The sequence below is a fragment of the Mytilus galloprovincialis genome, chromosome 8 (genome assembly GCF_965363235.1).
Source record: "Mytilus galloprovincialis chromosome 8, xbMytGall1.hap1.1, whole genome shotgun sequence".
Lineage (NCBI taxonomy): Eukaryota > Metazoa > Mollusca > Bivalvia > Mytilida > Mytilidae > Mytilus > Mytilus galloprovincialis.
In genome coordinates, this window is record NC_134845.1 from 36,245,523 (window position 1) to 36,389,701 (window position 144,179).

At 32.4% G+C, this 144,179-nt stretch overlaps 6 protein-coding genes across 6 annotated transcripts; 5 read left to right on the forward strand and 1 right to left on the reverse strand.

The window, feature by feature from the left end:
* Positions 1 to 17,987: 17,987 nt before the first annotated feature.
* On the forward strand, positions 17,988 to 22,445 carry LOC143085685 (protein mono-ADP-ribosyltransferase PARP15-like). The gene is made up of 4 exons (XM_076262183.1): positions 17,988 to 18,074; positions 19,867 to 19,940; positions 20,510 to 20,740; positions 22,236 to 22,445. The coding sequence occupies exons 1-4, from the start codon at positions 18,068 to 18,070 to the stop codon at positions 22,440 to 22,442; spliced, it is 519 nt and encodes a 172-aa protein (XP_076118298.1). The 5' UTR covers positions 17,988 to 18,067; the 3' UTR covers positions 22,443 to 22,445.
* A 10,230-nt stretch (positions 22,446 to 32,675) lies between these two features.
* Positions 32,676 to 60,588, reverse strand: LOC143085684 (aminopeptidase N-like). Its single transcript, XM_076262182.1, has 21 exons — positions 60,268 to 60,588; positions 59,308 to 59,788; positions 58,481 to 58,648; positions 57,667 to 57,784; positions 55,593 to 55,713; positions 54,318 to 54,472; positions 45,104 to 45,217; positions 44,160 to 44,294; positions 43,717 to 43,782; positions 43,222 to 43,287; positions 42,615 to 42,775; positions 41,260 to 41,351; positions 38,571 to 38,704; positions 37,866 to 37,921; positions 36,511 to 36,658; positions 35,895 to 35,974; positions 35,320 to 35,430; positions 34,790 to 34,954; positions 34,198 to 34,344; positions 33,783 to 33,864; positions 32,676 to 33,351 (listed from the first exon to the last, which is right to left on the reverse strand). Exons 1-21 carry the CDS (start codon positions 60,536 to 60,538, stop codon positions 33,193 to 33,195), a joined length of 3,030 nt encoding a protein of 1,009 aa, XP_076118297.1. The 5' UTR covers positions 60,539 to 60,588; the 3' UTR covers positions 32,676 to 33,192.
* LOC143042912 (uncharacterized) lies at positions 45,899 to 52,491 on the forward strand. Its single transcript, XM_076215420.1, has 5 exons — positions 45,899 to 46,232; positions 47,188 to 47,311; positions 49,559 to 49,676; positions 50,320 to 50,456; positions 52,197 to 52,491. Exons 1-5 carry the CDS (start codon positions 46,031 to 46,033, stop codon positions 52,489 to 52,491), a joined length of 876 nt encoding a protein of 291 aa, XP_076071535.1. The 5' UTR covers positions 45,899 to 46,030.
* A 7,129-nt stretch (positions 60,589 to 67,717) lies between the features above and the next one.
* Positions 67,718 to 93,879, forward strand: LOC143085686 (protein mono-ADP-ribosyltransferase PARP15-like). The gene is made up of 12 exons (XM_076262184.1): positions 67,718 to 67,815; positions 72,775 to 72,827; positions 74,032 to 74,204; positions 77,449 to 77,676; positions 82,650 to 82,871; positions 83,600 to 83,639; positions 84,714 to 84,811; positions 85,606 to 85,851; positions 86,981 to 87,211; positions 90,856 to 90,892; positions 91,452 to 92,033; positions 93,501 to 93,879. The coding sequence occupies exons 2-12, from the start codon at positions 72,794 to 72,796 to the stop codon at positions 93,734 to 93,736; spliced, it is 2,127 nt and encodes a 708-aa protein (XP_076118299.1). The 5' UTR covers positions 67,718 to 67,815; positions 72,775 to 72,793; the 3' UTR covers positions 93,737 to 93,879.
* An 11,189-nt stretch (positions 93,880 to 105,068) lies between these two features.
* On the forward strand, positions 105,069 to 116,626 carry LOC143043014 (protein mono-ADP-ribosyltransferase PARP14-like). The gene is made up of 7 exons (XM_076215511.1): positions 105,069 to 105,098; positions 108,437 to 108,664; positions 109,543 to 109,710; positions 113,130 to 113,240; positions 113,818 to 113,959; positions 114,414 to 114,450; positions 116,258 to 116,626. The coding sequence occupies exons 1-7, from the start codon at positions 105,069 to 105,071 to the stop codon at positions 116,400 to 116,402; spliced, it is 861 nt and encodes a 286-aa protein (XP_076071626.1). The 3' UTR covers positions 116,403 to 116,626.
* Positions 116,627 to 134,161: 17,535 nt separating this feature from the next.
* On the forward strand, positions 134,162 to 136,306 carry LOC143043015 (protein toll-like). The gene has a single exon (XM_076215512.1). The coding sequence runs from the start codon at positions 134,189 to 134,191 to the stop codon at positions 136,304 to 136,306; it is 2,118 nt and encodes a 705-aa protein (XP_076071627.1). The 5' UTR covers positions 134,162 to 134,188.
* The last annotated feature ends 7,873 nt before the right edge of the window (positions 136,307 to 144,179 follow it).

The window sequence follows — 144,179 nt, forward strand, 5'->3', positions numbered from 1 at the left end:
ATACCGATAGACGGGATATTTTAAAAGCCATCAATGATCAGACCAACATGTATGTATTGACAATGCAACGTCAATAGAATTTGATTACGCAACGGCATTTGCGAGGCAGGTCTACGGCCGCAACGTCAACAGCTTATCAAATTACTGAATGCCATTTTGCACAGATTCATGCCATAAATGTTTCCCATTAACTGAACTGCCAAAGAATCGAATGTTGAAAAACATTTAAAGCCTAAAAGTTTCAACCGCATAATTGCCGAAACCCATTGTAATGGGTTGAGCAACGGAAAAACCAGAAGGTGCAAAACAGAACCCAAAACGTGCCGAACAGAATTGGTTGACCTTTCTGACAATCATTTGTCGTTTGTTACAGGCAGTCGTTGCTTTTGACGATGACACGTTCATTGGTAAGGGGAAAACGAGGGTTTCAGTGTACACCACAATATTTGAACATTGAAAATGTCGTAATCAATTCAACTTTAGAACTGGCATTTTTTTTAAACATTGAAGTAATGAATGAACTTTCTGTTCATTAGTTTGTTTTCCAAAAATTGCACATTTGACAATGGGAATTAAAAAGAATAATCTAGTGTTGCGTTTCTTAAGTCGGTCAGTATATAATATTCTTCAAGCAAGTTTAATGCAGACATTTTGGATCCTGTCGTATATTGCCACATCAGAAAATCAAATAGTTTTAAAATGATATATATTTCCATGAACAGACAAATTTGACCAACCATTATGTTAAATGCATAAAACCAAATCATTTAATATGATGAACAAATGGCAAAAGAACAAACGCACGTCCACAATGTGAGCATATCAATATTGTTGGTTGAAAACTAAAATACACAAATATTTGTTTTACCTTTACCTTAAATTTTTCAAAGAAATACTCCAGTCTAAAACATTCATATGATTTAAATTTCAATAAGAATAATTCTAAATTCACATATATTTATTTTAATTTCACATAAATTTATTTAAAGTGTCACATAAATACATTTAAATTTCACATAAATTCATTTAAAATGTCACATAAATTCATTTAAATTTCACATAAATTCCTTTACATTTCACATAAATACATTTACATTTCACATAAATTCATTACATTTCACATAAATTCATTACATTTCACATCAATTCATTTTAATTTCACATGAATTAAAATAATTTACAATTCAAAAGCTAATGAGAAAAGGAAACGCACACATGGTTACCCCGCAAAATTATTGATCAATCTATTAAAGACAAAATCCACTAACGCACTGATCTAAATCTAAATTTTCTACATGTGAAATTGTTGAACCATAGATGTAATACCCGTATAAAGTTGAACTAAGATAGCACATATTACTTCAACAATTAAACGAATAACTAAGTTAGACCATTGAAATCTGACACAATTACCACTACAGCGACATCTTTAAACATTTAATTTCTCCCTCTTCATATAAGTCAAAGCTATAAAACTACAACATCAATGTTCCCTGCTGTCTTATTTCTTTCGGATGTCCAATTAGCAAATAAAATTGGATATTTTTTGTGTTATCAGGTATACTAATGAAGCTACTTCCTACTCGTGTTATAAACGTGTTAATGTATCTGAAATATTTGTTCTTTTCATTGTCCTTCTTGTCATGCATGTCTTTGTATCAACTATATATTTATGCAGCTTGAAAGCGTAATTAATACGAATGATAAGCAGGATGTACATAAAAACCTTGAAATATAATTATTTTTTCATTGAGCATTATGGCAGAGGATGGATTGAACAGATTTGAATTGAGGTGTATTGATTAAAGGTATGTTTTGGTAACTTATCTATTTTGTGCATGTTTTTAACAGTGAAAAAATAAATAAATCATATTGTTTTTATCTTTAAATAATTCAGTTTTAATAAATTTTGTAAAGAGAATTTAATGATATATTCCTCTTTTTTATAAATATATTTTGATCTCTACAGAACACACTAAAGAAAGTTTTTAATCGTGCATCCAAATAAACAGAGTTAAAAGTTTATTTAAATTGAACTATACACATGATTTTCTTTTAAGTAAAATAAATCCAAAAATCTTCAAAATATCACCGTTATATCAACTTATTCTTGTTACTTGTAATTGTTCTAAAATACTCTCAATGCTTTTAAATAATACATTTAGATTTTGTTTATTTAATGTTTTCGCTATGACAATTGTAAAAGATGTAATTTCGTTATGGATTTAAAAAAATTTCTTTTTTTATACAAACTCATCAAAGGTACATGGTTGTAATCTAATTTGGTATGCCAGATCTCAGCTGTCAGTTGTCCAATAATTTAGAAAGTTTTCAATCTTTGTCATTTTGCTGATAAAAACAGATACTCATATTCCTAAATTTGTTTTTTTAGGAAATTTGCAAACAACGTTTTAAAAAAGTGAGAAGGAAAAGGGTACACTTCCTTTATATAAGATGGTGGAAAGGAATAGCTAGCTAGGTAACATTTTTCAGCTTGAAAATATTAAATCGGTGTGGAAAGCAATCATACCTAAAACAAGTCAATACTTTTTATCTTTTGCATTATTTTTATTTTAATTCTTTTTCGTCTATCATCTTTCATGATGTTATCGGCTGTGTATTTATCCTCAAAGTTTCTTCTTTTGACACTTATTTGCTACTTCACTTTTTTAAAACAACAAACCCAACCAAAATATATGAAACGACAGTTTTTAACTGCAATTTGCCATCGATTGATAGAGGGCGAAGATTAAACATCACTAAATAAGTGATTTGTCCCTTTACAGCTCTTCACGTCTTTAGGTCGGATCCATCTTTGGCTTAAGGATGTACTTAAGTGAGGTTTTAGAATGTGTGTCAAATATTCGGACTCCTTGGTGTTTTTCCATACAATACCAGGTAAAATATTTTGCCCCATAACACCCATTTATTTTTTCATATCAGACTTTATAGCTCATGAAATGTCATTTACAAAAATTTTAGAAGATTCTTGATTTTCTTTGTTTTGTTATGAGACCCAAATAATACCAATGCAAATATAGGGTAAAAGTCCGAGTCAGCCTTTTCTCGCCATATTTTAAATCTCAAATATCTCGAAAAGGAGGTCCATGACCTATCAATAATTTTAGCTTATTTTTATCCTTAACAGATGCTCTACCAGCTTAAAGTTTTCACCTAAGTACATCCTTAAGATACTTCGTCAACATTTCTGATGAAGCTAAATCAGAAAAGCGATTTGTATTCACGATTTTAATACAGGGTACCTTTTATTTACATTGCTAATAAATCCATTTGTTTAAAGTCAAAAATTATAAAAGAAAAGGGTCACCTAGCATCAACATATATGGCAAATACATATGTGTTTATTATTGCATATTATATTTGTTTTTCATATATTTGTATTTCGTTTATTTTTTGTTGACTCAAAACAGTTTTCTCGTTTGAATTGATTTATACCTCCCGTATCGTGGCCATTTATAGCTTACTATGCTTTGTTTTTTCTAAATTTTCACCGTTTGGTTTCTATTGAGTAGTGTTCATATTGTTATTCCTGTCACAGCTTCTTTTGTTCATGAGAGGTTATTCATATAGACAGTCATGATTCAGCTGCAATCCCTGCCAGCAATTATCACCTTAATTATACTACCTTATGATCATTGTCCGATGTGGTTAATAATAACTATTTTCATTTACTCTTTGTATTCACCATATCATTTTGTAATACAGTAATAACATGGCATCTATCAGGAATTTTAACACCCGTTCGCATTTTCTTTTATATATTGTCTAGACTATTATACGGCAAACATACCAAACCACTGTATTAAAATGGAATCAATAATTAAAAGTAATTTTTGATATCATTACACGAAAGAGCTAATCAAAAGCAACAATATAAAAATCAGGAGATGTGATATACAAAGGCAACAATAGTATACCGCCGTTCGAAAGCAACAATATAATTGTCCATGATACCACTACAAACCATAATTCGAATGAGAAGTTATAAACAATTATAGGTTACCGTACGGATTTCAACAATGATTAAAACCAATATTCTTTATTCTACTATAGAAGGGTCCGACATGAAAATGGTTAAACAATTCGCCTTTTCATAATCTAAGGAACTATTTTTAACCTCATTGTTCGTACACCAAAATTAAAATAACGTTACGTCATTAACCGAATTTCCACTGTTTAGAACATTTTAAAACAATCATACCGTTTTAGTGTACGTTTTTGAAAATATACCAAGAATGCATTAGATTCCGAAACGGCGAATTGAAACGATAAAAGTTACGGCCTAATTCATAACAAAACAATAGTCGAAAAACATATATGACATACATGAACCAACGACAACCACAGTGACTGACAAACAGACTAGTCGTGTTTCAAAAATGAAAATGAATTATAAACATGTTCACGAACCAGTATTAGACACCTATAGTACGCTAATCCGATAAGAAAAATCGACGAAAACCCCGAATTTTCGTTTCAAAATGTGCCAGATTGAAGCACTAGTGAAATATGTAAAATGTTTTTGAGATCAATACAAGACAAAAATATCATCGAAACTCCCCCCAGACATATCACATCTGTGAAGCCGTATCTTACAGCTCAGGTGAACAAATAAAGCAGGTCGTGTCCGTTTACCGGAAAACAATATAGGTATATCATATATATAGACAAATAGTCTGGAGTTGTTATACGGAAGTCGTTCAAATTTGTCACGTTATTATAAAGGTGACAAAACCCCGCACGATGCAGTTTGTTCTTTTTGTATACGTAGACAGGGATCCAATTTATGTTTAAAAAATAATCATTTCAAAAAAATTAAATCTAAAAGTGGAAGACAAAAAAATTGATAATTTGACAAAAATCATTGCTAACACACCATTAGTGATCCGTACAGTTTTTGAATATTGTTGTTTCTCCCGATGTTGTATTATGGTAAAAAATCTCCAATATAACTCTGAAATGTTAGTTGTCGAGAAGACACCAAACTGAACATTGAAGAACAGTTGGTAACAAGGATTTTCTTATAAAGAATCCGATTTATTTAATGTAAATTCATTACTATTCGTTGGATACCATCTTTCATGGTATAAAAATGAATCAGAGTAAATGAAAATAAAAAATTATTTTCTTCAGAGTTGAGATAACAACATAATTTCAAGAAGTAGATATATTCTGATTTGGGATATGGTCTTAATAAATATTATTTGCAAACAAAAGATTATTTCAATCTAAATTAACATTTGAGCTATATTTAATTTTTATTCATGAAGCGTGACATATAACCTCTAAATTTTGACTTAGTGCACATACATGAGAAACAGAAGCTTGAAAAAACAACAATTAAGATGTGAATGAGCAAAAAATGGCTATTTCGGAAAAAATAATATCGAACATGATGTACACTTTTTACCTTAAAGTTCAAAATAGGAATTGTAAAGTTATAAGATATATATAAAAAAGCAAAATACTCCCAAAAAACTGAACTTCAAGGGATATTCAAAACTAAAATTCCCTTATAAGATGACAAAATCTAAAGCTCAAACACATTTAACAAATGGAAAACAACTGTCATATTCCTGATGTTGTACGGGCATTTCCTTATGTAGAAAACGGTGGATTAAACCTGGTTTTACAGCTAGCTATACATCTATAGGTTTCACTATAAACTGCTATAAAAGCAGGTTTAATCCACAATTTTCATCATAAGGAAATACCTGTACCAAGTTAGTAATATATCAGTTGCTTCTGTTCGTTTCATGTGTTTAAGCATCTGATTTTGCCATTTGATAAGGGCAATTTCGTTTTGAATTTTCCATAGAGTAAAACTGTGAGGGCCAGCAGTGTTTCAGAAAACTAAGTATGTGCTGCATTCATGCGATACCTTTCACATTATTTCGTAGTGAAAGCCGACAAAAAAGCTAAATTCAGTATGGTTAAAACTGATTAAAGTGATGTTAATATTTTCATACTGAACAGAACTTATCACTTAGGCAAAATCTGCGAAACATTAGGTCAAAATTTGCGACAATAAAACTATTGACGGCATATATTAATTTGTTGATAACCATCGACCTTTTTACAATTGCAGTTGTACATATTTTTTTTATCATATTGATTGAGATATAGAATGACCCAAATGAGCAAATTATTTGTCAATGATAGCTAGTTTTTATGTTGTTAATTCCTATAGGTTTTAGCGTAAAGTGCTCATGCTTGCCTTGACGTGGCCATATACCTGGCTTGCTACAGCAGATTGTTGTCCGTGTACTTTGTAAAGTGAATCTTCATGAGTGGATGAGTTGAACTTTTTGATGAGGTTGATTTCAAGTCTGTTGTTGTCTAGATTAAATAATTGCAGATATTTGTAGACAGTAAAGTTTGCGAATGGCCCAACCTCGAGTTGAGGACCTGACCAAAGTTTTAGCATTCGTATCTGGTGTTTTATTTCACATTTTAGAACTGTGTTCCTGTTAATATGTTTACAATATAATTATAAATTTTCTTTTATGCGTTTATTTACTTTTTATTTAAGATGGCAAATTCCAACAATTCTACATTGGGAATAGTCTCTGAGCCGCCAGGACATGGCTTTATAATCGCCACGTTTGCAATCTTCACAATAGCAGTCAATGTCATATTTTTTATCATCGGCTTAAAGAAGTTGGAAAAGAAAGCTCACAATATGTTAGTCGTCTGTTTGTGTGGTAGTAATTGTTTATACGGTTTTTCTTTATTCATAATAATATTTACTGGTAAAGAAGGTACTAGTATAAAATTTGATGTTCTATGCCTATCACAGATTACGTTTTACTTTGTTTCCACCAGTGCAACGTTGACGATTGCCTTGATGATTTGCATCGAACGGTTTGTCACAGTAAAACTGAATAATTTTGGAAGTCTTAATCGGAATGATAGTTGGAAAAAGAAGTTGACAGTCCTGATGCTAATCTTCACTACGATGTATGTCATTTTATGCATTATCGCCGTGCCAAGAATTCAGAATCGAACAAATATCTGCTATTTAGAAGTATTCTACAACAAAGTTTATTATCAGATTATCATGGGTCTACTTTCAAGTCTGTTCATAATTATAATTTTAATCATAACAGTTCTATATGTTATGATTCTCTGTATAATATTTCGGATTTTAAAGAGAGATGTATCTGTAGCACCTAATGATAACATGCTATTTATTCCTAACAATCAGCACAGAAGACAAAATGGACAAAAACAGAGAGAAAAGGAAGCGCCTAATGCTATGAACATTCTTTTAGGAGGTTTGTTTGATGTCGAAGAAGTAGGCACGAAAGAGCATACAGAAATATCAACAAAAAATGCATCTAGCCAGGCCTTAGATAATAAGCAACCAGAAGACTTACAATTAGGTTATAGTATTAAGAATGCCAATGCAACTGAGCTGTTAAGTAATAGCTCTAAGATGAATCTGAAATTTAAATTACATAATGAGGGCTCAACTTTGATGATGAACGAATGCACATTTGACGAGCAACCGATTGCTGGCATCATTCGTTGTGACGATATTGTTGTAGGCGTAAGTCTTGATTCTGCAAGGAGTTCAAAATCGGAAGAAAAAACAAAGATTGATAATTTAAAAACTGCAACAAGACAGTGGGAATTTCGGGCTATCGCTACCTCTGGGTACGTGATAGGAACTACATTAGTACTGCGTGGTCCCCTCGTTTTATTAATGGCTATTGATGCTTTCGGTATGGAGGTTCCTAACGGAATTGGTGACTTGGCTGCAATTCTTGTCGCAGTTCAATGTCTGATTGATCCCTTTGTTTATGCCTTCCGTTTTCATACTGTTCGCCGAACATTGAAAGGCATTATTTGTTGTGAAAAGACAGAGAACCAAACTCTTTAAAACTATTCATTTAAACTTTTAATTTATGCGAGTTGTTTTTCGTACATTTATGATTTATATGAAACATAGAATGATGCACAACTCTTGCCAGATGCATAACTTTTCATTTTGCAAGACTCGTGCATTGAGTGGTATATAAGTGACGATATTATAAAGTGTCAAAATATACTGAAGGAACATTCAAACTATTCGAAAATAAAATTACAACGCCATGTCTAAAAAAAAGAATGACCAACAGATAAACAATAGTACACAAAACATAACATTGAAAACCTTTAGCGACAGAGAAACACGAACCCCTACTAAAACAGGGTGGATCTCAAGTTCATCAATAGGCTTAGTCGATCTTGCTCTCCATGTGGCACCAGTGGTGTGGCTCATGTTAGTATAAATCATCTAAGAAACGAATAATCAATACTTCAGCAACTCCATGAAAGGGTAATTTTAACTTCACCACTGGACTCTTGGTTTAATAGCTTCCTGGTCAGGGGAAAGCCATGATAGAAAATAAAAGGCACGGCATATCGTTATTTTTGATTATAATTCTCGTAAATACATTTTGTATACACAGTGAGTGTAAGATAAAGATGGAATAGCTTCAACTTGTATTCGAAGCCAGACCAGTTGCATTGCTAGGGTTTGTTTCTCATGCCATGAATGCATGATCCGTTATGTGATTCACAATTAAAAATGTCACAGTACGAAAATGGACGTGATCAAAAGTTTACAAATCAGTAGACTAATTTTGTATCCAAAGTTCTAGTCCTTGAGAAAACGTCGTTTCTGAGTTGAGAACAAAACGTGATGGTAACTGTAAAACTAATATTGCGTTACATACAGTCGTCGTTGTTTCTAATACCCCTGAAGGAACAGTTTGTGCGTGGGTGAAAATGTAAGGAAGAAACGTATCAATCCATCTGCGTCAATATCAAGAAAAAGATAACCAAATTAAGAGACTCTCTTGTTATAACTGTATTTCAAGTTTATAAGATTATATGAGCAAGTCTTGCTTATAGATATATAGAGTTTTTGGAACATCGACGAAACCTCTCGGCTACCAATGAATTGTTATTTCAATATCTATTTCATATATGTATCAAAGTAAACACATTCATTTTGAAATATGACACAAAGATTGCACTTTCATTTATGACATAACTATACGAGGAAAAAAACGTAACCACAGCTTTAAAAGGCGCTGAAAGGATAAATATAAAACAATTCAAACGAGATAACGAACGGTCTGGTATATGTCCAAAACAATGAGCGCAATAAAAATATGATAAAAAGCAACAAATAACAAGCACTGAATTACAAGCTCCTCACAAAAAGATACAGTGTAAAGATCTGAGGGTATTGCAGTTATTGACAGCTTGTTAAAAACAATTAAGAAAATCGTATATTAAAGACCGTACTATCAATCAGTACACATCCAACACTCAAAGACGTCATTTATAGTGAGGGAAAACATGACATTTTGTAATACCAAAATGAAGGTATCAATTAACGAATAAATATTATTATGATAACAGAGAGACGAAAGATACCAAAGGGACAGTCAAACTCATAAATCTAAAACAAACTGACAACGCCATGGCTAAAAATGAAAAAGACAAACAGAAAAACAATAGTACACATGACACAACATAGAAAACTAAAGAATAAACGACACGAACCCCACCAAAAGCTAGGGGTGATCTCAGGTGCTCCGGAAGGGTAAGCAGATCCTGCTCCACATGTGGCACCCGTCGTGTTGCTTATGTGATTACAAATCCGGTAAATAGTCTAATTCGGTAGGTCACATTCATGAAAGGGAAGGGGATTGTAGTTACGACGTAAGGAACATATCCGATATCATTTGTGAAACGGTTATTCCATAACGGTCAACCAACTCGTGATGGCGTCCGTAAAATTTACGAAGGGATGATTTCAACTTCACCATTTGGAACTCTTGGTTTAATAGCTTCCTTGTGAGCAGTAACCCTCTATCAAGAAAATCATGATAGGAAATGCAAGCACGGGAATATCGCATCAATTGGGAGATATATAAGTGTTGTTGAATTCATCTACACTTTTCATATATATATTTTTACAACAGATATAAGAAGATGTGGTATGAGTGTCAATTACACAACTCTCTATCCAAGTCATAATTTGTTAAATTGGGTTTTCCACACGCACATCATGTATGATAAGTTCTTTGGTTTGAGTTAAGGAACTAGTTAAAAGCAATGACTAATTACTTGTATAATGGGAAACATCTTTTTCAAGTGAGTCATATACATGAACATGTATCACATTCAGTCGGCTTCATATATTGTAAATACTAAAATAATACAATGTATTTCTATTGTATCGTGCATTTATTGGTGTCATTCAACATACTCTTTAGTTAAATAGAGAATATTATATGGACTTTTTAAGATCACATACGTATCAACTCGAGACACCAAGAGCTCTGTTTGATGGATTATATTGATTGAGGGTAGATACGGTGTTTTATTGCAAAACCCATATCATATACACTTTATCATACACTTCATGTTTTTTATGAGACATGACGTCATTCCAATTAGGATATTGATAAATTTATTTGCTACAGTGACTGGCATCGATGATATGACGTCATAAAAAATAGAAGTGTGATAAAGCCCTTTCAACCGTGACGGATATCGATTTCGTCATGGTTAGCTAATACAGCACGATTGCCGTTGATCATATTACACATACATTTGATATGTTACTTCTATGTTTTTCAAAAAAAGAAGAACACGTAACATGACAAAAACTAGGGGAAAAATACAAAAAAAAATGCCAAAGCAAAGACATATTGAGAATAAATTAAAGACAAGATATATTGGATTTCTGTATTGACACAAAATGTTGCTTAAACACCTAATTTTAGTTTATTTAGTACCACTGGGTCGATGCCACTGCTGGTGGAGATGTATTTCTCCGAGGGTATCACAAGCTCAGTAGTCAGCACTTTTTGTGCTGACATGAAATGTCATTGAAATGGTTATATTTATAAATTTACTGTTTACAAATTTTTGAATGTTTTGAAATACTAAGGCTTTTCTACATCAGGCATAGATTACCTTAGCTGTATTTGGCAAAACTTTTAGGAATTTTGGTTCTCAATGCTCTTCAACTTCGTACTTTATTTGGCCTTTTAAACTTTTTTTGGATTCGAGCGTCACTGATGAGTCTTTTGTAGACGAAACGCGGGTCTGGCGTATATACAAAATTTGGTCCTGGTATCTATGATGAGTTTATTTGAGAGTATTAATTTTCAATGTAACTTATATGATAGCAATTGTGATCAATAAAATAGGGAAAGGAATGGGGACAGAGTAGTATTGTTTATGGACTTCATACTTTGATTTTGATAGAAAATTAAAATAGTGTTATTTTGCGGTGCCCCAAACATGACAATTTATCAGAGTCTTTTTGTGTCGTTAAATTATCTAGTCTAAGAGAGAGGACGAGACAGCAAGAAGTACTACACAGAATCCTGAGGATTAATCAACATGAACCAGTTAAGGAACTTACATGAAAAGGAAGGATAAACAGTTTTTATCTTATTCTGTCAACCGTTGTGTTAATTAGTTGTTCGTGACATTCGTTAATTAAATGGTAATAAAGGGCACACTATTTTGATTGCGGCCAATCATTATTTGCATTTAATTATAAATAGCACATGTTTAGTGAATTATCACTAAACACCCATTTTAAAGTCCTGACTAGTTTGACCAAGACTCCTATTCTGGACACAAGCACACTATCGCGAGATTTTTCATGCAGCTATAATTATACTTCAAGTAGAATAATTCTATATCCGGGGTCATCCTTGGTAAACACATTCTATCAAGATTAACAAAGTCGTAAAGGCGTCCTTAAATAAAGACAGCAGTAGTATATCGCTGTTCGAAAGTCATGAAATCGATTGAAAGAAAACAAATCCGGGTTACAAACTAAAACCGAGGGAAACACACCAATTATAAGAGGAAAACAACTAAACAACAGAAACACTGAAGTGCAACAAAAAAACAAACAAACGACAATTCAATACACAGAGACGAACTATGAGATAACAACTGCCATTTTCTGACCTTCTACAGCATATCTTAAGAAAAAAATTATACTAAAATGACAATATTACATGACAGGACTACAGTACAACTAAATGACAGAACAATAGTACATTTGGACATGCTCATAGTTATCAAGTTAATAGGTACCAGGCTTATAATTTAATACACCAGGTCCGAGTACACAGTTATCGTCCTTTGATTTTCGTTGTCCACGAATATAGTCCTTAGTGTGGACAGTGTGTTACTTGCCAATTTTTGTTATACCCCTTCCAAATTTATTTCTCCATGTTTTATGCCTCATATAGCAAGTTGGGGGGTGAAATGACACTGTAAAAAAAGTTGGGTCATAAATATTAATGTAAAGTAGTGATTAGGTCCAGCTGAAAAAGGTCAAAAATTAGCACTTCGGAAGCTGTCAAAAGATTTCAAGACCCCCTTAACATAAGATTGTCCATATTTTGAGTTAGAGCTGATGAAGTTTTCTATAATTTTGATATAATTTGTCCCAAAAGTAGTACAACACACTGTAAAAATATTATTGGGAAAGCGCAGGTGGGACTTTTTAAATTTTCATTTATTGTCTAAAAGAAATGCACTACGAAATAACTGTGTACTCGGACCACCAGACTCGCGTTTGGTCTACACAAGGTTCATCAGTGACGCTAATATCAAAATAGTTAGAAAGCCAAAGAAGTACAAAGTTGAAGAGCATTGATGATTCAAAATTACAAAAAAAAGTGCCAAATACGGCTAAGGTTATCTATGGCTGGGATAAGAAAGTCCTTAATATCTGAAATAACTCATACTTTTGCAAACAGTCAATTTATAAAAATGACTATATAATAGATATTCATGTCAACAGTGCTGACTAATCACAGAAAAAACCGAACACGTATAACAACATAGGACAGCACATAAAAACATCCCAACAGATCCACGTGTTGTCTGTCACAAGACTGAAACGACGCCGCAAAAGGGACATCACACGTAAATTTCTTAAAAGTTTCTATAGTTCAAGATGAGGTTTGTAATTTTGGTGTTTGATGTATTTTTTTAACAATTACAAGACTATATATATAGAATTGTGTTAGTAATAAGTTAATTTATTGTATTATTCAGCTTTGTCGGGTTTTTTTCTAAATCAAATTGTAAAACAAAGAAATCGTGTGCGTTTAGTTGCTTTAAACAAGGATTTGTATACTATACGAATCCTTGCTTTAAAGTAAAATCTTATAAATGAACTGGGTGATTGATTATCTTTACTTTTACAGACGAATAAAAAAAATAGAATTACAACTACAAACGATAAGACATTTAACATTATCCGATCAGAATTACAAATACAACATCATAACTATACACATGAACGTCCATAAAATTTACGGAGTGTCAAAACATATGATGGTATGACGTCCATATTACCAATAAGAATGCTTGGTTAAATAGCTCTCATTTGTTTCCGGCATAATGTGTAACTGAAAATTCCACATTTGAAATAGATCTTTTGTCGAAAAGTTAAGTTCGTAATCCACTTATTCGTAAATATCTAGATATTAATTCAGAATTCAAAAAGACACACATCATAAATGTTGTATACTATAATTTCAATTCAGTTCGTTAGATGCGATTGATAAAGCCTTCAAACTTTTAACTTTTAGTTATTCAATATAATGAGATCATATACATATAGTGTCATCTTCGGATAAAAGATATTGATAACATCTTAGGATATTTAAGATAATAATAGCATATTTTCATTCGTCCTGAGAAAATCTTTATCGACAATTTGAGATAAGAACAAGGAATAAGTTTTAGAAAAATTAAGCACAGTTAAATATATGAAAAAGACTGTCTTTCGAAAAACTAGTCCCTCAAACGTTACAAACACCTTTGGTATCCAAAAAATTAAAAATATTGCATCTGTTCATATTGTATATTTTTGTCAGAAATAACTTTCATTCGTGTCTGTCCTTTTAATCAGAATCCTGTTATTTAGTGGTTGTATTTTTTTTTTTACTGTATACCATATTTATTTTTCGTTTATTGTTTTAACATAAATCTTTCCTTTCCTCTTTTGAAAATTTTCAAATTTGTCCAGTCTTTTATAGTTTACTTTTGGTATTGCTAATTTTCTATGTGCCCTTTAGTTGTTACATTCAATTCACATTATCTCTAATAGATAGTTATCCCATTGGAAATCATCCCACTTCTCCATTTTTGCTGTAGTGTTCAGTCTTTGTAAATGTTTAATCCTGCTGAACCAAGATAGTGCTACTTTGGATTCAATGCAGAATAGTATGAGTCATCACTCAATGATTCAACTTAGAAAAAGACATACACAAAATAATCATGATAAAACAAAATAACCCCGTCACATTCTATTTGTATTTGCCTGTCCCAAGTCAAGAGCCTGTAATTCAGTGTTTGTCGTTTGTTTATGTGTTAAATATTTGTTTTTTGTTCATTTTTTTTATATAACTTAGGCCGTTAGTTTTCTCGTATGGATTGTTTTACATGTATATTCGGGGCCTTGTATTGATGACTATGTGGTAGGGGTTTTGCATATTGTTGAAGGCCGAATGGTGACCTATAGTTGTTAATTTCTGTGACGTTTAGTCTCTTGTGTATGGAGAGTTGCATGATTGGCAATCATACCACATCTTCTTGTAGATAATCCGTAAAATACAAGAAAAAATATTCGAAAGAAAAAAATGAAAAAGACAGTTGTTGAAAAAACCTTGATTAATATTTTTTTTTACTTTCTTCTCAGTTGCCAACAACCACGGGCTGTTCAGGAAGTAAAGTTGTTCATTATAATCAATTGTTCTTAACAGAAACATGTAAAAAAATTAAAACAGATGAGTACTACAACACTGGCTCCTTTTGGTCTACAAATCGGTACGATGAAGAATGACTCAAAACATAACACAGTTATTTAATTGAGCTGTGTGATTGACTTGCACTTTACATCGCCTTTAAATCATGTTGGTCGCATTTAAAAACATTAATTGAAATAATCTTGTATACCAAGAAGATACCAAAAGGATTTGACAGAAGAGAAATCACATACTGGCATACACCAGTCGATAAAACACTACACTGAAAATTGAAGCGTTAGAAAAACTAACACAGCTACAATATAAGGATGGGGACTATGTTGTCCTAGAAGGGTTAACATGGTACTCTTGTTAAGATGTGTCGAAGCGTTTCATGCAGTGATTTTGCTACATAACAAGGTAGATTGGTAAATGCCTTATGTCTAACCTTATATAAAACATAATTCCTTAATCATCGGCACATGTTTAAAATCTAAACTTTGAAAGTTTTAAATAAAAATATGGGATTTTAGGTTAAAGGATAGACAAGACCACAGACAATGAAAATAAATGAGCACAAAACATAACACTGCAGCCTCAAAATTGATTTATATTAACCAAAACTGAAATTTCTCAGTTACACAACATATGCCAGTTATACATGAAAAATAGTTAACAATCTAATATTGTTTTAAAGTACGTTTTTTTTCTAATTGACCTCATATAGCTATATAACCGTACAATCAATAATAAATCTGATTCAACGGAAAGGCAGATCTTTTTCAAAAAGTGACATACGTGATGGTTGATTTTCTAGTTTGTGTTAAAAATCATATTTCAAAAAAGAAACTTTCCAAAGGTTGCAAGATAATTTCATTGACACACAATTTCGACCAGTGTTCAAATATAGGACAAAACACTATAAGCTGATGCAAATTCCAGAAATGTGGAGAGAAAAGTTAAATACAAACATGATTTTTGGGGAAAATATTAGCACAAATACCAACATCAAAATCTGTTCCCATACTAAACGGACATTTAAAAGCTAATCGTATTGTTTTAACTAAGTAAAATACGTAGAAATCATTTTTTTCCCGATTTTATTCTATTTTCAAACAATACAAAATCCACAAATATTTATAATTCATACTTGTCTTTTTTTCCTACCAACAAGTAAAAAGTTTTGACAATACTCTTATCAATAAAAGGATTGATGAAGCATCATAGCATAATGAAATGAGCGGCAAGACACTAGTTCAATTATATTTTTATATATAACATTTCTAAGATGTTATGTTTAGACCTTTTTTTAAAATGCTATATTAACTAAACAAATTGAAATAACGAAAATAATACATTTATCTAAATTCTTATTTGGCAGGATGTCAAAACTTAATGCGCAGGAACAGTAGTGATACACTCTCAAATTATCTCTTTTTATATGAATATCACATTTATAAAGTTCCAACTTATAATTATTTTATTTGAATTTCGTTACAACAAAATGTCAAATGATTTAAACAATGAAACCAACGAACCGTCGATTTATGAATTTTACTGAAACAACAACTTTCGTTTTGTTAAACAAAATAAACGATCATGCATTAACACTTTAGTAACTTTAACCGAATGTTTATATATGTAGGACTCAGATCTATGGCGGGTTCCAAATCTATGGCAGATTCCTAATCTATGGCAAATGTGACGCTACAAACGCCAAACAACTCAAATCTATGGCAGATTTTTGTTTTCTCCAACTCTATGGTAGATCTTTAAATTTCGTCACAATGGAAAAACGCAATATTACATGGTAGCTGCCACAAACGATTACAAAGCTCATAGATTTGAACACGATCCCAGATGAAGGTATTATCCTGGACAACAATTTGCGAATGGATTAAAGGTAGATGTACCTATTATTCAAAAGAGGAGCAAAATGTGCTGTAACCGCCGAAACCTGCGATGAACAAGCTAGGCCACCTCTTGTTTCAGTACCGGATTATTAAAAAAGGAGTTAAAGTAAATATTTTACTATCTACAGCTGGCAAAGTTTATTAAGTAAAAAATAAAATTAACGAATATCTATTTGATTTAAATTGTCAACAAATAAAAAGATGTATTAACGATGAAATAAATATCATTTGAAAATTCAAACTCTTTATTTTTTATTTTTTTTAACCTGTGTTTTTTGTTAGGGACTTACTAGTTGGTCTTAGGAATGGGTTAAATATAGGTACCATATTAATATAATATTTTAAATATAAGTACCATAGTAATATAATATTTTTATTGTTACGGTGCACAACATTTCAAGCCTGAAGTCTGTGTTGAGGAATTCATCATTTACCAAAATAATTTGACTACCATCACGATTTTGTTGACCATTATTTCACAAATGTTTAAAGACATAAAGACATGTCGTACATTTTCACTGGTTTCAGACAGGTCATTGATCATATATGTACTGCATTGTTTTCCATTTGCTCAAAATTTGCCATAGATTTGGAAACAACAAAAATCCGCCATAGATCTGGAAATTACAAAACTTCCCATAGATTTGGGATGGCATGACGTCACATTTGCCATAGATTAGGAATCTGCCATAGATTTGGAACCTACCATAGATTTGAGTCCTACATATATAATCTGTTTTTCCTATATAATGTAAGTTTTCCTTTGCATATCAGTTCTTAACAAATATCTGAATCATCTAGATCAATATTAAACAGGTAGACTCGTCACTAAAGCTTTGGAAACCAAATTTAAAGCACCACTTTGAACAAAGGTATACATAAAGTGTTTAAATTGACAGAAACAAGGCCTACTTGAAGAAGATTGAACCTTCAGGTTCAATGCAGAATATTATGCATGCTATGAGTCATCATTCAATGGTTCTCGTTAGAAAAAGATACCCTAGTATAAAAAATAATTATGATGAAACAAAATAATCCGTAAAATATTTAAACAATATTCGAAAAAAAATAAAGAAAAAAAAAAAAGTGCTAGGAAAAAGACATAAAATAATTCAGTTGTTGAAGGACAACTAATCTAATTAAAAATCTAATCGTATTGTTTTAACTAAGTGAAATACATGGAAATCATTTTTTTTTCGATTTAATTCTATTTTTAGACCATACAAATTCCAACAATATTTATAATACATCCTTGTCTTTTGTTCCTACCAACAAGTAAAAAGTTTTGACAATAATCTTATCAATAAAAGGATTGATGAAGCATTATAACATAATGAAATGAGCGGTAAGACAATAGTTCAATCATATTTTTATATACACATGTTACATTTCTAATATTTTCTTTTTAGCACTTTTTTAAAATGATATTTTAATTAAACAAATTGAAATAACGAAAATAATACACTTATCTAAATTCTAATTTGGCAGGATGTCAAAACTAAGTGCGCACTAAAAGAAGTGATACACTCTCATATTATCTCTTTTATATGAATATCACATTTATTATATAAATTTCCAACTTATAATTGTTTTATTTAAATTTCGTTACAACAAGGAAATATATGTCAAATGATTTATATAATGAAACCAACGAACCGACGATTTATGAACTTAACTGAAACAACTTTCGTTTTGTTAAACAAAATAAACGATCATGCATTAACACTTTAGTAACTTTAACCGAATGTTTATATCTAATCTGTTTTTTCCTATATAATGTAAGTTTTCTTTTGCATATCAGTTCTTAACAAATATCTGAATCATCTAGATCAATATTAAGCAGGTAGACTCGACACTAAAGCTTTGGAAACAAAATTTATAGCACCGCTTTGAACAAAAGTATAAATCAAGTGTCTAAATTGACTGAAATAAGGAGATTGAACCTTACCTTACTTTTAAGACCAATTCGTAAATAATTATTATTAGACAATTTGAGGAATTTAGTATCTATTAAAGAAATGTCATCAACTTTTTTCAGTTCTCATCGAAATGAAACATTATTTTATGAGTACCTCAACCTGTATTTTGTCAGTATTTTTGGCTATTGAAAGCAGTATTTCTATCCGTATTGGCATGGTTAAATATTTAAAAAAAATATAAAATAAATAAATAAATAAAAAAAAACATAAAAAAAACCCAAAACAAACAACAAAAAGAACAAAAAAAAAAAACAACCCCCCACAAACAAACTGAGGCAAGACCCTCTTCATTCAGCCATCTCGTTACATTATTATATTTCGCAAACTTGACGAAAAAAAACCCAAACCAAAATAGTCAAGAAGTCAAAATTCGTATTCAATAATTCAAAATATACAAGTGTTTTTACAACATGTTATTTTGGTAACAAATGATAGACAGGACGCGTCTTAATACTTATATTAACAATTCATAAATTTTCTTATTATGTTCCTGCATTTGGAGTTAATCTGATCCGTAAATATATCTATGAGATCAGGGATGGTTTCTTCCTAAAATATGCATGTTCAAACGATCTTATATATGTATGCGTCTTCAATAACGAGTTGGTGTACAGTTATGGAATGTCTATTTCACAAATGTCGACGCATATGTTCCAGCTGTTGTAACCACAATTCAATCCTCTTTTGTTCGAATGTGACCTACAAAGTAAGATTTACCACCAGGTTTTATACTAACATGAGCAACATACATAGTGCCAAACTCGTTGGATCTGTTTACTATTCATGAGCTTTTAAACCTCCTCCGGTTATTGATAGTGTTTGTGCTAAGCCTTCTGTTTATTGTGGTTTTTCTTTTCTTTATTTCTTTTCGTTTTCCCACACCATTGTCAGTTTGCCTTTGACTTATGCGTTTCAATATCCATTTGGTATATTTTGCCTTTCCTTTCATAGTCGCTCACTTAAACCGCGATACACAAACTAATGGGGGAGCTTTCAAAGATGCAGAAATCAAAGGTGTTTTAAAGAAGTAAAAACATGCACTGACGCTTATAAGTACTAAATATTCTACCGTCAATTGAATATAATAACGCCTACATGATGTGGTTATTCCTATATGCATATTTTAGATATAACACAAAAAATAATTAAAACATTTAGGAAGAAGAAATGGATACTTGCAGATTGGCCGAACGGCTGTTAGTATTGTGAAAGGGAACATCGCAACTCAAGAGGTAATAATTTGTTTTTATTTGCTTTAAAAATATTTGCATCAAAACTTAAGCATTTGTTGTACTTATTATCTATCTTAAAAGTTGAAATAACAGGGAAACACACTATGTACAAAACCTGATACTGATACACTATTTTGTTACGTGCCAGTTGCTTGTCAAAATAGGTATTTTGTTGGTTCACTTTTTTGTCGTATAGATTGCGTTAAGTCTAATTTAAATACCGGAAATATTAAAACATTGCATCCAGTCTAATTTGAATACCGGAACTAATAATTATATTTAAAAACTAATCTTGTTTAAACACTTTAATTTTTCTATGTGTCAAAAACTTTCTAATTTTAAATTCAAAGAGACTCAAAGTACATGCATGAAATAGGAACATTACAAACCCATTATACAAAAAGATATGTAAACGATGTACCTAGATGACAAATAATTACGAGTACAACCTAACAGTGATTGCAACTTTGCTAAATATACCATGGCCGTTTCTATTTTTATAACAATTAAGTTGTATGTATCACGAACATGTAATAGTATATATACATATTATTTTGAAATTTAAATAGATTGATGTGATAGTCAATACCACGAATGCTGAGTTAAAACTTGACAAAGCAGGACCATCATCCCAGGCAATCCTGTCAGCTGCTGGCAACAGTATTCAAAGTGAATGTAACGTTAAATATCCGTTTAAAATAAACCCTGGTGATGTTGCAATTACTGGACCTGGCTATTTAGAAGCTTTAAATATATTTCATATATATCTGCCACATTACAACGATTCTGAAGATGAAAAGGTTTGAATAATATTAATATGCACAAACCAAATGTTATTAATTCATATTTTCATAAATCAACAATAGCACTACATGTAATTTGCTAGCTACTTTAATTTTATACGCGTTTTAAAGTAGTGTAGTTCTACAACGCAAACTTTAGAGTTATGTCATTCATCGGTAAAAAAGGGACAAAAGATACCAGAGGGACAGTCAAACTCATAAATCGAAAAAAAAACTGACAACGCCATGGCTAAAAAATAAGGACAAACAGACAAACAATAGTACACATGATACAACATAGAAAACTGAAGAATAAACAGCATGAACCCCAAAAAAAACTAGGGGTGATCTCAGGTGCTTCGGAAGGGTAAGCAGATCCTGCTCCACATGTGGCACCTGTCGTGTTGCTTATGAGATTACAAATCCGGTAAATAGTCTAATTCGGTAGGTCACATTCATGAAAGGAAAGGGGGTTATAGTTACGACGTAAGAAACAAATCCGATATGCAGATTCAAAGTACATGCATGAACATATATAAAGTTCGTCAATTATTCGCGCTTTTATGGCGTCATAGACTAGTTAGAGTGGATTTCTTGTATCCGTGCGCTATTAAATTCCACCAAGCGTCTTTGTCATTGTGCAGGATAAACTAGAAAAAACGTTGTTCCCTGTTTGGCAGTACAATTGTTAATAAAAACAGAGGAATGCCCGCCACATGATTGTATGGTTGTAAGAAGTTTGAACCTCGACATAAAACAGGTGAAAAATACTAAATGAATTCAAACTCGTAAGTCGAAAATAAGCTAATGTGACGCCATGGCTAAAAAAGAAATAATTGGTAAACACCAAAAAGACAACGGTATACTAATATGATAGAAAACTTACAGCAGAGCAGCATTGTCGTTTGATATGTCTCAATACATTTTTATTCTATAAGTTTGATGTTTATAATAGTATATTGATAGCCTTTTTTGAAACTTAAACACTTTTTTCAAATAGCTGGTATTTAATATATTGAAATGTATGGTGTTGCAAACCTTTGTTGATATGTTGATGTTTTTTTGGAGTTTGTGTGTTACTACTTTGTTGTCCAATCCCTGCTCTGAAAAATATGAATCAGATCTTAATTGATTACAGAGAACCAACTTAACCGAATTCGAAATGCATAAATATTAACATCTAGACTAAATATGATATACACTGTTTTTTATTGTGCAAACATCGAAACGGCCGTTTTATTTTAAATGTTTTTTCTTGTGAAATCCATTGGTTTCAGGCAAGCGTACTTTCTGTATATTATTCATTTTTCAGCAACCTATAGATTTCATAAATTCCGTGCGTCCGTAGCAACTTTTGGCATTAATCTTTTACAAGAAAGCTCAAACCTAAATATTTGAAAGCCAGTAGTGCAATAACATTTTTAAAACAATAGAACACTTATAACTTGAAATTTTGTGCAAGCTAAAATACTTTTGTCTTCTTATAATTACATATATATCTTTTATTTAAAAGTATATTCATACAGCACTGAATGTGTGTCTAACAAAAGCTGATAGTTTGGGAAATCAGTCAATTGCGTTTCCTGCCCTTGGAACTGGCAAGTTGAACTACAATCCAAATGTCGTAGCTAATTCATTATTCGAAGCAGTTGAAAGGTACAACGAACAAAATCACAATCCAAAGTTGGAACTAGTTATATGTGTTGTTTACCAAGAATAAATGTATCAGGTATGTTTATGGTTGTAGCGTAGGATTTATTTTTATGAAGTCGAAGGAAACATGATAACGAAATAGAGGCAAACTTATTATTACATGAACGAAAAGAATAAAGAAAGAAAGACACACATAGTAATATCAAATTATCTGAATCTAGAGCAACAAACTACAATCAAGTCGTGAATTCAGGTGCTTCCTGTTCAACCAGTAGCATCACTAGCGCTGATCAAACCAAGACCAACAGAAAATATCCAAAGTTATATTTAACACAGATTTTCTATAGCGGTCGACCAAATGATGGCGTCTAATAATCTTTCGTATAGCTGGTTCTCTTTCACGATTTATACCACTCGTTTGGTGTGTTTTATCCTTTAATTTTGCTATTTGATTAGGGACGTTCCGTTTTGAATTTTCCTCGGAGTTCAGTATTTTTGTGATTTTACTTCTTCAATATATTCCTTGCAAATAGTATCCTTTAATCTAGAATAATCGTTAAAGTAATCACAAGTCCTAAACTACAGGAATATATAAATGTGAATTTAAAGCCTCGAATTGATATCCACTTTATAAGGAATGTAATAAAAAAAAAACAATCAGAATAGCAAAATCGTAAAAGGTTACGTTTACCTAAGAAATTTGGCATGTTAGTTTATGAATGATTTCTAAGTTTATCAACCGCAAAGTTAAGTCATGTTTGAAAAATAAGTCCACAAAACATAATATTAATCGAAAATCTTGAAGATGTCAGTTTGAAATATATATTTTTCGAAGCATAGTGTAATTTTGCAAAAGTATTATTTGTCCCTTTCAAACCAGATATGTTTTAACAGTGTGAAAAAGACAGTTATATTGATGATTTATTTTTTATTTCAGAAATTTGTTGCAGCGGCAAGAAGAAGAGCCAGACTGAAAGGTTTATAATTCAATCTGATAAGAATGAATAATTTCTGTAATTCAGGATAATATGCACCGATGATGTTATTTCTACCTCTGGGTCGACTGCTTAAGTGAGAGGTTTAGCACTATAAAACCAGGTTCAATCCACCATTTATTTTCCTCAGAGTTCAGTATTTTTGTTATTTTACTTTTTTCAATACCATTGCTGATGTACTGTTATCAAGTATCCAGTTTTTCGCTACTGGTACGACAGTACAGAATTTGTTAAGATTTGCTATTACAAAATTATTTCAAATTAAAGAATATATCCCCATCACGCAAAGCTCTGATTCCTTGAACCACTATAGTTATTCTTCTTATGACTTTTTTTGGCTTGATTTAAAAAAAGACTCAAATCGTAAATATTTTGGTCGAAATAAGCATATGGTGTAGACATATTGTTTCCATCAATGTTATTACTATAAAAAAGGTAATTGTAGATACATATGTGGAAATTCAATACAAAAATAAGGTGAAAATAATTCCTTGAATTTTGAAGAAAACTAAGTATTAGTAGCCTAGAATTATGTCTAACATATTACAGGGAATGAGGCCAGGGGATTGATGGAAAGGACGTCTGGAAGTACGACACTAGGGAACACAACTATTAAAGTCATGGTAGGAGATCTGACACAGAAACAGGTATTTGTTCGATTTAACATTGGTTAAGATAAAAAATATAACTGATGTGTTTTTATCAATAAATACATGTAATTTGGAGATAAATTAAAATTTCAAGTGATTTGTATTGAAATGAGACTATATATATATATCTTTATTTCTCAACAAACCAAATTACATTGGTATAGAGATACACACAATAAATATTACATTATGTATATGTACATACATACAAAAGTAATACGAAAGCAAGAGAGAGTCAAATATCATAAATTACAGTATACATATTAAATAAACTCATCATAGATACTAGGACTAAATTTTATATATACGCAGACGCGCGTTTCGTCTACAAAAGATTCATCAGTGACGCTCGAATCCAAAAAAAGTTGAAAAAAGCCAAATAAAGTATAAAGTTAAACTTAGTTATATCAAGAAAATGAGCTACTCAAGAGAGCCTACATGCATATTGAATAATCTTATAAATTTGCACAAGCTGTAAAGATCAGAAGATTTTTACTATTCATCAGTTCATTAAAGGAGTAGGTCCAGTAAGACCCCTTTTCGACCCCAAAATATAGCAGTTTTACAAAATTGTTAAAATGTAAACTTTTAGTCATTTATTGGACAGTAAAATGCTTCTGCTACATAAATATGGGCTGTTTTTGACAAAACAATGCACTTATATCGGGTACTAGCACCATTAAGTCATGCTAAATCACCGAAATCTTCACAATCCTAGTATTTTAGTTAAATTTTAGACGGTTTTCGTGTAAAACGAAAGTGGCCGCATTCGTGTTCATCCATAATATTAAAATGTAAGTTGTATTTAATGATAATACATAACATATATAAAGGTTGAGGATGAACACGGATGCGGGGGGGCATATTTGGTAGATTTGTCATATTTGAGCTTGAATCGGATCGTTTTTTATGACAAAATCAGTTAAAATCTTTCACATAAACTAATAGAATCAAATAAAATAGACACTTAATTGTTTAAAAAAGTGGTCAAAATCTTTCGTCAGATGGACCTGAAATTTAAGGCCAAAATCGGTCCTTACCGGACCTACTCCTTTCAACGAATTGGGTTGATTTGTATATTTTTTCTTGAAAATATAAGTTTTTTTTTATAACAACAGTATAAGTTGTTTAGTGCTTTCTATCTAACAGGCAGACGTATTTGTGCACACGTGCTCACATAATCTACAGCTGAAACAAACAGCAGGACTTTCAACCGCTGTTTTAAAAGCTGCAAGACAATCTATACAAAATGAAATAAATGACAGTTTCGACGGTACTTTAAAAAATGGTGAATTTTTTGTTACCAATGGTTATGATCTGAATTATAAAAAAGTATACCACGGAAGAGTGTTATGCTTCTCTGCCAATGGTGAGAATGCGAAACCAGATGAGGTGACTACAAATGATAAAATTCAATATTTCCATAAGCTCCGAAGTTATCAAAGCTATTTAAAAGTAGGTCTTACAAATAAAAAAAGTATCATCTATAACCTTTCTGTTCAATCTGTTTAGTGTAAAAAGTATGGGGTAAATCAATTTGACTAGGTAAATGTCAATAATAATGTTACATTGGTGATTACTTTTAATTTTGTGTTATATATATGAGTCACTTTCAAATCAAGCACATTCAGAAATTTACAATACTAAATGCAAAATACGAAATTACTTGCCATTGATTATCTAAGCTTACGACAGATGATTATCGCCCATGTTTTCAAATGTAATGTTTTTCAATGAATAAAAGAGTTGATTGAATTTTGCATTTTGTGTTCTATTTTAAAAAAATAATTCAAAGGTTTTTTATTTTCCCATTCTATGTTCTTTCAAAATTTGTGAAAAACTGTCTAACAACAGCAAGTAGATATAGTACTCGCAGTATAGCTTTTCCGGCGATTGGTACAGGGGATCTGACATTTCAGCATCCATATTTATAGATGCAATACGTAATTTCCTTCATCACCATCCACAAACAACTATTTCGAATATCAAAATTGTTATATATGGCGGTACCATCACTTGGTCAAGCATCGAAAAGGTAAAATAGTCTTTAAACAATTTGTAATATCAATAAAGCTATACTCATTAAGTTGTATTTACCTAATAACGCACATGTTTGACTTCAATAATGCAACGACTAACTATGAAATATCAACTTTTGAGATTGATTTCCACAAAATTCTACAAATTACAAAATATCATATCTTTCACTGATTTTATGAAGTCATTAGACAATTCAGGTGTACCATATCAGTAAAATGACTAATTTAGAATTTAAATCTGCAATACCAATTACTTATTCTAAGAGTATTAAAAAGACAAAATGTCGATATAGAGACAGTACATACAACGTGCTTTTTCTCTTCGGTCGGGTTGTTGTCTCTTCGATATTATCCCCATTTCACGTTTTTTATCAATATTACACATATTCTGATATGATGTATCAAATTCTACCCCTTAAGATGGTGTCTGTATCAACATTACATATATTCTGATATGATGTATCAAATTGTGTCCCTTAGGATGGTGTCTGTATCAGCAATTTAATGAAGGAATTCGTTTTTCTTGGGTGATCTTTTGTACATGTTTGTTTTTGTGCTTCGCTGATCGATGAATGCAAAATTTTAAAAGATGTCGGAATCCTTATCAATATATTTCAATTCCCTGTTTATTTTCTTCTTATTAAGCAGATTTAAAGTAGATTATAAAACTAATCTTTTTAGAGTTGGTAAATTCAAAGCGTAATATATGAACTGATGTCCAAAGTAAAGACTACATGTTAGACTCTGTTTTTACCCGTAACTTTACTACCTTTTGAGATTTATGTCTCAACCACGTAAACGTTTGTTCGTATAATAACAGTTTCAGTGTGAAGAACACTTCAGCGTCCTTTTCGGTAACCAGATATACAACTTTGGGAGAAATCATATGTTTGTTTATAATATTTAAGGTAAAATTTCGAAAAAGAAACAAAAACCGTAAGTGATTTATGGATCTCCGTGTTATTACCACCATGTTGCTGAAGGTCTTTTAGAATGTTAGCAGTGCGACCTCAATCGACTTGTCTATCATGATCAGGCATAAATACATACTGAAATGTTATTTATAGATGATTTGATATGACTTTTATTCATAAAAAAATTAACTTCATCCGGATCTATTCATATCTACCTATCTTATTTACAGGCATACAGAAACGAGCTTTCCCGATCACAAGGTATGAATAATGTTGATTAAAAACTATATTTATCGATAGTACCGGTCTGAAGATTAATTATCAGGATTTACATAGACGACACTTAATTGAGATTTACCAAGCAACAAAGTAAAAGGGATCATATTCAAGATGAAAGCGTACCCCTAAGACTCTTCTGTGTAATATCTCTTGTCATGGTCACGGTTGTATACTCTAATCTGATAAATCGTACAAAAGGAAAATGATCAAAAATCTAATTCAACCAAACCTTATTTTATCAAACAATTTAGCTGAGGGATCATATCGCCTCCTTAGTCAAGAGGGTGCATTAACAGGATAATTGTATCCTTCTTTGCATGCATCAACCTCCTTGGGAGTCCTCATACAGTCAAAATGTCACAATCGGTTATAGAACTTAATCGGCTAAATTATATATTAGTGATAAAACGACTATTCTGGTATCTTAAGAAACATTTCGCTGTCATAAAACTGGAAATATTGTTATAACAACAGCTTCTTGCAGCATACATAGTTAAAGCTTTGTTTAAAGAAAAAGTGAACCTTTGGATATATATTATAAGACAACAAATCACGAACTATGAAGCACAAATAGTCTAAAAGGAAACATACAAACGGTTTTCATCAATATAGACAATGGCAGCAGTTTATTTACGTCTAAACAACATCCAATCTGCAATAATTTTGAACGTACTTAACAAAACCTTTGGAAGATCTCTTTCAAAACAAATATTTTGCAATGTCAAAAAAAACCCATTAAGTTATGACCAAGAAATGATACATCTATAACATAAATTTACAAACATATCGTATCAAAAATGATCAAAATCAAGAGCTCAAAACATATCAGACAAATAGAAAGCAACTGTCATATAACACCATTGTTTTTGAGCAATTACAAAATTAAGAAGAAAAATAAATCATAAACTTAAAAAACTGTAAGTCTAGCTTCAATGTTTTTTCAGCAAAATAATGATTAAAACACGTGGGTATATTGAAAAAAGAAAAACATTATGACATGAACAGTGAAACTTTAGTTTACAGAGAGTGTTTTCTAGTCTTATTTTCTTTATCAATTACCGAAATTCGTTTAGTCAATGTAATAGAACCATAAAACAATAGGTGAAATATTTGATTGAACAGTCCATTGGCAAATAATACAATTAGATTAATAACAAAAAATACCCACAGTAATAAAACAACGTGAAAGAAAACGAACAAAGTGATTTCTAATTATTTTATTTACTTTGTTGATGCCGCTTCAGACGAGCAAATGTCATTTTGTTCTTTCAGTCATACCAAGTCAGAACATTCAAGCCATACCACAAAGAGGATCCAAAGCATATTTTCGTTATAAATACAAAGAAGAATCAAGACCTCCATCTAATTGGAGCCATTTTGAATGTAACAAAACAATCAAGGAACTGCTTGTAAAACACTCACAACAACCCTTCAAACTCGTTAAACCAGATAACACAACTTTTCAACCAATTAAAAATGTATTCCTGAATACGATTGGAATACATGGTGCCCTTGTGGTATCTAGTAAGAGAAATGAAAATCTGAAAGTGTTTGAGAAATACATCCAAGACTGTCAAAGACTGTTTTGTAGAGCAATAAGTAACGGTCCATGTAAATCAATAGCACACACACCTAGATCACGCGGTCTAGTCACCACTTTACAATATGTAAACAGAACTTTAGCAAACCAATTAGATCAAGATTTAAATGAGGTTTATCTTTTCCATGGAACCAAGAAAGAGAGAGTAGATGTCCTTCTTCAAAATGGACTAGATCCTAGATTAGCAGCTATGAACTTTCCTACACTGTGGTTGGGAGCTGGAGTTTACGCTGCCGAAGAAGCCAGTCTTTCCCATAAATATACACCACCAGGTACGATACTATATACTCATTTCAAATAAAAACAAACAAATAAATCATCCAATATTTGTTTTCAAATCATAAAACTTCAATTATTGGGACACAATGGCAGGTATAACATTAATTTGTAGATATTTAAATCCCAATAAAACAGATTTCAAAACGGTAACATTGCAACTAAAACCAACCAAGTTCTCCTTAAGCTCCCGCCAATAACGAAACCGAACAAAAACACATAATAAACCATTGAACAGAATGAACAAAACTTAAACCACAAAACAGAACAATCGAAACATATTAAGCCAACACACACAACAAAAGGAAATACACATTTTTTTGTAAAGATATCCCATAAACAAATAGATAAAGGAAAGAGTGGTGTGAGTGCCAATGAGACAACTCTTCATCCAAATAACAACAATTATAGGTCAATGTACAGCCTTTAACACGGAGCCTTGGCTCACACCGAACAACAAGCTATAAAGTGCCCCAAAATTACTAGTGTAAAAAAGCATGTTTAGATAATAATAAATAAAACTGTGCGAACCAATTACATGATTTGCTGTAAAACATTATAAAAAAAAAATTGAAATGAGGTTGTAGCAAAATTCTTAATTTATAAATTTACACCTTGATATTAATATGAACACTCAAATCTGTTATCTGGATTATGAATAAGCAATACATGCATTTCTTTACAGATGGCCAAGGACTGTGTACAATGTTTGTGATGAGGGTTTGTCTAGGAGATGTTTTTACGACACAAAATAAAATGCAAAATTTAAAAAGACCACCCTGTAAAGAGCTTTGCCAAACAACATGTATACTACATAATGAGTTCTTTGATTCCGTTGTTGGAGAATTTCAACAAAGGGAGTTTGTCGTATACGATGGTGCAAAATGTTACCCTGAATATGTGATTGAGTATTAAGTTGTACAGTGAGAACCTACTATGCAGGAATTTATCTAAAACTTGATTTGTTATGCATTTTGCATTTTTTATTCAATGACAAATGTGGATACCAAAAAAAATCGTTAAATACACCTTGCACATATTATGTACTTGTTTGGCCTCATACATTTTTTGATCTGAGCGTCACTGATGAGTCTTTAGAAGACGAAACGCGCGTTTGGAGTATCAAATTATAAGCCTCATGACTTTGATAAATATGCACTTATTCGTGTGCTTTGCTGTAATATGTTTTGAATGATTTATATAATTTTATCTGTGATATATAATTTAATAAATGTTAATTGTGCTTTTACCTTCAGTGATTGCTTTCATGCATACTCACCATAATACATCAGAATTTGTCTGTTTACTCTGGAAATATTGATACGCGCAGAATTCACAGGGGGAAAACTCCACGTAACGATTGTGAAATAAAAACAAGTGTACGAATGGAATACAGATTTTGCGTTTCTAAATATCAGCATGTTTTGTACTTGGCCGAAAAGAGAACATTTTTCTATTTTGATCCGTTTACAAATGCAGTTGACATCTATAACGTTTAAAATATTTTAAAACAAAAAATATCTAAACTAACTAACGAATAGTTTTACTACGTCTTAGATTGTGGTTTATCATTTTACGTCATCTGTTCTTCAAAGTACCGAAAATGATTGTTTTTCGCATTGCTCTTAGACGTGTCTCGGTATTTACACATTCAACATTCATGTATTTTGTTAAGATGTTTCATTTGTTATTCTGGATTGATATTTTTGTTTATGTATTATCATTTTAATTCTATTTTTCTTTTGTGTATGAATGTAAAAGTAAAAAGAATCAACCATCTAAATCGTTTATCCTGGTATCTATGATGAGTTTATTTATACAATTTTAAGTTTAAAGCAAATATATGTATAGGATATGATTGTGTTTACAAATTTCCTTCGATTGTAGAAGAAAAACCGATATGATTAAAAATACAAATATAAACAACTACTAGCACGAATCTTTATAAAAATCAAAAGACATGTAATTGTAAGAAAAAAAGTCAACTAACACTTAATCCAAACTTATATTCTATTTGTCGGAATTTACCATGGTGTCACTTTTTGTGGCAATTTTTCTGCTTTGAGCAAACTAAAAGAAAACTTTGTCAAATACAGATGGCTCTTCAGTATTTTTTTTTTATCATTATCGAATGGTCGTCTGCACTTCAACACAGCACGAATGTTCAATCACAAATATGTTGACACAGTACGAAAAAATAATGATTGAGAGATGTTTAGCCGACATTTATAACTGTGCTTATCACCTTTAGACCAAGTGATGAAACTGCTGAATAACATTTGGGTTCATAACTCACAATTTAGATTAAAAGTCCTTTATGATGTTATGTTATAATAGTTTTTTCGGTTTTCGAATATTGTGGTATATAAAATCATATTATGCCGCATTAGTAAGAATACAATATCTGATATATTATTTGTGATATATTATAAAAATAAAAAATTTCCCCGATATATATATATTATGTAAATTAGATACAAAATCCAACGCACATCTTTCATAATAGTTCATTAACAATTTATGCGTATATTATAATTATACCCCCGCTTTAAAAAAAGGGGGGTCTACTGTTTTACCTCTGTATGTCCTTCCGTCCTTCCGTCAGTCCATCAGTCCATCAGTCCGTCAGTCCGTCAGTCTGTCAGTCAGTCCGTCCGTCCCATGAATATTTTTCGTCACATTTTTCTCAGGAACTACACTACCAGGAGTTCTGAAATTTGGTTTCAAGCTTGATATAAGTCACCAATACTGTGTTGTGCGTTTTCAGATTCATCACTCGACAAATTCCTGTTTACCGAACACTTGTATCATTTTTACACCTGATAGCCAAGTTGAAAATTTTTCGTCACATTTTTCTCAGGAACTGCACTACCAGGTTTTCTGATATTTGGTTTCAGACTTGATATAAGTCAGCTATACCGTGTGATGCGTTTTCAGATTCATCACTGGACAACTTCCTATTTACCGAACACTTGTATTATTTTACACATGATAACCAAGTTGAAAATTTTTGTCACATTTTTCTCAGGAACTACAATACAAGGATTTCTGAAATTTGCTTTCAGGGTTGATATAAGTCTGCAATACTGTGTGATGCGTTTTCAGATTCATCACTCGACAACTTCCTATTTACCGAACACTTGTATGATTTTACATATGATAGCAAAGTTGAAAATTTTCGTCACATTTTTCTCAGGAATTACTATACAAGGATTTCTGAAATTTGGTTTCAGGATTTATACAAGTCAGCTATGCCGTATAATGCGTTTTCAGATTCATCACTCAACAACTTCCTGTTTACCGAACACTTGCATATTTTTACACTATTAAAATTATCCACTTGCGGTGGGGGTATCATCAGTGAGCAGTAGCTCGCAGTTTCACCTGTTAGAAAATGTACCAACTTACAAATAGGATCTTTTCACTTCGATGGAAGATACCTTTAATCGTAATGTTCTTGATAGATATTAGACCAAACGTATCAATGAATCGTATTGCCAAGTATGATTCAGATAGTCATGTTTTACATAGAAGAAGTCATATATGCTTAACATGTTACTTATAAGCTTTATTTTGGCAACAGTATTATCGATATAGTTAACAATGCATAAATACAATATAAAAACTTTGTTACCGCAGATCAATCGTCGAGTTGGAGATGTTTTGAAAGTGTTTTTTAGATAATATACAATGAAAATTCAGCAGAAACAGACTATGAAGAGGCAAAGTAATAGCAAATAATGAAACTATTATTATGGTGCGAAGGAGTTAAAAATTTGAAAAATAAAAAGGAATGTTATAATATTTCTTTTATATTACAGCCATTATAACATTCTTATAATTATTGTCGATTTTATGCACAACATATTAAGTTATTTAAACATGTAATCATAGTAAGATATTTTTGACAGATAAAATGCATTGACATAACAAATTAAAATCATCGAGAAAAACAGGTCTACAATAAAAATTCTAAAAAAATAAATTAGGAACAAATCCCAGAGTGATTGCTTTCTTTTCTTAAAACAAAATGCACAATTTGATTTCATTTTCTAATAACACTGTCACAAGTTCTTGTTAGGATAATTTGTCTGTAGCCAACCTGCCATAGCATTATAATTGTGATCGACCCAAGCTTTATTATTTCTTATGGTTTCGATTCCTTGTTCAAATCCATTTAAAGAATTCGCTAACTCCAAGTGTTCTGTATTCCACTTTTCAACCTATAAAAAGAGTAATGATTGTTGAAAAAAATTATACAAATAACAAGTGTCGCATAGTTTCAGTTAAAGTATTTCATGAATTGTAAAATCAATTATACAGATGTTAAATTTCAGAAAAGTGAAAAAGAACAAAAAGGCTCACTTTCACATATATCACTGATACTTGCAATTGTTTACTTAGAATGACAAAATTTGCCTACTTAAAAATGGTCTTCACACTGCCAAAAAAATACTTTAACATTAATTATAAACAAAGATTATTATGTGACTCTTTCCGTACCACAACAGAAAATATTATTAGAGATAGTTCAAATTAAATGATAAATCACATTAAAATGAAAACAATCCGGATATAACTCTTGACAGCTCTCAAACACAAAAGCAAACACGATTAGATTCTGTATTTTTAAATGCTTTATAACACAACATACCTCTGCTATATCATAGTCTGTATACAATAACCTTGCCATTCCAAAAACAATCTGATTTAGCGCATAACTGTCCAATCCAAAACTACAATCAATACAGATATCATTTACATACACTAGTATGAAAGAAGTGTGTTTTCCTTAATCACAATAACTAATAACTCATGCAGAATACTTATAATGTATTGTGAAAAGAACATCCTTTTGATTCCTTAATTTCAATTAATGCGACGATCTCCAACTTAAGACGTCTAAAAATATAAATCTAATAGCATTGTTTTTTTCCACAATAGTCAGATACTGAATGCAATTTAAAATTCATCTTAAACAGATGTACAATAATTTTGATACGTAAACTAACATGCTATTTTGTAAATGCAAATAAGAAATATTAGAAAAATACTCGCTCTATACTTACTCTTCGACAATATACTTCCAATTCGAACGAACAAACCTCCAAGTCATTTGAAGACCTAGAGGGTTTGAAGCTACAGCCAAGATGGCAAAACGAGCATCCTGTGATCGAATTGTTGTGTCGCCTATATGTATGCTATAATCAAGGTACCTTTAAAATGGAAAATAATTTGGTTATTACACGGAAAGCGGATCGTAAAAATCAACTTTATAAGTAAGATGTAAAAATAGAAATTAAAAAGGAAATGAGGAATGTTTCAAAGAGATAACAGCCCGACCGACGAGCAGAAACAGTAGAATGCCACCAAAACCGCGAGAAAATGGCCTTTTCTCATACAGTGTTAAAGTCAAATTGTTTTTTTTTGTCAACGAACTTATTATAATTCAGCTATGATGGAAATGACAATGAATGACGTGTTTTGTCCTCATATTTTTGTTTATATAAGAAAATTGTCGTCTTTATAATATTGATATGATCTATGTATAATTTGCATAAGAAGAAAATATCTTTGACCAGGGCTTTAATTTGAGTACCAGCTTTATATTAACGATTACAGTGACTTTAAAATGGAAAAGAAGAAAAAGGTACAATTTACCTATGTAAAACCCAGTTGTCTCTAGAACAGCTCAATGCATCTAAGTAAGTTCTTTGATCATTGGAGGAACTGTTAGCATATCTACTGAAGAGGAAATCCCAGTCCTCTGAACTGCCATGTCTCAGAGCTGTACATAATACAGTTCGTCTTATATCTGGGGCTATGCTAAAACGTATGAACAACAATTCAATAATTTTTTTTGCCGCAACCTGAAAATTTAGGACACTACAACAAAGTAAATTTGCACAATGACATTATATGGTAAAGAGTCCGAGAAAGAGGTTTAATAGAGGTACATAACTAAAAGAAGTGTTATGTGGCTATGACAAAGTCCTTGTTGTGTCATGGTAAACCACAAAATTCATTCGAATGAAGAAATGATATAAATGCAGCACAATAACATGTTTTATTAGGGCATATCTTTTTGTATAAATTTCATATATCGTGAGTATGTGTGCGTATAACTCAATAATAAAAGAATAAAAACATTGTTATTCATCATTAAACATGCAACATTATCATAAACTTACATGTATTCTTCTATTTGGTCTCTCCATTCATTAAATATCGTCGAAGCCTCATCTGCGCATGATTTAATACCATATTTACATGCACGACTGGCTACAGAACTCTGAAGCAATCTGTAAACAAACGAGAAAAATAGTCATCAATCAATTCCTTTTAAGTCTCGACTAAAAATGAGAAAATGAGAAAATTTGAAAACCATTCAATATATTTTTTATTTTCCAAATAGTTGTCTTAAGGTTCATGTGGACCCTTCGTCTAAAAGGGCCGCATTTTGACCTAAATATTTACTCAGAGTACAGACAAACCTGTGCACTTGGAAAAGTTTTAAGGCAGAGCATGCCGTAAGTAAATAAGTTTTAAATATATCTTATGTTTTAGAAAACTTAAAACCTGACCAGGTTTTGCAGTGCACTTATATATTTTTTTTAAAAATTTGATGTGAAAATGCAACCATTTAAGCCAAAGGGCCATATAAACATTAAGAATATAATATTGTGTCACAGAAACGAACAAATTTACTCTATTTGTAACATTTAATGTTGCATTGATATCCGAATAAAAAAAAATGTTTACTTACATTTTCTGAACTGACTGGTTTATAGATATATTAAGCTGGTGTTCCATAAAAGTCTTGTTAACTTTGTCAATCATGAAGCGCTTGAAAAAATAGAAGAACATAAGTATTAATAAAGCTGTCTACCCCTTGGAATAGAAGGCACGATATATGCATATGGTTTTGTGTACCACTTTGCATATCTGTTTCTATAACATTTATGCAACTTAGTACATGCAATGGTTGCCTTTTCTGTACGTATGGGCGTTGAGAATCCACATATCTTATTATCAACTATACCTTTTCAATAAAGAAAAATGCGGATTGTTCGACAAAGGAGACATATAGCATTTTCAGTCAAAATTAAATAAACTAACCATTCAAAGACTATTGGACAACCTTGAACACTAATAACATTATATGCAGTTAACTCATGTACACAACATATGCATTAACAATTACCCTCTCCCTAAGAATCTAAATATAAAACTAGGAGTTCAATAGAACTACTTGAAGGAATATACAAGACATTAACAACTATTAAAATGACTCCTTATTTCGTTTGTTAAGATAATATCAATATAATTGACAAATTCTGTCACTATTGTTTTCATGTTATTGCATTATCAAGTATACATACTTCAAAATTTCCATATACTGGTGTTGAAACCAACATTCTATCTAGGTATGCTAATTCTTTAACTGCTGCCCCCCAAGGAATATATTCTGTTTCGTTATTTAGATAATCCAACGTGTGCAAAGCAGTCTCTATATCTAAAATGCCTGCTCTAAAAAAGTAAAAATAAGTTTCTTTAGAGAACCGCTCTTTGGTATTCATTAAGGTAGTTAAGGCTTTGTAGATTACACTCATGCAACAAGCGTTATTAAAAGACACAATCAAAATGAGCACAGATGACGAAATAAGACTTTGTTTCGAATTTGTCCGTATCATAAGAACCATGCATATATGGCGGTTTCCACAATATCAGCCTTCCTATCCGGAGTACCTGAGTTGACAGCCAGTTTTAGTTAGTTTCGTGTTACTCAATCGTTATTTTAAGTTCTATGCGTACAAAAATGTATGTGTTATGTTGACCTAGTTTTCTTTTCGTTGTCTTTCGTTATTTTGTCATTGCAACATGAGTTTCTCTTAGGCTCGATTTATGAGCTTTTATGTCCTTGGTATCTCCAGCCAATATTGTAAAACATTATGTTCTCTAATACAATATAACTTTAACAGGAAATGTGTACGTATGTTTTTACTCTTGGTGTACATATAGTTGGTTGTGATGTTAATTGGTGTCAGGGTAATGCATTCTTCTTTTATTCATTCTTCATGTGGATATAAATATATGACCAGAATATGATCAAATACTTATTATAGTATTGGAACTGAACCTAGTAAAATACAGCTTCACATAAAGTCAGTATCTGTATAATCATGGAATGTTCTCAATTAACTTTAGAGTTAACATAGGACATACTGATTTCATTAAAACTTTTACGAATTTTATGTGACTGTCATACAAGTCAGATGTTAAGCTAGCAATGAAACCAGGTTAAATCCACCATGTTCCCCTAAAATGTCCTGTTCCAAGTCAGGAATATGGCAGTTATTGTCACATAGTCCGTTTCTATGAATGTTGGTGTTGGTTTATATAGCAGTTCAGTGTTTCGGTTGTTCCATTTTGTGTCCTCTCATAGTTGATTTGTTTCCCTCAGTTTTAGTTTGTGACCCGGATTTGTATTATTTAAATCGAATTATGGCTATTAAACAGCGGTATACTCAAATTGATTTTATTTACCAAAGCAATGCACTACACTTTGGACGTTTCTCATCTCAATAAATGTTTATACAATACACCATCTTTTTAAAAAAGCAAGACCAAGTCATGTGTAAAACATATATGTTTCTGAAGTCGACTTTGAATTTCGTCATACAATCTGACGGTAGTAAAATCAGACGTTTTGCGTGGGATTATTTATAATACTTACTTATTAAAAGCCCATGCATCACTTATGAGAGCAGCTCTGTTTACCACGTGGATAATCTGCATTTGAAAATGTATATGGTTATGGTGTTCCCATTTCATATAGGTGTTAGGCAAATCTATTAACCTCGAGCTCGATACGAGCTTTTAAAATATTACATCAGGTAGACAATTTGATTATAGCAACTCTAACTTTATCTATAGTGCCAATAAATCAGATTAAATTAAAAAATATATTTAAAAATCTAGGGTATAGATTGAAGCAGAACAGCTAAAACAAAAAGTAACATATTCTAATGCAATTTGTATGTAACAATAATTTTCATTGGCTAAAAGTTGCCGTCAAATCCACAGTTGATCAGGCGTAACTAAGGAGGAACAACCATTTTGAAATGATTGAATCAACAAATGTTCGATTACTACTATATAATCGAAAATAAAACAACACCTACCTCGAATTCGCCTATTTTATGTTATTTTATCCGAATTTGAAGCGTACAGGTAACGTAATAACCTCCAGTTTGTAACTTTTTATTTGTATGACGTCACGTTTACCCATGACGTCTTCGCGCCACAATCATTCATTAAGTTTCGCGGATTTTTTTTTATTTGTCAAATTTAGACATTTTTCCAATTTTTCTCGTATTATTTCTTTTTGAAATGCATTAGAATCGGAATAACAGTACTGTTATTTCTTAAATCTACTTACATTATGATTTTGATTAAGTTGTTCATTTATTCTATTCCAAATTGCTTTATCATAGTTTACTCGGAAATAACCATATTCCTGGATATTTAAAATAATCCAGCTGTAGTTGATATATGCAGTTTCAATGCTGATATCTGGAATATGATGAAAACTCATGAAACTATGCAAATATTAGTACATATACATTTAAAGTAAATACAGACAGATATTTGGTATCATCGAAATGAGACGACAACTATCAAAAATTCAAAATGACGAGCATGTATGCAACTATAAATCACCCGATGGACTTATCCAATGAGCGAATCCATATTATACAGTCCATTATAAAGACCAAAAATTAACAAACGCGAATTCATTTAAACGAAAAAGTCCACTCTAAACATGTGACAGCAGTATTACAGCAAAATATAAAAATATAAACAGTTGGAGTTAGATGGAGAGGCTTAATATTTTACCGATTGGAACGAAGCATTCAAATCAGCTACTTGTAATATAAAATCGAAAGAAAAAAGGCATTGTTCTAAGATATTTGAATATTAATGAATGCTTGTTAAATGAAAATTAGCCATAAAAAATGTTGTCTCATCTTCATCTATATAAGTACCTCAAGTAAAACAAATGCATAACAAACACATTCTAGAAGTGGAAAGTTAGTGTCATGGCAAATTGGAATATTCATAATAAACGTACAATTTCTATTATAGTAATATTAAATGAGGACCCGCCTCCTCGATGCAATGAAAACGTTCTTGTCATGACAAACGGAAAGTCTGACAGTTTAGTGGTCGACATGAAAATCATCCTAAAATTGATATTTAACATTGAGGTTTGGGTTCATCGTCCATAGTCCTCTTGAAGTTGTGCACCAATGACCCATAGAATCAACTATTTTGACCCTGAGATCGATGTTCAAGTACCCATAAAGGGCATGATGATTATCGACACGCTGTCTTACGGAGATTGACCTACGTACCAATGTCAAAAGAACACGCTAAATGTTTAGAACAAGGTTTTAGCATTTTATTTGATTTTTGTTTTTTTAACGCCACTTTTAAGCACCGCATTTAGGCTATTTCGTGGCGGCCAGTTTTTATTGGGGGGGGGGGGGGGGAGGACACCGGGGTGCCCGAAAAAAACCCAACCGACCTTAAATAGGAAAACTGACAATCCTAGCCAATAAAGATTGGAGTCGAGTGCATCCGCACGAGCGGGGTTCGAACTCACAACCTCAGTGTTGACTGGCTAGTGATTACAGTAGTAACGACTTAGACCTCTCGGCCACCGAGGCCCCTCAAGATTTTATAAAACTAAAAGATACAAAAGAACGCCCTTATGAAAATATAAGCCCTCTGGCACATAGTTGCGGTAGCAGTATGGCTATGCTGCGGCTTTGTTGCTGCAAACTGTTGCGGCTTTGATGCAGCGATAGCATGATATTTCGTATGCAAATTAGTTTTCTGGCACCATAATTGCGGCTATATTCTGCCGCCGTTGCGGCAATATTCTGGCATCATGTTGCGGCACTGATGCGGCTATAGCGTATTTCGTATGCAAATTAGTTTTCTGGCATTATTGTGGCGATGTTGCGGCGCTAATACGGCTATATTCTTGCATCATTTTAGTGACAAAACATCCGAATAGGCCGTGCTTTGTATAAAATGTATTGTGCCGGCAAAAACAAGTTGTCAATGCATATATATATGACATGCATTCATGCATTATAAATTTGTATGCACAGGCACATAAAATAAATGTCAGTGGCATCTGCATAAAAAATAATGAAAATTTTTAATGTGCCCTAAGTTTAGCAAATAATATTATGTTATTTACCAAACTACAAGTATGCAATTAAACTGCTGCAAAAAAAAAACCCCACAAACTTCACCGATACATGTATAGTGAACTCAGATGAGGCCATGTTATTGAAATACACAATGCAAAATTGATCTTTTCTATACATGCAATTACTTGATATGAGTTTACTTACAAGTCTTCAAATCTTCCAAAAAAAAAAAAAAAAACAGCTAGAACACCAAATTCTTCAATACAATTATAATCACAAGCAACATGGTGGATTTCTAACACACTAGTACAGGGAATAGCTAAAAACGCTGGAAGTGACATCATCAAATTTTCTGGCTATATTGTGGTGCTCATTAATTTTGAAAGGAATTAGTGTCGCAATGATGCCAGAACAATGCCGCTAGCAGCAGCATCCGGCACTACTCCGGCAACAATCCTCTGGCAACCTGATTAGGTTGCAGCTTTAAAGCTGCAACGCTGCGGCAATGCTGCAGCAACATTTTAAATTTCATAAGGGTACTGAAACAACAAAAGAGAAAAGAAAAACACTACTTAAACAATATATCTTCCTTTGCGAAAGTGAAGACATAATTGACATTTTCTAAAATGTTACATAGAAAAATCAATGTCAAATTCCATTTGCCCGAAACCGTTGAAATAATGAAAAAAGGGGCATGGGTATATAAACAGGCACAAAAGATGGCCAACGTCGGATTCTGTGTCAATCATATAAACTTGCTCAATAACTATACAATTAAATGGCAGACTGCAATCACTTAAAAGGCACCATTTTATTCAAATTACCTTATGTATCATGATATTATATATCAATATGTAACATGTAAGAATAACACAAATCAACTATAATATCAATTTATGTTACCTGTCGTATTCATCCATGTAATATTCCTGTAATCTTGTTCAAAATCGGGATGCACATTTGTCGTGTAAGTTACTGGAATTTCCCATAAAAATCTGTAAAAATTATCACCACTACATAAAAAAATACGACGTTGCAATTTGCATTACAAGCTATAGCAACACATTAAACTACCATAAAGCTTTCAAAATTAATAATCAGAAGTACGCTCGAAAATTAGGTCCGATTCCATAAGAAACTTTGCCCTAATAGGTATAGTTTTGTTTAAGTAATCATGCGTTATAATTCTATGCGACTGTCATACAAGTGAGAGGTTTAGCTAGCTATAAAACCAGATTTAATCCACCATTTTCTACATATTAAGAAAATGTCTTTACCAAGTCGAGAATAATGACAGTTGATTTCCATTTGTAAGATATGTTTGAGCTTTTGATTTTGTCATTTTATAATGGACTTTCCGTTTTGAATTGCCCTCGAAATTCGGAATTTGTGCTATTTTAGTTTTCATAAAGGACATTATATTGAATTTACGACGGTTATTATAGACTAATAGATAATAAGTTGCCTCTGTGATACAGTTCACACGGTCCGAGTAAATATTTTTACTTTTATTATAAATATGTTTTCCTTTACTCGAAGTAGTTTATAAATCGTTATTCTGGAGACCTTCTGCAATTGTTTTCACCTATACTAAGTCAAGAATCTGATGTTCATTAGTTGTCGTCTGTTAATGTGGTTCATAAGTGTTTCTCGTTTTCCGTTTTTATATAGATTAGACAGTTGGTTTTCCCGTTGAATGGTTTTATACGTCTAGTAATTTTGGGGCCCTTTATAGCTTGCTGTTCGGTGTAAGCAAAAGCTCCGTGTTGAAGCTCGTACCTTGACCTATAATGGTTTACTTTTATACATTGTTACTTAGATGGAGAGTTGTCTCATTGGCACTCATACCACATCTTCCTATATCTATATTATGTTATATCTTTCTAAGTTTAAGCCGACTGAGATTGACATAGAGCACCATCGATTGTTATAAGGGCACCATCAATTGTTATAAGGGATATATACGTAAGATTAGGCGGTATATTTTGGTTGGTAAATTACACATCAATGTCACTATTTACATTTTATTCAGAAACACATGTACTTTTATTACGTAGATTACCATAGATACCAGGATTAAATTTTGTATTTACGCCAGACGCGCGTTTCGTCTACAAAAGACTCATCAGTGACGCCCAAATCCAAAAAAGTTAAAAATGCCAACGAATCCAAAAAAGTTAAAAAGGTAACAGTGAAACAATGCAAAATTATACCAAATTAAATACCATTGGACCAACTTTCTGAAATAAATGACTTACGTTTGATTGGTTTGACTGGTGTTTCTAAGTAGGAAACGTTGCTGTGTTAACTTGAAACCAGTACTTGTTTTTGACACAGTGACAATAGGATAATTTTTCTGTTCAACCCATGTATCCATTACTCTTCTGACATCTATATTAGTACCATTAGCTTTAGATTCCTGAAGCGAGGATATGTAACATTGATTGATTGTTGCTTTCTCAATGTCCGGTTGTAATTTTTTTTTAAGAAGATATGAAAAACATTATATAATAACATTTTCAATTTGAATTCAAAGGCTCTTAAAAAAAATTAATAAAAATTAAAAACGGAATACCTAGGTCACACCAGGCACAGTTACGATCTCTAAAAAAATGCAAATTTTTACAATCGTAGTGCGATCGTGTAGATCATAGTTAGGTCGCGGCACGGTCGTGGTGAGTTATTCATGATCGTAATGAACGTGACTACTTTGAACATGTTCAAAACAATCGTGGTGCGGTAAAAAGCCATCCACAGATTTTAAAGGTTTGGACGTACGAAAATATTAGCAGGTGAACATTTAAAGGAGTATACTTCTTATATGAACCATATTTTATAATACATGTATACTCAGTATTTACATACATCTGATAATGCCTCCCACAGATCGTCATGTTGTGCACTTCCATATTCTCTATCTTTGATGTAATCCTACAAAAAGCAACACCAAAAAAAACATGCAGTAAATTGTACATGAATTGTAGGATTATGAAAAAACTAGTATACCGACTCTGATATTGATATATCGGACCACAAAAAGCAGGTCATACATCTGGAGTATGCATAATGTCTTTTCTTCTAAAGTCGAAATCTTAATAATTAATATGAATTTAAAAAGTACTAACTATTAGATTATGTCATCATAATTGTTTATGTTTTGCGTTCATCCAAACAATGCTTATAACACAACCATCTTTGTCAACTTTCGAGGCAATAAAGCATCGTTAACTTACGTTCTTTGGTTTACACATCTGTATCACATGCTGAAAATTATTCGTCCTTTTCTCAATTCAAATACCACATGCATCTTGTTTTTTATTTTTTTTATTTTTTACAAAAAAGTAAATGAATGATACTTACCCGAAGCCCTCGACGGAAGTTTTCCTTTCCCAGGAAAAACCACATCATTCGAATTACAGAGGCTCCCTTGAAAAAATACCAAGAAAAGGGAAGTACATTTTACTGTTTTATGAGGTGAAATAATGTTTTGTGTTGTGTTTTGTTTTAATACCACTGATTACACTTTATGAATTCATAGTTCTGTATGGATCGATTAGCATGTCAACAAAATGTACAGTAATATTTTGTTTTTACTCTTTCATTATTTGTTGACAGTGATTTTATTATGACCGAATAGCGAAACTTAAAGAAATCTAAAATCTGAACGCAAGTCATTTCTGTACATGGGTCTATTTTGTACAGTAAATTAAGACTCAAAAAGGCTTTAAACCAGGTGCTTAAATTTCCATTATAAAAAAGTGTAAGAACATGCATTTTGTCTGTAAATGAGGAAAACTTCTTACCTTATAGTATGTTATGACGTCAAAGATATTATTAATATCATTCGGTGTCCACACTTGTTGATATATAGGTCTAGAACTCTCAAGGCTGTCTGTGTCAAACGAATACTGTATACAGTCTAATGCCATGTAGTTCATCTAATTGGAGATATATCACGTAAGGATTACAACAGTTACTAATATATATGAATGCAATAAGAGTATTAGCCAAATTTTAAAATGGAACAAATATAAAGAGTTAAAATATCAAGATGTTATCAAGCAAAAGTCAGATCATTACAGACATTTCTAGATGCTTTGGCATTTCATAGTATTTTACAACAAGGTAGCAACAAAATTATTTAGGTTTTAAAGATGAACCAATCATAAAATAAAAAAGTTGGAACACATTTTTGATTTGGATGTTCTTTAATTTGTGTCTCATAGTTATACAATGGCTGGTTGAAAATCATTATGAAAACTTCAAACGACAACGGCAAGAATCTCGTACGACTGAAAAGAAAAATACGTTGCAATATATTAAAACAGATCGTCCCTGTAAGCACCTAATAAGACCAAAAGCTAAGAAACGTTTTTATATCTGACCCCGGCAAGTTAATACCGAAGTATGTATGTGTTCAGTAATGTGGTTCGTGATTTTCGTAAATCTCGCGAATATGATATTAACTTCGCAAAAATAATCGAGTTATTTGATCCTTACATATGTCACCTATCAAGGGTCAGGTAAAAGACACCCTTATAGATTTCGAAAAAGAACAGGATAATGTCGCTACAAGGCAGCACTCGCACCCACAAAGTGGAAAGTAATTGATATAAGTTGCAAAAACTTGTTTCCCAATCCACTATAAATAAATATGTTTAAACTAACTCAGGGTTAGGAAAGGAGACATTTTTTTTCTGATTACATTTAAAATTATATAGTAATGTTATAAGATAACATTCCTTACCATATCCCAATCAGTTTCCACCATATCTACTCCAACATACTCAAAAAATGTCGCAAAGCCTTCGTTCAGCCATAGATCGTCCCACCATTTGGGGGATATCAGATTTCCAAACCACTGAAAGAACAGACAATACATTTTAACAAATGCATAACATTCATATAAGATTGTGTGTCCTTGGGTTTCTGTCTGTTGATGTGGCTTAAATCAAACATCAATCAAACACCATATAAATCAATTGAGTTACTATTTAAATAACGTTTGTAATGCATCTCCCTAACTGTACAATATAGATTCATTATAAATACAAAAGTCTGAAATTACTGTAAAGGGTAATTGTTTTTCTTCTTTTTCAGATACCTAACGTTAATTTCAACCTTGCTGCTTTATATTATTCTCTTTCAGTCGCATGTTACAAAATCATCCTTATATAATTAGACGCAGTAAGTTTAAAAATGACATCGACAAAACTCAGCAAAATCATGAATTTACCGAACATATCAACGCGTGTCTGCAAATATGCAAGTTAAAAAAAATATCAATGTAATAATGAATAAACGAAATAAAAATATTTGTCAACGATGAAAACGTTTTAAACTTTTGTCAAATGATTGAATAATAGTGTGTAACATTTTATAATTTTTGTTGATGATTTTTTTAATATGTGTATTGTCAAATGATTGAATAATATATTGTGTAACATAATATAAGGTACATGTACATGTAGTATGTACATTGTTCATGTATACAAACTGTGTCAAGTGGTGAGCTATTTGATATCCATTCACCCATATAAAGTTTGAAATCACGACGTTAGCCTAAGGTCAATTTAAACATCATCAAATTAGATTCAACAATATAATGATCGAGCAGTGACCAGGATATATCATTCGTTTCTAAATATAAATGTTACTGAAGTAAAATAAGATTATGAAGTTCGTGTATGTAAGCTTTGTTTCGTTTTATTTGGTGAAATCTGCAGTAACGCAGAATTGCATCCCGGACTCAACAAACCAAGCGAGTTGGAGTAAAGAAGTCTTTCCGAACCCTCAAACGGACATTGGAAGGTGTGGAAGGGATTGTAAAATGTCGTGGATTTGTGATCCAGGGCAAATACTGTCAGGTCAAAGAGGTACTTAGTGTTATTTAGTGTATTGTAAATCGTATTTTCGCTGTTTTAAGTGTCTAGACTCCATAACATGCATGCAATATTTGCCACTGGACGTTAAGCAACCAAAAATCAATCAATATAACCACACGACAGTACTAGTGACAATGGAGGACCGTTGTTGAATAATCAAGCTGTGAGAAGGAAAAAACAAAACTTCATTTTTTATTGTTGAAATTAATGCAGTTTATTTTCATAAAATGTTAAATTACAAATAGAAAATGTGGTATGATTGCCAATGAGACAACTCTCCATAAGAGACCAAATGACACGGAAATTAACAACTATCATAGGTCACCGTACTGCTTTCAACAATGAGTCCGTCAGCTACAAAAGACCGCGAATATTTAAGAATAATTTAACAAAGAACTCACAAACATTCAGAATTTTATATTTTCTTTTTCAAATGTTAAGGACAACCTTAGAACAGTACATTAAATCGTGAAGAAGACACGGTGTTGGTTTACATGTTGTTTATTTAGATATAGATGTCACCTCATATATTTGTTATATTCAAATACTTGATTTTCTGTACTGATAAAAACATACCGGGAAACTATTCATTTGAAAGGGTAATATCTTGAACTATATAGAAGTTATGAAGCAATTAGTTCTACCCGAGAAAAGGTTAGAAAGAGATGATAGGAATGTTAATACGCATAAATGATACCAGGGGCGGATGCAGGAATTTTCGAAAGGGGGGGGGTGCTAACCCAGGGCACCCAGGGCAAAGGGGGGGGGTGCAAAACATATGTCCCGATACAAATGCATTGATCGGCAAAAATAAAGGGGGGTGCGCACCCCCGGAACCCCCCCCCCCCTGGATCCGCCACTGGATACTTATAAAATGTACTGCATGTACAATATCCCAATTTACAGCTTTGGCCTTTTTTTATATTGATATATTATACTTTTTCAGCGGACGAACTCGACTCCTTTATAAATGAGATTGCAAACTCTGGAAAATGCGAATGCTCACAGTGCTCCGGTCAAGATGGTTTTAATATATCTGTGGCTTTGATTCCATCCATTAACAGTGTAGGGTATGTTTGGATTTACAAAAAATAACCAGTTTAACCAGTAACGAAAATTTTATTTATCAGTCACTGTCGCTTATAATACCTATAATACTGTAAACTTATTTCTTAGACCTTGATATCATTTCATTTATTTATTGAGCATTTAAATTATATTTATAGAAAATACGACAATTCTTCAAATGTAATATTTAGACTCGCTGCTATTGAAAAATCATACTTAACTTTTAAGTACTTACTAGTACCATTTGAGAGTTAAATATTAATTGAAGTGCCGGGAAAGTTACCTAATCTTTTGCACCATATCGATAAGAAAATATATGTTAAAGTTATTTTTAGATTTACGCAAATATGTTTCTAATAATCGAATGCTAATGTATCATGAACAACTTCACAATCCGTCTGATTCAGAAAAACAAATCTTTGTCATGATTGAATCATTTCAAATTTTAATTTGAACATGATATAAAAAATTAACCTTAAGGAGTACTCAGGTGAAATTAAAAAAAGAAATATAGAATTTAAAGTTGATATTTAATTTTTAAATCAGAAGAGCAGAAATAAAATAAGCTAAAACAAAACCCAAAAATACTCCTTTTTCAGATAGTTCATGATTTTTTTTTAAATGGCGGGAAAAGGCCGACTCGGACGTTTACCTTATATTTATCGTTGGCATTAATGCTAGGAATAACTGAAAGCAAGTTACAGTTAAAATAATATAGCATGCAAACGAAGAGTTTAAATTCTTTGCTTGTCAACTTTGTTTTGGTTGTTTGCTCAGACATTGTAATTAAGATTAACACCTAAATTCAATGGGTAGGTGGAGTATAACAGTTTGTTTACTATACACAAAGGTTTGATTGGTCAATGAATATCAAAACTGTTTCCTATGCAATATCCATTGTCCAATCAACTCTTTTTTTTATATATAGTTAACAAACTGTTACTCCGCCTCTCCATTGAATGTATGTGTCAATCGTAATTACAATGCCTGAGCAAACAACCAAACAAAGTTGGCAAGCAAGACCTGTAAACTCTTTGTTTGCATGCTTTATTATTTTAACTGTAAAGGTACAAGTATTTAACTATAGCTATATATATATAGTTATTTTGTGTGTCGCTTCTCTTCTTTCCACAATAAATTAACCCGCACGCATCTGTGTCCTATAGGTACAGTGCATAGTCGCATTTGTCATCCATTCATATAATTATTCAGATTGAGTTATTTTGAGGGAAAAACGAGAAAAAAAGCATCCGGATATTGTCCCTCCATTGGACGAAATTTTAAGTCAGATTAGACTTCCGGTTTGCGTTTTTCTGTATACTTTGAACATACATATACTACGAATAAAGTTTATTTCAGAATTTTATCTGCTATCATTTTCAAGGTCACTATCCACGGTGGTCACAGAGTTTATTAAATAGAGAGAGTCAGTATGCTATATCAATGACCACCATGGATCGATTAGTTAACTTAGAATTGAAAGTAAATACACTTTATTTATATAGTAATGAATGTTCATAATATACAACAGATAAGCGCTAAAATTATTCATGTGAACTTTTGATACCTTTTCTGAAATTTTCCAGTCATTAAATCTTTTACAAAACTCATTGATTACAGAAAAAGAAGATGTGGTATGATTGCCATGTTGAGACAACTCTCCACAAGAGACCAAAATGACGCAGAAATTAACAACTATAGGTCACCGTACGGCCTTCAAAAAACGAGCAAAGACCATACCGCATACTCAGCTTTAAAAGGCCTCGAAATGACAATGTAAAACAATTCAAACGAGAAAACTAGCGGCCTTATTTATGTACAAAAAATGAACGAAAAACAAATATCTAACACATAAACAAACGACAACCACTGAATTACAGGCTCCTAACTTAAATGTTCATAACATACTAAATTTATGTTCATATTGAAATTGATAGAAAACCAAAAATTGGGAACTTTGGAAATAAAGGTGGAGGGATAAAAAAAAACATTTCCTGTCCCCAATAACCTATGACGTATATACTTTTGCTGAAATTCTACAGTCATTCATTATTTTACAAAATTCTTCCAACAACACTTTACATACTTTAAACTACGCTCTGAATGCCCGCGATTTCGCGGGTGTGTTCTAGTGTTAGTTTTATTATAAGACAAGAAAACAAGTTTCGAAGGTTTATTATTCTTATCAAAATCAATCGTGGCGATATATACATCTTGAATTGCTGTTCTTAATTTTTGAACAATTGCAGATTCAGCGACAGTGAGACAAAAGCAAGGGAATTTGCAGAATATCTAAGAAAAAAGACATGGAATTTTCAAATCTGTGGTAATAACATTGTCATATTAGTATCCAGAGATGATAGGCAGGTACGTGTATCAATTATCCCAAACTTCGTCCCTTATAGTGTGTAAATTCGCTTGAATATAAAACTCTCTTTATATGATTGGTATCATCATTTTTTTCTTCTTCAAATTTTGACACTGCTAGAAGCACAAGCCAATAAATCTGTAAAACTTGAAATAAATACAATACCATACGCATTCAATAATCATTTATAAATACCGAAAATAACTAGGTAGATTATGACAAATTTATATGAACTACATGAATATACATATAAATGACTTACATGTATGGTTTAAATGCGGTTAACATAGACGCAGAAACGTTTTACTGATATTTGTTCCAACTGAATATGGAGTGTTCAGACTATAAATTATCTAAATACAGTTTATTCATTTGATGAAGGGAAATATTTAAAAAAAAAAAAAAAAAAAAGTTTTTAGTGTCAGGAAATCTGTTTTCTTTGTTTTATTTAAGCATTCATTTGTGACATGACTTTTTTTTTAAACATCAAAATTGTTTCAAATTCTTAATGCATATCTTATACGCATTAATTTGACACATTTCCGAATCTGTGGATTCTATTAATCTATATCGTCCTAATTAAGATGCACTCAAGTAAAAATGTACAGGAGTAAATAAGTTCGGTATGTTGTACTTATATAGGTTTATACAGACGCCGGTCCGTTGGCATACCAATCACTTACTTTAGATTGCATAGAGGAAGTATACGAAAATGTTAGACCTAGATTTACTGAAGGTCATTATTATGAAGGCTTGCGGGAAATGATAGAACATTACAGGTAATGTATGGTAGAGTGAATTTTCCTTGCTTCCTCCTCCCAATAAAAAGGGTGATTAGGAATAGGAATATGGGTACTTTGGTCTTCTACCTGACTACAGAAAAACCTTTGCCAAAGTGGGATGTTCATTTAGCTGTGCGTAATATACACGTACTAACAACCAACATCCAGTAAGAATAGGGACGTTAAATCCAATGCCTCGTTTAAAGAGAGTGCCACTCCCTCTGCACGTAAAGAACCCGTGAAACAACTCATTTATGTACAATGTATCCGTAGATGGCATGTTGGAAGGCAAACTTTTGGCCATATCCAATATATTCTCGTTTTCTAGATGCAGTCAAAATTTCCCCTACCTCCATTCCCGAGGGCATCTTTTATTGTGTTTATGCCCCAGCTACGATACACCTAAGATAGTAGAGGGGCATTATGTTTTCTGGTCTGTGCGTCCTTTCGTTCGTCCGTTCGTTCGTTCGTCCGTCCGTCTGTCCCGCTTCAGGTTAAAGTTTTTGGTTAAGGTAGTTTTTGATGAAATTGAAGTCCAATCGTCTTCAAACTTAGTGCACATGTTCCCTATGAAGTGCTCTTTCAAATTTTAATGCCAAATTAGAGTTTTTACCCCAATTTCACGGTCCACTGAACATAAAAAATGATAGTGCGAGTGGGGCATTCGTGTACTGGAGACACATTCTTGTTTATAGTTAATTTGTTCTAGTCCCGAATATTTATGGAATATTTACCTCTGGACGTTAAGCGACCAAAAAATTATCAATCAATTTCTCGTTTTCAAACAGTGGCTAAATTTCCTTTATTCTTTATCAAATTCGCTGTACTATAGTATTATAGCTTCAAATAAGTTCTTTTTAGGTTTTCACAACAATAATCATATTTCATGTATTTCGAAAATATTAACAAACTATTATTGCTTAGAGATTCTTAAACACAGCTATTTTGATAGAATTTAACATAATGTTCGTTATTATTCAACACAAGGAATGTGAAGAACATTGTTTTAGACGCACATTAATTTATTTCGGTTAAAACATCTTTCGGTACTATATTAAAAAAGAACTTGAAAAATTTGCAATATTGTCTTCCTTAGCAATATGGAACTATTTTTGATAGTAGGGAAATATATGAAACTTTGTAATCTTCACTAAGAATGAAAAATAGACTCCTTTATATTAAAAATTCCAGTGTTTTTTTTATAACCTACTGATTTTAACGCTGTCAAAACAATACAGAGAAAAATTGTGCCATTCATTTCGGCAAGTAATCAATTAATTCAACCTAAATCTATAAATATATTAAATCTTATAATTGACCACATAGTAACTGCATGGTTACATGCTTAACTCCTGTTCGGGTGTTGTGTTATTTCACTGATAATAAGGATAAAATATAAGTAAACACAATACAATGGTATATGCACATTTTTGTAAGGATCTCAAGAATGAAACCCCACGATTAAAAAACAGTATTCCTCCCAAAAAATGTTTGGTACCTATCAGAATACATATCAACATCAAATCCTGAACTTGCTTAATGGCTTAATAATACCATTTATTAATATTGTCAAAAGCTATCAGTTCAGGCATTATGATAGACCAACTTTGAGGTACAAACTTTAAGTCGGTTAAGAGCTTTACAGAGTTCATGTTTACTATGTTAATTTGTACATATCATGCCCGACTCTTAATAAAATTTAATTACTTACTAACATATTTGAATGTTTATTTACAGAACCACATTAGAAAATGGTAACTGTAACCACATAGAGACAACAGACGGAGTAGTCGGTGTTATAGTTGGAATTGCTTTTGGTGCGGTTTTTGTATCTATTGTGATAGTTGGTATGTGTATTTGTCGGAGAGGAAGTGGTAGCTGTTACGCAGCTAATACGGGTCACTACGGAAACCATCATCGTCATGGTGGAGGAGACGGCGGTGGTGGTGGATTTTCAGGAGGCGGAGGAGGAGGATTTTCTGGTGGTGGAGGAGGAGATGGAGGGGGCGGTGGGGGTGGAGGAGGAGATTGAGGGGGCGGTGGGGGCGGGGGATTTTAGCCGGTATAAAAATAAAGTAACAAGTGCAATGTAAGCCACTGTTCCTGCATTAAGCCATATAGATGGTTAGTGAGAATGCCGAGCATTAAATACCAGCTACAAAGAAGAGTTCTCACAAGTGTCAAGCTTTAAGATATTTTTTCTTGACATCTTATTTCAAATGATTATTATACATGTTTTGTTTTCAACACTGTAGACGTTTCACATACAAGTACATGACAGACCAAATTTATTTACACTTAAATTTGTATTTTGCAAGCCTTTATTTTTCACCCTTTGTTTTACATTTGTTTCATTTTCTTGATAAATATAAGAAACTATTTATTTTCATTGTTGTTTTTGAATTGAATCTAAAAAGAGATTGGAATCGCGCCTTCGAAAAAGAAAAGCAACAAATGAAAGAAAATCATTAAATCTAAATAGATTTACTGACTTATTCCTGTTCAATAAGAAGGTCTTTAATTTTTGTAACATACTTTAAAGATAAACACACTGTCAGGAATATGCAAATAAGGAGATGTGGTATGGTTGTCATTGAGACTTTCCGTCAGAGTCCAAAAAACGGTGGGTATACGAAACAATAGGTAACCAAACTGCCTTCAACAGTGAGTAAATTACATACAGTATAATCGGCTATAAATGACCTCAACATGACCTAATGCTGCTCTTTTGTCTCAATTTTATTATTTTATGATTTATTTAAAAAAAAAAGTCCATCAAAAAACTATGACAGACATCAAACAACGGTAACTTCTATATAACAGTTTCCTGATTTGGGACAGGCGCATACAGAACGTGGCGGATTAAACATATTTGCGCCTCATCCCTCGTCTCAAATTGTATAAATTAAAAGATCCTTAATATAGCAAAGCAAGTATATTTATATCTGACTTTCAAATAAAGAATGCACATTTTGGCATCCAAGTTAAACGTATTTCATTGAAACATGGAATCAGCCTATTTCTGTCCATCATACAATGACGAAGACAGCAGTATATGGTGGTGTAACAGAAGTCTTTAGTATTGATAGGTTTTTATGACTTCACATCTAGCTGCAATTATTTCATACACATTCAGGACGAAACTATTGCAACCGTTATGAGTTATTTCAATGTTGTTAATAGGTTAACCTGAAATTCGAACATCCCTTATTACAGAACAAGAATGTGTCCCAAGTACACGGATGCCCCACTCGCACTATCATTTTCTATGTTCAGTGGACCGTGAAATTGGGGTCAACACTTTAATTTGGAATTAAAATTAGAAAGATCATATCATAGGGAACATGTGTACTAAGTTTTAAGTTGATTAGACTTCAACTTCTTCAAAAACTACCTTGACCAAAAACTTTAACCTGAAGCGAACATTTTCTATGTTCAGTGGACCGTGAAATTGGGGTCAAAACTTTAATTTGGAATTAAAATTAGAAAAATCATATCATAGGGAACATGTGTACTAAGTTTCAAGTTGATTAGACTTCAATTTCTTCAAAAACTACCTTGACCAAAAACTTTTACCTGAAGCGAACGGACGGACGCACAGACGAACGGAGGCACAGACCAAAAAACATAATGCCCCTCTACTATCGTAGGTGGGGCATAAAAATAATGAACTCACGCAAACACAATTAATAAATAAAGGAATAATTCTACAAATAAGATATACATAGATTGCGACCAGAAAAATAATGACGATTCTCACAAATGATTTTGTAAGATATTTGACTGACCATATGAGCTAACTCATGTGAGACAACAATTGCTGTAAAAATATGCTGACTGACGGGATATTTGACTTACCATATGAGCTAACTCATGTGAGACAACAATTGCTGTAAAGATATGCTGACTGACTGTGGATATGTCAGGATGATAAAACATTATACTTTCTCTATACGTAACAAGGCCCCAGTTTTCCATAGCTCCAGCAGAGAAGTCAGGTATAGCGATCATATCTGCAAAATAATTATAGTGCTGTCACTTACTCTTGGGAAACGTTTACGTGCAGCTATCAAGTTCCAATTAAGTTTATCAGATTCTGTTGCTTTAAAAGTTATCAAATACAAAAATAAAGCTGGTTAGTGGAAATGATTAGTTTTGGATGAATTTTGTTATGATTGAAATTCGACTGCAGATTAAGGTAAAAACTTTGTTTATATAAACATACTGTATAGACCGGTTTGCCCCCTTTTTTATAGTTTTTTTGTCGTTTAGTTGCTGTATCATGGAAGCGTACCATAATATTATTCTGTTAATATTCATGAATATCGAACAGCCAGTTGCAGGATCACAGGAGCATTTGCTTGCAACCTTTCGTAGCTGATAGAAGTATACACTTCGGATACAACACCAGACATAAAATCTCATTAAAGATACCAGCCTTATAATTGTGTACCCAGACACTCGTTTTGTCTGGAAAAGATTTATCAGTGACTCGCGCATAAAGAAAGTTAAAAGGCTAAATAATATACAAAGTTGAAGCGCATTGAGGAACAAAAATTTAGAAATTTTCGACAAATACAGCTACAAATGACTCAAGTTTGTAATGTTGACTTTTACATTTCATTGCCGACTTGTGTATATTTGACCATAATTATTTTACTTTATATTCTACTCCGAGTTATAGACAACAATCTTTTAATGGAGGTTTATTATTACAATACCTGACATTATTTCAATTTATTTAAACCTTGTCAAAATGACAAGTACCACTTAAAATCAAAATTTCTTTAGAAAACCAACTCCTGTCTTTGTATCTATTGGGCTTAAACATGGTCACGTGTATATTTTATGCTTAAAACACACGTTTCATGTCTCTCTCTAGATTCGCCTTTAGTGACAAGGCACCAATACACTATCGAAGTTATAGTTTGATATGGCTGATCATGTGGTCGATTGGCCTAGATCTAAGCGATTAATGCTGTAGTGTATGTATCATAGGTGTAAGTTCAAATCCCGTTGAGGCCCAAACATTTGTCAACACAAAAATCTAATTACAACGCTGTTGAGTTCAATTTTCAAACTTATATTATAGCATATTCCATTATTGTTATATCATGTTTTTCCCTGACATACCTAGTTTTGGTAACGGATACTCAATTTCAAAATAGTCTTCGAATTCATCTAGAAGTCTGCTACCCACCCACAGGGAGTAATTGGTGTGTTCTATATACTCCTTTCTGGCAAATGTCCGAAACTATAAACGATCGAAAGTCAACAAATATAATACTTTAAAACAGTCATTTGAATATATATGTCAATAAATATACAATATATGCAAAAATTCTAAAGTGATTTGTACCATGTTAAAAATAAAAAGAAAAGACCAAGTTAGTTTTTTTAATTACTGAAAATGTTGTCGAAAGAAATATGTGTAAAAAATTATTCCAGAAAACGAAACAAGTGATCACAAGTGCGTTAACTTAGTTGCAAATATAATTTGCTTAAATTAAACAAAACGTGTACATCATGTAATGACAATATTTTTATGGGGGATAAAAAAAGTAACAAATCTTAAAGAAGTTGAAGTGTCCAGAGTTTTACCACGCATATTTATGTGTACCGCGCATGTTTATGTGATAGTCATTTTATGTTTTTTTTCTGATTACGAAAAATGCCTTTTTTAAGTGATGCTTATAGTACTTTTGAACTGTCAAAACTGATCTGCAATTACATTTAAAAAAAGTAAATGTATTTTATATTCAATTTGCTAATTTAGATACCTATATGATTTTAAAGATACTCTCATATCTCGATTTGGAATTGCTCTTGCATGTTTTATATCAATGTTAAATCACACTAGTCTATTAGTATGTTTATAACTTGAACCAATGGGTGCGACTAAAATAAAGTATTGTCTTGGCTTGTTTATGTTTCGATTTATATTGTATGTAATATAATAATGACACTTAACTGTTTATTCTGATATAAAATGGGATCTCGTAAATAAGAAGGCAACTAAATCAATCGTGTCATTTGGACAAATCTTAAAAAGGAAAATAAAGAAAGTATAAAATGAGGTAGTAAAATTGAAGAAATAAGCAATAGGAACATGGTGCAATTTAAACTTTATGAACAAGCTTAAAACAAGAGGCTCCCAAGAGCCTGAATCGCTCACCTGGTAAACAATGCCTTATTGAACATATTGAACCATGCCAGGCAAACATGTACAGCTAACGGATCAAAAATCGAAGCACACACTTTGTGCAGGATAATCTAAGGAACTATCATGCTAAGTTTCATCCAAATCCATTCAGTAGTTTCAGAGGAGAAGATTTTTTAAAGTTAGCAAATATGATGAACAAATTGTGAAAAATTGTCATTAAAGGACATTTACCCCTTAAGGGGTCAATTGACAATTTTGGTCATATTAACCTATTTGTAGATCTTACTTTGCTGATCATTTTTGCTGTTTACAGTTTATCTTCATCTATAATAATATTCAAGATAATGACCAAAAACTGCAAAATTTCCTTAAAATTACCAATTAAGTGGCAGCAACCCAACAATGGTTTGTTTGATTCATCTGAAAATTTCTGGGCTGATAGATTTTGACCTAATGAACATTTTTACCCCATGACAGATTTGCTCTAAATGCTTCCGTTTTTGAGATATAAGCCAAAAACTGCATTTGACCCCTATGTTCTATTTTAAGTAACGGCGGCCATGTTTTTTGACGGATCAAAAATCGAAGCACACACTTTGTGCAGGATAATCTAAGGAACAATCATTTTAAGTTTCATTCAAATCCATTCAGTAGTTTCAGAGGAGAAGATGTTTGAAAAATTGTTAACGACGACGACGACGACGACGACGTCGACGACGACGACGACGACGACGACGACGGACGCCAAGTGATGAGAAAAACTCACATGGCCTTTTAGGCCAGGTGAGCTAAAACAGAATACAAATAAAAAAATATCATGAATTGCTACAGTATATAAACTAAATCCTATAAAATGATTGATTTTCGTTGTTTATGGCACCTTACATCGTCCAATTTTATTGTCAAGCCTAATAATAAAAATGTGGTGTAACAGTTACACAATACAGAGTTTATTACAGTTGTAAATTGAATTATAACAATATCTGTTTAACATTAAGTGAAAATGTTAAATAATTCCTACAACAACTAGGTATGTTTGCTTACCGTGTGATTATATTTGGTTGTATTAACTTTATGTGGAAAATCGCATACTGCAAATGCCAAAAGATAAGTTGGCATAACAACGGTCTGCTCGAATATATCAGCAAAATATCCACCAGTGCTATTAAAAAGAAATATTTACGAAATAGTAATTTCGCAGAAACTATCTAATACATGAATAAAAGGAGATACGTCAATGGAACAGCAATCCTACGACAACAATAACTTAAAAAGACATCTTAAGACACTAATGGGAGTTTGGAAAATCAAGAAATATAACAGTACAAAAGTGAGATGATAAAATTTCAGGCATCTGGCTAAACCAACTTGTCAGACAGGGGCGGATTCAGCCATTTTTAAAATGTGTATGTCCCAATCCACGATAAAGGGGGGTCCAAACTATATGTCCCCATTCAAAGGCATTGTTCGTCAAATAAAAAAGGGGGGTTTCAACCCCAAGATCCCCCTGGATCCACCACTGTCAGAGATCTCTAATCCTCTCCTAATCTAACAATGTTAATGTTTGATACTCAAAATTCCTCAAGGATAAAACCCATAAACTAACATTTAAAAGCTTAAAGAAATAGGGTATATGTGACTGTTGAAACAAAAGGTAAATGATAAGATAAAACAGTTAAAAATTAAAATAAAAAAATGTAACAGTAATTATAATAATAAATGCTATTTGTCAGAGAACATTATACAGTTATTAGAAGTTTCTGTATTTGTGAGTATTCCAGTTTCATCATTAATAAACAGTCATGTTTTAAAAATAGCTTAAAAAATAACAAATTTATCAAACAAATTTGCCCCAAACCTTTGCACTGTGTCGATCTTTGGCATATTTGACAATGTTATCATGTCTGACACAGTATCGTTTCGTCTCTCCAGAGTTATGTTAAACGTGGCTTTCAGAGCTGGTTCATCAAACGAAGGGAAAGACTTCCTAGCATCTGTTGGTTGAAATTGTGTAATAGCCATATATCTGTAACGAACACAATGAGATGTAAACATTTTCGGTATTCAGCTTCATCTTTTTAATAAGCTTTGGATTTTCAAACAGTTTGACCTCTAGCACCACCGATGATACATTGAATGTCGAAATGCGCAACTGATGCAGAAAAATTGACACCGTTTATGTTATCACTGCAACGTTATTTGAAACAAATTAATTTTAATCTTGCAGAAATGGTACTCTTCTGGATAGTTTCATATACAAATACAAATTTGAATAAAACCTGAAAAGTATCTTATTTGTATACATATAAGAAATAACAGATATGTAAGGAAATGTTTAGGAGTTGTATTTCAAATTGCAGCTATTACATATATACACGTACAGCATGTACAGGTTAATGTTCTAAAATAATCAGGATGTTAATCTAAATTAACAGTAACAATTCAAGGACAACTGGAGAATTTCTACCATTTTTACAGAAAGTAATTATAAGATTCATGTTATTACAGAAAAGGTGTGTGATTCATCGCGCGTTTGAACTGCAAAGGAATTAAAGCATATTTTTCATTGAGTATCTTTTCAAATCATTATGAATGCATTCGGACAAAAGCTAACAGGACAAAAATCACTCCTAAAAAAGACATGATTTATTTTTTTTTTGCCAGAAAGCTAAATATATTTCATACCTCGTTTGACTATCCTCCATGTAACTACTATAATACAATCCAGATAAATCTTCATTTTGTAATGGTCCAATAAAACTCATTTCTACTGAATAATTCATGCCAGCCACAAGGTTTTCACCCAATCTTATAGCCAGGAAGTGTCGAGCAGAATCGTCCCTAGTATAATTATGCAGAGGGATCTGTTGATCTGTCATATTGCGCACGACTATTGAACCATCTGTTACATTCAAGTTTTGAATATGAATTGTAATATTATTTGTACTTTTTATACAGTTGAAATATATTCGGACCGACCCATTTAAGGTAAAATGTTGAGAGTTGTCTTCATACAAATTCGGACGGAGGACGACATTGTAGTGGACAGGTTTTAATGATGTATGTAACAACACGTCGTCTGTGATTTGTGGTGGTGCTGATGGCGGCGCTTCTGTTGTTGTCATGTCCACTGGTGGAGTCTGTGTTGCATTCGAACATGGTGTGCCTAAATAAAGTAAAATGTTTGATATATAGAGTAAAAAAGGGAATGATAAATAAATACTGTTTCTGCAGTAACGTCAAAAAACTTTCTGAATAGTACAACAGGTCACATCAATCAGACCAACTCACGACTCCTGCACACAGGAAAGTTAAGTTATATAAAAATTGAAGATTGTGGTCGACATAATTATGAACATTCAAGGACACATTATGATATATTCACACAACATAATATCAAAAAGAAAAACAACGCTCTAGTCCTATCAATCATATCTCATTAAAAATATTAAAATATATACTTCACACAACATAATACCCCCTCCCCCCAAAAAAAAACCCAACAAAAAACAAAACAAACTCCAGTCCTATCAATCATATCTTATTAATAATATTAAAAAAAGGGGGGCTTAAAGAACAAATTAAATTTCACCCAGTGATTTAGAACCGATCGCTTTGTCTTTATTTCTATGAATGACAACTTACATGTATTCGGTAAAGTTGTTTGTTCCGGACAACCACTCTGACCACCGGAGTTGGAACCGTCCCCTGGACATGAACATTGGCATGTAACAGTTTTATTCCCACCAGCAAAATGAACAATAAGTCCAACACATACTGCAATAGCTACCGCTAACAATGTTAGTACAAATGCTGTTGAAATCTTAAGACTGAATTTATCATTTTTGTCATAATCAGTCGCATAAGCTTCACCGCGACTCGAACCCATATCAAATCGTTCAGACGATGAAAACATGGCTTCCTTCTGAACACCAGTGAGAGTGGGAATTAAAACCAAAGTTCGTCAAAGTTGACATATTACTATTAACATTCACTGTTTAATAGGGGAAATAAATTTTATTACGGGTAGTTGAGACTGTTAAACTGACAATCATAAACATTTTCGAACAATGCATAGCATTTATGGCACCAATATAATTATATATTATTTGGAATTCTCGATAGTTTGAGAAAATAGTAAATGTTATAAGACATATCTTACCAAAACACGATCTTGAGTGTTTTCACGTGCCTTCTTAAATTCTTAAACAGTGTATTTTATGAATTTATATACTCTTACACATTCAAGATCAGTCTTTCCATCGAAATTAACAAGAGAAGATGGATGTTCAATACAGGTGTATAATATTAGAATTTTCATTAATGAAAAAAGAGATTTTTCAATCTCAAGAAGTTTCCAAGAGGCAAAGAAAAAAGGAAGAATACATTTTAAATACAAAATATTATGATCCTTTTAATACATGACCTTGTAGATATATAGGATTTTTTTAATAGATGTATAACTTATACTATTACGTTTTGTAGTTCAGTTTTATACCCTACATTATTTTTTATGCCTCACCTACGAAAGTAGAGGGGCATTATGCTTTTTGATCTGTGGGTCCGTCCGTTCGTTTGTGCGTCCGTCTGTCCCGCTTCAGTTTAAAGTTTTTAGTCAACTTGTAGTTTTTGATGGAGTTGAAGTCCAATCAACTTGAAACTTACACATGTTACCCATAATGTAGTCTTTTTAATTTTCATGCCAAATTAGAGTTTTGACTCCAATTTCACGGTTCACTGAACATAGAAAATAATAGTGCGAATGTACTATGGTACAATTTATTCCAATTTTATAGTTGTCCAAAAGGAAGCGATGTTTTCGTCGGATGAACAATCTGAAATGGGTTCGAATCGTGATGATATTAATGCAACTGACAATGACAAAAACAAAACCTTACTGCGCTCAAGAACCCTCTTTGATGCAAGTTCCAAGTCAAAATCCTTCTTATATCCAGCATACTTTTTGCAATTACGTTCTTAATGAACGTATTGTCCATTTTTATCTTGTCATGGATATGCATGGAATATTATCAAACAGAAGATAATTGTATTTTTTAAGCATTAACTTGTATTTTTAGCTTTATCAGCACACAAAACCAAGGATATACAGACGTGAGCATTCACAAGAAATTAGGATTATAAAAATTCAAAGAATAATTTTAAAATATTTCATGTGGCATTTGCAATTAAACGACATGTAACATAAATAAATGTCGGTCTACATTACAAAAACAGACTTGTAGAGAAATTTTATCTACACAGATATATCCTGTATTACTGGAGTCACAAGACATTAATACTCAGACGTTTTCTGCAAAACACATAACTACATAAATAAATCGTTAACAAACTACCTAAAAGCTTAATATTTTATATAATAGAAGACCTGGGCATGGGCCCTTCCTATTTTGTATATATATATATATGCCTTATGTTATGAAGTTTCTGTTTGTCATATGTCCATTGTCCTTGACTTCATTTTCATGGTTCAGTGATTACTTGAAAAAAGTTAAGAATTTTTGTATATCCGATTTTTCTCTTATTAAGAGTAATATGATAACTATATTTGGTATGTGTGTGGTCAAGTTCATACATTTGTATATCAGATACTGCAAGCAATAGATCTACTATGTTTAGTGTATGGAATGATTGTAATGTGAACATGTACAACTGGCAGGTGTCATTTGACCTTGACCTCATTTTCATGGTTCAATGGTGAACGTTAAAGGAGAAGGTCCGGTAAGGACTCATTTTGGCCTCAAATTTCAGTTTCATCTGAAGAAAGATTTTGACCACTTTTTAAACACTTAAGTGTCTATTTCACTTGATTCAATTAGTTTATGTGAAAGATTTTAACTGATTAAGTCATTAAAAACGATCCGATTGAAGCTCAAATATGAAAAATATCTCAAATATGCCAAAAAACGTCACTTTTCAGATTGTTTTTGTCAAAAATGAAAGTGGCCGCATCCGTGTTCATCCACAACCTTTATATATGTTATGTATTATCATAAAATACAACTTACATTGCAATATTAAGGATGAACACGAATGCGGCCACTTTCGTTTTACACGGAAACCGTCTAAAATTTATCTAAAATGATAGAATTTTGAAGATTTCAGTAATTTAGCATGACTTAATGGTGCTACAACCCGATATATGTGCATTGTATTGTCAAACACAGCCCATATTTATGTAGCAGAAGCATTCAACTGTCCAATAAATAACTAAAAGTTTACATTTTAACAATTTTGTAAAACTGTTATATTTTTGGGCCAAAAAGGGGCCTTACCGGACTTACTCCTTTGTGTGTTTTGTGGTGTTTGCTAATATTTTGCGATATACATGTCAGTCCGTCATGTTTTATTTGACTTTAACCACCTTTTTTTCGGTTCATTGCTAAAAGTTAAGTTTGTGTTTTTTCTTTTCTTTTAATAATATAAGTAATAGGGCAACTATGTTTGGTATGCTGAATGATTGTAAGGTGTTTACATGTGTATGTCTGTCTGACAATTATCTTCCGTCGATAACCTAATTTTCATGGTTCATTGGTCAATCTTAACTTTTCCTGGTTAATTTTTTTTTTTATACCATATGCAATAGGTTAACTAAATTAAAGCATGTAATGATGTCTGTCTGGCAGGGTTCATCTCACCTTGACTTTATTTTCATGGTTCATTGATCAGTATCAAGTTTTCCTGGTTAAGTTGTTTCACAGGTGTGCAATTATAGTTAAACTATCAAGTTTAAAGTATATTTGGTGTATGGAATGATTGTAAGGTGTACATGTATTTTCATTTTGGTTTATCTGAGTGTAAAAATAATAATTTATTTATATTAAATGGTAGAGTAAATGGCGATAAAGAAGGCATGTTTACGTGTAGACAGTCAAGTGTTGTCGATTATTTTATTTGTACATATCCATTGTTATACTGTATTAATGAAATGCTTGTTCATGATTTTTCGTCATTATACTCTGATGTTCACTCGCCTTTATCGTTGACTATGTTATTTAAACAAACTTGTGCTATAGATAAAAATATAAACGTAGAAACATGCGCTGGTCAAAATGTAAAAAAGATAAATAAATGGGATACTGAAAAAGAAAACGAATTCGTTGAGAGCATTGACAGAAATAAGTTAAGCGAATTAGAATCAGAGTTGAACATGCTAGAAACTAGCATACTAGCTAAAGAAAACATAGACAAAGTGGTTGAACAAGTAAACGCTATCATTCTAGAATCAGCAGAAAAAGTATTGGGATCTCATTACAAGGGGGGAAACAAACACTTCGATAAAAAGGTACAAAAGCCATGGTTTAACAAAGAATGCTGGAAAACAAGAAAATGTTTCCGTATCGCAAAAAGAAGGTATAAATCCATTAAGACGGAAAATAATCGAAAACAAATGAAAAACTCAGAGAGAGATTATAAGAGACAACTAGATAGATCCATAAAAAAACATAAAAAAGAAACCAGACAGAAGATGAACACATTAAAAAACAGCAACGCAAAGGAATTTTGGAAGATCTTGAATACAAACAGAGGGGTAAAAACAGCTAATATTTCTGTTGATGTTCTTTACGAATTTTTTAAAAGTCTTAATTCTTCAACTTCTGAAGATGAAAACATACCTATTTCAGAAGAATTGCAAGAATTGAATGAAATTATTAACAGTAGTATTACTGAGGTAGAAATTTTTACATGTATAAAAAAACTAAAAAATGGAAAAGCATGTGGTGATGATTTAATTATAAATGAATATATAAAGTCTACATGTAATATTTTTATGCCTGTTTATGTTAAACTTTTTAATGTGATATTTAGTTCGGGAAATGTACCAGAATCCTGGCTTATTGGAAATATTATACCTTTTTACAAGAATAAAGGAGATCAGTGTGATCCACAAAATTATAGACCCATCACTATTTTAAGCTGCTTGGGTAAACTTTTTACTTCAGTACTCAATCTTAGAGTAAGCTCATTTTTAGAGAATTTCTTATTGCTCAAGGAAAACCAGTTTGGATTTAGGAAAAAATATTCTACAACCGATAGCATTTTTGTACTTTATCTATTATTTGAACTGTTAAAACAGAAAAAGAAAAAACTGTATTGTGCCTTTATTGATTTTGCAAAGGCCTTTGATACTGTTTGGCATGCAGGACTTTGGTCAAAACTACTTAAATACTCTGTGAATGGTAAAATGTTTAATACTATTAAAAATATGTACAGTAACATAAAATCTAGAATTTGTTATAGTAATGAATTTTCTGAATTTTTCCCATGTAATGTTGGTGTTAGGCAAGGGGAAAATTTATCTCCTATACTTTTTTCTTTATATGTAAATGATCTAGAAGATTTTCTAATAGAAAAGAACATAGATGGTTTGAAATCTCTATCAGATGAATTAGAAACTGAACTAGATTGTTATCTTAAACTTTTTATTATATTATATGCAGACGATACAGTCTTGTTATCAGAGTCTCAGATTGACTTACAAAAGCAACTGGATACTTTATCTGAATACTGTAAATTGTGGAAACTGAAAGTGAATGTACAAAAAAGTAAAATTGTAAATTTCTCTAAAGGTAGACTACCTAATAATATTAAATTTAATTATGAAGATATTGTACTAGAAATTGTTAATGAGTTTACTTATCTAGGTGTCTTATTCAGTAGAACAGGAAGTTTTTTAAAGGCTAAAAAAGCACAAGCAAATAAAGCAATGTGTGCTATGTACGACGTTATCAAAAAAGGCAGATTGCACCATCTTTCTATTGAATGTCAAATTGAATTATTTGATAAGATTGTTAAACCTATTTTAATTTATGGGAGTGAAGTCTGGGGTTTTGGTAATAATTCGGTTATAGAAAGGGTTCATATGAAATTCTGCAAACTTTTGCTTAAGGTTAAAAATTCTACACCTAATTTCATGATATACGGAGAATTGGGCATATATCCTTTGGAAATTGATATAAAACTCCGTATAATTAACTACTGGACTAAATTGTTGTCTGGAAAACAAGAAAAACTTCCTGCAATACTATACAAGTACTCATTGTATAAATATAAAAATGATATTACTTGGCTGAAACATGTTAAATCCATTCTTGATGAATCTGGTCTATCATTTGTGTGGGATACCCAATATTTTGTAAACGATACATGGCTTTATACTATTGTTAAACAAAATCTTGTTGATCAATTTAAACAGAAATGGCACACTAACGTACAAGAATCGCCAAAAGCTATAAACTACCGTATGTATAAAGAAAACTATGAATTTGAATATTATTTAAAAAATTTAGATGATAGAAATATTATTACATTATGTAGATTGAGAACAGGAAGTCATAGATTTCCTATTGAGACTGGTAGATGGCAAAACGTTGCAAGAGAAAATAGAAAATGCTTACTTTGTAATTCTGGCGACATCGGAGATGAATTTCATTATATTTTTATGTGTTCTGTATTCAATGATGATCGTAAACAGTTTTTGAGAAAAAAATATAGAAATCAACCAAATGCATTGAAATTTAATGAACTGATGAATAGTAAAAATCTTTCTGATCTTAATAACTTGTGCAAATATATAAGACTTGTAAATATTCATTTAGGCTCTCCTGGGTAATTCATGTACTTGATATCATTTAGTTTAATATGTATATCGTAATATATGATATGTACCTCCTCTTGCTTTCGTATAATTTTGTATGTTTGTACATATGAACTATGTAATTATTGTGTGTATCTCTATACCATTGTAATTTGGTTTGTTGAGAAATAAAGATATATATAAGCTTGACCTCATTTTCTTGGATCATATTAAATTTATGTGATAGTTGTAGTAAAACTTTATATCTAGAACCATCAACATGATATCAAAAGTTAGTAAAGAAGGCGAGACATTTCGGCGTGTGAACTAGTATTATTTTGTTTATCTACTTTAACACATGCAAACACGAAGAAACCACGGATTACGTTATGTTTTCCAATTTTTTTAAAAATTATTCTTGTCCTTTATTTTTTTGGATTCTGAAACTGTCTAACAAAGTAGACAAAGCTTTAACAGTTGGACATTTCCAACACAAGAAGATACATTTGTATAAATATGTATTAAATAAATGTTTTGGTTTATATAGGAAATAAACCCAAACCTTATGAGATAAGAAAAAGCATTATACTCGTCAACAAAAGTAATGCACAAATTTGAATCCCATGTTATCCTAAAATATGATATATTAAAAAAAAAAAATTACAACCCCACTATAGCAGCAATATACCGACGTCAGAAAGTTTTGGCGTTCCATACACGTCATCTGTATATCGGATATATATGTCCCAACTCATTCGGTAAAAAAACTTTACTCAGTACTTGCATACTTAGTGCTACGTAGATTATTGAACGTGTAGCTAGCCTATAGTTTCTACATATATATTTGATAGCCGCGTAGATGCTACGATATTGAACACGACCCTGGGTTGCGTTAAATAGCGTAGATGCTACGTAGTGCTACGTAGATTTGTGTCTATTGAACGTGTAGCTAGCCTATAGTTTCTACATTTATATTGATAGCCACTGCGTAGATGCTACGATATTGAACACGACCCTGGGTTGCGTTCAATATCGTAGCTGCTACGTAGTGCTACGTAGATTTTTGTCTATTGAACGTGTAGCTAGCCTATTAGTTTCTGCATATATATTGATAGCAGCTGCGTAGATGCTACGATATTGAACACGACCCTGGGTTGCCTTCAATATCGTAGAGGCTACATAGGGCTACGTAGATTTATGACTATTGAACGAGTAGATAGCCTAGCTTCTATCAATATCTATATAACAGCTAGGATAGTTACACGTTTAATAGTCATAAATCTACGTAGCCCTTTGTAGCCTCTACGATATTGAATGCAACCCTCAGTCTATCGTTTTTAAAGACTATAGATTGCCCTCTAAATGTCTTTTGTTTATTTCCGTCGTTGGGGTTCTGTTTCATTGACGTAAACCTTACATCGCCTTTAAATCTATACCTGAGACGAGATAAATCAGCAATCAATCTCATATGTATATATAACCATTTAAATCATTCTTATATTAACTTCCTTGTTCTGAAAATACCCAAATTTAAAGACACAATGACATCTTAAAACGGAAGTATGTGTATATACAGGGAATGTTAAACCGAAACTAAGGTAAATCATATGGTTTCTAACTATTGAAATGACCCTTTACTGTTAAAAGGTTCGTAAAGTAAGTATGATTCTAGGCATGTTTTCTTTGTGTGTTTTTCAATACACGTTTACTGACATGTAATTGATATACACGTGACCAAATAAATGTACTCTTTCAACTCTTGTTCTGTATACCAGTCATGCAGTTTCAAATATGGGCGTCTTAATAAATTCTGTGCATCTAAAGCGCTTTTCTATAGATTCACCTTCTTGTAATGTTAATAATATGTATTTACCAAAGTCATAACAACTATAGGCATACAACATATAAACAACACAAAGTATACATAGATTGCAGAAGGTAGTTTGAAACATATTGCAAAATGTTCGATCTTAATTTTTGTGCACGAGATATATTATACAAAATTACATAAATCTGTAAGAATATTGGAACTCATTAATTGTAAATACTTATACATAGAAGGTTTTCTCCAGTAATATGGTTTGTTATAGTATGATTTAAGACCTTGATAAGTGGGAAATTTCAAAGGCAGGTAGGAATAAATACGCTGATACAACAGCAGCTTTGTGACCTTAATATGCCCAAACAGAAAAGCCAAATGCACCTAAAGTCAACTTTGCCTGAGGTACAAATGTATTTGAAACTCAGTTTCTTAATTACTTTTTAATCTACGATCAGAGAAATTGATGAAACAATTACATTAAACGGTTGTTGAAGGTTATATATAAAGAAGAAAAGAAGAATGATGATTTATATAAACGCCTAAGAATGTAACTGAAACACGCGAATGAGTGTTATAAAAATAGCTGTTATATTTTTAATAACTTTAACTTCCTCTGGTGCGTGCATGTGATCTCAACTAAACTACGTGTTTATGTATCTTTTTTTAGGTAACCTGGCCTAAAGTCCAAGTAAGCTTTTACCGTAACTTTTCGTCCGTCGTCCGTCGTTGTTAACTTTTAAAAAAATCTTCTCTTAAACTACTGGGCCAAATTTAACAAAATTTAACAAAATTTGGCCACAATCGTTATTAGGATATCTAGTTAAAAAATGTGTTTGACGACGAACAAAGATAGAACATAGGGGTGAACTGCAGTTTTTGACTTATATCTCTGAAACTAACGCTTTTAGACAGGGGGTTTAATTATTCATCAGGTTGAAATCTATCTGCCCAGAATGAATTAGACAACCCATTGTTGGGTTTCTGCCCCTGATAAGTAATTTTAAGGAACTTTTTGCAGTTTTTGGTTATATTGAATATTATTATTGTTAGAGATAAACTGTAAAAAGTAATATTGTTCAGCAAAGTAAGATTTACAAATAAGTCACAAGGACCAAAGTTGTTAAAATTTTTGTAAATATTTGTAATCTTTTACAAAACAATCAGTTTCCACTTAAAATACTGAGACAGATTTAACCTAACTAGGCCACAGTTATCATTTTGGTATTTAGGTTAAAAGGTGTGTTCGATGAACCCGTCCGCCAGCCAACATAGCCGACATGTCTAAAATTAGAACATGGGGGTAAATTGAAGTTTTTGGCTTTTAACTCTGAAACTAAAGCAAAAGTATAATGGTTGCATTATTTAATGCATCAATTGTAAAATTTCAGGTGATCGACACAGTCTCCTTGGAGTCTCTAGTTATTCTTGCCATATTTATCACTCGATAGTTATAACCCTTGCTATACCTTGAAATGAAACGAAAAGTTACCTGATTATTACTCATTATTTATGCAAGGTGTCTCAGTGACCTAGTGGTCTAAGTAGCCAACTCAATAGCTGTACATGTCCACACCGAGGTTGCAAGTTCGAATCCCGTACGTGGAAGAGATAAAATTGAGAATGGAAATGGGGAATGTGTCAAAGAGACAAAAACCCGACCATAGAATCGACAACAGAAGAAGGTCACCAACAGGTCTTCAATGTAGCGAGAAATTCCCGCACCCGGAGGCGTCCTTCAGCTGGTCCCTAAACAAAATTAATATATATACTAGTTCAGTGATAATGAACGCTATACTAAACTCCAAATTGTACACAAGAAACTAAATTTAAAAATGATACAAGACTAATAAAGGCCTGAGGCTCCTGATATAGGGCAGGCGCAAAATGCGGCGGGGTTAAACATGAATATGAGATCTCAACCCTCCCCTATACCTCTAGCCAATGTAGAAAAGTAAACGCATAACAATACGCACATTAAAATTCAGTTCAAGAGAAGTCCGAGTCTGATGTCAGAAGATGTAACCAAAGAAATTAAACAAAATGACAATAATACATAAATAACAACAGACTTCTAGAAGTCAGCTGACATGCCAGCTCCAGACTTCAATTGAAAGATTATGTCTTCAACATATGAATATCAGGCACAGTCCTTCCTGTCAGGGGTTTAGTCTCATACCATCATAACATATATGAGAAGAACATAACCCGTGTCATGCCATCAACTCGTTTAAAAAAAATGTGTTTCGTTCCGATGCAAAGACCATATATGTGAATCAATACATTAACGCCGAAATTTGCAAACTTTAAGGATCTGACAACAGTATCGTAACTATATCCCTTCTTAATAAGTATATTTAAAGGTTTTGTTAGTTTCTGAGGTGTATACTGACATTTTTGTACTTTATAAAGAATATTTCCATAAAACAATGGATGTAAAATACCTGAACGTATCAGAAGTTTGCATGTTGAGCTATTATAATATTTACGAATGATGTCCTTATACCGCTGATAAAATTTAGTAAATGTTTTGACTAGTTTGTGATATCGAAAACACAGGTGTAATAATTTTTCAGTAATACATACATTTCTCTCGTTAAAATCTAAGACATTGTTACATACACGAGCGAATAGTACAAGTTGAGATATAAAAACACCGTAAGATGGTGACAAGGGAACGTCGCCATCTAAAATGGACAATTAACGATAGGAAATGAAAAATCATCTCTTTTATTATAAATCTTAGCATTAAGCTTTCCTTTAATGATATAGATATCAATATCAAGGAAAGGACAGTGGTCATTGTTAGTATTAGCTTTATTTAAAGTAAGCTTAAGAGGATAAATTTCTTTAGTATACATACTGAATTTGTCATTATTGAGAGCCAAAATTTCATCCAAATATCTAAAAGTATTATTAAATTTGTGTATTAGATGTTGTTTCGATGGGTCTGTGCTGATTTTTGTCATAAATTGTAACTCATAACAATACAAAAACAGGTCCGCAAGAAATGGTGCACAGTTAGTCCCCATTGGAATTCCGATAACCTGACGATATACGGAATCTCCAAAGCGAACAAAAATGTTATCTAGTAAGAATTCAAGGGCAGATATAGAATCAAAGCATGTCCAATTGACATGTTCTGTTTTGTTTATTGCTACTAAAAATGACAGACCTATTACGGAGTCCAATCACAATTGACTAGGCATGTAAGTCTTCATACCGAAGGACAAGTTTCTGTCCGGGCACTCCAGCTTCATCCAATCCACCAATATTAAAAAAGGCCCTATATTCCGGTATATATGTAAATATATCTTACGTATTCATCAGTTGTATTAAAACAGGTTGAATATTAGAGTTGTCTATCTTTGTTCTATGTTTTGTTAAAGTTAGGATTAGAAATAAAAAAAAAGAAATGTTATCAACTTGTGACTTAGTTGTGACAGTTGTATACTTGATCTAGATAAAAGTCACTTATCACATCTATTAAGCCATCAACTTACTATGTTTACCTCATATCTAATTTAGACACAATTTAGCAGAGAGAGAACATAAATTATGCTTATATATATCTGATATTATACTTCATGTTATAATGCCAGATTCTAATCGGTTAAAACGAGGGAGACAATTTACTCTTTCCTAGACGGCAAATACTCTGTTACCTTTCACGGAGGCGTTTTGCTTCGCCTGAGTTGACAATGTTTTCTGCTCTATCACCTCCTTACCTTTATGAGTTATTTGTATATAATTTTTAACACAATAAGTAAAGCACAATTTATATTTATAGACATCACACAACAAAAGACCATGAAAGGAACAATATAGCATCGTATTTGATATAAACAATTGACCACATTTTGTATCATGTGCTGTTTCCCCTTTTATATTGGTGTACATTTGGACTACCTCATTTTATGATTAATAATACTTTATGTAAAGATCACTTGCATGGATTTTTTTTACAAACGCAGAAACAAACCAGTCTTTAAATATTAATAGCTGTAAGTACTAGCTTATTTTATGAAGTCTCTCACCATTTTTTCTTTCTGTCTTTGAATTGTTCTGAGATCACAAAATTACCTGTGAAATCCTTTAACTTGTTGGTTCTTTCTCATTGGTTTATTATTATATGCAAACTTGTGTTAGGGTTACTTGTAACAGAACTCAGCATGTTCTTTAATTCATACAATTGATTTGACCTAATTCTGTTTTTCATATAAACCAAAACTATAGCAGTCTTTGATTTTATCTCCACTATAAGTCGACTAATCTTATTCCAGAACTCAGATTTAAACAAAACAAAAGTTGGATGTTCTTTCTTTTGAAAGTGCAACTTATAAAATATTTTCAAACGTCTTGTATTAAACAACCTTTACGTTTTTCTAGTAGCGGATCCAGGGGGGTCATGGGGTTGGACATCCCCTTTTATAGACGATCAATACATTGGAACGGGAACATTTGGTCGAACTCCCTTTTTCTTCTGAGTTTGGACCGTACGCCTTATAAAAAAAAAAATACTGGATCCGCCCCAGTTTTGCAATCTGATTGGAAGGATGGAATATTACAAATTGTGATCTATGTTTGTGTCACACACTGCACCTTTCTTTGCAATTTGTTACTTCGTTGGTTACATAAAACAATTTAGAACTATAACCCTGTATTGAAATAATGAAATAGTATAAAATTTATGTTATAGACACAATTATAAGACAATCAATGACATATTTTATTTTAGTTCTAAACGGAAGATAAAGATGGGAAACACCCAAGATCAGCCAGCTGTGACAAGTAAGAGGAATATGAAACTGTAGTAATTAACATATACCTACCAAAACATATAGTAACATCACTGTAGTATTTGGAAGTTTTTAAATGTTTGAATCGTGATAAGAGAAAGGGAGCCATTTGTTTTTGCCGTGTGGAATTTATCAAAACGCAACTATTTGTTTAAATGGGATGCCGAAAATTGGTAGTATACCCTTTTCTCGACACATTAACAACCCTTGTAATAACTAGACGACTAATATTTAGGTTTACAGTAGCTAACATTGTAGTTGTCTGACCCTACTCAGAAAATTGTCTCGTTTTCTAGTTGCGGTCAATCTTCCGTTCGTTGTTCATGTTAATCCACGTATAATAACATAAATTTTGGACATTTTTTTGCTGTTATTCCTTGCAACTGAAGGTCATCAAACATTTGACCAATCTGTGTATACTGACAATAATAAACGTTATCGTTTATGGGTATATACTAGAATGATATATGTACAGTTAAATTTTAAAAGTTTTTTAAGGAGCGTTTCAAAAATATTTTTCACTGAGAATTTTCGAAAAAATATACCTTTTTAAAATGGTACATTCATCAATAAGGTGTATTTGCGTCACAGAAAACAACGAAAACAATCCGGCTGCTTTAGTCAAGGGTATCATAGTTTGCTCACCCAGATTTTTTTGTTTTAAAGAATACGACGATTTGGCAATAGTGGGAATAAAATGCTTGACTTTCATTGTAATCCACCAGTTCTTTCGAAACTACGTTTGAGTTCGAGTTGCTACAAGCTAACGTTTTTGTTAAGAAGATTTTTTTTTATATAAGAGATTAATAAAAAAGATTATGAATAAAAAAGTGTTTTTTTTTTCAATTGTACGAACGAATATTGTATACATTGTACTTCAACAAGCAACTTGATGGCAAAAAAAAAAAAAGATAAGTAGGACATCAAAACCATACTTCCTGCTGTCCTACATACGGCCAAGTTAAGATAACTTAAAGTTTCCCCTTTAGAAAAGTAAAGTTTATACAAAAAACTAAGACTTATATTTCGGGAAATATTTAAGATCTATTTATATATTTCCTGTTAAATAGGATATCTGATACTATGATAATAATCAACTAAATATTTACACTTGTTATTTATCTATATTTGGGTAAATTTTAACCTACACAATTTAAAAAAAAATACCAGTATATTTCTTTTCTTCAAAATGTCAGCTACTAACACACCGACGGTGGAACCTTCCCCAGCAGTCACCACTCCAAGTACACAGGGACCCCGACACCACAGATCGAGACACCATGGGTCGACGAGACAAACTAGGCCGAGATTTGTACAGATCGGAAATATAGCTCTTAGTGTTATAAAAGGGAATATAATACACCAAACGGTATGTAGGACAATTCAGCCTCAAGTATATACATCTTCATTGAATATAATTACTTTTTAATTTCAGTTAGTGCTATATATAATGGGGTAATTTTCATACGACAAGAACGGAAGGTGGTCGTACATGTTATCTGATTGTTTTACAGTAAATGTCTGACGATAGTCGATAGACGTTATACCTGTGTTTAATACATAATATATCCACAAAAGTTTAAATAAAACAAGGTCTGAACTTTGTATGATTTTTTTGTGACTGTATTGTTAAATGATTCGAAGCAGTTTTACTAGTATTTTTAGTGTTATCTGCACTTTTGTCGGGTTGTTTTCACTTTGACAAATCTCCCATTTCCTTTCTCATTTTTTTTGGATCTTATATATAGTTCTGCAAAAAAAAAGGTCTTGATACGTTCAAGTATATGCAACATTATGGTCTATGGAGAGATTCAGGGTTTAGTATCAGTTGAAGTGGTCTAGAGAATGTCAATATTGATCATTTAAAGACTAGTTAATATTAAATTGTGCCTACAAGAAAACATTATCCAACGCTGTTCAGTAGTATACATTAAAAAACATAATTTCTATTAAGAAACGTATTTCCTTATATCAAGTTAACAAAATCAGGAACATATATATTGTTAGATTTACAGTTCCCGACAAAACCGAAACCAAAATTGCAAATGACTCACTTCAAAATATAGATTTTTTATATGATCGAAACGGATAATTACAAGGGAAATATTCTCAGAGATGAGCGTTACTATCAACATTCGTTGCCGATGGAATTCTTTATTTTATCTTTTGAATAATTAGACATATCAAGGTTACAAAATATCCCATGATACATGTAATACGCTGACTATCTAAATGAATTTAAGATAGCTGTTTATTTACTGTAATGTATATACATATATTTAAACCGATTATTATTTATTTCCTTGTATTATATTTTTTTGACAAATTTTAAGTCAACATCGCTTATTCCGGCGTCACACTGTCCCGATTTTTATATACGATGGACACCCGAATGCGAAAATTTTAAGTTCGTACGAAGTTGGTCCCGATCTCTTTAAAATACCAAAAAGTGACCGAAGCAAGTACGATGAATAACGAAGTCTATACGATGGTGCCATAATTATATACGATAGCAAAAGATGGACATACGAAGGTTAACCGAAGACGGGTATTTAAGCTTCATATCTCAGCCGAAGCCTACACGATGGATCACGAAGGCTACACGATGATTTACGAAGGCTACACGATGGATTACGACGATAGCGCAATGGCCATACGATGTATAAAAGACGTCGTGTACAGCTTACGATGCATTTAAATTATATATTGTTTGATCAATATTGAATAAATATTATATTGTACATTTAATTTCTGACTGGTTTAATCATAAGACGGAAGACCGTGGGCTCGAAGAGTAAAATTTGACTCTGAGTCTCTGCATATAATGCCACCAAAATCAGGGAGAGGGAGAGGAAAAAGAAGAGGGACGGGTATGAGTCTAGCAGGAAAGTACAAAACCAAAATAAAAATAGATATAGAAGTGGAAAGTTCGGAATCGGATACCCATATAGCACAGAGAAAAAGAGACAAAAAACTGGAAGTCCGATCGAAACTGAACAAGAAATCCATAAACAGGACCAAGAGCCCCAAAAGACGGAACAACAAGCGTCGACGCCTCCCCTAACTGATAGCAGACAATCTGATTCTTCTTCTTTCCTAACTGTCGTATTAGACTGACCAGTGCATATTGCGCATGGCACTTTACATGTATTTTAGCGCGAAAATTAACTTTTATTTAGCTGGATTTATTGCCGTCGTAGTTCAATCTTGTCGCCTTCGTACTTTTATTCGATGGCAACACGATGGGATTACGAGGTATTCACGAAGTCGTGTTGCCATCGTAAGACCTTCGGGTAGCTTCGTGATTCATTCGTGTAGACATCGTAATGTCAAAACCGCCCGATGGAAACGATGGGAACACGAATGCAATACGATGTTCAAAGAAGCATTCCCGGTGACATTACGATGATGAGGATGGTGATACGAACTCAATACGAACCCTCAACATCGGACGCACCTTCGGGTATTTTTTAACATGTTAAAAAATTTATAACCCTTCCCGAAGTTGTCCCCGAAGGCTAGAAAAAGTTGACGATGGTTCTACGATGGTTAAAGATGGCACTACGAATAGCCCGATCTGGATAAGATCAGTCGCGATTTTGAAAATTTCCATAATCGTGTTACCATCGGTGTAAAAATCGGGACAGTGTGACGCGGGCATAACGAAAAGTGTGGGATGTGTTCATTGTGATACACTGTATTTTTAAATAACTGCATTACATTCATGCTTCATAAGAATTCGAAACGTTTGATTGGCTGATAACAATCGCAAAATATTTATTTGTAAGTGCAATATTAATGACTGCATGTGCTACCCACGATTACAATATAACAATGCAATTTGAAAAAAAGATAAATAAAAAAAAGAAGATGTTGTATAATTGCAAATGAGGCAACTCTCCATGCACACGAGATCAAATGAAACAGAAATTAACAACTATAGCTATTCACCGTACGGCCTTCAACAATGAACAAAGCCCATACCGCATAGTATGAAGGCCCCTAAATGACAAATTTAAAACTTTTCAAACGAGAAACGTCCTGATTTATGTATAAAAGCTTGATATAACTTTTAATTTCGAAATTATATGTCATAAACGTTATTATAAGAATTTTTGAAAACGGGTTGATCGATCTGTGCATGTTTTAAGTACGAAGCGCTTCATACAAAATGTGCTTCGGTCAACGCTTTTCATCCCTATAAAAAAGAAACATTCCATTATTAAGTAATTTTATCAAATATGTATTATAATATATGTTTATGCATGCATTGTCTCCTTCGCATTTTATATGTGAAAGTGAGATTAATGAAAACAGTTCTGGAGTTTGAACGAACGGAGTTTGTTATTTCATCCCAGTTTGGAAGATTCTTGAAGACTTCTCCAATTTACACTTTATTGGTGTAAGTTTTCCCTGTTTTCACCATACGCGTTCACATTACTTAAAATTCATAATATGAACAGTGAAATGTTTTCGTAGTGTTAATTTACCGTCGAAATATCCCGATTCAGTAGTTCAATTTAGGACTATGTTGATCTAAATAAATTATAGAAAACACATTTCAGTACAAAATAGAAAATAATTTTTTGTTCAAACATTTTTCATAATTACAGACTGACGTATTAGTCAATAGCGCAGCACCAGATTTAGATCTTAGGAAAGGGAGAGCATCCAAATCTTTATTAGAAGCAGCAGGAGATAGCATACAATCAGAATGTACGGATCAGTATCCCACTGGTATCAACAGCAAGACAGTGGCAATAACTGGACCAGGCAATCTTCATTGTAAAGCAATATTTCATGTGACATTACCAAAATGGCAAGCTCAGGGAGACGAAAAGGTAATGAAACATATTTTCGTTGGCAATAATTAAGAGAGCCATATTTTTACTTTTAATTGTACCGGTATTGGAAGTCAGTACTCTTTGTATACAAATGTAATAATGCATTCCATCCATTAATGTGAAATATAAAGGTAAAAAGGTCATTACAGTTTTAATGACAATAATTGAGTATGATTTAAAATGAATGCATTTACATTGCTGTTTATATTTAGATAACCGTAACCGTATTTGGCACAACTTTTTGGAATTTTAGATCATCAATGCTCTTCAACTTTGTACTTGTTTGGCTTTCTTACTATTTTGAGCTGAGCGTGACTGATGAGTCTTGTGTAAACGAAACGCACGTCTGGTGTATTAAATTATAAGCCTGGTACCTTTGATAACTGTAAGCATGTCGAATTGTACGTATTATTGTATTGTTAATTTGTGTATTTCTCTGTCCTGAATGTTCTTGCATTTATTTGTACCGTAGTCCTGGCATGTAAGGTTGACATTTTAGTGTTATATTTAACATTTTCATAAAAGCGGGAGGTTATACTACCTACAAAACCAGGTTCAAACCACACCTTTTTCTTGAAAAATCCTGTACCAAGTCAGGAAAGTTGCAGTTGTTATCTTATAGTTCGTTTCTGTGTGTGTTGCATTGTCGTTTTTTTTGCACTTTAGTATTTAGGTTGTTTTGATTGTTTTCCTCTTATAGTTGATGTGTTTTCTTCGATTTTATTTTGTAACCCGGATTTGTTTTCTCTCAATCGATTCATGACTTTCGAACAGTGGTATTATTTATTATTATTTATTATTATTATTATTATTACAATTTTTCTATAGCGCTAAATCTAAAACAATATTACTCAAAGCGCTTTACATCACATGTTAAACGAAATATACACACAGACAGTGATAAAAATATAAAACATGAACAAATAAATAAATGATGAAATAAATATTTAAGTGTTAAAACTTTCCTAGATAAAAGGATTAATAATGTGGAAATTTTTACAAAAAAGTGGAATATATATATCAATGAATCAAAATAAAATTATACTGAATAAAGTTGGTAAAATAAAATAGCCAAAAAAGTCTAAAATAAGATTGCTATTAAAAATTATCAAATATAAGTTAAAAATTTGAAAACGTATTCAAAAGATGAAAAAGGAATATTACCATGTAAAAATATAATTACTGAAATGAAAAAAAAATAATATGTGTGCTACTAAAAACATACAATGTACATATTATAAATGAAACATATCTCCAGTTAAAAGAAAGGTTCGATAAATCAAAAGCAGGCTAACGTCTATGGCACAATGTATCACAGAAACGAATTTAAGGGATTAAAAATGCTTGTCGAAAAAAGTGAGTTTTTAAGTTCTTTTTGAATACAGGCACTGACTTTGCATTTTGAAGTTTTTTTTGGTAATGCATTCCAAAGGATGGCCGCTGCTTGATCAAATCTTCTATTGCCGTAGGTTTTGGTTCGCACAATAGGAGTTACGAGTGTTAAGTTGTTTTCAGACCTTAATGATCTTGATGGCCTGTATAAATTTACAAGTTCACTAAGATATAATGGCGCTTCATGTTTCACGGACTTGAATACATATAATAATATTTTGTATTGCACCCTGTATTGTACAGGCAGCCAGTGAAGAGACTCAAGTGTCGAAGTAATGTGTTCGTATTTCTTTTTTCTTGTAACCACTCGCGCAGCAGTGTTCTGAACCCTTTGTAGTCTCTGAATCATGTAAGCTGGTAGTCCATAAAGTAAAGCGTTGCCATAATCCAATCTAGAAATAATTAACGAATTGACCAGAGTTTTACATGCATCCTCGTTGATGTACGGACGTATGCGGCCTATATTTCGTATTTGATAAAAACATGATCTCGAAACTGAACTGACTTGTTGGTGCATTGACAGAGTCTTATCAAAATGAACACCCAGATTTTTAATACACTCAGAACTTGTAATGATGTTTCCTTTAAAGGTGAGATTGCAATCCTTCAAATCTTTCACGCGGTTTTTCGGAGCAAATAGCATCAGTTCTGTTTTGTCCTCGTTCAGTTTAAGCATGTTTTCACACATCCAGGAACTTATATCGGCCAAACAGTCTTCAATTCGATTCGATGTGTTTTTCCAGTTATCAAGAGGTTCGAAAACTAAATAGATCTGCGTATCATCGGCGTAGCATTGATAAGACATGTTGTGACGTCTACAGATTTCGCCGATCGGCTTCGAAAATATAGTATATAGCTTTGGGCCAAGGACGGAGCCCTGCGGCACACCGCAATTAAGACGAAATTCGTTGGAGTGGGCCGAGCCTACTGCTATACGCTGTGTCCTATCTCGGAGGTAAGAGAGTAACCATTTCAGAGCAGAACCTGAGATTCCAAAAGCATATTCTAATCTAGCTTCGATAATGTTATGGTCAATCACATCAAACGCCGCTGAAAGGTCGAGCACCAATAAAACGGCACAACAGTTTTTGTCTAGCGCACTTGCAATGTCATGGTGAACTCGAAGTAACGTTGTTTCAGTTGAGTGTCCCGCACGATAGGCAGATTGAGCAGGGTCATGAAGAGTGTTTGACAATAGATGCTCTTCTAGACGACTTTCAACAACTTTTTCGAGAACTTTAGAATCGAAAGGAAGGTTCGAAACCGGGCGATAGTTTTTCAGTGTGTCTTTATCTAAACCGGGTTTCTTCAACAGAGGTCGCACAATAGCCTCTTTATACGATACTGGTACAGTAGAAGTTGATAATGACTTGTTTATGATCATCGTAATATTGCTGGCAATGCTTTTTACACTAGTTTTCAAAAGCGTAGTCGGGATTGGGTCGAGTTCACAAGATTTACTTGACGCTTTTAGAATAATTTTCGACACTTCATCAATTGACGCAGGGTGGAAGTCGGTGAGAGTGTTGCCTTTAAAACGTATATCTGCTCGTAGAGGGTCAATATCGTCGATAGAATTATTCGCCGAAAGTAAACTTGTCCTGATGTTTTCGATTTTCTCAAGAAAAAAATGTCCGAAACGATTTGACAGTTCAAACTCGCTTTGATGTGATGGAAGGATGACGTCATTACTATTTCCCAAAAGTCCGTTGGTTAATTTGAAAAGTTTTTTGTGATCATTTCCAATATCCGAAATTTTGTTTGAATAGTAATCAGTTTTACTTTGTATCAGTATTTTATTTGATGTGACACATAATTCTTTGTATATCAACTTGTGAACCTCGAGCTTTGTTTTCCGCATAGTTCTCTCAGCTTTCCGACGCTCGACCTTTGCTTTGCGGATTTTGTCGCCATACCATTCCGTGTTCGGTCGCATCGTTATGATTTTTGTTTGAACCGGTGCATGTTTGTCTAAGACTGCCTTGAGATCGGAATTATGCAATTTAACCAAATTCTCAATGTCAGGATCATTGTTGTGAATGAAACAATTCGTGTCGATGTCAGCCTTAAAACTTTCAACGTCGATATTGTTTATCTTTCGGATTGTCAATGATTTTTTCAGTCTTGCTGGTTTGCTAAGATTGATTCGGCTATGAACAGCAAAATGATCTAAGGACGCATTGCTTTTATCGTTGTATATTTGCGTGTCTTCGATAGACGGTTCACCCAACAAGATTGAACTGTTTTCTCTACTTATGATAACATCGAGCGTGTGTCCACGGATATGTGTGGGTCCCTCAACTTGTTGTACTAGTCCACGATCGCTAAGTGACTCAGTGAACCTTCGCCCACCGCAATCGCTAACGTCATCAAGATGGAAATTAAGATCACCTACGATGATGATTTCACCTGAAAATTCCGTAGTATAGTCTAGGAATTCTAACCATTCTTCGAAAAAAGTGGTTGTTTTCAGTTTATTGTTTCGGGATGGCGGGGGACGATACACAACAAATAGTCGGAACAGGTTGGAATTAATGCTACATTCGAGAAGTTCAAATTGCGTGAGCTGTTTTTTGCGCTTGATTGGTTTGATTTCTAAATTCGACTTGTGAATGATCGCTACTCCGCCTCCTTTTCGTTCGGTTCTAGATATATGATGTATGCCATACCCATTTGGTACAAGTTCTGAAATGACGCACTTATCAGTGATTGAACCAAGCCATGTTTCCGTAAGTGCTAGAATGTCGATATCATTTGATATAAGGTAATCATTGATGGAAAGAGCTTTATTTTTCACAGATCTAGCATTGAGTAATGTTAATAAAAGTTGGTTAGCGCCGTTCCAGTTATGTGATTTCTCAGGATATACTAAATTCGATACGTTGACACTACTCGAATATAAAGTTTTGTCGGATCGTTGGCGAACTACTGTTGGAATATTCGACGGAGCTTCGGTTGTGAAAGGAATTAAATTGTCATGATTTATTCCTGTTGAGTGAACATTTGAATTGTCTCTATACGAGCTAGTTATAGTTCGAATGAATCGCAGTATGTTTCTACCCGCTTTCGTTCCACGTCGTGTGCGTTTTGAACGATTCACAGTTAATGTACTGTGACAGTTGTTTAAATTACCTGTGCACTTAGGTCTATATTTAGACAACGATAAAAATAAACGTGTAAACATGGCTAATCGAGCGTTTTAAACAGTCAACAGAAATATTTAAAATGTCTATATTGACTTCAAGTTGATATTAAGTTCTAAACTGGTAGTCCCACAAGGATGAATTATCGGTTAGGTGTATCCATGCCAAATTTGGAATCGATATGTTTCATAATAATGTCATATATTGTAAAAGTAACACTTACACTGCGGGAGCAGCCGTTCGGCGCTAACCATCAGAATTACTACTGTTGCCTTTGTTTAGAAATATAATTATGTCAATCTTATTTTTTCATGACAATCAATGTCGTAAAATTAAAACAAAAATTCATTTTCGTGTGAAAAGTCTTAGAAAGGTCTCAATAAAAACTGTGTAGTAAATCCTGAAAATTCTTCTTGTAATTTTTATACTTTTTAGAACATAGATGTTGTCGTTCGTAACTGCCTTGCGGAGGCAAACAAACAGAGGCTTACATCGATGTCTTTTCCAGCACTTGGAACAGGATTTCTGAAATACCCACCAAGGACTGTAATTGCTTCAATGTTCAAAACTGTGGAAGATTTTGCCAAATCGAATCCTAATTCTACAGTCAAGATTGTGAACTGTATCGTTTTTGCTGGGGACAATGACACTTTTAAGGTACACACTTTTTTTGTCGTGTAGTAAACATTTATTTTGAAGTAATTGTTTTTATATCGTATTAGTGGCACGATTTAATATTGATATTTAATTACAAAAACACGTAAGCAAAAGAAGAATCACTAAAAATAGAACTAACGAATGAATTTTTTAAAAACATGTAAAAAACCATATAAAAAGAGAGGCGAAAGATACGAAAGGGACAGTCAAAATTAAACGAATAACGCAATAGCTAAAAAAGAAAAAGACAAACAGATAAACAGATTGAAGTACACAAACACAACATAGAAAACTAAAGACTGAGCATCACGAATACTACCAAAATCTGGGGGATATCTTAAGTGCTTCGGAAGGTTTAGCAGATTCTTTTCCACATGCAACACATGTCGTGTTGCTCGTGTTAGAACGAATCCGGTAATACGTATTATTCGATGGGTTATATTCGGGGGGAAAGGCATTGGGATTGTATTCATTTGGAAATCATAGCTCGTTTATTTAATTTTGCTTTGGAATGTTTATACTAAATATTTGTGATTAATAAAATCCAATATAATTGAAATTTAAAATGTAAACATCTCTTCACTTTTAGGGAGTTATTGTTTTACGATTTCCCCTGCCATTGGGCTGATATCACTTTGACATATAAACACATTTTTCAATTCATGGGTCAATAAATGTAATATATATCCTGCAAAAGTCGGGGTTATTTATTTTTTTTACTTTAACAGGAGTTTCTAGACGAAGCAAAATCAAAGGCAACTAGTAAAGGTAAATTAATCCAACAAGATGTGACATTTCAATCTATGCTTGCAAAAATAGAGTGTATAACACGCTGTTCTCCAAAATAAAATGAGCTAGAGTCAATCGGAAGATAAGTGTTTAACAACATTTGCTGTTTTGTCCATATCTTTTTAAGATTATACGCGGAAAACATGGATAAGTGGTTAAAAAACAAATAAATACGTTTGTTTTGAAAGTGAAAATACTGTCATCTAATCTCTTTTGCAAATCATCAAGGGAAAAATGAGGCTCGTTTTGATGACTACGATTAATTATGAAATGTGATAATGTCTCTAAATAATTTCGTTGTGTATATAATACAGTTTTAAATGATCAAAACTATTAAAAGCTTGTACATGTATGTATTTGTACAAAGTTAACACTTATTACACACGATGCATACTTTCGTCCTCATCTAAATGAAAAGTCCTTTAATTAATTTCCTTATTCAAGATTGATTTCAGATGGCGGGTTACGCCCATAAGTACTTCCATAGTATGCACTCCATCTTAATATTCATCGGAAATAATTTGATAGACGCACAGTAGTTCATTCTTTCGTTTGTTTTCATTTATAATAATAAAACCAATGCGTCTTAGAATTTTAATACATTGTATCTCAATTGAACTGCGCTTTCTTGGCTGTTCACTGTCTTTATGGTTGCTCGTTTTCCTTCAATTTTAACGTGACGTCCGTACTCGACACGGGAATTAAGACCATATCCAGCCTCGACGTTATAAGTACTCATGGATACAGATTACTCATATATAGCAATAATGAGTCTTTAACACGGCAACACCAATGAGTCTTAAACACGGCGAGAATATCAAGCCGCTGAAGGCGGACTTATTCAAGTGTCAGTATGGAATCTAAAGCTTAAATAACAAAAAAAAAAAAAAAAAGGACGAAATAGCGGATCGAACCCAATCCAAATTAAATGTGATCCTGCACTCCGAAATGTCATTTTTGTTCTGCCAGGAATGCTTAACATTTCATTTCATTCTTAACTTTATCTAGTAGTAATAAACAATTCTATAAACAATTTAATTTTTTAATTTCAAGGACTACAAGAAAAAGACATGGTAACTCGAAATTCTCTAAATGCAAACATTGGCACCATCAGTGTTGACATTGCAGTAGGATCTATCATAACCGAAAGAGTAAGGATGGTTATAAAAAAAGAAAATGTTTTGCCAAAAAAAAAAAAAAAAAAAGAACGCATCATTTATATCATACAGGGCTTTATTCATAATTTGAAAACACATTCAAACAGTTAAGTAGTACTTTCAATCAACACTGGTCAAATGTTTTATACATTGTTTTTATAAGCTCTAGTAACACCTCGTGCGAAATTATTCTGAAGTCTGACGGCCTTTTCAAGGACTAAATTGGTCCATGGTACCTAAATAATAATGAAGGTAGTCAGACGTCAGAGCAATATCGTACTGAAAGAGAGACGAAATTTATCAAACTCATTGTTGAAAACCAAATTAACAAAGATATGGTAGATAAACGAAAAAAGACCAACAGACAAACAACGGAACACAAAGCACAACATAGAAACACTTTTGACAGATCAACACGTACCTCCATCCCTAAAAAAACCCCAAAAAACCCACCCAACCGGAGATGCTCTCATGTGCTATAGACGGGTAAGCTTATCTTGCTCCATATGTGACAAAATATTCAAATTTGGGTGTTTCTGTACGTGCACAAGAGGATTTTTCAAACTAAAAACATATATAGTTTTCTAAACTTGGATCTACAAGATTTCCTGATAAAAAGCAAATAACTTTGAAAAAGTAGTTTGTAAGCTATTTTACAGAACATTTTTTCAAATTTTATATCTTTGAGTAAACCATACAATATAATGTTTTAAAATAGTCTTCATTTCAGTGCACTCAAAGACATTACATTCATTTTGTAATTAATTTTGTTTTGTGTTGTTTTGTAGGCAGACGTTATTGTAAATAGTTGTCCCTCTGATATGAAACTTGATTCAAGGCCAGGACTAGCAAAGGCTATGTATGAAGCTGCCGGAAGTGGATTACAGGCTGAAATTGACCAAAACTATCCCAATGGTTTAAAAATTGGGGACCTGGCTGTCACTGATGGTCATTCACTCCATTGTAAAAAGCTCTATCACGGGTGTATGACATCTTTCTATGCAAAGAAAGCAAGTGGATTGCTTCCAGAGAAGGTTTGAATTAATACCTTTTATGTATGTTCGATACCTCTCTTACATATTTTCGATACCATCTTAACGTATGTTTTATACATTTAAAACCTAAGGGAAAATACAGAAAGATTATTTACTTTAAAAAATGAGAATGAAGAATAAAATTTTGTCAGTTAAACATTTGGCTTTACTGTTAAAAATATCAATGGAAAAGTGTTATTTATAACGCAATCTCTAACATGTCATTTGAAAACTTGTGAGCCCTTTTTATGTCTCATCAACCATTTATTTTCAAAAGAAAATATCACAAAGTTATGGTGTAGGTTTCCATTGATTTAAATTTAAAAAAAATAGAAGCGTTCCAGGTATTTGTTTATTTGTTTGATGACGATTTTATGTTATAAAAAAAGCTTACAATGAAATGTCAATCAGTATGAGAATGTTAATGATGTTTTTTCTCTATCGATTTCTAACTTTTGAACAAAGGTATATTACTGCTACCTTTATATACTATGCCATACAAATTTTGTATTAAGGGGGCTCGCGGGTCTAAATAATTTTTTTTTATTTAATATAGGATTTCGCTATATTTTTCTATAAATGAACTTTATATTTTTCTTAATAGAAAAATGAAATAAAAAGATGGGGTCACCGTTCATTTACGCTCACAATCTGCCTCCGAAAGAAACCTACATATTTGTTAATGTTCTTTTTTTCTGTTGAACTAATAGGAGAAATAGCGGTAATATCGAAATAAAAAAAGAACAATTACAGAAATCGCTAAAATTTTACAAATATTTAGTTTATGTACAGCTTATTCGAAAACATCAATAAAAAATATAGGTCACCGATGACTTAAAACAGATATTTCAATTTTAATGCCAAAAAAATGGCATTTTTGCACCAAAGGGAGATAATTTTGAGCTTTTTCAATGATATCTACATTTTAAAGTCACCTGGGGCCAACAGGAATAGATTTTTTGGAGTGATTTTTGTACCATATGATAAAGTAACAACTACTAAAGGTTAGAGATAAAATTTGTAATGAAAAATAAATGTTTATTTTTTTCTGAAAATCTTATACCCGCGAGCCTCTTAAGAAGAATAATATTTCAACCACAATTCAGCTATTTTGTTTTTGTTTTTCTAGGTTCTACAAAATTTTGTTACAAAATGTCTAGTCGAAGCAAAGAAGAATTCAGTCCAAAGCATAGTCTTTCCAGCGCTAGGAACAGGATTTTTGAAGTTTCCCCCAAAAACTGCTGCTACTAATGTAATAAAGGCAATAAGAGAATTCCAGATGAACAATTTGCCATCAACCATCAAAACGATTAAAATTGTTATTTTTGGTGGAACAAACGATTGGAGCTCAGTTGAACAGGTAATCGCATACCGTGTAGAGGGTTATTTTTGCGGGGTGCAAATTTTTGCTTATTTTTGCGGGTAGAACAAAATCGCCAAAATAATTTGCGCCAATTTAAAAAGGCACAGGTAAAAGTTTTGAATTCGCCAAAATAAAAACCGCCAAAATATTTCGTAAACCTTATTCAATAAAAATCGCGAAATTTTACACCCTCGAAAATAATCCTCTATACAGTATTCAAATCTGATTATGACACAAATAGAAGAATACAGATTTGTTTGACTTATTAGTATTTATATTTTCTAGAGTTAAAACATACATATATCATATAGGTAACAAACTGCAATGTCCATTCTTTGTGTTGTATGTTAAGTTTGAACATTACTTTTTATGCCCGACCTACGATAGTAGAGGGGCATTATGTTTTCTGGTCTGTCACTCCGTTCGTCCGTGCGTCCGTTCGTCCCTCTTCAGGTTAAAGTTTTTGGTCAAGGTAGTTTTTGATGAAGATGAAGTCCAATCAACTTCAAACTTAGTACACTTGTTGCTTATGATATGATCTTTCTAATTTTAAAGCCAAATTAGACTTTTGACCCCAATTTCACGGTCCACTGAACATAGAAAATGAAAGTGGGAGTTTCAGGTTAAAGTTTTGGTCAAGGTAGTTTTTGATGAAGCTGAAGTCCAATAAACTTGAAACTTAGTACACATGTTCCCTATAGTATAATCTTTCTGATTTTAATGCCAAATTAGATTTTTACTCAATTTCATGGTCCATGGAACATGGAAAATGATAGTGCGAGTGGGGCATCCGTGTACTTTGGACACATTCTTGTTCAAATTTAAAAGTAAGATAATTATGATTTTGTCATTTATTAGGTACTTATATGTTATATAAGTTATGTTTATACATAGTTTGATTTTAATTACACTCAGTAGTCATTATTTTAGGATTTTCCAAGGATGTGTATTTTCTTTGCTGTTGAGATGAAACAGATTTATTATCATATCTCAATCAGTTAGATGTGAAGTTTATCACATGTTCTTAGCAGGAGGTCTAATTACATCAGTTCCAATACAAATATACATGTCTTGTTAATTAGTGACCACTTGTGGCATTTGGCTTCCTTTGTCCTTTGTTTCTTGATACATTAATCTGGGTGCAGTTTTAACTCCTCTCACTTATGAGTATCCCATTAAGAAGTTGTGTATTAAAAACCTGTGTATGCTGCCTTGAGTATCCATTTATTTAAATGCAGATTAAGCAGTTATAAGAATAATCTTGACTCTAAAAGTGATAGCTGAAAACTTGCCTCCCATCGACGTCTCCTTTCACCTGCAATATTGCAATGACAGGGGAATCAATCTCAGCACGGTTAAAATATTTCATTTATAAAATTTTATCACTGGTTGTTTCAAAAATTTCACTCATCCCCCAAGAATTTCTGGAGATAAACTGTCAAATTTCATACAAATTCATTCAAACACCAATTCAACATCAACACTACTAGGCTTCCTCATAGCCTCCTTATAGGCTTCCTCATTGTCTCATTATAGGCTTCCTCATAGCCTCATAGGCTTGATAGCCTCAAGGCATGATAGCCTCATAGGCTTCCTGATAGCTTCATGCATTTATTTTGAACCATCGTTCCTATTGGATTGGTGTGATGTAAAGCCAGGGGTCTATACTTTGCTACTTTTCAGTTTGCACATAGCTAGGCTCTTGGTTTAGGCATGGAGCTGAGTAGGTTCCCCATGGACCAAAATATAATTGTGATGTATATATATGAAATAAAAGTTGTAATTAAATTATGATTTATGTTTAATTCAAACATGGATACCAATGGCATTGCTACACAATATTTCCCAGGAGTTTATTTACAAGATAGGTTATAGCAGGAAAAATTAGGTTGATGATAATGTGAACACTAAATCCTTAATTTTACATATCATGAGTTCAAATGGTGTGTTCTGAAAGAAATCAGGGGTAATTAAATTATTTAAATTACTATGAAATTACTTTGAACTCATTATGTGTGACTTTGAGGATTTTGTTCACATTTATTAGCAAAATTGAAATATAGGGCAAAAAGTTACATCAGGATGGTTTAATTGTCAGGTCAAAGAAATTTGCAAGAAGATATGAGGTTGGATTTTTACTCAGGTGTTAACACACATTTCCCTATAGCATAACAGATTACCAAAGAAAAGATACAGTATAAACAACAGACAATTAAAATAAGATTAGAACAACATCACATCAAACAGAAATAATTTACCCTAAACAATATTCACATAGAAACAGAACACAATGCAAACATGGAACAAATGACAATTAAACATATTCAGGATCATTTCTGAGAATTTTGTATAAACCTTATTTTAAGTTCGTTGTCAGAGTCCAGTGGAGTAGCTAGGTTTTTTTTTACGTGTACGCCCAAACCTCGGTGAGGGTTTCAACTTCTGATGGTCCCAAGCGGGTCTATTTCATAGCATTCAACCCAGAAATTTTAACGAATTATTGAGAAATAAATATCATTCCTATCATTAATAAAGTTGTTAAGGCGCAATATGAGAGATCATTAAGGGGGTTTTGCAATAGCTGAATCCGGCAGTTATCAGTTCTTTACAGCATTTACAAAAAATTCTTTCGATAATCTTTCTTGAGCTGTAATGGTGCTTACTTTTGCCAAAGTTTCATGACAATCAACAATATCAATTAAGGTTTAAAAAAAATTCATGTAACAAAAAACACAGACAGTTTGTTCTGTCAATATACTACTGATTTTTTTTGCTTCAGACATTAATGATAAAAAAGGATCTGCCAAAACTTTGATAAAATTCGATCTGTAAAATTCGGGAAAAGCAAACATATAATTTTATCATATGCTCTGGATACTCTTCTGATAAAAAAACCCCAGTTTCTGTCCAACTATCGTATAATTTCACGAAGATTTGACAAAGTTATTGATACTACTAAGTATTTGAATTTTTTAACAGCATACTGAATCTTATTATTTATGTCGCCAACGAAATTTAGGATTTCTGTCTTTCTTTTGCAACTCAAATGTCACAGACTCGAAAAAAAATGCAAGACACATATGGAGTCTAAGCAGATAATGAAAGTAAAGGAAACTTAGTAGAATTCGCAGTAGATTCAGACTTTGACGGAAAATGTACAAATATATTAAACTTGATACCATTTGGTTAAAAAATGTAAATTTCGTCCCTTTTATTCGCCATTACTATTACATTACTGAAAGGAGAATTACCAGGCTAATGTGCTTTTAACCAGTTCTTTTTATTTTCTTCAGATATTATTTTTTTTAATCAAAATTCAAGTGTACGCCCGGGCGTTTTGACGTAAACGTAGCTACGCGCCTGGAGTCAGTATTTAATATAACTGTTATTAATTAAGTGACATTACAGGCTTCGTATTGTTTTTTGATTATTCATGTTATTTTGGTATTATGGCGAAAAGCAAAATATTAGTCCTTCCAATTCATCGAATTAATTATAGATAAAAACAAGTATCTTTTTTGAAGTAATTAGACTTAAAAAAAACCCAACCTCACTGTTTCAATACGACAAACACCAATGAGCACAAGTGTCAACTGTTGTGTGCAAATAATAATGTAAAACATTGGTGTGTTTTTTTACAGGCATACACATCAGAGGTTACTACAACAGGCAAAGGAGGTATACTATCATACTTACAAGATATTATGCTCCTTATTAATTTTATTAAATTATTAAGTGTATCTTTAAGAAAATAACACGTAGAACGCCACGGAGTCACGATTATTGTCATTGTCATCATTACTTTTTTTACTTTGAAGGTAAATTTCCGACGCATGAATCTTATAAAGTAGTATTCTATTTTGATACAATTCTATGCGCAAACGGTGAAATATACAAATACAATTGTAATGTGGACATAATAAGGGTAATCGAAATTCTTACAGACATCTTGAATAGAAGCAGTGTTGTTAGCTGCCAAGTATTGTCATTCGTTACTATGAGTTGTAAAGAAAATCAAAACATGATAATAACAATTTATTTCTTAATTATAAGCAACCGTTGTGACTGTTGTTTAGTGTCATTAGATGTTGTGTCCACGACCTTCAAATATTTTTTTATATACATAATGTATATTAATTTCAATGGTAAATGATAAATGTTTCCACTTATTAAAACAACCTTTATAATCTTTCGGTATGCATTTAAAACAAATAGAACGACATTTTTTTTATTGTAGCGGCTGTAAGTATAGCTCAAACAGCTCCACTCCCAACCCCAAAACGTGGTACAAGAGCTTACCTTGCTCATAAATACAGAGAAGAGCCAAGAACGCCATCATATTGGACACACTTCCTGAATACCAAAACTATAAAAGAATGGAATACCACCCAAAAGGGCAATCCATACAAAGTTTCTAGCGTGGACCAAAAAACGTATAAATCTATTTCTAGAGCATTTAACAATACTGGAGGGTCAACGATAGTTCGAATCGAAAGAATAGAGAATATATTACTCTTTGAACAGTACACACAAGAGTGTCAACGAACTTTCCGTAAAGCGTATGTTACTCAAGCATGCACACCTCTCAAGGATGTACAACAGTCAACTGGTATTGCAGTCACTATGAAACACCTTGATAAAGAGATGACAAACCATTTACACGATGAAATTAATGAATGTTATTTGTTTCATGGTACTAAAGTTGCTGTAGTTGATGTTATCACACAGCAGGGTCTCGATAGTAGGCTTGCTTCATCTGGACTTTTAGGGACAGGAGTGTATGCTGCTGATACGGCAGCAAAATCGACTGGTTATACAGGTAAAGTTAAATTGGAAACTGGTATTTATTTTATCAGGAATGTAAAATAACCACTACTCATTTTTTAGGGTGTAAATCAAGTATTTTCAACAAAGATACAGGAATAAAGAGACACTATAAGCTCATCAAACGGTCTTCAGCAAAGACAAAAATACAAAGCTCAAAACCCAAATCAGTAAAGAAAAGTTGTGAAAAAATCGTAAGCGGAAAATATCAAAGATCTGAAATTAACATCAAATTTCAACAACCGCTGGCAAGCTTTCTACCTTCGGACATATATATGATTATGTGACAGAAAACAAACCCCTTACTTTTTAGAGATTTTAGTTGTCGTCTTTTAATCTTGACAAGAACAAAATATACACACATGGAGGAACAATAAAAAACAGCACACATTGATGACTGCTTATTGCTTAACGTTCAGTGGCATAAATCTACTTAGCTAAGTTTCTTTCATTTACAATACTTGTCAAAAAATAACAAAAGCAAAAGTAAAAGCAGCACATAATGACAAATGCTGTAAACAAAGATCACAGTTTCAAAAATGTACATAACATTCTGAAATTAAATAGTACCGTTCTGCACTAAATACTACTGTAAGATGAGGTTATGAGCACAAACCCCGCTCGTGACAGGTGTGTTTGATTCCAATCTTAATTGATCAGAGTTGTCAGTTTTCCTGCCGAAGGTCGATACTTCAACTTTCTTCACCATCAAGAAAGTGTTACAAGAGGCATTAAAAGCCAATTAATCAATCAATCAATCCATAAATCAATTAATAAATGAACGGCTATCTTTGAAGGAGATGCTATACGTCCTCAAAGTTCAGAATGCCACATTCTTGTTTAATGCCTAAAATAGGAATTATAAGTTTATTGATAAGAACAACCCAAAATACAGTTGATTGATTGATAGATTGGTTTATTACGCCATTTTCGGCAATATTGTGCTATTTCATGGCGATCAGTTTTTATTGATAGAAGAAGACGGAGTGCTTGGAGAGAACCAACGACCTTCGGTGGGAAAACTAACAAACATAGTCGATTAAGATTGGAGTCAGTGCATTTGCCCCATGCGGTATTCGAACTCGCAACCGCAATTTTGACTGGCTAGTGATACAGTAGTTCGACTATTTCGACAACTTAGACCATTCAAACCACAGATGCCCTCCCCAACATATATGACTCAAAGATAGAATAACAATAGTTTAATAATACAGAAGATACCACGGGGAGATTCAAAACTGATAATGCAAAACAAAACTGACAATGACATAGCAAATATACTAAAGTCAAAGGAATGACTTCCAGAACCAACAAACACTACAAAGAAAACTACACTAAGATACACGAACCAATCGAATTCTGGGATAATATCAGCTGTTTAAAATGTGTAAATGTATAGTGACTTTTATAAGTCTATTATGCTTAATTTTAACCACTCAAATAAAGTTGTATTTCATTTCAGATCAAAATCAAAGCGGCGAGAGAAAGATGTTTCTAATGAGAGTTTGCTTAGGTGATATTTTTATTACAAAAACGTGCAATAAGTATAAACGACCTCCTTGCAAAACGTGCGGCAATGATTTTTGTACAACACACCCCGAACTATACGACTCCGTCGTTGCTGAATTCAATATGAGGGAATTGGTCGTGTATGATAGCAGTAAATGCTACCCTGAATATCTTATAACATATAAATGATCTAGTTTGAAGATATGTTTATTCCATATTTATTGTAAATTGAGTTACCCATTATGTTATTGTAAAGGAAACTTCGCCATAAAATCAAAAATTTTGTGTTATGTTTATTTGAAATAAATGTGCCTAATTTCAGTAACAGTAAAGGTTTTGTTATCCTTCATCAAATTGGATATTAAAATCCGAATATCAATTTTCGACAGGTCGTTACCTTTATAACATCTCGAACAAATAATGATGTGATATCTAAGTTCAGGAAAGTCTCAAAAGAAGTATATATGTCATATCGTAGTTTCAGTCCGAGTAAAAAAATAAGGGCGAAAGATACCAGAGGAACAGTCAAACTCATAAATCGAAAATAAAGTGACAACGCCATGGCTAAAAATGAAAAGTACAAACAGACAAATAACAGTACACAAAAAACAACATAGGAAACTAAAGACTGAGCAACACGAACCCCACTAAAACCGGAGGTGATCTCAGGTGTTTCAGAAGGGTAAGCAGATCATGATCCACATATGGCACCCTTCGTGTTGCTCATGTTATGACAAAACTGGTAAATAGTCTAATTCGGTAGGTCATATACATGACAAGGGAAGAGGATTGTAGTTACGACGTAAGAAACATATCCGACATCATCTGTGAATAGGTTCCATAACGGTCAACCAACTCGTGATGGCGTCCGTAAAGCTTACGTAGGGATGATTTAACTTTACCATTTGGAACTCTTAGTTTAATAGCTTCCTTTTGAGCAACAACCTTCTATCAAGGAAATCATCATAGAAAATACAAGCGCGGGAACTCCGTATCACTTGGGAGATATGTACGTCCTCCAAATATAACAAATATGTTGTCAATCAAGAAATCAAGCATCTTGATAATGTCAGTTTCAAAGAATTGTTTGTTTGAATCAGTGTGATCCTTTCCAAAGGATTTATCCCTCCTTAAGAAAAGATCAATATGATGATGATGTATTTTGGGTTAAACAACTTTCTATGTAAATAGTTATTTATTCTGGTATTTTCCTTTTTTGATAATTTAAATAGATTAATGCTAAAGATCATGTCAAAGTTTTACAATCGGGTATTCTAAAGAATTCCTGGCAGGCATAACATTTAGTAATGCGGGTATCCATGCAAACAATATTTTAGATAAAAACTATTTGTATGCCCCATTTATGGGCATTATGTTTGTTTTCTAGTTTGTACGTCCGTTCGTCCGTCTGTCCGTTCGTTCCGGTTCAGGTTCAAGTTTTAAGTCGAGGTAGTTTTTGATGAAGTTGAAGTCCAATCAACCTGAAACTTAGTAAACATGTTTCCTATGATAGGATATTTCTTATTTTAATGACAATATAGAGATTTTATCCCATTTTCACGGTCCACTTAACATAGAAAATGATAGTGCGGATGGGGCATCCGTGTACTTCGGACACATTCTTGTTTTATATTTATATGAGAGATGTTTTATCAAAATTAGATAAAAATGTTTCAGAATGGTATATGCAAATGAAATGGTAATTAGGTTATGAAAAATAGGGTTTATTTATATATATTCAAACGTTTTTTATATAGATTGTATAAAAATGTATGTCTGCTATATATATAGCTATTTCGAGTAAATAAAACCTATCGAGTTCATATGTGTCTCTAGATTTTTATACATGTATATATTATACCTTTTGATTTTCCTGTTTAACACAAGTCGTTTCGGGCCCTGTGGTCAAATATAATGCCTACCCGTGTTAAAATGAGCATAGAGCATGACATGAAGGAATTGTTTTGATACTAATAGGACAAATACAGTATTTTTATAGATCGAGGCGTACGAAGATACCGTAAAAATGTTTAGCTGTTCCCGTTTCCTCCCCGAGGAGTCTGTACATTACATTTCATATTTGATAAGTTTTAAAAAAATACGAGCAGGGTAAATATATGTTGTTCGATATAACATATATTATAAAAGTTTACGTAAGCTACTTGAATGTATATATTTTATAGGATAACGATGGAAATAACTTTAATATAAACATTAAATTTGTGCGCATGTGTCAAACATATTTTGTGCACATTAGAACACGGCTTTGTTTACAAAGCGTAATAAGGGCGTCATATTAGAATATCAAATTAAACTGATATGACATTCGTTCAAATAGTGCAGTTTCTTCAGAAAATGTTTTTTTGGGTTTGGTAATGTCAAAAGTGTTATAGAAAATCGAGATAAGTTACAGATTAAAGAAGCTTTGGGAGCTTTAAAATCGAATATTCTTCAATGGCTTTAATGTCATGTTATAATAGATATAGGAATATGTGGTATGAGCGCCAATGAGACAACTCTCCAGCCAAGTAACAATTTATAAAAGTAAACCATTATAGGTCAAGCTTTCAACACGGAGCCTTCGCGCACACCGAACAACAAGCTATAAAGGGCCCCAAAATTACTAGACGTGTAAAACTATAATACGTGGTTTTCGTTTTATTCTGTTACTCTTAAATGTGTGATGAACGATATAAATCAGTCTCTGATTATGTAAAAGTATAAGTGGCTGATTCCCTTAATGAAAATGAGTATTAAAAAGTAAATGGTTTAAGTGGTATGTTGTCATTCCATTTGGTAAACAGTGTCGACGACAAACAAGTTTATTTAACAGAAAACGTTAGAAAAGAAGGATGTTATCTATTATAGTATGCAATGAAAGCATTACAGTTTCTACTTAACAGTTGGTTCTTTGCTAAACATGTTACAGGTAAGTCTATAATTCTGTTAAATCATGAAAAATCTATGTTCATTTGAATTAAATTAAAGGATACCATCTACTATTACTATTTTCATGCAAAAATATTGTTTCACTTAATGCAATGATAAATTGTTTTATTAGCCACATAAAATAATATTATGCATATGGCAAGTTGTACAAGTTAAATATTTGTTGATAGCAAAGTTGAAATCGTCTGTTTTGTCGTGTATCTGAGTTTTTGCAATTTATTTTTATAGCAATACGTATGTATCAAGTATGAAGAATATTGACTGTTACTATTATCATCATAAAGATGATATTCTATGAAATAAATACAGATTGATAAGGTTTTTAGGGGTTCGCGTAGCTTAGTTTTTAGTTTTCTATGTTGTGTCTTGTGAACTATTATGTGTCTGTTCGTCTTTTTATTAGTAAGGCATGGTGTTGTCAGTTTATTTTCGATCTATCAGTTTGAATGTCCTCCTGGTATCTTTTGTCCCTCTTTTGATACGGTATCAAGTATCCAGTTATGAGGCACAAAGTCCAGCTGAAAATTTCCAAATCTCTAGTTGTGGCTTGACAACTCTATCATATGTCTGGATACATGACTGATGATGATTTTATTAATTGCATACCTCCGTTATACCTCGATAACCATGATAATAACGTTTACTCTATGCCACTCTGACAATCTCACGCCAGGCAGTACTGATATGATGTTATAAGTCATGGTATTAACAATGATTGTTAAAGTGTTAATTAATCTGAGACACCCCTCACAGGAGATATTTTGTTTTATTTCATGAAGACATAACCTGTCAACCAGTTTAATTGAGGCCGGGAGCTGCTACCATTTCTTTGGTAATCTACGTCGATCATTGCCATTTTTTAGTTTCTCAGGTTATTCATTTTAACATCGGACTCGGACTGGGTTTTACTGTGCGATCTGTTATTCGTTTGTTTATTCAACATTGGGTAAATGTTTAGGGTGAGGGTTGATATATAACAAAATATATTTAACCCGCAGTATTTTGCTGCTTGTCGAAAGTCAGGAACTTTAAACCGGTGTGTACTTTTTATTTCTTTTGGATCATTTGTATATCTCGAAGTAGGGAGTGTGAGACCTTTTGTTGGCTGTATGCAGTTTTCTGAACCTTTATTGAGGTGTTGTCGCTTCGACATATTCCACGTTTCCATTGCTTATTCTATTGTTTGACAAATGGTTAAATATATTTGTTTTTTTTGCCGATTTGATGAGCCGAGCCATTTTCCAACTTACAGTGGGAGATATTATGGATATAATTGTGCAAATCGTGATACAAGCATGAAATTTGGTATAAAGGTTGACTCAATGATACTTTAAAAAAATCCGCTGCTGGCCAGAAAAAAAAAATCATTTTTTCAAAATTTCGGAAATGGCGTCATTACAAATTGGCAATAATTCGTTAATCCTTTGAAAGGTGTGTTATATGTAAAATCCAATGTTAGATTTGATAAAAAAGTAAATGACAGTTCCTAAATTACGACTAGACAACACATTAATGAAACTATAAATGACTTCCGGTTTCAAAATGCCGGCAAAAAAGTCAAAAATTTAAGTTTTTATACTTTCAAGCAACTTCACAAGGGATGTAAATCCTTGAAAGATGTGTTATAGGTATATTCCAATGTAAGTTATGATAAAACGTTAAAAGCAATTCCTAAGTACGACAAAACAACATTTAAATGAAAAAAATAATGACTTCCGGTTAAAAAATGGCGACAAATACGTAGATAATATTTTTATAATTACCATCAACTCAACAAGTGATAACACTCTTTGTTAAGTTTAAATGCCTAGTTTGGTAAGAAAGACAGGTTGCTTATCTTATAATTATCTGATAATTGCCTATACAACAACCCATACAAGGAAGGCCAGAACGGTAGCGTCTACAATAACTAACACAGCTGGATTTTCTCCCTGCATTTCAAAATTTCCTGACACGAGGATGCAACGGCAGTCAAAGAAGTCCATTTTGGTTTCCAAATGTCATTGATTCTTTCTTTTATCCAATCCCAATGTTTATGACTTGGTACATGTACCTGTTGAATACATGAATCAGGCTGAGCCCAAACAACTCCTCCTTGATATACTTCTCTTTTGATGTGCTCTGGAAAAGAACCTCTTGTAGGCGGAATTGCATCACAATGCCGCTGCCTCCTGGCAAACAATTCACATCGTGCCTCGCTTCATACTTAAGCCAAATAAACGTCCTTTACATCTAGAAAAACTTCCATTGTTAGCCAAGCTGACCTCTTCCCTTTCTCACGACAACTCAACAAAGTGCCACATCCAGTGAATGCATGGACGAAAGTAAGAGCTGTTACACAAGGACCAAACGCATTTAATATGTCACTTACAGAAAGCCGTCTCAAAAGTCGTTATTCCTTCCATAACCTATCCACAATTTGTTCTATCTAATTTTCCGATTGCTGCAATTATTGATACTATTACATCTGTGTCAGTACTACCTAAAATTACATTTTACATCACTTTTCATAATCATGACGAACATGGACAAACATTCGTGTATCTGATTCTTCATGATTACAAGGGGATAGATAGGAAGTATCTTTATTGAAATTGCAAAGAATATTTTCACCATGAGTAACATACACATTTGAATTAGTCTCTCAAGAAGCAATTTTGTCAGCAAGAAACTTGAACAATTTCGTTTCGTTGTCATCTTCACAGAGAAAACTACTACAAACCCTTGGTGTTCTACCAGAACCAACACCTTTCCATCTGCCACAAGAACCTTTAGTAAACATCAAATACAATGTCTACTTTTGAATATTTATCGATGAAAGATTTTATATAAGGCAGTATGACATCATTAGTATAATCATCAAATATTTTTGCCCAACTTTGTGACCTGGAATTAACCATTGCTACCCCACCAACGATAAATGCGTCCGAATTCGGATCAGCAAATCGCAGAATGTTTCAAGTAAACCCATTTGCAGCGATTCAATACCACTATTTCAAGTGACATGCTGAGATAAAGACGGAGGAGCAGTTTAGTTTTTATGGATAAAGAAATATTCCAAGTAAAACTGTCTACTGTGACAAGAAATGAAAGTCTAGAAAAGATATCGCAATCACTTTAAAGGTTCTCTAGCTTTGTTTTTGACAAAGACGTTTTGCATTTAATTCAAAAGATCTTCGTATTGTTTGGACCAATATCTTGGAGTTTATTTACATATTTTACCTGTTTCCGAATCAGCAATTTCCTAAATGGAGTATTTTTTTTTAAAAGATCTGACGACTCTTCTAGAAATGAATTTCCAGACTCGTTCATCACTTTACAAATCCTTTAAAGCTGTTCAAAGAAATCTTTGTTTTGTGTTTTCGTAGAGTCTTCAATATGTCGTTCGTCTGTTGTAGAATGACCCAAACCACTAGATCTTTCAACTTCATATTCTAGTATACTGACTCCTGGTCCAGCTTGTCTAAAAGTTAATCCTATAGCACCAACATCGCCCTTCACAATTGCATTATTCTGTTTTTGTGCCTGATCAATTGTGTAATAAGAAAGAAATGTGCTGGTCTTACGTACAGTGAAATTATCATTTTCAAATTGCATCGCCACCTGTGGGTGATGTTCAGGAAGGGAAGTCATATCTCGGAGACGGGTCGGTAACGATCGAGCATAATCCACACGATCAAGACCTAAAGCAATATGCTATCATACTTTATATGGACTGTTTGAAAAGTACGAAATCTCACTCATGAAATGAGCATAATATCAAAATCAAAAGAAGTTCTTAATTTATAATTGAACGCCAGGAATTAAACTGTGGTCGAGACGACTCTATTTCCTTACACCAGTCGTTTAAATCACTGAACGCCACAGAGTCATGACATAATTATATATTCTGAGTTTAGCTTTCATAATCTGAAATTAACAATTCAAGCAAACTACATGCGGTTGTCTGATTGGCCTGTCTAGTTCTAGATACATTTGAACATACATAAAAAGAATCTGCCGTTCTTGGTGTTGCAATATTGGCTTCAGTAAGACAACATGTCCATCCCCTATCACGTAATATATCACCCAGAGTTTTATAACAAGTCATTTCAATGTGCAATTCACCAAACATGACGATACACTTATCTTTTCCGTACAAATGAGGCCATTCCCACTGAATTTCAAAAAGTGGCTGATCTGCAGTTACAATTGATGTTTTTCCGGGATTAAGCACATTTTCGCCTTAACCATCGAATACCTGAGAATTACCTGGTAGTGCATACAAATCGCTCTTGATGTCTATAAATAATTTGCACATGCGCAAAAGTGTTAAACACATGTGTATCATAACCTTGAAAAATGTTATTAAACCAATTCATAATATTATTAGAAATCCAAAAACACTAAATATATGGTAAATAGGTCAAATGTTTTTGAAAGAATTTTGTTACATTTTAGCGCATGCGCAAATACTGGATATGTCAAATATTCATTTTTAATAATTATGTGATGTAAGGAATGTATCCACCAAACCTGGTAATTATTTTTTACTAAATAGAAGTTCAAAGAAAAGTTTTCCAGAAAAATCAGTATTTTCAAACTAAAGAAAACAGCCATTTTAGAAAATGGCCGTGGCCATTTTGAAAAAATCATTTTTTTTAATGGCCAGCAGTTAATTCTTAAAAAGTATATAATAATGATGCTTTGTGGTAATTTTCATGCTTGTATCATCATTTGCACAATTCCCTCGATTTTGCTTGCTAATATCTCTCACTATTATCTTGACAGTTTATGATGACATTGTGATGTCACACAACGATCCCAGATTAGGGATGGATTGTGCGCTAATTATAATAAGCCACACATTTGAATGTCATGACGTCACGGGACACATTAGAAAAAGACGACACACAATGCAGATCTATATGTCGGACATATATTGGACTGTTACATGTATGAGTCAGTCATCAATCAGCTACATGTATTTTTTTGGTTTTTCTAATGGTAAATTGAGGTAAAATATTTAGAAATAAATTTTAATATTTCATAAAAAATTAAACAAATCTTCAATGTGATTGTAGAAAATAACAAATTAAAATAAAAGTTTTTGTAAAAAAAAATATATAATTAGAAAGTCTATTATGTAACTTTTAATAAATAAGTATTTGATGTGAAATTCTTCTTCTTTGACACTTATAATACAAATAAGGATTGACAGCTTAAACTCCTAGAAGTATTTCCCTCAGCAAATATATCTTATTCGTTTTTATTGTTAACTTAAAATTCAATCTAACCAAATAATCGGAACTCCCCTAAAGGTCGTACATGAAAAAACAATGTATTCAGTAATCAAAAATATAAACCCCAAATAATGTAAAAGTGTGAATTAGATAAAAGAGATCAAACTCATAAAATAATTATTCTAAAAGTATTTTTATTGAGAAATAAAACGAGTCCAACCAGCACGTGTTCGTTGCGTTCAAAATTGAAAACCCAAAGGGACCAAATAGTACTCTTATGGTTGGACTCGAAATAAACATAAATAGACATATTTGTTTTATTAAACAGGTTTGAAGACTTATAATGTTTGTTTAATGAAAAGTTAAACATAACCTTAATCGAATTTTAATGTAACAATTTGTTGAAAGCAAAGTTGAAATTATTATTTCAATTAATTATTTTGATAATTGTTTATCTTAAATCATTTTAAGAATCAATCTCTTTTATTTCATATTAATGTATTTTACATAATTAATCTAAGTTATGGTTGGACTTGAAATAAACATATAAAGACACCTTTGTTTTATTCACCAGAGGCTTCGAAAGAACGCGAACGACAATATCCAAAATTTTCGTAGTTATAATAGGTTGCAGAGACATGTAAACAGAAAAGCGACAACAATAACTTTCAGCGGGAGAGAGAAGGCAACTGCTTTTGTCTGTCCTTACCCTCCTTTCCGCGTCTAAATACAATTTGGGTACCCTGACGTTAGTTTGTTTTATGCGTTATACAAGATCAAGGCTTCATACACTGTTACACTGTCTACGAAGTACAGCAACCGATATTTATGAAGAACGGTAGTCTTTAATAATCGATGGTAATGTACTTTGAGCTAGTTCTCAGTAGGTGAGCGCATTTTTCGATAAATATAATTTGATGTACTTGTGTTTCGTTGTACCTGCCAACCCGTTATATTAAAGTCAAAAGTTAATCCCTGTAATATCCTCATATATGTTATTTTTAGAAGAAGAGATTTAAAAAAAATGTCATTGGTCAACATTAAATTTTGCAGGTGCATTTCCCAGGTCAAAAACATCGTCAATATTTGTCGTTTTTCATATCTTTATATCTTTTTTATTTATAGAAGCGAAATTTATCTTCAATAACAGATTTTTGATTGTTATGTTATTTACTCACAACGTTATAAGACTGGGGACGATTTAGATCTAAACATGTTATATAGACATCTGTTTATTGTTTAGACTATTTTTTATCCTCTTAATATAATTTCTTGTTTATTTTGTCGTTATGGTGCTGTTTTATTGACGTATACCTTATCTATACCTGAGACAAGATAAATCAGCAATCAATCTCGTCTATATATATAGGTATATAACAATTTAAATCAGTCCTAAATGAACTTCCTAGTACTGAAACTATCCAGATTTAAAGAACAAAATGACATCTTTAAACAGAAGTATGTGAATACTATAATAGAGGGAATGTTAAAACGAAACTAAGGTAAATGTGTTTTGTTGTAAATTAAAAAGGTTCGGAAGTATATATGATTCTTGGTGTATCTTTTTTTTTGTGTTTTTTCCATACACGTCTAACATGTCTACAAGGTGACCAAATAAAAGCTTGCATTTAGCTCTCGACCTGTATGCCTGTCACTGAGGGAGCACGCAATAAACTCTTTATAAATTCTTTGCGTCCTATGTGCTTTTTTTTATTTACCTTAAAACATAAAAATTTTAAGGGCTGACATGCATAAAAACGCTAAAACGACAAGAGCTTAATGGTCAAAATATATCTTATTTCTAAATCTAAGATCGGATGAATTAATGAAAAAAATCCTGAAAAGAGTAATGAGTAATATTAGAAAAAAGTTGATTCTTTCAAATAAATAGAAAAATAATGCATTTCATGTAAGATGTCAATGAAATCTAAATAAAATTATTTGATATAATTTTGGTCAAATACGTATAACAATTTACCGTAATCATGTATGACTAATTAGGTTAAATAGAAATTATTATTATTATTAGTAATTTAAAAAAATGTTTTCTCTGTAGTAAGACCGATATTGGCGTTCATATATCAGCATTCAACATGCAATCTATCATGACGTAGATCAGTTTGACAATAATGAATTATAAAAATGCTTAATAGACATTTACTGAAAGTCTCGGAACCGACTGTTGATAGGTAAAATTAAGTTGGTCGTCTCAAAATAAAATAAAATAAATAAAGGTAATACATGATAAATTTGAAATAACAATTAAACATGATTTTACACTACGTTTATCCAATCTAGTTAGGTTCGCTTTAACAAATCTGTTTACAAATCCTGCACCACCCTTTCAAATTTTAAAATTGCCTTCGCAGCCTTTTAGCGTTAAAATTATCGTCTAAAATTGAATGTAGAATTAATGAACGGATTGTTGGGTGTTCGTGTTGAAGTGGCAAGCTTTAGATCACATATAAACAATCATAGTAAGACAATCAATGGCATAAATTTATTTTATTTTAGTTGTAAACGGAATATAAAGATGGGAAATACACAAGATCAGCCAGCTGTGACAAGTAAGAGGAATATGAAAGTGAAGTAATTAACATACACCCACCAAAAGATATAGTGACGTTGCCGTTCTAAAGTATTTGGAAGTATCTAAGTGTTTGTATTGTATTAAGAAAGAGAGAATATTTTTTTTTGCCGTGCGATATTTATTAGAACGCAACCAATTCTATCCAAATGGGGTGTTCTATATTGGTAAAATATTACTTTTGCAACACATAAACAACACTTGCATTAACTCTTCGACGGATACTTAAGTTTCTTTAGCTAACTTTACAATAGTCTGACCCTACTAATCAATTATTTCGTTTTCTAGTTGTGGTACATTTTTTGTTCATTATTCATGTTAATTCACTTATAATAGCATAAACTGGGATCTTCATTTAGAAATCTGTGAATACTGAAAATAACATACCGTTTATGATATTTTTTCCACCAGTCAGCAGTTCTATACACAGTAGGGAGAGAGGTGTACATCGGACATATGGTCAGTGTTATAAAAGGGAACAAAATACACCAAACGGTTTTTATTACAATTCAGCATCATAGCATATACGACTTCATTGAAAATACTTTTTATTAAATTTCAGGTAGTGCTATCTATATTTTCTCAGTTTTTTACAACAAGAAAGCAAGGTGGTCGTACATGTATTTTTTTAATCTTCTTTTTTAAACATGATCTATCCATAAAAGTGTAAAAAATAAAATAAAAAAAAACAATACTGAACACCGAGTAAAATTCAAAACGGGAACTCTCTAATCAAATGGCAAAATCAAAAGTTTTCAGACGAATGGATGACAACGGTCATAATCCTGACTTGGTACATGCATTTTTTTATATAGTAAATGGTGGATTGAACCTTGTTTCAAAGGTAGTTAAACTTCTCACTTGTATGACAGTCGCATCAAACTCCATTATATTAACAGCGATGCGTAAACAAAACAAACAAGTTTAATGGGTAAAAGAGTCAAAATTAAAGGCACAGTAGTCAACTTTGTGTTATAATCCTAATCACAACAACAACAAACAAATATTTAAGGTGGTATGGGTGTCTTTCGTAATCTTGGATTGTAAAAAACAGAGAATCTTAGGTACAGATTTTCAATCAAGTAAGCGAAATCTGATGTAAGAATGCAGATAACTAATGTGAATTTGCATTTAAAAGGACAATCTATTAGATTATAACTTATAATAAATATTAATATTTTTACAGGTGTTGATTATTTCTGCTTGATTTTTAATATTTTTAAATAGGAATTTTAAGGGGAGGTAACTTTGAAATAGTGCATTTTCTGAAGGAATCTACATGGAATTTTGCTATTTTGTATTTTAGCCTGAAAAAAAGGCACGGTGACCCTATCTTTTTTTGTTGTTGATATTCTCAAAACATTTTCTAAAAGCTATCTTCTCGTATTTCATTTTACAAATCTATCGTCTGGCGTACTAAATTATAATCCTGGTACCTTTGATAACTAATTAGTTAAGCTTCTAATCACATAATGATGCTTTTTCCTGTATAATCCATACAAAATTTGTCATTTTGTCACAATCTGTAGCTTGAAAAAATGCTCGATGACCTATTATTTCTATTATGTTTTTGAACACATATCAATATATATTACCTTTTGGCAAAGTATAAACAAATTCAATCATTTTTAATTTAGACTCACATACCACCTTAACAAAGAAGCATAAAAAGGCACGTATCAAATTTAACAACCTCAATCATTGCTTCCTTATATCTGTATTTTATTAACGTATCAAATTGAAACATTTTAAGTACTGGTCCGAATGATTAGGTAAACTTTAACTCTGACGTAGAATGGAGAGTTTGACGTCAAAATGTAAACGTCACATAAAATAAATAATTTTGTCGTTCAAAGTATAAAAAAATATAGTCTACAGATCTTTTAGGTACAATGTATATCCTTTGCAGAATTTGAATTAGAAGTTTAACGTGTTCGTCTTGACACTTGTCTATATGCTTATTGAATATTTTTTTCTTTAAAAGAGACACGTCATTATGTATCAAAGAAACACAAAAGGTCGTATAAACAAATCATAAGAAAAATATGAGAGACAAGAACACAAACATTATATTAGAACAATAACACAATGGTGTAATGTTTAAGTACAGAGCCACGTCATATGTATCAAAGAAACACAAAATGTCACACGGACAAAGCACTTAAGCAGACATGAAAGATAATACAAACAACACAATGGCGGGATGCATAAGTAGAGCCACGTCAAATGGATATCACAAAACACATACCAAACAGTTAGAGTAATATTAATGAAGACAAATTAAAGAGCACTATAACATGTTACTTAGACGATAAACAACGTCAGTACGCAAAATCTATAATTCAAGACTATCGTGTACTATTTGTGAAGTTGATACGGAATATATATCAACAAGGTCTTGGTACCTTTCGAATAACTTTTTTTTTAGAAAAAAGGACGATATGTTCTTTGACATATCCCAGCTGGTTCGTCAACTTTCTGCTCAGACACTGGTGACGTTTTACAAAGTCTAAGTAGGAGCTGCAAGCTTGTCTGTCATACAAGTGAGAGGTTTAGGCACATATAAAACCAGGTCCAATCCATAATTTTCTACATTAGAAAATGCCTGTACCAAGTCAGTAATATGACAGTTGTTATCCATTCATTTAATGTGTTTGAGCTTTTAAATTTGCCATTTGATTAGGAACTTTCCGTTTTGAATTTTCTTTGGAGTTCAGTATTTTTGAGATTTTTATTTTTGCATACCGAATAAGTTGGGAAATGTATTTCCCATATGCAGGTGAAGATGGTATATTGCTACTAAGGTGGGGGAAATTGATAATGTCTAAATTAAATTCGTCTTGTTTGTCAAAGATTCTGATACTGAGATGAATGTGCATGTCAAATTCGAGGTATAAGTCTAAAAATTAGGCGGAGTAAATAAATCCAGGCCGGAACTGAACCTTGCTCTAGCTTCTCTATTTGTGTTTATTGTTTTACCATTTGAAGCAATTGTAAGTAACCGCTTTTGTTTGGTTAACGTACAACTCTGCAAGTAAATATTCGGTGTACGCTCAAGTACGTGCATATATAATTATAAGAATTTAATTCTTCTTTTTGGTAATTTTTTAAACTCGTTGATCCTGTGCATGTTTTTAGTATAAAGCGCCTCATTAAAACGAGCTTCGACCAACGCTTTTACATCCCTATAACAAATCTTATTAAACATGTACTTTAATATAGTGTTATCCTTGAATTGCTTCCTTTGAATTTAAAATGTGAAAGTGAAATTAATGAAAAAAAGTTCTTGAATTTCAACGAACGGTATTCATGCTAGTTTGGAAGATTTTTGAAGACTGTTCCAATATTAGTATACTGTGTATCGGGTTAATTTCATGGTTTTGGATTAGATAGAGCAGTTAAGTACTCCCTGCGTTTATTATTAGCGTTGATCTTTTTAAATGCATTCAATGAATAGTGAAATTTGAAATGTTTTCGAAGTTTTAATTTCCAAGATAGATGTTTAACACGAAACTTAACGATACAGGACTTTAATTAAGGAATATGATGATCTAAAGTATAATTATATAAAAAGTAACTCCGAGGGTACATGTAGTTCTAAACTGAAAGTCTAAAAACAAATGTCAAAATCAAAAGCTCAAACACATCAAACGAATGGATAACAACTATCATATTTCTGACTTCGTACAGACATTTTATTATGTAGAGGAGGATGGATTAAACCTAGTTTTATAGCTATCTTAATCTTTCACTTGTTTGACAATCGCATAAAGCACCATTATATTGACAACACTGTATCAATAAATCAAATAGACCAATAAAAATGTCAAAAATAAGGGAACAGGCAGTCCACATTGTGTTTTAATTTTAATCTTAATAATCACTATAGAAATTATAGAAACTAGCAAATAAAACACAGTTAAGTACAACAGTCCACATTGTGTTTTAATTTTAAAAGAGGGACGAAAGATACCAAAGGGACAGTCAAACTCATAATCTAAAACAAACTGACAACGCCATGGCTAAAAATGAAAAAAGACAAACAAACAACAGCACAATAAAAACTAGCAAATAAAACACAGTTAAGTACAAAATATGAGTTTTTGTTCAAACGTTTTTTCTCAAATACAGACTGACGTATTAGTCAATAGCGCAGTCCCAGAGTTAAATTTAGGTAAAGGGAGACTATCCAAAGAGATACTAGAAGCTGCTGGATATAGCATACAATCAGAATGCACGGACCAGTATCCGACTGCTATCGACAGCAATACAGTGGCAATTACTAGTCCCGGCAATCTTCAATGTAAGGCCATATTTCATGTAACCTTACCAAGATGGCGAGCACAGGGAGATGAAAAGGTAGTAAAACAAATTATCAAGAGAGCAATATATCTACTTTTAATTGCATCGGTATTGGAAGAGGGACATAATTCACCAGAGGGAAAGTCAAACTCATAGATTGAAAATAATCGACAACACCATGGCGAAAAATATCAAGACAAACAGACAAAGAATAGTACAGAAGACAAACATAGAAAATTAAAGACTAAGCAACACGAACCCCATTAAAAACGGGGGGGGGGGGGGTGGTGATCTCAGGTGGACTGGAAGGGTAAGAAGATCTTGCTTCACATTTGGTACCCGTCGTGTTGCTTTTGTTATTACAAATACCGTAAAAAGTATAATTTGGTATGTCAAGATCATGAAAAGGGAAGGGTATTGTAGTTACGACATAAGGAACAAATCCGATACCATCTGTGAGACGGTTATTCCATAACGGTCAGCCAACTCGTGATGGCGTCCGTAAAATTTACGAAGGGATGATTTCAACTTTTGGTTTAATAGCTTCCCTGTGAGCAGCAATCCTCTATCAAGCAAATCATGATAGTAAATACAAGCCCGTGAATATCGTATCAATTGGGAGTATATACTCCGTATGCAGGCGCTGCTGGAATATTGCTACATATAAATGGAAAGTTCACAATTGGGAAGCTGAAATCATCTCTTTCGTCGTAAAGTTTTGTTTTCATCCGACCCTCAATGTCAATTTCTAGATAGATTTCAAAATATGAGGCAGACTTAAATGTATCTGTAGTATTCTTTCACTCTAGTTCGATTGGATAGGTCCGTTCAACATAGTCACCAAATTTTGTATTATTTAGTGAGATATCATCGTCTATATAGCGGAAAGTAAAGTTAAAGGATGTTTCTAACTTCTTATCTTTCTTCTTAAACAGTTCCTTTATGAAGTCAGCCTCATTACAATAAAGAAACAATTCGACAAGAAGAGGGACACAATTGGTTCCCATTGGAATTCCGAAAGTCTGTTGCAAAACACGTTCTTCAAACGTAACAAATATGTTGTCAATCAAGAAATCAAGCATCTTGATAATGTCAATTTCAGAGAATTTTTTGTTTGAATCAGAGTGATTCTTTACAAAGTAGGATTTATCCTTCCCCAAGACAAGATACGTGTATCTACGTTCGCCATTCTACTTAATGAAACAAAGTAATACCAACTCTTTCAATTTGTCTTTTAGTTTGGAATATGTTACTTGTGTAATCAAATGTTTTAATACTATTGCAAGATGAGAGAGTCTTAGATTGTATTTACTCTAATAGATCTTTGGAATGTTTTAGTATTCACATCTAATTCACGCCACCTCTAGAATTATTAGGTCCGAGACCACAATTGTCGTCCCTTGATTTTCGTTGTCCACGAATATAGTCCCCAGTGTTGACAGTGAGTTACTTGCCATTAATTTTTATACCCCTTCCAAATTTATTTATCCATGTTTAATGCCTCAAATTGCAAGAAAGGGGTGAAATTACACTGTAAAAAAATTTGGGTCTATAATTTTAAAGGAAAGTAGTGATTTGGTCCAGCTGAAAAAGGTTAAAAATTAGCACTTCAGAAGCTGTCAAAAGATTTCACGACACCCTAAACATAAAATTGTCCATATTTTGAGTTAGGGTCGATGAAGTTTTCTATAATTTTGATATAATTTGTCCCAAAAGTAGTGCAACACACTGTAAAAGTTTCATTGAGAAAGCGCAGGTGGGATTTTTAAATTTTCATTTATGTTCTAAAAGAAATGCACTACGACATAAATGTGGTCTCGGACCTAAGACAGCTTCACAATAACTTTTGAGCCCGGCTTTGTTCGTTGATATAATAGATGTTAATAATCTAAAAAGAGGTTTTGTGGAGCACTTGGAAGACCCAGCAAATAAACTCATCATAGATACCAGGATTGAAATTTTATATTTACGCCAGACGCGCGTTTCTTCTACAGAAGACTCACCAGTGACGCTCGAATCAAAAAGGTTTAAAAGGTCAAATAGAGGACGAAGTTGAAGAGCATTGCGGACCAAACATTCCTAATAGATACCAAACTACCGTTGCTTATAAAGACACTTATGCAGTTTAGGTATCCAATACAGTGATAGAAGATCCAGGTCTTCATCTTTGGTTGAAATTCCAAAGGGACATAGAACAGACCTATGCTTATCCAGTATTTCCTCTTTGGTAATTACCTAATTCATTTATCAAGCAGTTTATATATGATATTTACATTTGGGTCTTTAAAAATTGATGTAGGTGGGAATTGGTAGACCCATTTATTTTCTTAATTCGGATTTGTATCAACGACCTCACAGCCTTAATCCATTCGGAAAGAGTATCTACGTCTTCTTTTTCGCGTTTAGCCCATTGCCTGGCATAATCCTCGACTGCATCGATCAGTATTTTGAAGTTGTAATTCCGATCGATGGATTTAGGCTCACGATATTTCAGACCTTTGGATAACAAATTTCGCAGAGAAGTATTATTGACAGTTGTTGAGGTCTCCGGTGATAACATGGCCAGCCGGATTATATGTAATTTGGCAACTAGCACAGGTGCCATCAGGAGGTTTAGACTTGAATTCGTCAATGTTGAGATCCTGCAACATGTGTTTGTAATTGAAAATTTTAGTTGCAGTTGGTTTGGTATAGGTATAAAAAATTATTGGTACAGACTGATTTTTAAAATATGGAGGTATTTTTGACTCAACTAATTAAGGATGAAGGATATTGCCTAAGTTGACGCCATCGAGACCTTTGTTGGCAAAGGAAAGTTTAAGATAATATCTTTTCTCTTTTTCGTCTTTTACAGTGCGAACTGGTTTGAAAAGTCTGTGACTAGCAATATCGCAAATGATAGCTGTAAGTTTGTATTGGTTTGAATGATGGTTTGTAACAGTGGTTTCCAAACATAAATTGAACAGAGAATGAAGTTTTGAAAGGGTAATTAATAAAGTTTCGTGCGGATGTGATGAATACCTAACGGCTTTTGTATAAATGGCAGCAAGTCATTAATAGAGACATCATGCAAAGTAGTGGATGCATAATAACGATGACCACGACTGCGTCTACGTCGAGGAGTAGAGTTGAAAATATTCATCACATTCACCGAGCTACAGGAAGGGCTAGATAGAATACCTTTACCATCAATTTTGTCATTTCAACCATATGGTATCGCAGTTCTCAATTGTCGAATCCAGTTGTTCTCTTTTTGTCTACGGAGAGGCTTTGCGAGTTGAGGATTGTTAGTCTCGTGGAAGTCAGTACTATTTGTACACACTGGTGTTTTCCCTCCATTAATATGAAATATAAAGGTACAAAGGTCATTATACACTAATTTATTTTGATTTAAAAGGAACGTATTTACATTCTTGTTGTTCAGAAATATAATAATTATTATTAGTTAATTTTAATTTTTCATGGCAATCACGCCTTAAACTTACACAAAAAATATTTAAGTTGGCGAAGTCTTAGAATGGACTCAATCAAAACAGTGAAGTAAATCCTGAAATGTGTCTTGTAATTTCTTATACTTTGTAGAACATATATGTGGTCGTGCGTAACTGCCTTGAGGAGGCGAACAAACAGACTTACATCGATATCTTTTCCAGCACTTGGAACAGGATTTCTGAAGTACCCACCACGGACTGTTATTGCTTCAATTTTCAAATCTGTGGAAGATTTTGTCAAAACGAATCCTTATTCTACAGTCAAGATTGTGAACTGTATCGTTTTTTCTGGGGACAATGACACTTTTAAGGTACAAAATATTTGAGTCGTTTAGTTAACATTTATTTTGTAATCATTTTTTTTATATTGTTTACTGACACGATTGATTATAGATACATTTGAGTACATGCTATTGAAAAAATACGTAAAAGAAGGGAGAAACACAAAAAAGAGATATAAAAACGAATGCAACTTCATAATGTATAGAACCTTAAAAAAGAGAGGCGAAAGATACCAGAGGGACTTTCAAACTCATAAGTCAGAACTAAACTGATAACACAATAGCGAAAAAAGAAAAAGACAAACAAACAAACAGCAGCACACAAAACACAACATAAAAAACCTATACCTTACTTAAATTAAGACGATATCGAGCCTCCACGCAATCGGTTGGATACTCAAACAGAGCTATACAAATGCCATTGTAGAACTTCATGTTTGAGCCACAAATGTATTACATATAACATTGAGGTAGGTTGATAATTAAGTAAATAAGTAATATAGAAAGGAAAGGGGGAATGTGTCGAAGAGACATAAACTCGACCAAAGAGTAAAACGATATTCGAAGTCCACCAATGGGTCTTCAACACAGCAAGAACATCCCGAACCCGGTGGCTGACTCGATTAAGTGCCAGTAAGTGTCTGATATGAAACTGGATGCAAGACCAGGATCAGCAAAGGTTATGTATAAAGGTGCCGGAAGTGGATTACAGGCTGAACTTGACCAAAACTATCTCAATGGTATATAAAAATTGGTGACCTGGCTGTGACTGGTGGTCATTCACTACATTATAAAAAGGTCTATCACGGGTGTATGACATCTTTCTATGCAAAGAAGGAAAGTGGATTGCTTCCAGAGAAGGTTTGAATCAATACCTCTTATGTATGTTCGCTACCTTTCTTAAATATCTTCGATACCCCTTTAACGTATGTTTGATCCATTTAACACATAAGGGAAAATACATTAAGACATCAAAAATTAAAAAAAAAAAAAATAAGAATGAAGAATAGAATCGTTCGTTAACGATTTGGCTTTACCTTTAAAAATATCAATTCAAAAGTGTTATTTATGACGCAAGTCTCTTACATATCATTTGAACACTTGTGAGCCCTTTTTGGTCTACCCAACCATTTTTTAAAATAAAGAAAAATATCAATTGTATTATTTAAGTTTCAACTGATTTAAATAAAAAGAAATAATTATTGGAAGCACTCCATGGATTTATTTATTTGTTCGATTGATGATTTTTTGTTATAAAAAAATATGCTTAGAATGAAATGTCGATCAGTATATGAGAATGTTAATGCTGTTTTTTCTCTTTCTATTTATGACTTTTGAACACCGGTATACTACTGCTGCCTTTATATATGCCATGCATATTTTGTATTTAGAAGAGTAATACTGAAACCAAAAATCAGCTATTTTGTGTTTTTTTTAGGTTCTACAAAATTTTGTTACAAAATGTCTAGTCGAAGCTACGAAGAATTCAATCCAAAGCATAGCCTTTCCAGCGCTAGGAACGGGCTTTCTGAAGTTTCCTCCCAAAGTTGCTACCACTAATGTAAAAAAGGCAATAAGATAATTTCAGTGAACAATTTCGCCATCGACCCTTAAAACGATTAAAATTGTTAGTTGTGTTAGATCAAACGATTTGAGCTCAGTTGAACAGGTACTCGCATATTCAAATCTGAAGAAGTAACTTTATATTTTCTAGAGTTAAAACATCCATATATACTATATAGGTAACACATTTCATTGTCCATTTTTTTATGCTGTCTGTTTTAGTTTGTACATTACTTTTTGTCATCATCTATTCAATTATAAAACAAAAACCAAAGCATCTTTTTATTAAGTTATGCAAATCGGAAATTGTTTCGTAATTGCGTTGAATATTTAGGTCTTAAAACATTAAAGTAATTGGACTTAAAAACAAACCCATTTCTTCAAAAGACATCAATGAGCACAAGTGTCAACTGTTATTTGCAAATAATAATGTGTCAATAAATTGTAAGACATTGGTGTGTTATTTTGCAGGCAAACACATCAGAAGTTACTTCAACAGGCAGAAGAGGTATACTATACTTACAAGATACAAGAGATTAGGACGAACGATTTTTTTTTTTAATTTAAACATATTTTATTAATAATCACCTGTTACATCAACCCTGAGTTGCACAAGGAAGCGACTAAGTCTCCGATTTTTACAGTCTCATTTGTCGGGGGAAAAGCAAATGATAAAAAAAACACCTCCCATTATAAATTATTAACATCTATCTTTATGAATATTATCTATCCTTGTACAAATGTACATGTACATGTAATTATTATCGATCAAAATATTTATACCTCACACCATATATAATAATTTGAATAAAGTATTTGGACGAACACAATTAATATGTATTATTTTCATTTTGGTGCAATTATATACATCTGCAAATAGTGAAAATACTAAAAAAAACTTGTTTGTAGATACAATCATAATTATCGCAATTCAAACATATTATATCTTGACTAGAAGGAATGTTATTGGCTGCTAAGTATTGTCATTGGTTACTATGAGTTGTAACGAAAATAAAAACATGATAATTGCAATTTATATCTTAATTATAAGCAATAGTTTTGGGCTGTTGTTTAATGTTATAAGATATTGTGTGCACGACCTTCAAATGAAATATTTTTATATATAACGTATTTTTATTTCAATGCTAATTGGTAAATGTTTTCATTTAAAAAAAAAAAAAAAAAAACAACACAAGCGAAACAATCCGCTGGTATGCATTTCATAGAAATAGAACAATATGTTATTTTTATGTAAGCGACTGCCAGTGTAGCTCAAGTATCCCCATCCAAAACACCAAAAAAACGTGGTACAAGAGCTTACCTTGCTCAAAAATACAAAGAAGAGCCAACAACGCCATCATATTGGACACACTTCAAGAATACCAAAACCCTAAAAGAATGGAATACCACCCACAAAGGCAATCCCTACAAACTTTTGAGCGTTGACCAAAAAACGTATGAATCTATTTCTAGAGCATTCAGCAATACTGGAGGGTCAACGATAGTTCGAATCGAAAGAATAGAGAATATATTACTCTTTGAGCAGTACATGCAAGAGTGTCAAAGAACTTTCCGTAAGGCGTATGTTACACAAGCGTGGACACCTCTTAAAGCTGTGCAACAGTCAACTGGTACTGCAGTTACTACGAAACACCTTAATAAAGAGATGACCAATCATTTACACGATGAAATTAATGAATTTTATTTGTTTCATGGTACAAAAGTTGCTGTAGTTGATGTAATAACAAAGCAGGGTTTAGATACTAGGCTTGCTTCATCAGGACTGCTAGGGACAGGAGTGTATGCTGCAGATATGGCAGACAAATCGGCTGGATATACAGGTAAAGATAGATTGGACACTGATACCTTGCTAGCTAGTTGACTAGGAGTGACAAAAAACAATAAAACGTCTTTAAAGAATCAAATATTCAACTACATTAACAAAAACTTCTAAAAGTCTGCAAAAACGAACAGTAATACACTATACGAAGCTCTAAATGGTCATGAATATAGGAAAAAATACAAAAAAAAAACAACAACAAAAAACAAAAAACAAACCATTCCGAAAAAAATTACATAGAAAACAACAAAATCCAACCAAACTCTGGGGCGACCAAAGCCGAATATATGATTGAAATATGCAAATGTATTGCGATTTCTCAAAGTGAAATTTGATGAATTTTAACTATATATTCTATGTGAAAATATTTATCATTCCTTTCAGATCAAAATCAAAATGGAGAGAGAAAGATGTTTCTAATGAGAGTTTACTTCGGTGATATTTTCATTACAAAAAGTACTAAAGCTTTTTAAAGACCTCCTTGCAAAACATGCAATAGTGATTTATGTACAACACATCCAGAACTCTATGATTCCGTCGTTGCAGAATTCGGTAGAAGGGAATTCGTCGTGTATGATAGCTATAAATGTTACCCGGAATATCTTATAACATATAAATGATATTTTGATTAGGATATTTTGATTCTATATTTTTTTGTTGCAAATCATAATAATTTACATTAAATGTCATTGAATCTTACTTTTATTAATTTTTGTTGGTTACTACAATACCTTCGCAAAAGATGAAAAGTTTGGCAGTCCAATTATGTAGATGTTGTTTAAAGACAATTTTTTTAAGAATGATGTATTCAAATGAAATGTTAATAAATTAAAATGAGGAAAAATGTTTTTTTTTATCTATACATATATAGAAAAAATGTTTATTGTATTTCAAATATACACGTTTCAGCATGGTATATTAATAATAATTAATTTATGAAAAAATGGTTTAAATAGATATGTTCAATAGATTTTTCTTTAAATTGATAAAAAATGTATGTCTGCATATTTCATGTAAATAATAAAACAAATAAAGTCTCAAAGTTTGTAACGAACATATTGCATAACAAGAGTGCATATCAGTTACCAAGTCAGAAATATGAAAGTGGTTATTCATTCGTGTTATGTGTTTGGGCTTTAGATTTTGCCATTTCATTATGGACTTTACTCGGAGGTCGGTAGTTTTGTTATTTTACTTTTTATGAACACTTCTATTGTACGGAAGCCCTGGAGTACCATGCTTAAAAATTACTAACATGTTTGCGCAAATTGTAATTTACTTTTGCTTAGGACTCCAGGGCTTCCGTAAATGTATGTACATTATTCCTGAAGCATGTGTATAAATCAAAATTCCTAACGTCAATATTTGATTTGCGCATTGCTTTGTGTTTGTCTATTCCACATTGTCCATATGTAAAGCGGGATGGTTAATCACAAAATATTGTTCACCCCGCCGCATTGATGCGCATTTCCCATTACAAGAAAAAAATAGTTTTCATGAAAGAATTATATTATCCCAAAGAATATACCATAAACAATATATGAGCTATCTACAATCTGTCGATACCTGTAACTTGGCATTACACAAGGCCGTGTTTTTCTCTGGCTGTTTATGACGTCTTTACACTAAATCCATTGGACGTTGGATGTGTACGGATTGATAGTTTAGTCTTAGATGCATGATTTTTTTATGAGTTGTTAGTGGCTTTGAACTAGCTGTCAGATAACTGCGAGTACTCTCAGATCTGTTCATTGTGTCTTTTTGTGTCGGGATGTATAAGTACCCGGCCACGTCTACTTGTATTTTTGTCCATCTGAGGAGTTAAGCCTTTTTTAACTGATTTTTATAGTTCTTTCTTATGTTGTACTGTTATACCACTGTCCCAGGTTAGGGGAGGGTTGGGATCCCGCTAACATCTTTAACCCCGCCACATTATTTATGTATGTGCCTGTCCCAAGTCAGGAGCCTGTAATTCAGTGGTTGTCGTTTGTTTATGTGTTACATATTTGTTTTTCGTTCACTTTTTTATATAAATAAGGCCGTTAGTTTTCTCGTTTGAATTGTTTTACATTGTCTTATCGGGCCCTTTTATAGCTGACTATGTGGTATGGGCTTTGCTCATTGTTGAAGGCCGTACGGTGACCTATATGTGTTAATGTCTGTGTCATTTTGGTCTTTTGTAGACAGTTGTCTCATTGGCAATCATACCACATCTTCTTTTTTATAAGTATATTATTATTATTAAACTTAATTAAGTTTGTATTTGTCTTATCCCATGCTCTCATTGAAAATTAATATCTTAAGATAATTCTTTACCAGTAAAATGTTCATGATTTTACTTCAAAGATCACCCTAAAAACGAATCTTTTAAAGTCCCAGGATGTCTATATGGAAGATTATTTAAAGCAAATGTCGTACTGAAATGAAAAATAAATTGCAAAATAGTTACTTTAATCAGAACGAAATTTGGAAATAATTGGTATACACAGAAAAAGTTACTCTCATTCAGAGGAAATTTTCATGCTTTGAAGAAAGTACACAGTTTATCAACAAATGATAATGCCCCTACTTCTATTGGGACGGGCAGATTATGAGTTGCAAGGTAACAGTAAATTAGAATAAGTTGAATCCTTTCCTTTTACTCTATAATTAGAATTATATTATAACGAGCTTTACTGTCAATTCAGACGGGAAAAGCGTACGAATTATCTATCTTGGTTTCGAATACGAAAATATGCAATTCAAACAATTAATTCTAGAACTTCAATATAATATTGAGTACATTTGAGCTTGCTTTACTAATTGTGTGCATTTCTCACTTCGGTATTATAAAGTATTGTAATACAAGTCACATACTACGCTTATGTACATATGTCATAGCTCATAAAATAGTGCTTGTTCTAAGTCTGGAACCTCGTCAACATGTGTCTTTTATGTTTTTTTCCATGCGAGGACCTTGTTATTTTAAGTGATGTAAACAACATAAAAATTCTAAACTATACCGAAAAAAAAGGTGAGGAAAAAATGACGACAGAGATGACGAAAATGATAATGACATGCGTTTTACCTATTTTTGATTTTATACCAAAAAGATACCTAGTGGTATTATATATCAAGATATGTAAAAAGCACGTCATCATCATAATACTAATCTTTGTCGTCCTTTGTTTATCTCCTTTCCTTTTTTAGCATAGTTTAAGAATGAATATTTGTTTGTATTACATAAAAAGCATGCTATCATCCAAGTTGTAATTAAGAATTGAATGCTTCTTTTTGTAAATTTATTGGGGTGTAAAAGCGTTGACCGAAATACATTTTGTATGAAGCGCGGAAGCGCTTCATTCTAAAAATGTACGCACTGTCAACGCTTTTACAACCCTATAAAGTTACAAAAAGAAGCATTCAATACTTATAATTACATTTTTTAGCTATGATTATGAAAACACGAATTTTATATATTTTATTATTTAATTCACCTGTGCACTTTATTGTTGGAGCACGTGTTGTCATGAATGAAAAGTTGTATTGAGCAATGCAACTGCTTACGGAATAACACGTGATGTGCAGTTAGCCAATCAGAGTAAAATATTATACATCTAATGTAATTATTGTAATTTATATTGTATTACAGAGAAGGCATCATGCGTATGTTTTACTTGCGTCTGATCCTTTTAGCTTTGAACAAATAAAACATTTTTATTTAACTATAAAAAAAAGTCGTAGATTCAACGTGTCCATCTATGATATTTTCGATAGGTCTCATTAGATAAAATAGTTAGTATTCAAAATAAAAGATGCAATGAATGAATGAATGAATATTCTTTTTAATATTTAATCTGAAATCTGCCATCCAGCGAACAAAGTTCGCCCATGTCCGTTGGTCCAAATATCTCCTGAATGACCAAGCGTTAAATGGATTCGTAAAAAGACTATGTCGCCCTTCTTTGGGGAGAGTACCATGGTTTCCGTTGTTTGTACCTGTGTGCTAGTACTAGAACGATCAATAATACCAACTGCTACACCTTCAACTTCGGCGTTTTTTATAATTTCGTAGGCTCCAAAATCTCCTGAATGTAATCTTATGCTGAACGTAAACACATACACACCGTCAACTGGTACCGTGAATACTCCAGAAGATGGATTGTAGCCACCATTGATGTTTGTTTTTACGACGTCGAATTTTAATGTGTGACCATTTCCTGGACTTACATCAATTTTACTCATGTAGGCATAAAAGGCAGTAAAACGTTGCATTGGGACTTCGATAGGGACTATGCTATCACTAATGAGTCGCTTATCTAAAATTAAAAATCAACAGAATTAAAGCCCAAAAAAAATCAAAAAATTAAATGTATTAAAAAATGATTTAAATATTAATTAATAGAGAACATAATTCTAATTTTTAGTGCAACGAACACGTTGTATAAGCATAAAAGAGAGGCAACAATATTTTATCGAAGTGCACATGTTATACTCCAATAATGTAATTTTGGATGTAACGCGTTTTCTGATTGGCTGACGTTATTTTTTTATCAGCCCATAGACATGATTAAGTCATGTGACCGTGACATGTGGTGAAATGTGGTGCACATGTGGTGAAATGTGATGCAGACTGTTAAATAATCCGCTACGCTCGTTATTCAGTGTGCACAATATTTTATGTTATTTCTTCATAGACAGAAAAAAATATTGCAGTCATTCCTTAATTACACAGATACAAATTAAGGTAAAAAACGCAATCTGAAGAAATTGCAAGGAATCTTAAAGGATCGAGACCAGATGCGTCGACAGGGTCAGCGTCTCCTGATCACCTGTTGCAAATTAACATAAGGGAAACGAATTTGCATGAGAAAAATGTTATCGAAAATTTAGCATGGGATAAGATTGAAAAAATATGATATGTGTTTTAGTATCGCTTACATTTTTCTCTCTCTCTTTTGTTATTCCCTGCAAGTTTGTCGATTTTAACATCTTCATTTCCACTTACACATTGAATAGACAACTTCGCTATTGATTCTTTTAGAGTAGCAATTTCCTTATCCTTGTCATGATCAGATTTCTGGTTATTTACTAGGTCGGTCTTTAACTGAATTATTTCTACCTCCTGATGTTGAATTCGTTCATTTTGTTTGTCTACAAGTTGCTCCAAACGATAGATTCGGGTTTCCAGGTCTTCCAGTATAGCGGTAGAATAATCGATAAACAAGAACAAAATAATTAACTGAGACAGTCTACTATACATGTTGCTTGTACTTTGTAGATTAATATTCTGATGAAATCTAATTCTAAATAGATAAGACTTAGTCCTTGACTAGCAATGTACGTTGATCACGATGAAGGAATTTAAAATGCAAAAGCAATGAGATTATCAAATTGTCACAATGTTCGTATGCCAAAAATATTTGAAACATAGACAATCACGTTAATTAAACATAATACCAAATTTAACTTTGATAGAAGGAAAGTCTGGTGTTCATAACGATAAAACAGAAAACATCAAGACAACATTCAGCAGACATCCAAAGGCTAACATAAGATCATGGGTAATTTATAAATATGCACCATGTGCACTTTGTCAATCTTAAATATCCCTCTCTTATAAAAGTCTCATTATGTTGCTCATATAAAAGAATGCAACACTAAACCTCAAACATTATATTCTTTGACATGAAGTACAAGAAGAGAACAAATATTTAGGGTGAGGGGGCATCGTTTAAAACGAACATCTATTAGAAAAGGGAAATATACTGCAAACAGGGTAGATAAAGGCAACAGTAGTATACCGCTGTTCAAACTCATAAATCCATGGACAAAAAACAAAATCGGGGTAACAAACTAAAACTGACGGAAACGCATAAATATAAGAGGAGAACAACGACACAACACTACAATGTAACTAACACACACAGAAACGGACCAAGCATCAGACAAAATCCCACGAGAATAACAAATATAACATCAAAACCAAATACATGAATTTGGGATAGACAAGTACCGTGACACGTCTTATCGCAATGTCAATTTACACTCAAAAATAAGAGAAAACAAACGACGCAACGTTAAATTGTAACACACAGATAAACGAACTATAATATAACAATGGCCATATTCCTGACTTGGTACAGGACATTTTTAAAGGAAAAAATGGTGGGTTGAACCTGGTTTTGTGGCATGCCAAACCTCGCACTTTAATGGCAATGTTAAATATAACATAGAAATGACAACATAATATTACAGGACTACAATACAAATAAATAGGAAAACGTATTAGACAAAGAAACAATGATTAATGAATAACAAAAAGCATCAGGTTTAAAATTTAATACGCCAAAAACGCGCCTCGTCCACACAAGACTCACCAGTGACGCCCAGATATAAAAGATCGAAAGCGAAAAAAAGTACAAAATTGTACAGCACTGAAGATCAAAAGTTGAAAAAGGTTGTGTCAAATACGGCTAAGTTTTTATGCTTGGGATAAGAACATCCTTATTATTTAGAACAATTAATGCTATTGCAAACAGTAAATTTTATCAAATGAATATAACAGATATACATAATGAAACTGAAGTATTAACTCATTACATAAAACAAACATGAATACATAATGAATGACCAACACAGAATAGACACACCCGACTCAGTCCAGGCCTCAACGCAGTAAATTATGAAAATGACGTCAAATACGATGGTGGAAAGGCATTAAAAATTACGTCACATACGATGGTGGAAAGGCATTAAAAATTACGTCACATACGATGGTGAAAAGGCATGAAAAATTACGTCACATTTGAATATATTAAATTTCTGAAACAGCAGAAAAATTACGTCACATATGAAAAACTTTATCTCAAAAGTAAGATAGAATTAGGATTGATAAAAGATTAAAATAGAACTAAATACTGATATTGCATTTAAACACAATGCATATTGCAATACTTATTAATAGCAATTAACTATAATATATATATATGTGCAGTTTGTTATGAATCCAACTTCAAACGTAAATTATCGTACAGATTATGTTGACCAAAATTAAATCTAATAAATGACGGCGGTGATTATTTTTTGTTTCCATAACACATAAATATAATAGAAAAGACGTCAACACATTTGACAAAGTCCGATGAGAATTACAAATATAACATTAAACATTTAAACTAAATACATGAATTTGGGATAGACAAGTACCGTAACACGTCTTATAGTAATGCGAATTCACACTCAGCAAAACAGTCACAATCGGGAATAAGTCACGTTTGGTAATTAAAAGATTAGACGACAAAATGACAAACCACAATCTACCATGTGGTAAAAATGTCCTTAGCTAGTTTGGTTAAACACACATCGTATGGATCCACCAATTCGTGATGGTGTCCATAAAATTTACGAAGTGTCAATTTTAATCTGTCCTCCTCGTAACTTTGTTGGAGAAGTTTCTGCGTAAGTAGCACACTCCTGTATATGAAGTCCGTATAGTGTGAACAAGCACGTGAATAACGTATCAATTGTGATATGTAAACACCATACGAAGGGGCAGATGGTATGTTACTGCTGAGAAATGGGAAATTGATAATTGGGAAGTTGAAATCGTCCCGTTTGTCATAGATTTTCGTGTGAAGTCGTCCATCTACGTCAATATTGAGAAAAAGAGCAAGGTATGAAGCAGTCCTTCTAGTATCAGTAGTATCCTTAATTTCAAGTTCACTGGGATATATGAGATGTAAGTATAAAACTTTCTTATATTAACACCTACCTATAGTTTTTTTAAGTAAATTTTTTTCAGATTGGTCCACTTTATCTTTATAGAAAGTATGAAAAAAAGTTTAATTTTGGATCTGTGATTTTTATATAACCCCAAAATAGGTGAAAATCGATGAAAAATAGGGAAAATCATCAAAATTGGGCATTTTTATATGGCCGTAGCAAAAATAAGAAGTGCACCACCATATGATTTTTTTCTTCACCAATTATTTTGTAACAGTCTTATAAACCCCAAAATCAGGTTAAGAAAAAAAGTTTAATTCTAGAAGTTTTTGGCTCCTCAGAGGTGTACATCCTTAAGACAAAAAAATTAAAAGAATTAGCCATGTAATCTATTCCCGGAATGCCAAATCCTTAATAATTAGAAAATATCTAAATTTTGTTAACCATGTTAACAGTTCAAAGTATAATGGCAAGAAAACTGAACTTTGAGTAAACTTCATAACGGAGAGTCTCTACTCAAATGGCAAAATCAAAAGCACAAACACATCAAACGAATGATTAGCAGCTGTCTTATTCCTGACTAGGTGCTTGATTAGTTTTTAATAACAGATATGCAAACAGTATATTATAGCAGTAAACCCAAATAATTCTTAGTATGCTGTCAATGCATAGAACAAGCCTCTGTGAGTTCTGTGAAGATAAAACAAAATGTTAACGTTTTCAAAAAGAAAAAGAATTGATATAAAAGTTGACGATACACAATGATACAACTAGGAAATGATTAGTTAAGTTTAAACCAGCTGATTTAAACAACCTTTTATTTCCGAAAGAGCTTACATAGCAATAGTACAATAGACATACAGGGATTCGAAAAAAAGAAAAAACTTATATGAATTCGTTTCCCATATAACATTGTTTGTAAAAAGGATTGCTATGTCTAGCTTTTGCAACTTTAATATTTTAACTCCTATTGAATATTTGACACTGCCGTTTTTAAAATGTGCATGTTATACGAAAAAATTAAATGTTTTAGCTTCTCATGTTTCATTTTAGTATACACAACATTAACATATTTTTAAATATCAGTAATTTCTTATTCATATTTCTTTATTAACATAAAAAATAAAATACTGAAATGTTTTCAAATGAAACAGGATTTAGGTAGGGGGTGCTGTTGCATATACAATTCAAAAGTCAGAAAAGTCCATTTGATGTTTTGATAACAATCTTTTTATATATAGCAGTATTTTTACAATCCGTAATACACAGGTGTTAATTTCTGGTCAGTTTTCAACAATATTGTGGTAATCAAACAACTACCTGCTAAAGAGACATGGAAATAAACAATTGTTTGAATAAATTATTCATCAAAAAATTGATAATTGGTGAATGTTTTGGCTATTTTGCAGAAGAAACCATAAATCTGGTGTTTTTCTGATCTATATATGTAGAAAAAACTTGTACTTTGATACTTATTTAATTCTTAATAACAAATAAACCACTATATACACAATCGATTGAAATCTCAGGATGGTACTTATAAACGGAAATGTTTAAAGTAGATCACTTTTGAATTATTAAGAGAGAATTATACAATGAAACATAAAAGTAAAATAATGAATACAAATATATATATATATATAGATAGACATGAGACACGTGTTTTTTAAGCGTGTGTGGATGTTATATTTATAATATAACATCCACACACGCTTAAAAAACACGTGTCTCATGTCTATCTCTAGATTAGCCTTCCGTGACAAGGTAACACTACGACTATTGAAGTTATATTTTTTATATAGCGGATGTGGTCGAGTGGTCTAGGGCGCTGGACATGAGGCTAAGCGATTGGTGCTGTAGTGTATCAAAGGTGTGAGTTCGAATCCCGCTGAGGGACGAACAAAAAATTGTCAGTTAAAAATCTAACTCTAACACTGTTTGGAGTAATTTTCAGACTTATATATATATATATATATATATATATATAAGTGCCTATAAATAGCAGCACATGACATACAAATCTATGGGAGTGTGGATTAATCAGTACAGAGATTAATTCAATTACACAAATAAAATTATAGATTGCCTAACAATGTAATTTTAACACACTATTTAGTATGTAAATATAAGAATGTTTAAAATATTTACAAAATGATGAAAATAAACGCAATATTTCGCTAGACCAACTAGCTTTATCAAGCGTGCATCTATCCAGGTGAAATCGGATGTAGATGATAAGAAACTTTTGCTGCTCAACGTCTATGTTGTACTGAACTGCCTTTAAAATAAGAAAATTTTGCAGCTCAATGTCTATGACCTCTTGCATTTAGCTGCTTTGAAAATAAGAAAATTTTGCAGATCAATGTACATGTTGCACTTGGATTTAGCTACCTTAAAAATACATAATTGGTAGTTGAAGTTAGCAACGTCCATTGGCCAATATTACGGGATAAAAAGGACGATGCTTTGTTTTAAATTATTCTTTATCTTTCCTGTATCTTTTTTCGTCTTTTTCGTTAAGACCATCAGGTTCTAAAGTGTGGAGTTGGTGGATCCAAAAGAACTACCCTCATTCATTCAAGATACAACTGATTATCTCAAGAAAATTGAAAGCCTCAATCCTTTACCAAGCAATACTATACTTTCATCCATGGACGTGTCTTCTTTATATATCAACATTCCACAAGACGAAGGAATAGCAGCCTGTGAAGAGGCATGGAACACTCGTAGTGAAAAAAATCCTCCTACTGAGTGCCTTGTTACACTTCTGAAACTAGTACTGGAGAATAACAACTTCTCTTTAAATGAAAAACACTATCTCCAGATAGACGGTACTAGTATGGGCACAAAAATGGCCCCGTCATATGCCAACATATTTATGGGCCAACTTGAAAAACGCCTCTTGGCTAGTGCTCCATATCAGCCCTTATCATGGTTCCGATTCATTGACGATATTGATTTCAAATGGACAGATTCACAAGAACATCTTAATGAATTTCTAGAACACTGCAACTCTTTCCACCATTCAATAAAATTTACATATGAATCATCTATGGAGAAAATAAACTTCCTCGATACTACGAGTTACATCAAGAACGGAACCATTATAACGGACCTCCATACCAAACAAACGGACAAACATCAATTCCTTTCTCCTAAAAGTTGCCATCCTAAACACTGCTCCCGTGGTATCCCATTCAGCCAGGCATTGCGAATCAAGAGAATATGCTCTACTGAAAATACGAAAAATGCTAGACTTGGACAACTTCGTAAACATCTAGTTGTTCGAGGATACAATAACAACATCATTGATAGCGCTTTCGAAAGAGCAAACAAAACTAGTCGCCAAGAACTTCTTGAGTACAAAGATAAGAATAAAGCAGCTAACAGAACACCCCTTGTACTCACTTACCATCCTGATTTTAAAAATGTGTCATCCATTGTTCAGAAGCATTGGAAAACTATAGAAAATGATTTAAATCTAAAAAAAGTAGTTTCTTCACCACCAGTCATGGCCTTCCGAAGACCTAAAAACATCCGTGACAAATTAGTGACATCTGTATTAGCAAAGCAGCTTAATCCATCGCCCGGTTGCTACAAACAATATGGTCGAAGGAATTGTTTGTGTTGTAAAGCTGCCAATACAAGCAGTTCTTTCATCAGTTCCGTTACTAAACAAAATTATACCATCTACTCTAATTCCAACTGTAAAACGGAGAACTCAATTTATATATTAACATGTGACACTTGTGGCATTCAGTATGTGGGAGAAACAATGGACAAATTTAATATTCGGCTCAATAACCATCGTTCATCGTACAAAACCAACAAAAACTGTCCTCTCACAAGACATCTTCGTTCAACGAAACATCCTTTTGATAATGTCACTTTCCAAATTATAGAAGTCAACACCGAATGGGACACCACGGCGAGAAGGAGAAGAGAAAACTTTTGGATCCACCAACTCCACACTTTAGAACCTGATGGTCTTAACGAAAAAGACGAAAAAAGATACAGGAAAGATAAAGAATAATTTAAAACAAAGCATCGTCCTTTTTATCCCGTAATATTGGCCAATGGACGTTGCTAACTTCAACTACCAATTATGTATTTTTAAGGTAGCTAAATCCAAGTGCAACATGTACATTGATCTGCAAAAATTTCTTATTTTCAAAGCAGCTAAATGCAAGAGGTCATAGACATTGAGCTGCAAAATTTTCTTATTTTAAAGGCAGTTCAGTACAACATAGACGTTGAGCAGCAAAAGTTTCTTATCATCTACATCCGATTTCACCTGGATAGATGCACGCTTGATAAAGCTAGTTGGTCTAGCGAAATATTGCGTTTATTTTCATCATTTTGTAAATATTTTAAACATTCTTATATTTACATACTAAATAGTGTGTTAAAATTACATTGTTAGGCAATCTATCTATATATATATATATATCACAGTAGCATGGGTTCGAATCCCGGTGAGGGAAGAACCAAAAATTTGCGAAAGCAAATTTACAGATCTAACATTGTTGGGTTGATGTTTAGACGAGTTGTATATACATTATTGACACAGCCATTTATCACCATCATTGATGGCGATCCGATGGATACATCTGTTGTAGGGTTGTCACTGACTCAGACGTACTTATATAATAATTTTGTTTAACATAAAAGAAACAAGAACTGATAATTGAATTAACGAACTGAGCTTATTACCATTAAGGATGTTTGCTTGTCATGTTTTGGAATTGTTTTCAGATTTTCGAAATCCTCTGGTGACTTTATCCAATTGAATGCCTTAAAACTTTTGCCCATGGACCCTCATTTTTCTTTTTATAAATTTTTTACATGTCTGATTATAAGTCATTTGTACAAGTATTATAATATACTATTTTTTTATAATAGTTTTTGAGAACTTTAACTGGTCAATGATAAAGCTATGAAAAATCAAGAGAGAACATTTTCCCACCAAAATTCCAATTGATAATATCTCGAAAACAACCACATGGACCCCTATATATTTTTTTTTGCTTTTTGATTCCTCAATTAATCCCCTATTAATATATACGAGTGTTAGGGAAAGCTTTTTATGAGCGGCGAACTTCCTTAAAACCACAATGTGTATGCCTAACTGCGATTTTACTTAATTCCTTCGTAAAAATAAGACTCAGGTATAGGTTTGGTCGTTTGCAGAAACTTGTTCTTTCTCTTGCAAACACTGTTTAATAACATAATAATCTGATATACGTAACTAAACTTCAAAATCTATATAGTGTGCTTTGTCGTTACTATGAGCACCTTTGATGAACTGACAGCTCAACATTTTCTTTGTATAATATAACGGAACCACACCCTTTTAACAGCGGAAGGATTTCATGTGCATATATCACCGATATATCTAAACCCAAAGTAGCATTTACCTGTTTGACAACTTCCCTTACCAGTTTGAATTTATAAAACGATACTTAACTCAGGGCAGTCCCTAAAGTCAAAAGAAAAGAAATATATATTTAAATATAGTACTTCTACTCAGGAAGCAATCGAAATGTAACTACTCTAACTACTTTAAGATGTGAACATTGTTTGTATTAATAGTTCCTGACAAATTGCCTGAACAGTTTAGGAGAGTTTAATCCCGTCATACTTTGAACGACAAAATTATTTTATGTCTACCTGTGCGAATTTCAAACGCGCAATTTTACACCAGTACTCAAAACCCTCCTTCCTTGATGGGTGCATTTTAAATAGACAAATAAATCGTATAATATAATCAAAATGAGGATGTTAATTTGATGTATGCCTTTTTGTGTTTCTTCGTTACATTTGTTGTTTTTATAGTGATTAAGATAATAACACAATGTTGACTGCTGTACCCCTATTTTTGACATTTTTACCTATTGTGTCTGTTTGTTTTGTTCACGCATCGGTGACAATATAATGGAATTTGATGCGACTGTCATACAAGTGAGAGGTTTAGCTAGCTATAAAACCGGGTTCAATCCACCATTTTCTATATTTGAAAATGCCTGTACCAAGTCAGGAATATGACAGTTCTTGTCCATTGGTTTTTGATGCGTTTTGTTATTTGATTTTGCCATGTGATTATGGACTTTCCGAATTGATTTTCCTCTGAGTTCAGTATTTTTGTGATTTTACTTTTTAATCCAATAATACAGTTATTCTATATATTTTATATATTAAATTTTCGAAAGAAACCAACAACTGTAACTGAAGCGTTTTGATTTACATGAACAACATACAGTCGAACCTTGTTGTGTCGAAGTCGAAGGGACCAGACGAAAGTATTCGACTCATCCGAGATCGAGTGTGACGTCATATATTTGAAATGTATGAAATACCAATATGTGATTTCTGTAAACTAGATACGTGTTTATTGATCATTGTGCTTTTATCGATATGATAATATATGATTGTGTATTTATGTTCCTAATTTTTTCTTTCTATAAATAAAAATGTAAACACAGTTAACGTAGTTTATTCTTAACAGAGCAACCCAAATTGATTGAAATCACTCGTATTTATAAAACAAATATGACGTACAAGAAAAACATAGCTTACTACCACCTCGAAATTATGAAAGGATTCCTGCTCTTGAAGGTGCATTAGCTGTCAAAATCGTGGTCCCCGATTTGACTAAAATTCTCATATTTGATTTATAGAATGCTAAAATGATTTTACTGATTGTTCCTATCGTGTACTTTCCAACCTCTAACTTATTATCCTGGTACTTTTGAAAACTATTATGTAAATGGGTGGTTGGTTTAACCCTGCTTCATTCTTTAAGTGCCTGTCTTAAGTCATTTATTGTCTAAATTATGCAATTATGTTTCTCTTTTGAATTATTTTTCATTTTTTATGCCGGAGCTTTTTATAGCTGACAATACGGTAAGAGTTTTTCTCTCGTTGTTAAAGGCCGTACAGTGTCCTATATTTGCTATAATCTGTGCAATTTTCGGATTGTTGTCTCATTGGTAATCATGACACATCTAATTATTTTTATATGCCTAATTGATTTTTTCCTAATCTCTTTACTCACGTGTTTGTTTTGGTACTGCGAACAAACTTTTCTTTTGCCTATTTTGTTTAAAATTTAAGTCATTGGTTGACATAAAGAGTAATTCAAAAGACGTAAAAAATATGCTTGCAGTGAAGTAGCTTAACTCTAGTTCTGTAGTCGAATCAAGTATCTTGAAGTATCAAAAGATTACATACCTGAATAAGCAAACTGTGTATCTGAACCCGAACACGATTTCCGTCCACAACGATTATATGTAAAGCCTGCACCTTTAATGAATATTAAAATGCATTTGAATATTTTGTATGTGAAGCATAGTTCTTGGAAATCAATATTTGGGAACTGTAGCAAATAACATGAAAATGAAATGTTGCAGAAGAGATATTCTTTGGTATGGCTTAATAATGATTAACTTTGAACTGTAGTGTCAAATGTAAAGTTTCGGATGCTATCAGTTGTTGTTAGATTGTCACCCAAAATAGTGTCTATTGTGAATGAACTATATTTAGAAGGGATTTCAACTGGTTGAAAATTTACCTATCGAGTACTCGTTGGATTTACCGATCGATACCCGAGTACTCCCTCGGTAAAACATTTACAAAAAAGAAACACACAATTATACCCATTTAAAGTAAACCCCTCAACATTGTTACATAGGACAAGATAAAAGTCCAAGGAATTTTTCATCATAATTAATAGTCCATTTCCTCAATGTACTAATTATGTAATTATGTTGTGTTTCTTTTGTGTCGTTTGTTTCCTCTTATATTTAAATGTGAATTCACATTATTATAAGTCGTGTCACGGTACTTTTCTATCCCAAATTCATGTATTTAGTTTTGATGTTATATTTGTTATTCACATTGGATTTTGTCTAATGCTAAGTTCGTTTCTGTGTATGTTACGTTTTAATGTTGTGTCGTCATTCTCTTATATTTAATGTGTTTCCCTCGGTTTTGGTTTGTTACCCGGATTTTGTTTTTTTTCTTTTTCTATCGATTTATAAGTTTTAACATCGGTATACTACTGTTGCCTTTATTTAATATTTCTTTATCTGAGGCATGTCAAAGTGCATTTATTCAATATATACGAGAAACCTATGCATTCATATATAGAAATAAAAAGCTTTAGAAAAAAAACAAGGAAGATATCATTTTGTTAAACATTGAAAACTTAAGTGACGAATGTAAAGTTGGTTTTTTACTTTTTTCATCATCTACCAGATTACAAATACTGTGATGTGACATAATTGCCAATGAGTCAACTATACAAAGTAATTATAGGTCACCGTACGGTCATCAACACCGAGAAACACTCATACCGTATACTCAGCTATTAAATGCTCCAAAATGAAATTTACGGATGAGTAAACTGAATGTTGTTAACCTATCTTGACAATATTAAAAAATGTAAAGGCGTTTTCTTCCTTTTCATTGTTCAAAACCCGATATATATCTACATGTATGTAAACAATTATATAAGTGTTAATCATGGAAAAGGTCAATTTATCTACATAGACTTTTGTTGATCTCTTCTTTGTTGTTTCTGGTGTACTATTATTTGTCTCTTTGTCTTTTTCATTTCTAGCCATGGCGTTATCAGTTTATTTTCGATTTACGCGTTTGACTGTTCCTCTGGTATCTTTCGTACACTCTTCTAATGTTTTGTACTTACAACATATCAATTGTCAGAATAGGTAACAAAAGAAACTAAGCAAAACGATAATCATACATAAAAGAGGGACGAAAGATAAATGTTTGAAAATAAACTGAAAATGCCATGACAAAAGTAGAGAGACAAACAGACAAATAATAGTACAGAATACAAAATATAGAAAACTAAAGACTAAGAAACACGAACCCCACCTTAAACTTGGGGTGATATCGCAGGTGTTCCGGAAGGGTAAGCAGATCCTGTTCCACATGTGGCATCCGTCATGTTGCTTATAATACTACAAAATACATAAATTACATAAATAGACAAAGGAATTATCGCAGTATATATATCAGAGTATTATTGCCATGTGGAACCATCAGTTATGGCTACAGGTGATTCTCGTTTGTTTTATCTTTGTTGATGTTCTATTTATGCAGAAGAAGATCGGTAAACTACTGTTGCATCTCTTTATGTTAAATCTATTTAAGAAAACGTGATAATAAATATTGAAAGTCATTCTTAATTGCCTTTCATTTTATCAAAATAAAAATATGTCAGATATATGTTGAAAATATACTGTCAAGCAATTTCAAAATCTTTCCTTATTGGGGAAACATTTAAGCTCGCTCTCTGTCAATTTGAGGAGTATCTAAAAATAAACAGAACAATATCGTTACCACAATTGCAGAGTATATTTGCATGATCTGATAACAATCTAAAAAATGTTAATGTTTAAGATGTCGAAAGGTTGGCACGAAGCCACTTAAATAATACAAATAGAAAGTATAAATCTTTGTTTGTAGACACACATTTTTATTCAATTGTTTTGTTGTGATAGAGAAGAATGGTTGATTTTAGTACCATCATGATATTGGTAAGTCTATGTACTATTTCATAAGTTAAATAATGCATGCGTTCAGGGTTTTTAGTAGGTAAGTATTATTAAATTCGACTTGTAATACAAAAAAGATATTAATATATTCAATTCAGGAAGGACAATTTCCAAAATATTTCGTTACAATTACTTAGATTTTCATCAATATCAATCATTACACCTAAAATGGGTGTCGGAGCTACTGTTAAACTACCTACTATACCGGCTGTATGAATGAGATGTGGAAACTAACACATTTTAAAAAACTTAAAAAAAAAAAGTCAATATAAATCTATTCCCACTTGCAATACCTTTTACCTTTCTGAAATAACAGACACTTTCTACAAATGTTCTCTTCACACAAACTTTGCGTTGAAATGAAGGTCGCAATTATTTAGGTTAATAAAAACGGGGAAAAATGTTCAGTTTAAAATCAGTAAATGACTTGTCTTCAATGAACATTTCCGAACAAAATCGTAATTATTAATATATAAAATTAAATGAAAAATACCCAAACCATCGGAATATTTATTAAATCCATGCAAAACGTTACATGTGTGTTCAATTTCTTTCAATTTTTTTTTGTGGCTATAAGCTACGAGGAACGGTCATCAGTAAGCTTTTACTTACGAGAAAATTCGACATTAAGACTATGATTGATTTTCATTTCTTACCCAGCATTAAAAATCGGTCAAAAGCATCACGAACCGATGACGTATGCCAACCGAAAAATTTACAAATATTCGAATTGCTTCGTTATTAACATGATTAAGGGGAATATATATTTTAACTGTTTGTATGTGTTTTTATATTATAATTAACATCTTTAGATGATTAGTTGAAAATCGCAATTTTCCCCTTTAATTTATACCTGAAAATATTTAGATGACACCCTAATTTATAAATAATCAAGATGTTACGAATATGAAAATTACATACTAGTATATCCATTGTAAAAGTTACAGGTCCGTTCGATTTTCCCATCATTTTTGCCATTTTTGATAGCCTTTCGTAAACGTTTTACTTGCCAGCAACACCTTTTTTCAATAGTCTATTTAACGTTTTATGATATTCTAAGATAGAAAAGTCCATATTTTATATTTCAGGTGGAATTATTCCTTTTAGTTTTTGGTGTTCAAATGTTTTCATCATCACATTTGAGTAAGATTAACCAGGAATCATATCCTGGATATTTTCACTGGAGACCACATACTGTTGTTAGTAACTTTCTTATGTGTCCAGATGCATGTAATCACACCATAACATTTCGGCGTAATTTTGCAGGGAATAATGTTGTCACATGTTGCGTAAAAGATGCTCAACCATTCTGGAATATTTCGAAGTCTAATTTACTTGACGTTCTACACTTGAAAACAACAAGAGAATATTGGTTTTTTGAAGGAATTGACACATCTGCCGTTAACTTGTACTTTAAAGTTGTGTACCAACAGGGAGACTTAAAAGAAATTCCAGATATTTTATGTAAAAGTAAAAAAATAGTTGAAATTAATTTTTCTGCAAATCAGATTGAAAACATCGCTAACATTGACTGTTTACACATTCTTGACACATTAAATCTTTCTTTTAATCGAGTTTCAAGCTTGAAAAATACAACATTCAGGGTGTTGAAATATTTGAGAGTTTTGAACTTATCTTATAACAAGATACAGTATATAGAGCCAAATACGTTTAACTATCGTCCAGGTTCCCTCATGAAGATTAACCTAAACAGAAATCTTATGGAAAGTATTGATGTAACAAACTTATTAATCGATTATTGGTTTGACCGTATAGATTTGATTGGCAATAGAATATCGAAGTTTACAAATGAATTATCTAATAAATTCAATTTTTCAAATGGTGGTGGAACCATTAATTTAGGACACAATCTAATATCTGAATTTCCGAATCTACCAAAATTGGGAATACCCATTGATATTTTGTTAAGTGGTGTTTTTAAATATCCGATCAATATATTTAAAAATCCAATAAAATGTGATTGTAAGTTTGGGAGTTTCATTAAAACTTTTCAACTTGCCGCCAAACATTTTGAAGGACCGCGTATTTTTATTTGCAAAGACCCGCCCCTACTTCGAGAGAAGAGGCTTATTGATATCAATGAAGACCTTTTAACATGTGATATTTCGATGCAACATAGATGCCCTCCTGAATGTAACTGTTACGAACAACCATCGAGATCTAGGGTTGTGGTTAATTGTTCCTCGACAAGAAAACGTAAAATGCCGAGTGTTTGTCCGCAACAAGATGATTTAGATATTGATTTTAGTCATAACTTTATATCCGTTTTTGAATACCATACTTATTTGAATAGAACATTTTCAATCAATTTGTCTAATAATAGAATAACAAGTGTAGATCCCTTTATTTATGGAATCGTGAAACTACGGAATATTAATCTTCAGCACAATAAAATATTACAGATTCATAAGAATGTACTGTTGATGACTAATGACCACAAAATATCTTTTGGACGTATATCAATAAAGTGTTCCTGTGAAATGAAATGGATTGAATCATGGCTAGAAAATCAACTCAGAAGACATGGAGTTTATAACTCCATTAACTGTCATATACGAGGTAGAAATATTCAAGCGAGTTCAATTTCTGAGATTTGTGCCTTTGTAAAACCGAATTCAACTGTTAAATATGTACTTTTTAGCGTCGTGATATCTATATTTGTATCATTGCTGCTATGCTTGAAAATGAAATACGAACTGTGTCTCCTTTTAAGAAATTTCAAAAGACTGTACCTCAACCGATTCAATAATAACGACAGTGTGGAGCCGATCCGATTTGACGTATACATTTCGTTCAATGCAGAGAATAGCAATATAATGAAATGGATAAAGACAGTTGTATCCAATCTGGAAAAAAATGGCTACAAAATTTGTTTACCTCCAAGAGATTTTGATGTAGGAGGTGTGCACGTCGATCAAATTTCGACCGAAATAGCTAACTCAATTTCATATTTAGTGATTTTGAGTGACGATTATCTAAAATCACAATTTCAAATGATTGAATGGAACAAGATTTGGGCTCACTACAAGACAAACATATATCGCAATATTGTTGTTATTAATTATGATATTTCGGATAGTGTAAATATTCAAGATAGGAAATTAAAAGCTTTTGTAAGACTGGGATTTACGTTTGATTTTTGTAACTTTAACAACAAACTGATGAATGATATAGAATTAAAGTTACGGAGAACGGAGAAGCTACAGCTTTTAACTTGATTTTTCATATAGTCTGGTTGATGCAACTAAAATTTCGTATCAATGTTTCATGTTTTGTTCGCAAAGGTATTGAAATCCTAAGCAATAATTATGTATATATTAAGATGGTAGATAACACTACAGGGAGATGACTCTGTAAAATATTCTGATCGTTTTAATTACACTATATTGTTGATAAACTATGAAGCATCTAAATGAACAGTTCTAAACGTTCAAAATTAATGCTATTGTCACACTGTTATATATTCCACCATTTTCTCTGATAATATGTCTGGTTCAATTTTTTAAAAACTTTTGATACTTTTATCAAAGGGTCAAAATAAATATCATGTCAAAATTTTATGAAAAGTTAACGAGCAGAATTAATTTCAGTAAAGGTGTTTGGTACCACCGTAATCAGTGAATCGATATCTTGAATTCATTGTTTGTTTGTTTGTTTGTTGTTGTTGTTGATTTCAATTTCTGATACCAAATGTCAATAATTGTTTTACTATATGACTTTTTGTATAGTCTTGTGATTTTCTTGTACTTGAGCAAGATATTTTCAAAACCGATCGTTCTTTTGTCTCGCTTGACGAAGTCAAAAAGTGAGACATATGTATGCTAATTGCGGCGTCGGCGGTGGCGTCAACAATGTAACAGTTTGTGATAAGTCTAGTTTATAGTGAACCGCTATTTGTAAGTCAAAAATATTCGGTATGCAGTTGTATTATTATTGGCAAATCTCATTACCATAGAGATTATTTGGCCCCGTTCTCTCAGTTTTGGTCTATTGTCTTTAAAACTTTTGCTTAGCTTTCAAGTATTAGTTTGTGATTATGTGAATTTATGAGGAACCACTAGTGGTAAGTAAATGATAATTGGTAAGCAATTGTATAAGCATTGGCATATCTCATTTTCCTAGATGTTTTGACCCCGCTCTCTCAGTCATGGTCTTTAATTTCAGCATTTGCACTATCGAAAAAAGCGAGACATATCTCTGTGATAACAGTTTATTCTAACTTTTGCAGTTGCTCCCTTTTATAAGTCGAAATATTCAAAAGAAATACATCGAAAGAGAAGAGGACAAATTAAACCGAAAACAAAAACAGAGAATGTTCATGCCATCAAATTTTACGTCAATGACGTTGTATTGAAAATCGTTAATTAGGAACACGCTAGCTATTCCAATTTTTTTCCTTGTTTACTAAGTGTGATACATATAGGTCACACGCAACAACTAACTACACATGTTGAAAAATAACAAAACACAATAGGATTTTAGCAGAGAACGAAATTCTATGTTTATTTTTGTTCGTAATCTGCATTTTTGACAAATCTGACCAGATTTTACTTTTTTGTTTCAAGGAACACATTGTGTAAAGAATCATGAAGGCGTTGTTTTCTCAAACTGGAACATAATTTCTTGTTTTCAGTGTAAACTTTAAATTAGAATTATACTTTGCAAATGGTAAAATAAACTTAGATATATCCGATATATGTATAAAAATAAGTAGAAAGTGTTTATTAGTTGTGAATATCTAAAAGTTGGACAAAAGATACCAAAGGGACAGAGAAACTCATAAATCGAAAATAAACGGACAACGTCATGACTAAAAATGAAACTGACAAACAGACAAACAAAATAATAAGCAACACGAACCCCACAAAACTAGGATTGATCGCAGGTGCTCCGGAAGAGTAAGCAGATCCTGCTCCAATGTGGCACCCGTCGTGTTGCTTATGTGATAACAAATCCGGTAAATAGTCCAATTCGTTAGGTCACATTCATGAAAGGGAAGGGGATTGTAGTTACGACGTAAGGAACAAATCCGATATCATTTGTAAAACAGTAACTCCATAACGGTCAACCAACTCGTGATGGCGTCCGTAAAATTTACAAAGGGATGATTTCAATTTTACCATTTGGAACCCTTGGTTTAATAGCTTCCTTGTGAGCAGCAACCCTCTATCAAGAAAATCAATAATAGGAAATGCAATCACGGGAATATCGTATCAATTGGGAGATATATACCCCGTATGCAGGTGCTGCTGGAATGTTGCTACTTAGAAATGGAAAGTTCACAAATGGAAAGCTGAAATCATCTCTTTTGTCATAAAGTTTTGTTTTCAGCCGACACTCATTGTCAATTTCTAGATGTAAGTCAAGATATGAGGCTGACTTAACTGTATCTGTAGTATCCTTTATCTCTAGTTCGATGGGATAGATGCATTCCACATAGTCACCAAATTTTGAATTATTTAGTGAAAGAACATCATCTATATAGCGAAAAGTAGAGTTAAAGTATATCGCTAACTTCTTATCTTTCTTCCTAAGAAATTCCTGCATGAAGTCAGCCTCATAATAATAAAGAAACAAGTCGGCAAGTAGAGGGGCAGAATTTGTTCTATTGGAATGCCGACAGTCTGTTGAAAAACACGTCCTCCGAACGTAACAAATATGTTGTCAATCAAGAAATCAAGCATCTTGATAATATCAGTTTCAGAGAATTTTTTGTTTGAATCAGAGTGATCCTTTACAAAGTAGGATTTATCACTCCCTTAGACAAGATACTTGTATCTATCTTGGCCATTCTTTTTATGAATCAAAGCAATACCAACTCTTTCAATTTGTCTTTTAGTTTGGAATGTGGAATACTTGTGTAAAGAGTATAAAGGTCAAATGTTTTAATACTGTTACAAGATGAAAGAGAGTTAGATTGTATGTACTCTAAAAGATCTTTGGAATTTTTAAGTATCCACATCTGATTCACGCCACCTCTAGAATAGGCAGTTTCACAATAAAAACTGCACTAAAAATTATACTAACAAGTATTTCTTTAAAATGTTTCATTTATGAATGTCACTTATTCCCGGAAACAACTTGAATCCAGACTTGAAAACTCATGGTGTTTTAGGGACAATTACTTATCGCTTATTGTTGATATCTATTCACTGTTTATTATTTATGTAGGATGTTCTACTTAATTACGTAAATATATATTTGACGCACGAAGCAATTAACGATAGATAATTAAAAAAAAAAACACCCATGGACCATATTGACAATTTATTGTTTGTTTTGTGTGATTTGTTTTTTTACAATACCAAAATGAATGTTCTGCTTATCTGATCATTTATTCTTAAAATAAAAAAAAAGAATGCATATATAAACATATGCTTGATCTAGATATCATGGATGTAGATTAAAAGATGAAATGATGTACATTTAGTTTTCTTTATTTCGAATGTTTCACGTCTTTTGATTGACTGCAAGTTTTTTGGCTGTCAACTCATATCTTTGTCATGTGACTGTGGTTGCTTGATTTACTCCTTAACAATAGAAGTTAGAATTGAATAATAAGGACTGACCGTAATATATTTTTTTTTATGTCTATTCGAAATGACTTTAAAAATATGGTGCACATTTTAAAAGCTTCGCTGTCTATAAAAATAACGAAAAGATTTCTTAGTATATTAACAAAAGGATAACAACATTTTAAGGGAAAAATATATTTAAGCAAGCAACCAACCTCAAAATTTAAGACTAACAATTATTTATAGCAGCCACTTGAATAATGAATATCAAAATACGAATAATGAGACGTCATTTATCGTCACAAATATATGTTGTCTAAATACTTTTAATTATAAACATTATCATGTTGATTTAAGGTCTGAGACTTTTATTTTGGCCCACCTACGATGGTAGAGGAGCATAATGTTTTCTGGTCTGTGCGTCCGTTCGTCCGTCTGTCCCGCTTCGGAAGGTTTTTGTCAAGGTAGTTTTTGATAAAGTTGAAGTCAAATCAACTTCAAACTTAGTTCACATGTTTCCCATGATATGAATTTTCGAATTTAAATGTTAAGTTAAAGTTTTGTCTCCAATTACATGGTCAACTGAACATGGAAAGTGATAGTGCGAGTGGGGCATTCATGTACTCTGGACACATTATTGTAAAAAAAAATGGGGTATGATTGTCAATGAGAAAACTCTCCAATAGAAACCAAATGACATAAATATTAACAGATATAGGTCACCGTATGGCTTTCAAAAATTAGCAAATTCTGTTCAGCATAGTCAGCAATAAAACGCCCCGAAATCACAAATGCAAAACAATATATACAAGAAAACTAACGGCCTTATTAATGTACAATAAATTAAACGAAACACAAATAAGTAACACAGCAACAAACGACAACCACTGAATTACACACTCCTGACTTCGACATGCATATGCATACAGAATATAGTGGGGTTAAACATGTTAGCTGGATGACAACCCTTTACCTAACCTGGGACAGTATTGTAACAGTACAGTATACGAACGAACAATAAAAGTTATTTGACTTAACTCATCAAATGGATACATTTGGATATACATATAAACAAAAATACAGAGTGGACGTGAATGTATACTTGTACATCCCAACAACAAAAAATACAAAATACAAAAGTACAGTTCAAAGAGTATTCGCAGTAACTGACAGTTGATAGTTATTTCAAAGCCAACAACATTAACAAAACAATCCTGCATCCAAGACTAAAGTATCACCTTATTTGATAAATGTTATCGTTCTTTCTTAAAAGTAGTTTGACGTAAAGCAAGCAATATTCAATCAATCAATATAAGTAAATTACGTTGAGACCATTGCTGTTAAATATCTAGCTCTAGAGATTATCACTAAGCCATCTTAGCCTCGTCTTGATTTATATCTGACAACTCTTGCATTCATTTTGTTTGCAAACTCTCCTTTATTTGCACATTCCACATGTCTTTGTATCAATAACGCTAGAGAAACTCGTATTCTTTTAGTATGAAGGAAGTTCTGAATTGTAGTTATTCATGTGGTATGAGGGCTAAAGAGATAGCTCAATAACCAAGTCATAATTTGTAAAAGTAAACCATTATAGATCAAAGTACGCATATCTGCATTCAGTAATTTTCTGGGTTACATTTTTCTATTCTTTGTCAAATTTGTCAGTTCTTCTCTATTCTTTATATTATAACACCCTACTTTTGTTTCCTTTTTTCTTCTTTCTTCATTTTTTACCAACTTTTTACGTGTTAAGTATGTTAACTAATTATTTTGAGCGTTACTGATGAGTCTTATGTAGACAAAACGTGCATGTGGAGTATTAACTGATAAGCCTGATACCTTTAATAACTATTTGTATTATCACAAATTATCATCATTTATACAAATATCTGTTTTTTTTTTTTTTTTTAGTTTTTTCAATTTTTCAATTTCCATGTTTGTAGAAATGTATGATAACATCAAATACTTCCAGTACTTGACCTCATCAGAATATGCAGATACATTTGGGTGTTGTCTTTCTATTTAAAGTCAATTGTATGTTGTGTTTGCAGGGGAAATACCCTCGACATTACACCATCCAAAAAGTACATACTATTGAAAAGAGAACTATAGTATTGTGATTATAAAAGATACAAGCAAAATCACACCAGCCCACATGAATTTATTGGATATTATAGTTATTTCTTCACACTAGGTGGAGATCATTGCTTCTGATATTCGCCACTGAATGATATTTTATTTATAGAGTTCTCGTATTCATTCTGTCCGCATGATCTCTTTACTTTCCACGTTCCACGTGTCTTTCATCAATGTTTAAGAAATTCATATTATGACAATGAACATTATGTTCACCCGAAAATAAAAAAGGATAATGCAATTCATAATTGAATTGAATACACATTCTAGTAAATTTAAAGTAAAATTACAAAAACACTGAACTCCGAGGAAAAAAAAACGGAAACTCCCTATAATCAAATGGCAAAATCAAAAGCTCAAGTACATTAAACGAATGGATAACAACTGACTTTGTACAGGCATGTTTTTATTTTAAAAATGGTGAATTAAACCTGGTTTTAAAGCTAGCTAAACCTCCCACAGTCGCATCAAATTCCATTATATTGACAACGATGTGTGAACAAAACAAACAGACAAAATAGGTAAAAATGTCAGAAATAGGTGAACAGCAGTCAACATTGTGTTATAATCTGAATCACTATAAAAACAAACAAATATGTAACAAACAAACATTTAACGAAAAGGCATATAAACAAATCAATTTACAAGAAAGAAAGAAAAAAATACAAAAATTAATATAAGGTTAAAATGTTATGTACCGATATGGAGACGTCTTGACTGTTCACAATAATGATAATTTTATAAAGTATGAGGGTTTTTATTGGATGTTCCGGTGGGTATTCCTCAATTTTATAGGGCATTATTATCTGCCTGTCATTTAATTTGCCTGTTAAATTCTGTAGTTTTTTTTTATGTTTTAGAGCCCTATCATTCTCTATCGGCTTGCTTTGATTAATATTTTTTTTCTTTTTCTTTTCTGTGTTATTTTCTATTTTGTAAAACAAATCAAGACTCTCACTTATCGGATTTTAAAATGAATTTATACTGATTGACTGATTTGCGTTAACATGGTTAATGCCAGTTTTGGCTCTATTATATATATTATTTATGGTGGAAGCCGACATGCTCGTTACCTTTAACCTTCGGTAGGAATAAATCATACGTATAATACATTAGAACACTAACATATTGTTTAGGTGTTATTTCCCTAGTTAACGGGATATAATATAAAATGGTTTGTTTGAAGTTTTCACTTGCAAGTGCTTTATATGGAGCAGATTGAACTTAATTTTCCAGAGCATCTGAGATCACCCCCAGCCTTCGGTTGGTTTGTGTTGTTCAGTCTTTAGTTTTCTATGTAATGTTATGATTTGTGTACTGTTCTGTGTCTGTTTCTCTGTTTCTCTTTTTCCTTTTTAAGCCATGTCGTTGTCAGTTTATGTTCGACCTATGATTTTTAATGTCCATTTGGTATCTTTTGTCTATAATTTATACTCCCGATCTGCATTCAAATATGAATTTCTTATCTTTTTGATAAACAGAATACATTCAAATTCAACATTGACGTTAAGCTACTTATTTTCAGACATCAAATACGATTTTGTGGTAAACAATTGGTAATAATTCAGTATAAACGTCTTTTTTCCACTATCATACTACTAATAAATTAAATGGCGCATTTTTAATATACTTAAAATTTCAACCTTGACCTTTAATTACTTTTAGTTCAGTCGACATTAAATAAATGTGGAAATTATTCAGTACTGTTGGGTTTTCACAACAATACCAATGAATTTTTTTTAAAAATCAGGAGGCTCGAAGTACTGGTCACGATATAGTTCCCATTTAAGAAATCGAACATTATGCAACATTTATTACACAACTTTCAAAAAGTTCAAAATCGCCCTAAACAAACTATTCTTACTCTACTTTTATGTGCACAGATATAAAGCGGGCAATAACTTTGACAATTTCTATGAATTATATAAAAAAGGTTTCTTGCAATAACATAAACATTCTTGACAAACTGCATGCCTTTTAGTATTTAACATTGGTGACACATCAATTTGTCTGTGGACGTCATGGCAACCAAATATTTACAAATCGTCGTGATGAATGTGCGAAGTCTAATAAGTTCAAAAGGTTTTGTTTAAATTTTCAAGCTTGTAAACAAATGTTACACCATTCATTTGTTTATATATTGTGCATGTGAGACTTTCTTCCGCTTTCATAAACAAACGTAACAAAATTTAGCTACTAGCGACGAAGAGATTAAATATTCAGATTAGCTAAGTGATTGCACAAACGAACAACCCGCATAAACGGAAATTTAAGTATGTTTTAGTTGATATGTGTCCACATTTGTACCGCTATAAACAAGAATACAAAAAATTGTCATAGCACAATTACACAATGACAGGGTGTGTAACAATCTATTAGTAAAGAGCCACGTCATATGTATCAAATAGACATAAAAAGGAATATAGATAAAGCACAA

What these genes read in the sequence shown, in the direction of transcription:
- LOC143085686 (XM_076262184.1), top strand. Translation starts at nt 72,794, where the DNA reads ATGGGAAACACCCAAGATCAGCCAGCTGTGACAA. An exon ending in AGATCAGCCAGCTGTGACAA is followed by an intron (nt 72,828 to 74,031) that starts GTAAGAGGAATA and finishes TCAAAATGTCAG; the next exon opens with CTACTAACACACCGACGGTG. An exon ending in GATCTATCATAACCGAAAGA is followed by an intron (nt 84,812 to 85,605) that starts GTAAGGATGGTT and finishes GTTGTTTTGTAG; the next exon opens with GCAGACGTTATTGTAAATAG.
- LOC143043015 (XM_076215512.1), top strand. Translation starts at nt 134,189, where the DNA reads ATGTTTTCATCATCACATTTGAGTAAGATTAACCAGGAATCATATCCT.
- LOC143043014 (XM_076215511.1), top strand. Translation starts at nt 105,069, where the DNA reads ATGGATGACAACGGTCATAATCCTGACTTG. An exon ending in GAGCACAGGGAGATGAAAAG is followed by an intron (nt 108,665 to 109,542) that starts GTAGTAAAACAA and finishes CTTCTTAAACAG; the next exon opens with TTCCTTTATGAAGTCAGCCT. An exon ending in TGTAAAAAAGGCAATAAGAT is followed by an intron (nt 113,960 to 114,413) that starts AATTTCAGTGAA and finishes GTTATTTTGCAG; the next exon opens with GCAAACACATCAGAAGTTAC.
- LOC143085684 (XM_076262182.1), bottom strand. Translation starts at nt 60,538, where the DNA reads ATGTTTTCATCGTCTGAACGATTTGATATGGGTTCGAGTCGCGGTGAA. An exon ending in ATGGAGGATAGTCAAACGAG is followed by an intron (nt 58,649 to 59,307) that starts GTATGAAATATA and finishes TGTTCGTTACAG; the next exon opens with ATATATGGCTATTACACAAT. An exon ending in CAGTATATGGAAATTTTGAA is followed by an intron (nt 35,975 to 36,510) that starts GTATGTATACTT and finishes TATTTTTTCAAG; the next exon opens with CGCTTCATGATTGACAAAGT.
- LOC143042912 (XM_076215420.1), top strand. Translation starts at nt 46,031, where the DNA reads ATGAAGTTCGTGTATGTAAGCTTTGTTTCGTTTTATTTGGTGAAATCT. An exon ending in AATACTGTCAGGTCAAAGAG is followed by an intron (nt 46,233 to 47,187) that starts GTACTTAGTGTT and finishes ATACTTTTTCAG; the next exon opens with CGGACGAACTCGACTCCTTT. An exon ending in GAAATGATAGAACATTACAG is followed by an intron (nt 50,457 to 52,196) that starts GTAATGTATGGT and finishes GTTTATTTACAG; the next exon opens with AACCACATTAGAAAATGGTA.
- LOC143085685 (XM_076262183.1), top strand. An exon ending in GGAACATCGCAACTCAAGAG is followed by an intron (nt 19,941 to 20,509) that starts GTAATAATTTGT and finishes AAATTTAAATAG; the next exon opens with ATTGATGTGATAGTCAATAC. An exon ending in ACGATTCTGAAGATGAAAAG is followed by an intron (nt 20,741 to 22,235) that starts GTTTGAATAATA and finishes TTTATTTAAAAG; the next exon opens with TATATTCATACAGCACTGAA.